This window comes from Siniperca chuatsi, linkage group LG15, assembly GCF_020085105.1.
Source record: "Siniperca chuatsi isolate FFG_IHB_CAS linkage group LG15, ASM2008510v1, whole genome shotgun sequence".
In the NCBI taxonomy this organism is placed as follows: Eukaryota; Metazoa; Chordata; class Actinopteri; order Centrarchiformes; family Sinipercidae; genus Siniperca; species Siniperca chuatsi.
The window spans coordinates 16,408,989-16,529,637 of record NC_058056.1 but is presented as its reverse complement, the minus strand read 5'-3'; the positions used below and the strand labels follow the sequence as shown (position 1 = coordinate 16,529,637).

The 120,649-nt window shown below is 38.9% G+C and overlaps 8 protein-coding genes and 4 non-coding genes across 17 annotated transcripts; 3 read left to right on the top strand and 9 right to left on the bottom strand.

Moving 5' to 3' along the window:
* Positions 1–44,733: 44,733 nt before the first annotated feature.
* rpl13a (ribosomal protein L13a) lies at positions 44,734–47,787 on the bottom strand. 2 transcript variants are annotated; one of them, XM_044166826.1, is made up of 7 exons: positions 47,683–47,787; positions 46,873–46,945; positions 46,499–46,564; positions 46,167–46,268; positions 45,694–45,779; positions 45,455–45,514; positions 44,734–44,990 (listed from the first exon to the last, which is right to left on the bottom strand). In XM_044166826.1, exons 1-7 carry the CDS (start codon positions 47,770–47,772, stop codon positions 44,781–44,783), a joined length of 687 nt encoding a protein of 228 aa, XP_044022761.1. In that variant the 5' UTR covers positions 47,773–47,787; the 3' UTR covers positions 44,734–44,780. The 2 variants fall into 2 exon arrangements, with proteins under 2 accessions (XP_044022761.1, XP_044022762.1); XM_044166827.1 differs by lacking the exon at positions 46,499–46,564 and having other exon boundaries at positions 47,683–47,718.
* On the bottom strand, positions 45,228–45,303 carry LOC122862529. Its single transcript, XR_006374762.1, has one exon. It is a non-coding gene; the product is annotated as a small nucleolar RNA SNORD50 (small nucleolar RNA).
* On the bottom strand, positions 45,885–45,960 carry LOC122862530. Its single transcript, XR_006374763.1, has one exon. It is a non-coding gene; the product is annotated as a small nucleolar RNA SNORD50 (small nucleolar RNA).
* LOC122862527 lies at positions 46,361–46,441 on the bottom strand. Its single transcript, XR_006374760.1, has one exon. It is a non-coding gene; the product is annotated as a small nucleolar RNA Z195/SNORD33/SNORD32 family (small nucleolar RNA).
* LOC122862526 lies at positions 46,643–46,724 on the bottom strand. The gene has a single exon (XR_006374759.1). It is a non-coding gene; the product is annotated as a small nucleolar RNA Z195/SNORD33/SNORD32 family (small nucleolar RNA).
* A 2,615-nt stretch (positions 47,788–50,402) lies between the features above and the next one.
* atp5if1b (ATP synthase inhibitory factor subunit 1b) lies at positions 50,403–51,841 on the bottom strand. Its single transcript, XM_044166828.1, has 3 exons — positions 51,684–51,841; positions 50,949–51,061; positions 50,403–50,711 (listed from the first exon to the last, which is right to left on the bottom strand). The coding sequence occupies exons 1-3, from the start codon at positions 51,750–51,752 to the stop codon at positions 50,570–50,572; spliced, it is 324 nt and encodes a 107-aa protein (XP_044022763.1). The 5' UTR covers positions 51,753–51,841; the 3' UTR covers positions 50,403–50,569.
* Positions 51,842–52,803: 962 nt separating this feature from the next.
* On the bottom strand, positions 52,804–58,784 carry zmpste24 (zinc metallopeptidase, STE24 homolog). The gene is made up of 9 exons (XM_044166821.1): positions 58,334–58,784; positions 57,319–57,465; positions 56,829–57,032; positions 56,193–56,345; positions 55,871–56,012; positions 55,493–55,668; positions 54,739–54,843; positions 54,432–54,575; positions 52,804–54,303 (listed from the first exon to the last, which is right to left on the bottom strand). The coding sequence occupies exons 1-9, from the start codon at positions 58,439–58,441 to the stop codon at positions 54,079–54,081; spliced, it is 1,404 nt and encodes a 467-aa protein (XP_044022756.1). The 5' UTR covers positions 58,442–58,784; the 3' UTR covers positions 52,804–54,078.
* Positions 58,785–60,063: 1,279 nt separating this feature from the next.
* Positions 60,064–77,252, bottom strand: rlf (RLF zinc finger). 2 transcript variants are annotated; one of them, XM_044166814.1, is made up of 9 exons: positions 77,220–77,252; positions 75,223–75,456; positions 72,784–72,938; positions 71,178–71,259; positions 69,839–69,974; positions 69,492–69,694; positions 66,653–66,789; positions 66,375–66,516; positions 60,064–65,211 (listed from the first exon to the last, which is right to left on the bottom strand). In XM_044166814.1, exons 1-9 carry the CDS (start codon positions 77,235–77,237, stop codon positions 60,565–60,567), a joined length of 5,754 nt encoding a protein of 1,917 aa, XP_044022749.1. In that variant the 5' UTR covers positions 77,238–77,252; the 3' UTR covers positions 60,064–60,564. The 2 variants fall into 2 exon arrangements, with proteins under 2 accessions (XP_044022749.1, XP_044022751.1); XM_044166816.1 differs by lacking the exon at positions 77,220–77,252 and adding an exon at positions 76,484–76,593.
* On the top strand, positions 75,607–77,631 carry znf593 (zinc finger protein 593). Its single transcript, XM_044166825.1, has 4 exons — positions 75,607–76,153; positions 76,515–76,730; positions 77,022–77,084; positions 77,242–77,631. The coding sequence occupies exons 1-4, from the start codon at positions 76,065–76,067 to the stop codon at positions 77,366–77,368; spliced, it is 495 nt and encodes a 164-aa protein (XP_044022760.1). The 5' UTR covers positions 75,607–76,064; the 3' UTR covers positions 77,369–77,631.
* Positions 77,632–78,964: 1,333 nt separating this feature from the next.
* selenon (selenoprotein N) lies at positions 78,965–86,348 on the top strand. Its single transcript, XM_044166820.1, has 12 exons — positions 78,965–79,523; positions 80,310–80,427; positions 80,560–80,690; positions 81,049–81,261; positions 81,356–81,480; positions 82,282–82,419; positions 82,535–82,616; positions 83,260–83,448; positions 83,532–83,637; positions 84,176–84,288; positions 84,361–84,462; positions 84,779–86,348. Exons 1-12 carry the CDS (start codon positions 79,335–79,337, stop codon positions 84,944–84,946), a joined length of 1,674 nt encoding a protein of 557 aa, XP_044022755.1. The 5' UTR covers positions 78,965–79,334; the 3' UTR covers positions 84,947–86,348.
* Positions 86,349–86,424: 76 nt separating this feature from the next.
* Positions 86,425–100,040, bottom strand: si:ch211-15d5.11 (oxidation resistance protein 1). 3 transcript variants are annotated; one of them, XM_044166818.1, is made up of 16 exons: positions 99,909–100,040; positions 98,967–99,190; positions 96,984–97,174; positions 96,586–96,665; positions 95,264–95,410; positions 94,630–94,800; positions 92,367–92,498; positions 92,089–92,273; positions 91,642–92,003; positions 91,389–91,548; positions 89,764–89,971; positions 89,499–89,615; positions 88,137–88,289; positions 87,938–88,033; positions 87,611–87,684; positions 86,425–87,466 (listed from the first exon to the last, which is right to left on the bottom strand). In XM_044166818.1, the coding sequence occupies exons 2-16, from the start codon at positions 99,065–99,067 to the stop codon at positions 87,331–87,333; spliced, it is 2,313 nt and encodes a 770-aa protein (XP_044022753.1). In that variant the 5' UTR covers positions 99,068–99,190; positions 99,909–100,040; the 3' UTR covers positions 86,425–87,330. The 3 variants fall into 3 exon arrangements, with proteins under 3 accessions (XP_044022753.1, XP_044022752.1, XP_044022754.1); XM_044166817.1 differs by having other exon boundaries at positions 94,630–94,803; positions 99,909–100,039; XM_044166819.1 differs by lacking the exons at positions 96,586–96,665; positions 96,984–97,174; positions 98,967–99,190; positions 99,909–100,040 and adding an exon at positions 96,241–96,362 and having other exon boundaries at positions 94,630–94,803.
* A 1,030-nt stretch (positions 100,041–101,070) lies between these two features.
* Positions 101,071–107,401, top strand: mtfr1l (mitochondrial fission regulator 1-like). Of its 2 annotated transcripts, none has more exons than XM_044166823.1 (8): positions 101,071–101,218; positions 101,900–102,066; positions 102,233–102,340; positions 102,459–102,568; positions 102,961–103,172; positions 104,036–104,420; positions 105,095–105,256; positions 105,429–107,401. In XM_044166823.1, the coding sequence occupies exons 2-7, from the start codon at positions 102,052–102,054 to the stop codon at positions 105,210–105,212; spliced, it is 948 nt and encodes a 315-aa protein (XP_044022758.1). In that variant the 5' UTR covers positions 101,071–101,218; positions 101,900–102,051; the 3' UTR covers positions 105,213–105,256; positions 105,429–107,401. The 2 variants fall into 2 exon arrangements, with proteins under 2 accessions (XP_044022758.1, XP_044022757.1); XM_044166822.1 differs by having other exon boundaries at positions 101,113–101,310.
* Positions 107,402–120,649: the final 13,248 nt, after the last annotated feature.

Here is a 120,649-nt window from a genome sequence, read left to right as displayed (position 1 = left end):
GATGAATGTCTGAAGCTAATTTCACAGCAATCCATCCAATAGTTGTCAAGACATTTCACTCAAAACCACAAATGTCAGCCTGCTGGTGGTGCTAGATGAAACGTCAAGAGATCACCAAAGTCATTAGGACTCATTCTCTGGGGATCACGAATGTCTGTACAAAATGTCCTTGCAATCGATCTGATATTTATTGAGATATTTCAGGTTGAACCAAAGTGGTGGATCACGGTGACATTGCCATCACCATGAGCCACACCCCTAGTGTAGTTAAGAAATGGTAACTGATCTTTCAGTGTATTCATACCATGACTCAGCTGTAATAAACTGTCCAGCATAACATTAACATTGTGTCTGTAAAAGATCAACATTAGCAGCCAGAAACAAGATCAAAGAGTTTTAGGATGTTGTCTGATGGAGGTTCAAGATTTTGAATCAGTTTTTATCCAAACATAATAATGATAGCAGAGAGTTATCAGCAAGGAGCTCATGGACACCTTTCCACAGTCGAGACTCCACAGAAGTAAAACTGATTCACATTTTAATGCAGTGGGAAATTGAGGTTGTACAAATTGGTCACCTACTCGCCATGTCTTTGCTCTCAAGTCGATCTGACAAATGAACAAATTAGGTGGCGAGAAGGAAAATGTACATTTTACTAATTCCCCATTTTTAATTGCTCTATCTGATTGCTTTCACAAAGCGGAACAGATGCTGACCTGTAGTAACGCGCACAATCATCTCATAATACATCCAGAGCCCTATACTGCTTTTCTATTAATTTACATGGATTACACGTCTACGTGTTGTCATTAAGCTTGCCTCAATAGGAGTCCGGATTCTGCTGTTCTGAGATGGTTGGACATAAAGTTCACTTGCTTCTGATAGTTTTACAGCTAAAAAGTGTCTATGTACAACACAAAGCTAATAACTCTGAACTCTGCCTCATGCATCCATGTAGGTGGAGGCAGATACAGTGAAGTGGGCTCATGAGATAAACATAACCCCTCTGTCAGATAAAGCACTGTTCAGATTAGTAAATACAGGGAGGTTTAGGACAAAAAAAACACTTTTTCATACTATTTTAATGTCAGCAGCAGGGAGGAATCAGAGGTCTTATAGACGTTGTGTTCTGGTAGTTTTCTAGAGTTCAGATAACAAATTGGTGAAGTAATTAAAGACCAGAACAGGCCAAAGGGGGGCTGGCAATCTACAGCCATCAGCAGGATGGCGAGAGGTAAAATATGGAGTGCTGCTCAGGAGAAGAATCTCCTCTGGGAAGCCTCACTCAACTCTTTGGCAACCAAGGATGTCCTAATATTCAGAAATATGGAGGGTTGTAAATCTCCGCAGGAGAGTCGAAGGGGAGGAAAACATACTGCGCGAGGTGAATTTGAGTCAAAAACCATAGCTCTTCTCAGAGTCATAACTCAGTCAAAATCTTAACACAGAGACATTATTCAATGTGACTTGTGCTTCTCGAGGATATCATTATCTCTGATGTCCATCGCAAATTAACATCTTCTTAGAAATCAAAGAAAAAAGATGCTTCAGAACTTGCCTGAAAATTTTTAAGTTTTCTTTAGTATCAAAGTAATCCAGTGATAGTTGTCTGTACATCCATTGCAAACGGGAACTGATAATAGCTTATTCGGCATACTTTTAATGGTGTCAATTTGCCAAAATGTAAACAAATATAGGCTAAAAAATTGGGGCTCAAAAAAGAATACCAGTACCTACCTGTAGCTGGCATTACAGCAGCCCATTCGGTGATCTTTTTATGGGGTAGGCCTATATGTTGGTGTTAGTTCTCCAGCTTGACCTCCTCCATATGATTTCACCATAGTATAAGTACATTATACTTCCTGTATTGAACAATTTGACCAAAACAACATTTTAACTTGGCTTGACTTCATAACTTTTCCCATTTTTTTCACCCACATCTTGAAGTCTTCTTCAGCAGATAGAGTTTGCTTAGTTGTCATTGGGATACTTCAGTTCAGTTCAGTCAATTTACCAGTAAATGTAATCCAGGCAGCAATTGCATTCTCTACAAAACAAATTTGGTAAAATTAGTATTATATGAATATATTTTGTAGGAGACAAGGTTGCCCCCTCTAGTATAAGAGTGTTTGTATTTGTGAATGCAGAGGCTGTGGACATGTCAGCATCATTGTTTCATTGATCGAGAGGAGATTAGTGAGTTAGTGACTCCTGAAGATCATATTACCACAAGCCATTGATGCTGTGGCTCGAATAATCACCATGTCAACATCATAACGCTGGATAAATGGCACAGTAATGGCAGTGAAGGAACTGGGTGCTTTCTCTGCAGCCGGGGACACGCTACGTCAAGGGCAACATTATGTCAACGTTGTCCTTTACAGTCACTACAATGAGAAAAGTCAGTCTAACCTTCTTCTCCTGCTGTCTTGAATGAGAGAATGTTCCATAGATTTCCCTGAAAGGTGATTTCTAAAACAACTGATTTGATGATTAATGACACAGTGATTAATGATATATTATTTAAAAGTTGGTAGATTATTCCTTTACAGCAGAACGGCAGCGGTGGTCAGCTTAACGTCAGACGCAGTGTGCTCCAGAATGAAGTTCTCACTGTGGAAAGAGTTTAAAAATATCTATAGAAGCTTAAATCACTTATGCAACATAAGTTCTTCACTGTCCATACAAATGCTCCCATCCTGTACAAGTACTCTGTAATTTATTTACTTTGATATAAATTTATTTAACAATGCATTTTTTACTGTGACTAATGTCCCGCATATAATGGAATATTTTTACATTAATATATATGCTTATTCGCTTTCCTGGAGTCTCTCTGCCTGGCAACTGATCAGAGGTAAGACACAGTCAGGCACATAACTCAACGTAAGACAGAAAATTGTCATTTTTATACAGTGATTTTTGTACTGATGAAACAAACAGATGGGTATCAATCTTCTCTCCTAACTCTCCCCCAGAAAGCGAAAAAGAGTATTTCCCAAAATGGTGAACTATTCCTTCAAAGGGACACAATGAGTACAGGTACATGCATCCTAGCATCCTAATTAGGATCAGACTTTTAGGGTGTCCTGTTCATGTTTTGTACATGTAAACATCATATCTTGGTTATAAAAATCAAGATAGAAAACCATGAGATTGTGGCTTGTAAACATCTAATCCAAGTTTCTGATTACTGCCTATCTGCAAAGGCATTTAACAATTTGATGATAAACAATCTACAATAAACAATCATCTACATTTTGATGTGAGATGAAAATCTGGCACTGATGAGAGAGACGATAAACTCATTATTGCTTGTCGCTCTCGTTTTCGATTACTGGTGATAAGGTGAAGAAGTCAAATCCAGCAGAGTGAGTTAAGATGTAGCAGCGTCTAGGCAGCCAAGTTTCATCCTCAAACGTAGTACAGAAATGACAGAGATTGGCAGGGATATAGGGGAAGTTGCATGTGCATACACAGTTTTTTCTGTACATTTTTGAACACTTAATGTTATTTTACTTTGAATGAAAGTGAGTGAGTGTAAACAACTGGTCAAAAACAAAATCATGCGTGTGTAAGTGCACTGATTGGCCTGATAGGGTGTTATGTGTAATAACTGTATCAAAATTGTTACATCCCCTCAAAAAATGGAAAGCAGTAAAGGGGGAGCCCCAAAGCCCCAAAGATAATATGAAGTGTTGTTACTAAGCTGACCCTTCGCCCGTGTTAGGCTGAATATAATGACACACAATTGCTTGGTATTTTTACGACAAGAAATGAAAAATGTAGACGTCCACTGTATAGAGCAGAAACACATGGATGGATTACTTAGCGGTCCTACCAGGCACAGGCCCAGAGCCCAAGGTTCCAAAACCTCTGTTTGAAGTGACTTTTAATATTTCTTGTTAGAAAATCAATGAACGACTACAAAGAGACGCAAAACAACCACCAGGAGACGCAAAAAGGACTACAAAGAGAAACTAAACGACCACAAGGAGACGCAGAACAACCACATGAAGACACAAATCAACCATAAAGAGACGTAAAACAACCCCCTGAAGACGCAAAATGACCACAAAGAGACACTAAACAGCCACAAAGAGACATAAAACAACCATATGAAGACGCAAACCAACCACCAACAGACCCTAAACGATCACAAACAGATGCAAAACCACTACAGAACGACGCAAAACAACCACAAAGAGACGCAAACAACCACAGAGATGCAAAACGACGTGTCGTTTGTTGTCATTTTGTGTCTCTTTCAATCTGTGGCTCATGCTCATATGTAAGAGGGGTGGTGGGCCTTTTACTTGTCTGTGCCCAGGGGCCCATTGTCTCATAATTTGTCTGTGCAGAAACAGAACCCCAAAGAACCGACTGTAGGGAACATTTAAACTGCCTGAAAAACTTGTTTGTAGACTTTTTAAACTCTTGCTCAACCTTTTTGTCCTAACGTTGTTCTGTGTCGAGACTTCAAATGGCAACTTTGGGTTTGACAGGTGGAGCTGGAGGGAGTTTCCAATTGACTTCTTTGATTTCCATATTCCTTGGCAAGTTTCAGTGTTCTCACTTTTGCACAGAATCAGAATTTGAATGTCTCTGCAGAACTGACCCCCTTTTGTTTGGCAGGCTTGTGCCACTAATAGAGTGCTACTTCTGGGCCAGCCCTGGGACCCTGCTTTTGTTCTGAATCAAGATCCTTCCTGTCACTCCCCCCAAAACTCCTCCACATCACACAGAGCAGAGAGAGAAGGAGATGGTGGTGGGTTTGTGTTCTTGAATGACTTGTTGATAAAACAGAAAAGACTTCATGTGGCAGGTGCATTGGGTAAAAAACAGTGTGTCAGGGAGCCTTCAATTCAAGGAGAGGAGCCGAGAAGAGAAAAAATCACTGTCAGGAACAAAGCAGCATCCCCAAAATAATGAAAAGGAATTGATGCAGAGGCAGATCCACTCAGGATGATGAATGCACTAAAAAGTGGCTGCTCAATCTGTCTCTCCAGTCTTTCTCACACACACAAACACACACACATCCTCCTTAACTTTTGGTTTTTCTACTACAGTCAGACTAAGTATATGACAAGTACAGTAAACATATGGTTTAGTGTATTCCTCTGACAGCAGCGGGTCATATTGGATGTGAATTTTCTTCTTGTAGCAATATGTTTTCTTCTCCATAAACAGACACGATAATTTGCTTTCAATTTAGACAGTTTACCTATGCAGCATGTCTGTCTGTCCATCTGTCTATGTGTCAGCCTCCTTGCCTGCTTTTCTGTCTGTCTGTCTCTCTATGCCCATGTGCTTGTGGGCCCATGCATGTGTAGCATCTTATTCCAGCTAAATAGTAACAGGCACTTGGAGATTAAGAAAATTGTATTGGAACAATACTCCATAATAGACTTTAGCTGTATACTGCCGGTTGGGTGACACCCCTATTATACAGACAAGTGGAGCAAGTCGCAGGGCTGTGTCAGCACGATAAAACCGCTTCGAGGTATAGCTCCACCACCAAAAACAGAAATAGAGGTGCCATGTGGAGAGATATGCCATGCAAATGTGTTTTCTCAGGTGCAGGTGCAGTGGGAGTCCATAAGACATATAAGAGGAAGAATTTCTTTCAGAGGAAAGGGAAACTTTATATTTTTTATTTATATGGAAATGCCTTTTATCCTTTTTTTGTTGGTCCAATGTCATCCATAAATCTTTTAAATTTAGTATTTTAATGTAATTAGAAACCATCATTGCACTAAATGCAAATACTCACTTAAAGTGATGAGTGTTACCTGAGGGGTTGGAACATTTATCTTGTTATTTCAGGTATTTTAACTTAGTTACAGCTTTAAATCCTTTGATGCTGATATAATTGTATCTATTTCATCCCTGTCTTGATGGGAGAAACTCCAGTACTCCGTGACCTTGAACAATATTAACGCTTCAGAAAATTGATGAGTGCGTGGATATCCTCATCTTGTGTTTTCTTGCTAAACACCTACCTCCATACACACCATATTACATTCACCACATTCACCCAGATCCATATTTCTTATTCAACTTTGGATCTACTTTCATGGACAGAGAAAAATTCAATAGAATTGGATGTAAACATTTGTGAAAACAATCTCCAGCTCTGTAGTTGCTCTGGAGCTTTCAGTCATATCACATGATCTAAATTCCAAAACATTCCAAGACAAAATGGCATCATGCGGATGAAAGATCATGTGATATGACTGAAAGCTCCAGAACAGCTACTAAATGGATGTCATGGTGAGATCGTTTTTTCAACTGCTGTTTCCAAGGTCAAGAATGTACGTTGAATCTCAGCTGAAATAAATGTGATTAAAATCATGTAACAGTACTTTTTAGGAATCTGCTGACATCATAGGCTACTGATACAAATAATAATAATGATGATAACAGAAGGGCAGCCTGTCATAAAATGAATCCTGCTCATGGGGCCAAATATCATGGAAAGGCATAAAGCACAGAAGTGCATTGTTTTGTCCATGATAACATTGCACCTTAATCTTATTTTAACTCAGAGAATCACTTTTTCATGAGTAATCAATGGCTAATGAGTAGTGGTTGAGGACTGAAGTATCACTGTAATATCAACCCAAACTTTAAGGCAAGCATTAGCCTAGTTTTAACTTAAGAGACCTGAACAGGGCCAATATTCCACCCACAGGTGTGATCAGTTTGGTATAATGCATCTAACTTGAGGATGATAGTTAAAATGGTTACAGATTCACTGAAATGAAATAAAATATCATCCCTCTCATGCTATGCCTTATTGACAGTTGTGCACAGAAGAGCTCTCTGTTCTCCTATGGGTCTGTCACTGAACACATTGTAGAAGTTGTCAAACAAGGCAAGAGAAGGCAAGGAAATTCTGACATGCTAGTGTTTTTGTCGTAAGACATCCCAGGTGCTGTGTCGGTTGTCTTCCACTATAACACACTACATGTGTTAAAACAAGCAAATATATCTTGCTTGTTCACAATGCAACGTTGTAAAGCCAGATACTATTTTATCTGGACACTGTTAAGAGTCTGGCTGTGATGGGTGGACAAAAAGCAAGGTATTTGTTTTATTTTGTATGAGGTGTGGCACCAGAGCCGAATTCCTCAAATTTGCATTTCATGTAACACTGACTGAAACTTTTAAGGAGGAGATTTAAGCCGATCCCTATGAGAAAAGCTTTTACATCCCTCTGTTTCAGTAGGAATGCGTGAAACATTTTCCAAGCACAGTGGCTTCCCAATCAATCTGTAGGAGGAAAATATTTGCATCAACAACAGGCCTAATGCTTTAGATGTATCACATACCAAAACCATGTTAATCTACATGTGTTGTGAGTGCCTGTGCATGCATGTAAGCATGTATTTGTGAATGTGTTTAGGCGTTTGTTTTTCACTGGCTATCCAACACATTTATGCAGTCCCTCACAGGCTTCTTGGCACCACTTCACCTCAAATGCTATTAACTCCCTCTGAGCACAGCGATTCATCATTTGTAAGATTTCCACAGGGTGTTTTCTTTTTACTTTTTAATCAAGGGTTGGATCCCATGCTGAGAGGCTTATTCAGCTGTGAAACAAGGCCCTGTCGTCCCTGGCTAACGATATGCATCCTTAACAGAGTGAGCTGCTCGCTGACAAATGAGCTCTGCTTGCACACCAACAGGACAGGCTACAGCAAAATGAACACAGGGACAGAAATGAGAAGGAGCAACAACAATGCTTGAAAGACAAACACCACGATCCAAACAGACTAGCTTTATCATTTACCATACAGCAGTCTTTTTATACACCGCTGTTTCTTTATTCTTGTGTTGCATCAAAGTAGTAGGGTTTGTACATTACTCTCTCTCTCTCTGCTCTGATGGAGTATTGTAATTAGGGCTGCAACTAATTATTTTCATTAGTGATTAAGCTGTCCATTATTTTTCAATTAATTGTTCCATCTATGAAAAGTCAGGGGAAAATGCTGATCACCATTACCCATAGGCCAGGGTAACATCTTAAAAATGACTTTTCATCGCCGTCCATCAGTTGACATTTATTGGACGAATTGCCACGAAATTTATCACAGATATTCATGGTTCACTCACAATGTATACTAATGACTCTGGAGATCCCCCGACCTTTGCTCTAGCGCCACCACCAGATCAAAATTTCAATTTGTCCAATATTCTGACCAAATACTTTCAAAATAAGTTTCCATCAACTACTACTATACTTGGTGTTTAGTACTACTTTGCATTTAAAGCAATGTTATTATGCTAACATGCTCACGACTCAGGAAAAGCAGGATTGGACTCGAGTGCAGGCAGAGGTAACAGGTAGACAGGGACCAGGCAGATAGGTTCAAAAGCAAAAACACAAGGCAAGACAGGAACATAGCAACTAGGACGAAATGACAAAGGGACTGATGAGGGAAGTGAGAACAGGTGAGCAAGTGAATGAGGAAGTCTGGTGAAAAAGTCTGAGGGCACCTGGTGGACAGGTAGGGAATAGCAATAAAGAGTTTTGAGGAAGTGGGAACAGGGGCACGTTCAATTTGAAAACGTTTTGCATCGTTTTTGCTACGCTTTCCGGGTTGAACGACATGTTTCCGCGAAATGGTGTGCAACGGGCTTTGAGGCATGTTTTCTCTTGTTGGGTGTCAGAGGTGCTACCCAATTACAGCGATGTGTATATAAACCCCGCCATATTAAAAAGGCAGTGCACTTACATACACAACAGGTTGTTTAATAAATGTTTTGCTGCGTTTTGCCGGGGGTGAACGCAGCCCATGTGTGTAGATGGGTGGGGCAGTCAGGTGATGGGGAAAGGAGGGAAAGTAGCAGGGCATCTGGTGGATGGATGGAAAATAAGGTGCCAAGGGAAAGTGGCTGGAGACAAGGGACAGCATTTTGGTACATGGTATTCTGACACCACACTGGCCAGTTATTACATTTATTTCACAAAAGCAGAGCAGCTAGCTTGACTGTAGACTATTACTCTTGTTTCTTGATAAATTACTTAAACAATTGATCAATTTAATTTGTTGTCACTTATTTGATATCAATCAATAATTGACAAATTGTTTCTACACTAATTTAAACAAACCATAAATTGCTGTAGTACCTTAATTCAGTGTTAGCGTCAAACTGAAAAATAAATGTACGTTATGTGTGTGTTGCATGTGCATGCATATATAGGCAAAAGTGTATTTGACATTCTCAATTCTGCAACAATTACAGTATATGATGTAAATAGTAGAATGGAAATCAATAAGCAAATGGAGTCAACCAATACAGAACAAAACAGTGTAAGTAATAAAAAAATAGTTTCCTACTTTTGAAAAAGTTCATCTTTAGCTCATCATCAGCTTGTAGTTATATATTTAGTTATGTAGTTATTTAAAATTGTAGGGTCTAGAGATATTTAGCACATGATAAGCTTTTTATAACATCTTTTATATCCATGACTTTTCATAAAATGTTAGCAGGATCTTGTATAACCAATAACTGGAAAGTCACTGGTTTAATCCTCCCATTGTCCAGTTCAATCCCTTTTAAAAATGTATCCATCTTTATTGAAGTGTCAATAGGCATAAGATTGTAATGGTGCCACTTAATCCTGCATTTCCCGGGTGACATTTGTATGTATAACATTCAATTTTTCAAAAAATATTACACCAGCTTCAAGTAATCATGAGAAAATCAAAGATGGTTAGAGGAATGAAGAAGGAGTCCAGGCCTCCAGTGAGCAGTGGGCATAAGTTATTTTCTGTGGCAGGTTTGTCATGCAAGACAGAAGTTTTGTGGCCCGCGAGCAGAGCAATCAGCAGTGGCTTGAAATTTATGACACAAGAATAAGAAACGAAGGTCTCCACAATTCCTCACTGACTAACTGACAGCACAAACATAAATTATCCCACATTTTTCATGTTGTTCAGTGACTCAAATCATGACAGAAACAAGATAATAAACTATAATTGAACTAAAAATAACACCTAGCCTTCCATTATTTTGTATCTGTCCCACTATGAAGAATGGTTAGTGATGTGCTGACCATGCAGTGGTGGAGAGTAAATAAGTACATTTAGTAGTTTTTATTATTTTATATATATATATATATATATATATATATATATATATATATATATATATATATATATATATATATATATATATATAATTATTATTATTATTATATTTAAGTAGTATCTTTACTTAAGTATTTCACTTTTGTGCTGCTTTATACGTCTATTCCACTACATTTCAATAGGAAATATTGAACTTTTTACTCCACATTTATTTAGCTGTATTTGCAGATAAGGATTTAACATGGCACATTAATACAGCACCAAGAATAATCAATTTATTAATATAATGAAAAAACTAATAATTCTGCATAATACATACTTTTACTTAATAAAACTTAAGAATTAATAAAATATTTGATACTTTAAGTACTTTAGATTTTGCTGATAATACATGCAGGACTTTTATTTAATGTATGACTTTTACATAATGGAGCTGTTTCCTGGAGAACTGTAGAGTTGGTGACTTGAATACTTCACCACTGGCTGGCTAAAAGCTGATGAAGCATCAGTACAGTGATATGGGACTCCAAGCTTGTGGATATTCAGATTCTCCTCTGTAGACTGGAATAGTAAAACAAAAGGTGGTGTAATGGATAGGTTGCAGCTGCAGTAGAAGCTGTGCTCCAAAGGTATTCTTTGTCTATTTCATATTTTCTGCATCTCATGCTTTTTTTCCACTTCATGAAATATTTATTAACTTTGAAACAACAAGCTTACTGGATATAAGCACATTCCAAATGGCAAAGTTAAGGAATGCGAATGAGTGCTGTGTTGTTTATACTATACTGGATGTCTGTATGCAACATTTAGCATTGTTTAAAAAGCCTTGAAGTCATTGAAAAGTTATTAAAGTATCTGAAGTTACACACTACACCATATCATGTACCAAAGGCCACAAGTTCCACTGTATGACCAAAATACATGACAGCTGTCTTAATGTAAAAACTCATATCTATAGACACATAGGATACAGTCAATAACAACATCTTTATTACTTTAAGCCAAGAATAAAACCTCACTGGTCCATTTCCTGTCTGAGCTATATTTTATTTAACAGCCAAAAGCATAAAGTAAAGCCCCTACTGTGTGGAGGAAAACACATGTGCCCTCAGGCAACCGAAAACTACCAAGCGAAAGCAATATTTTGTTTTTTTTTAAATCATTTTGCTGAGGCATTCCTGCAGTATGTATGCATTTCTATCCATGTGGACAAAGTTATCATATTACATACTGTATTATATGTTAGTGGTCCCCAACCTTTTCTATCTGAGGTACCCCCACAGTCCTATGAGAGGAGCACAAGAACCCCTTCTTTGACACCTTCATGTTCCAAATGTGTTAATTTGAACTGATGTTAAAGCAGATATTATTCAACATCGTTAATTATATAAACCTGGTCATGTTACAATTTACCTACCTAATTTAACATACCTATTTATGCTTGCTCTCTTATTTCAGTAGGTTTTGTCAAGATTGCATTTGTACTACTACTACTTGCAGTGGCAGAAGCTTTATTTACCGTATACTTTAAGTTTTTATTTCGACTTCTCTGTTCGCTTGATAACTAGTTTTCACACACTCTCGGCTGCAGCATGTGGTGTCAGGGTGTTACAACTGACTCAGGTTGGTGGGAGTATTTTGACAATATTGCATACTAAAGATCAGCCTTGTACCAGTTTGTAATCCTATTTGTGGGTTTATATTCCTCTTAAACACAAATACGTGGATATACTGTATATTTTCTAACCAAATCAAAATTTCTATTTCTTTTAATTAGCCACAATCTTTCCATGTACCCCCCAGGCAACTGCTGTAGTATCCTCTGGGCAACCCTGTCTTCTAGAAATTATGTTCATATGCTACTAATTTGTTCTGCCAAATATGTTTTGAAGGAAACATAATTGCTGCCTGCATTTTGTTCACTGGCGACATTTTTCCAAGTGTAGGAAGTGTCTGGAGAGTTCTGTGTGCGGTTAGTTTTGGACAACAAAAGCACTTTGGTTATAGTTAGGGAAAGATTGTGGTTCGTAACCACAGCTATAATCTTTCCTTAACCTTATTTATAAGGATATTATACTGAAGACACATTACATAATCAGTGAACGTTTAGCACTTAGATCATTAAAAATGTTTCCTTTTATGTTGATAAAAAGCGTAATTTTTTAGTAGTAAATAAACATAATTTCTAGGAGACAGGGTTACTCTGGGATACAACTGCTACTGATTGGGAATCACTTGTATATAATATATATACCAATTTTATAGCTGAAATATGTAAATTACAGTGTAAGAACTACATTCCCCAGCTTCTTGTAAAGAACTTGATCACTACAACAGTGCTTGATAGATAATGGTATACTTCCTAATTGCAGTTCTTTTCACCACATCCAGCTTGCTAAAACAGCCTAATCAGGTATTTCTGAGCTGAGGGAGTCTCACCAACAGCCATGTGTCCTGAACACTGCAGCCCTGAGTCCACTCACTCGGTTCCTCCAAGTCAGTCTACCGCTGAGTAACATGAGAGGGACTAAGCAATAGCTAACACTGACTGAATATGTTTACATTTGTGTATGTACTCTGTCTGTGTTTTTTTTATGTAATTGTCTTAATATTTTCATGTTATGTTCTCTATATGTATTTGTGTTATTTAAATTTGATTTGCATGTGCTGATATTGTTTACCTGAATGTTTTTCTTTTGGCCTTTTGTTGTTTGGCCAACTTGCTAAGTTGCATTAAAAATTCTACTGAACTGTAACTCTGGCATCTGTGTCTCTGAGTTTGGGCTGATTTGGGTCAATAAAAATGCAGTGTGGTCTGTTTACAGGTGATTCTAACCTTGTCACACTTCTGCGACAGCTTTAAAGTACAGTAAGGTGAAAGGATTTGCTTGATTGAACTGAAGGGACCCTGTGCTGAAGTGCATTTCTGGAGCTGTAAGTGAAGTCATCTGTGTAAACCTACAGGCAGAATGTGAGCTGGAAATGGAAAGATGCAGTGAAGCATGCATAAATTTAGCAGGCGTCTTCAGCAGTCCTTCAACCTAAAAGATAAATACACTCCATGGTGTTTTGCCTTTACTCAACAGTCTTTATGTATTTTAGTATGCAACAGAATTCATGACATGACTTCAGACTGCTTTTTGAGGGTTAAGACTTGGTTTTAGGGTACAGGTTACAATTGAGTTAAGGTTAGGGTTAGAGTCAGGGTTAAGGTTAGGTATTTAGTTGTGATGGTTAAGGTTAGGGTAAGGGGCTAGGGAAAGCATTATGTCAATGACTGTCCCCCACGAGGGGGGGCAAACATCTGTGTGTGTGTGTGTGTGTGTGTGTGTGTGTGTGTGTACATTAATGTGTGTGCATTAGTGTGTGCTCTGAATATCCCACGCCCAACAGGAAATTAACTGACTGCTGATCAGTGGACATCCAGGAAAGGAAGAGATGTCTTATTAAAAATAGACATCTGCAGGTGATGGACTCAGAAACTTGTCCGACCAACACGGTTTATGTCTTTGCTATCATCACTTTTTGGTATCACATTTTTCCTTTTTTATATGTGTACGTGTTTGTGTTTCAAACTGATGTGATCTCCTGAAATCTAATTACCTACCAGAGCAGGAGTGATGTCAGCTATCCAGGAAGAAATGAGCTCTGCAGCGTCACTTTACTGCTCTTCTCTGTCAAATAGGACTTTTAATCAGCAGCTCCTGAATTTCTTTATACTTATGTTTGTATTTTTTCTTGCCCACAGGAGCATTGAGCAAAACCCTCTGGAAACTATACAGCAGAAGTTAATGCAACCTTTATTACTTTTTATGGTCAATGAAAGCAGCTTTGCAGCACCTACAGCTCAACCAAATATAAAATAACTATGTTACTTGACTTCTCCTACAATTCTTTTTTATCTAACTCTATTACAGAGAGTTGATTCCTTGTTCAGTACATGTTGTAAATTAGCCCCTAGAGAAACAGTCAAGGAAGGTTCCCACAGAAAAGCTCAGAGAAGCAGCTGTGCACTGCTCTTTAACGGAGGTGGGGAAGTTAACCAAATGTACATTTGCAAAATCAACCAGTTAGCCTCCATCCTTTAAGTATTTGTTTTTGTAACATGCTGTTTGAAAACACATAAATCTCTACTTCAAATGCAGCATCTTCTTCGCCTCATTATGGTGCACCAACCTGTGATGGGCTCACTACTGCTCCTGGAGGCCGGAACCGAAAACACCCACTGGTACTTGACGGCTGGTGAGCCTTGGCTCACCCTCAGGAATGAAGAATGAGGATGAGGTCAGATATCTGAGAGAACTCTCACCACTACTACTTCATGTTAAAAGAAGCCAGTTGAGGTGGTTTGGGCACCTGATGCCTCCCTGTTGAGGTATTCCAGACATGCCCAACTGGGCGAAGACCCAAGGGCAGACCCAGCACACGCTGGAGGGATTACACATCCCGTCTGGCCTGGGAACGGCTCAGGACCCCCCAGGAGGAGCTGTGACTAGAGTGAAGGACATTAGGTCTACCTTGCTGAGCATGCAGCCACTGTAACCTGGATAAGAAAATGGATAGATGTACTATAGTGACAGAAAAAAAGTTTATAAGCATGGTACGTTGATTACCATGTCTTACCATACAAAGACATAGAAATGTGTAAAATAAAATAAAAACATGTACATTTTGCAGGAAATATGAGCGGTAAAACCCAAATCACAGTGACTACTTTACAGACTTTTAGTTTATTCGTGTTTATCATACCACATACATAGATAAGGAAGTAGCTAAATCTTATCATAACAGAGAAAAAAAGTAATGTTTTTTCATTTTTGCCTATAAATATTATGCCATAGAAATGTGTAATAAAAAAACACCATGTAAATTTTGCTGGAACTATGAAACAGAGGTAAAAAAAAAAAAAACACAGTGACACAGCTAGCCTTAGCTAGAGTTAATTTAAATTTACAGACCTGCCCCAACCTGTTTCCTCTTATTGAAAAATCTACATCTTAGCAATTGAGTTTGTTATACCACATAAATAGATAAGGAAGTAGCAACATTTAATCATTACAGAGGAAAAAATCAGTAATACTAGATAAACTAGTCCTGCTAAAGGCTAGTTAGCCTAGCTTAGAATTTGAATTTTCCAAACACAGAGTACAGTCTGATTTTTTTTTCTCCTTTTCATTTTCTTAGAAACTTTGGCTAAATAGCCTTAAAACTTCAAACCCTTTTTCTCAACTGCTTTCCTTCTTCTTCAGCTGTATTCTGTTGTTTCTGCTATCTACCTTTGTAAGACAGAGGAGCTAAGTTTGTGTACATAAAGGCATGTTTTTTTATTATCCAGCTGCAGAGAAAGACATGGTGAATACCTCCAAAAGACCAATAAAAGCACAGCGATTATAGCAATAGAATATTTATGTTGTAGTACTGCACTTTTCCTCTTTACCTTTCCCAAACCTCAAAGCTGCCCCTGGCCTGAACCTTTGATCATGTGCTTTGATAGTTGGATAATACTCAGTGTATTTAACCTTGTGCACTATAGAAGGAGAGCATGCAGAGGAGACAGAAATGTTGGAGAATTTCAATGTTCTACCCTTTAACTGGTATAGAAAAGTAACTCTCATTGCCTGAAATGTTATCCCTGAAAAAAAATGGAGTTAAAATGTTAGTTTTAACAGTAAGTAAATGTGTGAAGAATGACTCTGCACAATGTTGCACTGAGTGCTTCTCTTTTATCACTTTCCTTTGGCCTTTCACAGCAGACGATTTTCAACGGCACATTATTTATTTTGTTGTTTGAGGATGTGATTCCTCAAACAGAAAAAAAACAATGATAACATCAGTCACCAGTTTCTGCAGAGCTCTAATTAATTACTTAATGAACAAGCCAAAAGGAAGAGTAGATTCTGAATAAATAAATGCCCAGAGGTGTTTTGGTGCAATGACTCAAACTGTGAGTCGACTATAAATTATATTTCTACAAAACACAACGTGCATTTCCTACATGATTATTTTAATTCAAACATAAACAAGCTGTTAGATTTAATGGAAAACTGCCCACTTTATCCACCTGGATACCGGTAACCTTAAAGTCTTGCCAATCAGTTCCTACTCTGGAAACCGCAAGACGTTTCAGTGGGTGAAGAAGACAGTTATGTAAGAGCTGGTTATGGTCACCGCAAAGGTGAATGTAGGCTGCTTCTGCTTCCCACACCTCTCATCCACCTGATTATTCGGCCATCACGATGACTCAAAGCTTGTTGTATGGTGACTTGGCATGCTGTCACACCCACACTGCTGTCAGATGAAAGCTTTGTCCTTTATTATCAAACTGTAAACTTCTGATGGAATTTAGAACTAAAAATCAACCTTATTTCAGTCAGATCGCCTACAACAGTGATTAGCATTTTGAAGCCAGACCTCGGCGCTTTGAAGGCCAACGTGAGACTGATGCAATCTGTGAAACACAAGTGTTCGCTACTCTGCTCCCCTCACGTTCAATCAAGATGCCTTATTACATTCACCTTAATAAAATGTTTGAAAAAGCAGGGTCCACAATGAATGGCTGGTTTGTTTGTTTAAATATCATGATGGCAGACTTATCCCTTAAGGCTCAGGGAGTTAGAAAAAGAAATGGCACCTTAAACCTTTTTCACATTGATCAGTCAGATTAATCAGGCAAAGGATCACCAGGAGATCAAACCTAGAAATGGCACCTTCTTGTCTTTGTCCCTGCAGATCTGGAGGCATTGTTTTTCATGACCTTTTGAGGTAAGAAGGAGAATAGAAAGACAGAAGAATCTAGATGTACGTTCTCTTTCTTCTTTCTTCTAGGTTTACGTAAACCTGTGTGTTTCAATATTTGTCTGTATTTGGTGCACTAAGAGTGAAAAATACACCTGCTCCATTTACTTATTTTTTTGGTTTGGATCAAGATCAGAGTAGACGGGTACTTGGTTGAAATTACTGGCACTAGCAGAGTTGCAGGTGCCAATTTTGCTGTGTTTTGACACAACCCGCAGATGCAGCTGTTGTGTGAAACACTTTGAAACTGCAGAGCCTGTAATAAAGATTGTTTACATTAATTATATTTTGATAAACATGAGATGATGCAATACGTGATCCCCTGGCATCTAGGCCTGCAACTTATATAGTTTTGAAAGTTTTTGTGTTTATGGATGAGCATTTTTGTTCAATGTGTGATAACTCTGTTGGCATGGTTTGCTTAAATGCAAAACAAAATCAAACTAAATCTAACCTGAAGAGGTGGGTCTCAGCTCACTCCGAAGCAAGTTTTGGTGGTGTTTGTTGAACTTGTTTGTTGATTCATCTTGTGATCATGAAAGCAAATTAAAGCTTTTAGTGCCGATTAAAGCAGTGTTTTGTTTGCAGGTTTTCTTGTCAACCAATGCACGGCTGTAGCCAGGATTTTAGAAAAATTATAAGTCACACTAATTGTAAAGTTCTTGCACTGCAGACGGTCTTAAAGACAAATTTGTCATAAACTATGCATTGTTCCTGATGGGGTTTTGGGGACCGGGGTGTCATGGATAAAGTGAGTGCATGTTATCAACGGTATGCAGGACTTTTTGGTTCCTCCACAGAAATACTGAGGTCCAAATTTTCTGCACCCTACCTAACAAATGTTTGACTACATACCAAAAAAAACTAAGAAACAAAGAATTCTCCACACTAGCAGGAACATAATGCTGGTGGAGAAGTACTATATTTCTGGGAGTGATTTCCCTCTCATTTTATTGTAATAAAAAATCTTGACTTGAAAAAATATCAGCTTTTAAAAATCCAGTAGATGTAATTTGTCTGTAATTGTAGAATTTAAACTTTTCCTCAGGTTGTTAAAATCCCCAAATTCCTGGAAACAATACTGAGGACATGACCTCAGTGTCCTCACTGTTTTACCTGCGTCTCTCTCTGCTTTTGTTGCTCATCCCCTGTGGGTTTGTGAATGACAGGTCACCAAATGAATGACTTATCTCTGTGTCCATGTGACTTCATATTTACAGCTCTTGTAACTATAAACAGACCGAAACTAAAGGATACAATAAATGCTTTCTGCTTTGGTCTTAACTACAGACAACCGAAGGTGTATGAATGCATGCATCTGTATGTGTATGTTTGTGTGTGTTTACAGTTTCTTAAGGAAAATCATTATTTACAATGACAACAGCCATTCAGCATCATTCTAAGGGCTGACAAACCTTGAGGATTGCTACAAGAAACAAAAAAAAAAAACAAAAGATGAAAGCAAGGGACAGTGAAAACAACCATATACATCTGGTGATCATCTGGTAATGTGTATCAAAACATAAAAATAGCAATACAGATATAGATACCTGTGGTTCATGGAAGCCACTGACAATTTATTTTACACCCAAATAAAGACATAGTTTGTGTTTCAAAGCGCTGGCAACAGCATTGTCTATAAAAGGTTGTGTATGCTGACATGAAAAGAAACAAAATCACAGATTGATTTGTCTCGCAAAGACAAAAATGGGAATTACAAACAAAGAAAATACACCATGAAAAATCGATTAATCTGCTGTCATAATTACCTCAGGGATCAAACAAATAACGGTTCCAAAAATGGTTGAAAATGGGTTTAAACAAACATAGTAAGAACACTGCTGGATAGACTGCCTGAGCTTCCATGTGCTGGAATTTGCTTTCTTATTGCTCGGAAAATGTCCTCAGGGTGTTGGAAAGCTCAGTTAAACATTCTCTAGTGTATCAGGAATTTTGCCTGTTGAACCAGGAGTTTTTTCCCCAGTTGCATTGGCACACCAAATATTGATGAAAATTAGGATGTACCGATAATAAGGAGCTGCGGATGCAATGCACACTGATACCCCAACCCCGCCAATTCACCCTACATTCAACCCAGAATCGCTGAGATCTAATAGGCTGAATGCATCAGAGAGACCACACCAATTTTCACTGGGATTGACTAATTTTTGCCATCGTAACTATTTGAATTATGCTATAAAAACATACAATTCTCCAAAATATATTTTCTCATGAGGAAAAACAAACTGTAGCTGTACTGGCCTCTACGGGTTAAAAGGTGGTACTATAATACTATACTGTAGGTAATGTGCCCCACTACGTCACGACTGCACAGGTGGTGGAAAATGCATGTTGTCACCAACAGCTGGCAGTGCAAGAGCAATTATTAGACTGGTTGCAATTACTCTTTGATATTAATGAACTGTTTCAAGGACCAGATTTTCTAAATGTTCAAATCCAAGTAAGAGCATTGAAAAGTCATTAAATGATCTGCTCCAAGGAAGAGAGAACATTTTATATATTTAATTAAAATTTAATTTATTTCTCTTTCTCTTCTTCCTTTTCCTTTTTTCCTCAAAAGTAAAATTACGAAATGGCAATATGCTGAGTGTGCTCATTAAAAACCATTCATTTTTTATTCTTTTGATTCGTCCTAAAAACGAACAATAAAATATTCAAGGCAATACACAGTAATATTTAAATGTCAACTACAGCTCAGTTCTCTTCTATGGACAGATATTTTTTCGGTCCCATTACAGTTCAGTGACTTTAACTGATTCAGAACCATTAACAGTACTGGAATATAGAATGACTTTTTTTTATGTAAGTGTATAAAAAAGTCATGTCTATGCAAAGTCAATCATCAGCTATAGAGTGACACCAAAATAAGAGCTCCATACTTTAATTTGGAATTCAACACAAATGGGTAAGCTAAAAATAAGGTTGTTTTCTTAGTTCCAGCCTAGTTGACATTTTAGAGATACAAGGATTTCATCCAACAGCAACAGTATTTATGTTACAGTCATAAACTTTATGTCAACAAGTCTGAACCAATCTGTGAATGATCCCCTTCTGATGCTTTGTGCTGATTATGTTAATGCTGTGTTTTCTTCGCTTCCTGTGTTCATTATATGAGGTTCGGGTATAAAACCTACTCAGCCAGTGTCACACTGCAGGTCAGATTGGCATCCTCGCATTTAATTGCTCTCACAATTACACAGCTCCAGCGAGTCTTGCACTGCTGGTGTGAAACTACCTGAAGGCTCAGACAAGCTGGAAGACTGATATCCTGTTCATTGAGCCTATCACATGACAAACATGTAACCAAGTGCCATTAAGGCCTCCATTCATTCATTCTCCATATGCACTAATTATAAAATTCTGACAATGGAAAGCTGAGAAAAGATTTGTGGTCACGGACGAATGTAAAAACACATCTTCAACCTCAACCTCCCAGCTACATTCCAATGTCAGTCTGCCGCCTGTTTCCAGTTGTGTCTCCTCTTTCATGGTGCGGAAACACATTTCTCTTCCTTTCATATGCGGAGAACATGATTTGCATTTTAAGACATGCTCATTTCATGATATTTCATGAGCCTGCAGGCTGTCAGGAGCTTAGCAAAGAGGAAGACTCTCAGCAATGCAAGCTAATTAGGTGGAGAGGCAGTCATTTTTGAAAAATTCCCATCAAGCTCATACATTTTCTCTCTTTTTCTCCCATAAAGTTCAATAAAGTTGCATCTGGTTGCCATGCTAACGAATGTACCGGGTAGATAGCGAGTCAGCTTTTCTTTCTTTTCTTTTCTTTTCTTTTTTTTTTTTGCTTTTTGTGTGCATTTCAGTTACAGAAGCATGGATAGTGTGACCTTTACTTATTCAGTAACTCGGCAGACATGTCACTATAACAAAAAAAAATCACCTTTTAGGTAATATAGCTTTGTAACTGACTTGTTGTTACATATTTATCTTTTTACTTTATATTATTAGATTTCTGATTTCTGACTTGGGGGTATGTATAGGGATGGGATGTATAGATGTGGGTAAAATTCAACCTACTGGAAACTTTTTCCTTAGGCAGTGGTGTATAAAAAGCTGAATTACTTTTTTTCTATTCTTTTCAGTCCTCCCTCTGTTGTTGCTTCTATTATTGGAATTGTCGGATAGGCTATGAGAACACATTTCCTGGATATGTGTTCCTTGTAAGACAAGCTGCTGCACAGGAGGGTTAATGTAAAAGTAAAGTGATTCACAGTGGGTGTCCATGTATCTTAGGCATGCTCTAATATACAGTACAAGCCGACCTACATATCATTTGTCAAACCTGGGTGTAAAGTAATCCGTGAAAAAAAAATATGGTACTGTCACAGTTCGTGCATCTTTAGGTTTCTCTGTGACAGGCACATTTAAGTTTTGCAATTCTTAACTTTTTGCTTATCTGCTTTAGTAGTGACTCCAAACACATTTCCTGTAGATAATCGAAATAATATTTTCTGTCATCTCGATGTGATTGCTACAGGGAGTTATCAGTCTTGCTGCTTACACATAAGTGCACAGACTATTTTTTCCACAATATTTACAGCAGTGGCATTATTGTACACTTGTAAACATAGCCAGATATGATTAATTGAATACCAACTTTTTTTAATTTCCCAATAAAATTATAAGTGGCCTACAGTAATTGCACAGATATCATTACATTGTTGAGGTGAGGACCCACTGAACACGGTGCAACACACAGTTTGGTGACGTAATGAAAACATTTAACTTTATGCAAATAAGAGCGAAATTCACCCTGAAACTGATGCAAGAAAAATGTATGCATTGGTCAGGAAGTCAGTCTTTACCATGTGAGGATAAAAGTCTGTGGAGGAGGAGATCATTGTTGTTGTTTTCAGGATCCTCTTTTTTTAGGACTTTTCAGATTTCAGATACAATCAAAAACTAAACCTGCAATCAGGTATGGCAGGGTCCAAGCTCCAGACACAACTCAGAACCAAAGGCGCACTGACTCTGGGTGACCAGGAGGCCGAGGCATCACTTAATGAGGCTGAAAGTGCTGCTTGGTACAAAATCACGTAGATTGTCGGAGAAAGTTGCAGTGCTGATTTACACAGAGCTGGCAGCGTTGACGCCCACAGCAACAAGCAAGAAGTGGCACAGGCAGTGTCGCATGATTTGTCTGCTCCTCTAGTTGTCTCCTCAATTTTCAACATCCAAGCTGCAATTTTCTCTCTGAAGTTTTAATAATCAAAATAAACACCATACTTGCAGCTCATTCGTGAGCATGCAAGAGCCCTGTAGGAGTCTTAAATTCATCTGCAACTTGTGTGGGACTATCATGTCTGCATGTTGCTGCCACCATTTGCGATCTATATGTAAGCAGTGCTCGTAAGCTTCTGTGAAACGGGTCCTTAGAGCTCATTAAACTGTCTGAGGCTTGTGATGAGAGGAGCTAATGTGATTTGTCATTATTCAAGGTCATCCACGTGTTGATACTCAATTTACCCGTCTTCAGCCTCTTTTCCATTTTGCGCTGTGATGCGTCCAGACTGTACTTGCCCAGCCTTGTCTTGCTTCGGGGTATGCTGTGTGTGGTTCAAAACTATCAAAGCTTTTTCTCATTAACGGCAGCTGTAGTTTCAATACTCCAGTCTCATCGTCGATGTAGATGGCATCCAAAGTCCTGCCAAGCGAGTGCAATTACTTTTTAACTACTGCATTATTGACAGTAATTTATTGTATTTTGGGACAAGTGGTTTTTCTCCTGGAAGAAACAGATAATCTAGCTTGCTGTCACTGCTGCTTTCCAAATCAAGTCACATAAAGAAGCAAGAGGGAAAGAGGAAGACGGTGAGAGACAGAGAGAGAAAGACAGACAAGTGAGCGATGCTAATGAGAATGTCAGAGACAGGAAAGCAATTTGAGATGTTCGCATTGCAGACCACAATCAGCTGTCATGAGTAATGGTCTGAATTAGTTTTTCTCTCACCTCATCGAGCCCCTCTCTTAACTCTTCTAGCGTCTTGTCTACAGCTCAAATAAATAAGTTTCACAAGAGCACTACAACATATTAGCTTGTCAACGCAACCAATAGGCCTACACCCATTGCAGCAGCAAACAGGAAAAAGTCAACAATACAGAGAGACTGTAACTTAGATGCACATTCTCTATATAATATTGGATATTTTGGTTTTATTTGCTCAGGTTTGGAGATATCCGCCTCTGAGATTTCTGCCACCACCCAAATACAGTCACAACATATTTCAAAGGAACAATTTCTTTGTTAAAAAGTAGTTCCAGTAAAAACTGTTCACAGTGTAGTTTCCAAGTGTCTCCATCCACTACTGTCATATCAGAAGTTGGTTCATCGCTTCTCCAGCCGGGTGTCATTAAATCATTACAGAAGGAAAGCGAGCAATGAGAAGAGCGTCAGTCAAACTTCAAACAAACTATGTAAAAAATGTAATGGAAATATGACATTTATGTTTGAATCATGTATTGGTTTGAGGAACATTACAGTCTCCGCATCGCTCCACACAGATCCGATGTTTTCGTCTGACTCCATTTTTCATCTCTTCAGTGGAGCGGAGGCTTTGTTGGATGTTTAACTCTGTTTCAATTGCACTTTGTCGCATTTTGCTTTTATTGACCTACACCAACTTTTCCACCTCAGCCAAGCGTAAAAAACGTTTTTTCAAATTTCTACTCACTGCACTTTTTTATGCGAATGAAAATGTGCATAAAACAGGTGGATGGAAACGCACTTCTGTGTATTGCTCAAAGCAACAAAGTTCTAGAAAGAAACATTGCTGTTGCATTTTCTAAATGTAATTTTCTAATGCTTTGAGCACTACAAACTAATTTTTGTTCACCTCCATTATATTTAAGTGGAGGCAGAATCTCAGAAACTCATAACATGACCAAATAAAACCAAAACCATCAGCATGGCTACAAAAAATAAGGGAAAATTGGCAAAATAGGGTTTTTTGTCATTTGGGTGAATCAACCCTTTAAAGTAGTTATAAACTGTTCTGAAATATTGTAAAGATATTTATATTCTGTATTCTTAAATATGGGTGAAATAGTGCCTTTTTATGCAGGCTCCTGAAGAAACAAACAAATTTCCCCTGGCATAAACAAACTCAGAATTAATCTATGCACTTTACTAAAACTCTTTGAAACAACCATGAATGTATCATCTTCGGCAGCAGCCTAAAAACAATGTGATGAAACTGTCTGAACCAACCAAAGCCAAACTTGGTAACGCTTTTCTCCTTCTCTTCTCTCACTACAGTTTCTCAGTCTCTTTGTCAGTCAGAAGAAAAGACCATTGTTACTTTTCTCACCATGAGGGATTATTCCTCTTTTAAATTGATAATGGATTACAGTTTTAAATTGAGCTCGTCTCGTCCAACTACTGTCAAGTAACAGAGCCAAGGGAGGGGAACTACACTCAAGTGCCAAACAGGATGTATATTATATTTTAGGATTTATTCAAAAGCAAATGATAAAGCCGTCAGGGGGAATTTGCTTTAATAAATCATTGGAAGATTGGTTGAGCTTTTTATTTGTTATTTTTTTGCAACAGTGGTTCACTTAGCAAGCAATGTGTCAGGTTTGAAGCCATCAGTCATCAGTGCTCCTGAGCATGTACAGTGAGTGATTTTCAGAGGGCAGATAGAGGGAAAGAGATAGAGACAGAGTGAAAGAAAACCATGAAAGACAGCGTGATTGCCTGCACCTGTCATCATCTTCTTGTTTGTTTATGCCCAGACCCACCAGTAACGAACAATAGATCAATTCAACGCCCTCCCTGCATTCCTCACCTCGCAGTTGATGATTACAGTCTCCTCTGATGCCCAGAGCACCCTGCTTTCTCCCTTTACCTCTTCCTCCTTTACATACACACACACATACAGAATATCACCTGAGATTTATCTCCCACTTCTTTTTTTTTCACCTGAGCATTTGATGTTTTCAGGGGCCTTTGACACAGAACTGAAGAAGAAGGAAAGATAAACATCAATAGTTTCTGTGAATGAAGCGAGAAAGGGAACGAGCTGAAGTTCAGTTTGAAGTTACAGTTACAGGAAAGGAGGTGATTCGAAGTTGTGCTTTCAAAATTCACCCTGACTTGCAGAGAGACTTTCAGGATGAGATTCATTCATGCCAAGGCTGCTGCTGCTGATGATGGTTATTTTTGGCAAGTTTTTTCAAGTTGAGTTGTTGACTTGCAAGCAGCTCATATCACAGAACTCCTTAAGGGTTGTGTCTTGTTCTCAGTGTGTATGTAGCTGGTGTCAGCATTTTCTGCCTTGCAGAGCAATAAATGCTTAAGAAGTGACTGTAAATAGAAAAAATAAAATATATAGTATCCATACAGCCTAAACAGGTGACTTCTCAGCCATACAGCAATGAGGTTTCCATTTACATTCCCTCCCTGGCCTCTCGTCCCTGAGGAAAACTTTAGTTATTAGTGCTACCAGTCAAGTTTTCCATTTTCGTACAGCACATATGGAGTTTACAATGACAACAGTGGCAGATTTAACAGTAGAAATGCTTATTAACTTTTGAAACAATGGGTCCTTGTTATCAGACAGAGGTAGACAACAGCAGGCCTCACATTTCAAGCTTGTGACCGTTGATTTTGCCGACTGAATAGACTTCTGTAACTAGCAGATAAACTATAGCTAGCTAGCTAATCAACGCTAACTCTGTGAGTTAGTTGAAAACACAGCCTCCTGCTGACTTATTTTAAAACTAGAAACATGTAAAAGTGTCTTAAATATGCAGTTGATGGCTACATACATGATAAAAGACTGAAGCTAAAAGTCAGCATCCTCTCCAGTTGATGATCCAAGAAGAAAACATGCAGCATTGTTGTTTTATTATATATATTATATAATGTATAAATATATTATATTTTACATATTATAAATGTTACTGGACTGTTGTTTTGTTCTAACCTGGTTCCCAGTTTGGTTGCTTAGCTTACTATAAAAAACATTCTTGGACAAGCAACAGAGATTAATTTTGGATTAGTGTTTGGCAAACAAAACGCTATTTTGGGTAACGAGAGCCGTTAAAGTTAGCCTAAACTCTGACATAGTAGCCTCAACTACTGGCTTCCACATAGTGGCTGTTCCAGTCTTGAATGGGGCTTTTTCTAACGTAACCTGTAACCCCACAAAATAATGTAACTTAATGATGTGCTCTAAGTTAGCATTACTTCTAGTAACTAGTTAGCTGGACATGCTAACGTTTGTAGCTTACATTAGAGCAGAAAAACAAATTGTTTTATCCATTCCTTACGTTTTTGTTGTTGCTTTAGTTTTTGAAAGGCAATAAAAAAGACTCACCCTCCAAACTCTTTGTATAAAGTTATCTCTCTTACTACAGCACCATGTAGCCTACATGTAGCGTCAGCCTGCTGTGCGTAGTTATGGTCGCTAATCTATGATTGGACAATTGCTGTTCAGGGGAAGGCTTTAGTCAACAGCACCTTACTTACGTGTTGGAAATAAATCTGACAAGTGTGTTAAAATTGTTTGCCTGCATGAGCATCCCATCTCAGATATATTATTCGATGACTCAGTCGGCTGACATGCTTGTTTTGTGCTCCTTCTCGTCTTTTTCAAGGCTGCACAAACTGTGATGTTTTCTTTGTTTCTGACCTCGGGCGCCATTGGCCTACAGCTGGGAGCTTCAGGCTGGCATACTGTCCCTGCCTTTGTGCTTGTTAAAGTTGAGTATCGGAATCTCAGAGGAAATCCAAAAAGACTGGCAGCACAGAAGGAGAAACCCGCTGATATGATAACATAATGCATGAGAAAAGAGGGATGGACAAAGGATGTAAATCTGAAAAATATACTAATTAATTGTGCTTTTCCGTGCATAAACAGCCTGCTGTGTGTGTCTGCGGGCGTGGGGAAGACATCAAAGGAGTTTGTGAGCATACAAATACAAATGTAATAAATATTCATTCTTGTCGACTCACCGATGCGAGCACATCCTCTGCCTGCATCTCTCATTCTCACCTGGGCTTTCACTTTCCCATGGGTGTTCCCAGATTTTAAAGATCTACGTTTCATGTCATTAGGGCTCTCACAGATTCTACTCAGATTCTACTAACACAGTGACTGACATTTAAAAGGAACTCGATACAGAGAAGAGAGTGGATTTGAGACATGGAAATGAAAAAGACACTAGGAATTTAAAGTATCAGACAAGTAACAAGTCACACATTGACACACATCTGATTATCTGCTGCTACCACTACCTTGAAAACCTACACTGTCTCTGCATTTCTGTCTGCCTGTCACCTGCAATCTGTGTTCAAATACCCGCCAAACTCCCCGTGCCCTTGTGGTAATTGGATCCAATGCGGGCCAGGACAGATGAGGTGGTCACATAGGTGGCTTCTCTGATTCCCTATAATTGGCATTATATACAGTAGGACACCAAGCCCGAGTCAACCAGACACCCTCTGAACCCTGATTCTCCCCAGATAGAGTCACTAAAAGGTTTTTAGCTTTAAAAGGTTCCCTTTGGCATTACATAACCAAATGAGAAAGATTTAACAGAAGTGGGACACACTGATCAGGAATTAGTGGCGGTATGTAACGAGATAAATTTACTCAGATACAAATTTGAGGTACTTGTACTTTACTTTAATGGAGCATTCCCATTTTACGCCGCTACAATTCAGAGGGAAATGTTGTACTTTTTACTCCACTACATTTATTTATCAGCTATAGTTACTAGTTTACAAGTTAATATTTTTCATATTTTACACAAAGCCTGGCTCTTAATTTGCACATAATACAAAGTGTAAAAACTACAATCCCCATTTTATGCAGATATGTGCTGGACTTCTTGACCTGGACCCAGGCAACCAGCAGTGACTCCAAGAAATAGAATTCTTGTTTTTACACCTCGGTTTTTGTCCAGATTAAACAAACTAAAATATACTGTGTTAATTAGTGAGATTTAAATGTTGTGGTACTTGGATTTTGTTACCTTTGAACACAGCTGTTTCTAGTCTTTGTGCTAAGCTAAGCTAACCATAGACATGAGAGTGTTATCAATCTTCTCATCTAACTCTTGGCAAGACAGCAAATAAGCGTATTTCCCAAAATGTTGAACTGTTCGTTTAAGTAATAATTTCAATGCAGGACTTTTACTTGTAATAGGCTATTTTTACAGTGTGGCATTACTTAGCTATAGATCTGAATATTTTCTGCACCTCTGCCAGAAATGACCCCATGTCCCTTTTCATGTGATGTGTGTCAAAATAAAACAGCCTCCGTGTCTCTTATCCCAAGCTACCATTGTTCTTTTTCTCTTACTAGAATGCTCTACATCTAAGTTAATTTATGCCCATAACTCAAAGAGAAATTACCCAACATCTACTTACTAATGCACCACTGAGCAAACGTACTGTACTTCTGAGTTTGATAACTAATTCCACCTCTGAGGGTGATGAGTTATCTTGTTTTCACTTTCCTGTCCTTTTTCTCTCTCTCTTTCTCTGTGAGCTCCTCCTGCTATGAGGGAAAACTCCAGAGAAATGAAGGGGGGTAGGGGCCAGAGGAGAAAGGTTTCTGGGAAAGAAGTGATTTATTCCCAGGCATTTCCAGAAGAACATCATGAATAAATTCAGACTTAGATAAGCATCCATACATGGCTCTCTGATTGTTTCATCTTGTCCCCATGGAGAAAATAGAGGGGTGTTACACAGTGTGTGCATGTTTTATTCCTGTAGCTTCTGAGGGAGATAATTCAGCTTGTATTTTACAGTATATCTGCCATAAAATGGATATTGTATACTGATCATTACTGTTTTATTTTTGATAATTTTAATGAGGTTGATGTAGGGGAGTTTGCAGCATTGTTGCACCATTGTTCCAAATCTGTCTTACATTTATGTATGAAAGGGGTTGGATTTAATTTACCAAAGAGGTTAAAGGATCAAGGGACCACTATGGGAAGATACTTGAAGTGAGAACTCACTCTCCTGCAAGGACAATCTGAAGATTAAAGATTAAAGATACAAGAACAAGAGAAAGTTGTCTGCATACAGCACTACCTTGTACAATGAATTCCCTCGAGTTATGGCTTCAAATCCTCAGCTCTGTCGCAATGAAATAACAAGTGGCTCAATTACCAGATGGAAGGGTAATGGGGAAGGAGGGCAGCCCTGTCTTGGCCCCCTCTGAGGGGGGAAATACCTGAATTGTGCAGTATACTGTTTGTGCGAATACATGCCAAAGGAGCTGTGTTCAACAGTTTCATCCAACTAATTAAATTTGGGCAAAAGCTATTAAACTTACAAATTGTCCTGTTTCTTGAATTGCTGTTCAAAATGTGTTGCATTATCACACCTTTAAAAAACAATTCAGGAAATGTGGAAATGACGACGCATTTCAGGTGTGAAAACCAACAGCATACATTTGCTCACTAAAAGGTTCAGCTCATAAAAAGACAAATGGTCAAGCATTTAGCATTGTGTTAATGGAACAGGAGAGTTTTAATTTAAGTAAACACTCACTTCACAAGATCCAGAGAGGACGAACCACGCAGAAAAATAACTGGATGTCCGCTGTAATTGTGTTTCATGGTCCATCGATGCCAGCAGTAGGTGGACTGGATAGAGAATACATTCACACTTTGTTTTGTCAGATTGAAGTGAACTTCACTAACCCCAACTCAAATTAAATTGAAATCTTTTTTCTTCCATTGGGCAAACTATTTTTGCCAAACAAGAACATGGAAATAACAATGTGTTCTCACCATTCACAGTAAAAGGGGTTACATGAGGTCAAGGCAATAATGGAAACAGTTTTCTTTTCAACTTTTGATTTTAACATAATTTTTTTAAAGCCTCTCAAGCTTTCAACAGAACACAAGCTTGAATATTGTGGTCGAGTCAAAAGAGGAGATTCTTGTAGACATCAAAAGCTCTGACTTTCCTGAGGAAGAATCTTTTTGTTTTATTTGTATTTGTGAAGTTCAATGATGGTAAATTGAATCTGGTAACTCTTGCTATACCTGTCAATATGGGCTAAATATTAATATGTGATCTCTACTTCTTTTCTGTGAAGGTGATGTGGCTGTATTTCAGCTTTGAGCTTCACAGTTGCCCTTCTTTTGACCCTTCTGAGGTTCATGGTACGGTGGCCCTGAGAGTTCAAAACACAGACAACACTCAAATTCAGAACCATGCTGTAAAAACACAAGTTACAGAAGTTGGCTATCCACCAGTGTTGTTGTAAAATAAACTTAAATTATTTAAAATGTAGATATTATTGCAGATATTTGCCATACACCAGCATTTGCCTAATTAGCTGTCCATTTGCAGCGCATGTCATTATGCTACAAGTATGTTTTGTCAAATTATTATCGTTTTTGACTAGGTTTTGTCTATTTGCATTTGTTTTCTTTATTTGCAGTGCGTGGGGCTCTCAGGGCGTATTATTATCATTACACCATACTGAAAATGAAAATATACAATGTACAGTTTGCCACAGGACTACTAGAAAAAACATTTTTAAAGTTATGTTTTGCACTGTATTGTCTGGAAAACCTGGATCAGCACAAAGGGACAAGACATAATCACACTCTCACAAAATCCACTGAACATTTTCTCTTGATGGTAAAAGTGAAAATCTGTATTTCCAGGCAAATACTGGTAAACGGTTTTATGTGGGGAGGTAATTGGCTTCCTCAATAATTCACTCACTTTTTCTCACTCAAGTAGTCCCAATTACTTTAGGATGAACACTTCAAATATCTCTTTGTCTTTGCCTTTTGCTCACACTGTATGTCTCTCCTCATGACAAGAAAAAGGACAAAGCTAGAGGAATGTGGCTGTTCTGTAAATATACATAATACTGGGTTTTTAATGAGGTTTGAAGCAACCAGTAGAACATCTAGACATCCTCATCAACGAATAGAGGAGTAAGGAAAATAAGGAAAAAAGAATAAAAGAAACCATGTTAGGTTGCTTGTTTGTTTTGTTTAAAACAATATCTCATTTTGAATCAACTTCACTTTTCCATACCCTGTCAGAGACCATGAGTGGTCAAAGCAACATCTGCTGCACCACTAAAATTTACCATGGCAGAATATGAAAGCTGGCAGAAAGTTTCAAAATAACCTTATAAAGTTTAAGTTTTAAAATAAATGAATTGTTTTCCAAATATCCCAAGTTGCACACACTGCCCTCCACACATAAAGTACACATTGGTTTAGAGAGCTCTGGATGGCCTGCAGTGCAGTATCCCCTAGGCTGTTTAGGGTGCAGTGTCTTGCTTCAGAGCATTTTAGCTGTGATGGTGATCACTACAGATGTGATACCACCCACAGAGTAGACCTTACTGTCAGCAACAGAATTCGGCAGTTTTTAGTACTTTTGCAAAATGATGTCAAATAAAAACAACAAAATGATCCTAAAAAAACCCAGAAGTTTTGATAAAGAAAAGCCAATGCATAACAGGAACTACGTTATTTAGTATTGCTACTGTATAGCAGATCGCAAAAGCCCATCACAAGTTGTTTTAACAACAGAGTAAGAGTCTACAGCCAAGCGGCTTTGTGAGGCTGCAAATTTTATAGCAATTGTCGAGACATTTCACTCAAAAGCACAAACGTCAACCTCATGGTGGCACTAGAGAAAAAAATCAGAGGATCACCAAAGTCATAAGGGTTCATCCTCTGGGAAACAGGAATATCTGTATCAAATTTCATGGCAATACATCCAATATCTGTTGAGATATTTTAGTCCGGACCAAAGTGGTGGAATGACCAACTGACCAACTGCATTGTCATTCCTAGAACCACACTGCTAGCATGGCTAAAACTTAATAAATAAACACTGTACCTAATGTGCCTCAAAAGGCATTTCTGGCTATTGAATTTATGGTAGCCTACCACTTTCTAATAAGGAACTCTTTGTAAAGGGTTTGTAAGTTGTAACAAATGGCTATATTTATAGTTAATAAAGCATTTACTAATTCTTTATAGGTCATTAATAAGAACAACTTTTGGGTTGCCATGTGTACAAAATCCTAGACACTTGCCTTGTCTTTTTAACACCTTAACTCATCAGAAAAACCCCTCCAATGGACCATTTCGCCACTCACCAGCTGTAAAAAAGCTGCAGAAATTCAATAACTTAATTTGTTCACAATTCATTAACATTTACTGCAGACTTAATTCCTTATTAGAAAATGAAAAACTTGAGTATTTATTAGTAGATTACAAACAATTATAACTACATCATTACCAAATAGAGAGATGAAAAAAAGGATTTTTTACAATCTGGCAACCCAAATGTTCTTATTACCAGCTTACAACTGAGCTATAAAACATCAGAAAATGATTTATTAACAATTAATAAAGCCATTTGTTATAATCTTTTATGAATGGTGCCTTATTTGAAAATGCTGCCAAATTTACTTTCTTCTTATTTTAAATAATCTAATTCAACTTATATTTTCAGAAAGCAGGCACTTAGTTGGACAGTAGCAGTATGATGTGTATTCATGCACTCTAGGAATGAGCCAGAGAATCATTCATTAAAGGACAGCCTGCGGTGCTCTTTGTGTTAACCCACCAGTACTACTAACACAAGGACAACATTTCAGTCCATAGTGGATCCTCCTCAGGTCAGTGTAAATGCCCACACTGTCCTTGCTTTAACTCTAATTGATCAAAAGAGCAGTTACACTATGTGGATTGTACAGTGAACACAGAAATTACACCCCAGTGTCAAATAGCTATACAACTTTTTTTCTCAAAGTTTAATCATTAAAAAGTAAAAGTGAAGAAAAGAAAATAATAAAAGAAAAAGAAAGCCACTGAAAAAGAGGATAAAAGGTACGAGGAGAACTGAACTAAGGGGAAAAGTAGTCTGTCTTGAAGGCTGTTGCAAGACAAGCCCTGTGCTTATTGGAGAACTGATTAATGGAGCTTTTGCCAAGATGGAAAAAGCAGAGGGTCCCCTGTGACTGCAGTGCAGTACACACTTGCAAAAGAGACACTTCTTATTCGCTCATACAACCATCAATGATTGTGAAGGAGAAGCTTAAATATGACTGGAGACGACGCCGTACACCGTGTTACAGGAGATAAAATCAATACTGAATGTTCAACTCAGTGAGTTTCATTACTGCTTATCATGATCAATTTACAATTCTGGGAGCGCTCCTTCGTTCTGCCTTATCTGTTTTTATGGATGTCATGTTCCTACTTGTTGTAAATAAGGAAAACTGGAAAAGGTACTTTCAAACAATTTTTTCCAGCTTGGGTATTGGTGGGTATGTGGGAGTACAGTCTTGGTCGGAGTACAAGGATACACCGCTGCTCACGAACACACCAGCTTGAAAGCCTCATTAGAGATGTTTATCACTGTGTGGGTTTCTGTATTCAAACATCTCTCTGCCTCTGTATGTGTCATCTAAGATTCCCTGACCAGCTTTATCCAGGGAACAGAAATAAAACCCGGTTTTTCTGCAGCTTGAAGTCGGTTTAAACTCTTCTCATTAAACCGCAAAAGCCCTGCAAATGCTCTTGCTGCTTTATTTGGTTTGTTAATGAAATGTGTCTCTTCTCCTCTGGTGCCTCAACATCTAATCTAATTAAAACCCCATTACAGGTTTTGAATACAGATATATTTCAACTGTCTGGTGGGATTTATTTTAATACCTTAAAGTCACAGTGAAACAGCAGTTAAAGCATCTTTAGCTTCAGTAATGTGACGAATTTCTGAGTGAAATGGAATAGAGTCACATCCACTAGCTTCTGTAACTGAATGCAACCTCTCATTTAGCATTTCTTTCATCTGCCTTTCTGAAAAAATGAAGCGTGTTCCTGGAGTTTACTTTCCATATTCGAAGACAAATCGGCATCCACTACAGCAGTTGCTATAACAAATTGAAACCACTGTGATTTTACGCAAAGTTAAACAACGATTACTTTGTGAGCATATAAAAAACTACAGTTCCCATGAAAAAACTACAAGCACAGGTACTTACGTCATCATAACTTGGTTTTGTCCACATCAATAAAAAGCTCTTCTACTGTAATTTTCCCTTCTTTTTTTTGTTTTAATATCGGCTTCTACAGTGTTCGGCCCTCTCTGTCCTGCTGTTACTACAAACATGTCTGAGTTAACTTCAACCCCTCGACTTGTCTCTTTTATCAAGCCGTGATGTTTAGCCCACAAAGGTCGAGGGCTTATGGGAAATGTGGTTCATTAAAGGCCACTAAGAAACAGAAATATTGAATAAAGAATGATATTAGATAAAAAAATTTAAAAACTACCAGATATGAGGCAATCCACACGACATACTGTTGAGAGAGACTCTATTCTAAGGCTGAAGTTTTAGTTATTAGTGTAGTTACAAATGTCAGTGGGATTTTGAAGGAGGTTTTCTTACTTCTGGTACAGAACCCGGAAGTTCCGGTTTCACTTCAGCTCTCTATAGTGTGATACAGACAATGTTAGATAAGGAAGAGCAGGATATGGGTTAAATGAATAAATTAAACCTCAACCACATTCAGTGGAAATGTAAACAAAGTTTTTTGCCAGCTGAAAGCTAAACACACACGTCTATGATATTGTTCTACTAGCTACCCACACTAGCTAACAGTCAAGTGCGGTTTTATATAATGAGTGGGGTTAGCTTTCATAAAACACATTTAATTGGATATATTTGTCACCGACCCCATGTTCAAAATGAGTTTTTTTACATTTGACAGAAAGAGAAAAGAACAGGATTTAAATGTAAAAATACTCAAAAAAAGACACATATTTAGCATGTAACAAGAGATAAACAATTAACACAGGGACACAGGATTAACTTGGAAAATATATTCTTCATTTTACTGTGTCTTTAAATAGTTCGAGGAATCATTTTAGCAATCAGTCTTCCTGTTATATTTTTGTCTGTAACTCTGGGCCTCAATGTATGCTTTTCAAAATGTCAAATCTATACGCCACATACAGTATATACAACATCAACACCTGCGCACAGTGTTGCAAATAATTTAGAAACACTCTGCTGCCAGAATGCATCACACACTTGGCATGTTATGCAAATGAGAAGTGAAAAGTCTCACTCTTAATGCTCAGCATACGGATGGTATAGATTGATGTCAAAATCAAAATCATTATATTTTCTGTGGCTTATCATGGACCTTGGTGAACAGGGAGCATATAAAAAGAGCTGGCACAGGGATTGTCAGCACTCCAGCGTGTTCTCTCGCAGCGTTGAATAACCAGCACACTCAGGGGGATTCTTGCATTGGCAGATGTCTTTGTCGATTCCTTATCTTGTTCATAGCATTTTATTCCCAAGTGTGTGCATGTATGTTGAGTAGTTGGGGAGTAGGAGAAGATAAATGCATATTTGTGCCTGGTGTTTATCCCACAAATTTCTCAAGACTATTAATACATGGCCCACATACATTACGTATCACCTGGAAATACTGTATGTGCAGGGGTTTTATTTGTGTTTCTGACTTTCCTCAACTTTTCTGCACAAAAGTTAATCTGAACAGTGGTGGTTTTTCTGTGAGTGACGACATATCAGTTTGAAATTTGTCCCTGATTTCAACAGCCTCACTCAATATCTGTCTCATCACAGGTAATTTCACACAAGCAAAGCAGCCTCCTCAAAAGCTGCAACAACAGAAAAATGATTTATAAATTTACAGTTCACATTGCAAGGTTCAGATTGATTCATTAGAGATGGAATTCGTTCTGGATGAGCTCCATCAGTCGGGGTGGTTTGCATGTGTGTGTGTGTGTGTGTGTGTGTGTGTGTGTGTGTGTGTGTGCTCGGAGTTGGATGGCTGCATTTGAAGCCTTAATGGCGTACATGCTGTGCTGCTGAGAGGTCTGCTGTGCAGTAGGACAGACACATACCTAAGTACTTGTTCAAATGCCACTTTTAAAGCCCCGTTCATGCTGATCGAGACAGAAAAAGGCAGCAGGAAAACCTTCCAGATGTATCTGCCAAAAGCATTAACTCCATGTGAAATCAATTTGTTTCACATAGCTCCAGGGTCAACCATTTAAGGCGCTGTTTTAAAGTGTATACCAGGATGCTTATTTGAGGAAACCCATTGAATGTGTCAATTCTTTTAGATGTAATATCATATATATTGCCTCTGTGTTTGCAGTTATATACAATACCCTGTAAAGGCCCAACCGAGAATCAATGTGCAGCAATTGTTTATTGTTCCACAGCGAGTGATATTGAAAATAGCTTCTGTCCGTCAACTTTGATAATCCTGCACAGTTACTGCCGTTTACCCTCCTGTGCAAAGTCTAAGCTGCATAATCAATGGAGCTGCAAACAACTCATAAGCACAAAAAAAATCAATAATGCCAAATGATGAGGGAAGAATATAGAAACTATTTTGGCCTGTTTCTCCTTTTTTGCTTGTAATGATATTGCTGAACTCACAAAGGTATTGCTTGTACCTATTGTATTCTCATTTTTTCTCTTCTCATTAATGATCTTGTCTTGTCTCTCCTCTCTTTTCCTGTCCTCTCCACACTTTCACAATCCAAAAATTGAGCTGTATTGCTGAGAGTTTTGTCTTTATTCTTGCCTTTGTGTGTGACTTGATATGATCCTATGTTGGCTGAAACTTTGGGTCACTAGGAGAAAGTGTCCTTCAGCAGACATTTTTGTGTTTTTCCCTCTAAAGCAGATTTATTCCCAGTTCAGTTTCTTTACCACATATATTCATGTCATATTGCTTTGCATTTATTTCTGTTGCAGATCTTTCATTTGCAGATAGAGAAGGTTAAAGCTACCCTTGCGACTTGTGATCTATATCCTTTCCTGGGGTTTAACCCCCATTGAATATGAATATAAGGTTGAGCGATCTATTCAAGAAGATAATGTGTGCATTATTAATAATGTTCTTCAAAGGTCAAAAAGAGACCTCTTTGTCATGTAATGACTTCATAGCTCCAATTCTAATAAATTTCATTTTAACTTTAATTCAATCAATAAATGTTCATCTATTGTTTTATAAGACCTATTAAGATGTTTACTGAAAATGCAAGGTAGCTGAAAATAAAATCTTCATTCCTAAAAAGCTGACATTTAGAAAATACTGCCATTTAACAAAAAACTGAAGTGAAGTTGTGAGTACAAAAGCAACAACCAACAAGGCAGTTACACAATTTCAGTATCAGATAGCAACATGTCTCAGTAGCAAAATAGATATTTATTGTAAAGCATTTTTACAATATGAGGCACCCAGAGGCAGTATAATCAATGCCCAAGTTAGAGTCGCAACATTCACACATAAAAACTAAAGAAAAATTAAAAACTATAATAACCTTGCACCAAACACAGCTGAAGAGTTGTTTCATGCCCACCAGGATGATGTGAAGAGCCAATAACCACATTTAAAAATCATTGAACTTTTAAAAGAAGTTCTCCATCAAACAGTGCAAGGTATTTTCCTTCATCAAAGAATTGGAGACTATTCCACTTTACACAGTCCAAGATTTGTATGTAGGCTCTGATGCTCCTTCATGCTTAAAGGAGCAGTGTGTAGGATTTAGTGGCATGTAGTAGTGAAATTGCAGTTTGCAACCATTTGAATATCACTCGCCTCACCTTCCCCTTCCAAGCGTGTAGGAGAAACTGAGGTGGCTGCGAAACTCGCAAATAATGAAAACATACTTATAAGTATTATATTCCATTTCTGCCAATAGCGCCTTCTAAATGTAACACATTGGACCTTTAATATTCAAGTTATGTTCATATTAAAAGCAGTTTACAGTATTTTGTCAGCATATTGCTTCTATTTTTACTGTTTAAAATGTCCCACTACTTATATTCACCCATTATACTGTTGTTTAAAGAACATTAATGACCTTTGAGGCAAATATAAAGATTAAAATATGATTATTCGATAAACTCATGTAGTGTGATTGTCCTTTTTCAACAATAAAACTTCCTTTCAAATAAAATAAATGTTGAATATTTTTAGAGTACCAAAATATTTATGTGAGATTCTTTGTTAAACCTTCCCAAGAGAACATTTCTAATCAAATGAGATCAAAGTTTCTTCTTGACCAAAACAATCTCACCTCTGCTGAGGAAGACTGTGTGATGCGATTGAAAGCTCCAGAACAGCTACTAAATTGACTTTTTGATTGTTTTGTCTGTTGTTTACAAAGTCAAAAATGGACTTTCAATCTCTTAGACCTTTAGGCCGACATGGACGAGACGTTTTTAAAACCCCATACCAACTTTTCCTCTTTTACTTCCCCTCAAGTACTTTTACAGATGTTAACATCAGCTCATTCCACTCTGTATGACAGTATTTCATATATATTGTGTATCATCTTGTTGCAGCTCTTCACTGAAGCTATGTGATGTTTACACTGTGTGAAATATTCAAACCCAAGAATTCATGCAACAGTGCCAGGCTGTTGACACTGGCACATCTAATCATCACTGTAAAGACTCACTGCTTCACTGTCAACACAGCAAAGTTCACATGCAGCAGGTCAGATATTCACTTCAGCCTGTATAGTTGATCAGTTGTTACAAATGCGTACAGTTGGATGATGGGACACTAGGCCATCTTTTCTTTTTTTGCCCCAAGCTCAAGAGTTTCTGGGATTACGTTTTTCATTTGTACAGCGACATATACAGCAGACAGCTAATCCCTGACAGTCTCTCTGTGATATGGGGTTGCCCCAACTACTATTCCCCCAGCATTACAACAAACCCTTGTGTTTGGTATGGTCGTAGCAAAAAGGGTTATCTTGAGAGAGTGGACTGTATTTCAGATCCATTTCAGTCATCGTACAGCTTAACATGCATATGTGCACTTTTTCTGTGAGCTGGCAGTGTGCTTGTTTTATTTTGGTCTATTCTGTCATCTCTATTTGTTTGTTTTTGTTTTTTGTGTTGTAAAAAAAAAAGAAATATTTTATAAATGAAATGCATACAACTGGTACAACACCACCACAAGTGAAATTGGTATGTATACAGAAAATTAGGGATTTGTTTTCTTCATGCTTTCCCATGAGATACTTGTGCATGTCTGGGTCGACCATCTGCAGCAACTGAAGGGTTTCATTTTGTGTGTAGGACACTTTGGCGTGCACGCACATTGGCTGTCACAGATAATAGGAATGCAACCTTTCACAAAGTCTCTATTGACTTTGTGTTATGAGCTTATGTGAATGTGTGTCTTGTGTGTGCCTGTGTCAGAGGTGTTTCATTACAGTGAAATTGATAAAGCTTTCTGTGATTGGTCATTCTCTCTTCCCGGATCTCAATTTCTGAATCCAATTTGTGACTGTCCGAGCCCAATAGCAATCTCTCACCGCCGCTGTCTCTATTGTCTGAATTTTACAGATGCTCTTCACTATAAATGGGCATAATGACTTCAGCATGACTATATAAATCGAGTTGCACTACTGTCATTCTAAATCATTTCAATTGCACTCAGAGGTCAGTGAATATAAATAAGGCACGGACATGCCCTACTCCATCGCATGTTTATAAAAATGCATCACAGTGCCACACACCTAGTGCACACATCATGTAAAAAGGTTTTATGAAAGGTACTTATGACCTGCCATCGACAGCTTTGTGTGGGTTTGAGCATATTCCAGTGATAAGCCAGCTCCGTCTTCTTGATTTGATTACAAAATATATATCCACATATTGAGTCAGCTATTGTTCAACAGCTGAACATTATGACTTACTTAAAATTCTTGTGGCAGTAAACCTACTGATTTATGGATGCCTGCACTTTGCTTCTCAGTCAGGTCCACGTTTTTCTGATTTTTCTCTTAGGTAGCCTATTATACGTTTGACAAAACTCCAACTCTTTCTATCTTTTTCTCTCACTCTTTATCTTTTTCTTATACTTTGAGACTTATAAATGTGTTCCCATTCAAGGGTGACACTGGCAGAGATTCCAAAAACTTTACTCTAACTGTTCAAAGAGGGAGTCAGCTCTTCTGTGATGCCTCTACCACATACCAAAATTTTGCATGTTTTCATCAGGAATAAATTAGATATGTTATTCAAACTGTGCACCCCGATGTGCTCATCTTTGCTAATCTGATTTTAAAGCTGTCTTTGGTTCAATAATGACTCAACAGCATAAGCTTGAGACAGTGTCAGTAGAAATGAGACATTACTGAAACATCAAATAAAAGCTTAAAAAACTAATCAGCTCATGCTGGCATGTAGGAAAACCTTTTTATCGTTCCCATTACTCACACGCTGAGTGTTTTGAATGTGCACTGTGGTAAAACATCCGCTGCATCAGATGACTGTGTTTCAGGTGTGTCACTCCAACAAGACCAGCCAAATAAAGGTTAGTGTGGTCACATTTAAAAAGATGAGACTTTAAAGTCAAACTGAAGTTTAAATCAGTCTAGGAAATCTAGGAAATCAGTTTATATATATTTGGTATTTGTTTTGTGTACTTACTTGGTCAACCTTGTGATTACCAAAAAGAACTAATTAAAATTGTATTTATTTTTCTGCCATGATGGCGCCCACCCCAGTTCTTCACTGGGGGTGAATTTTTGGTTCCAACTGACACTGAGCTACAGTATGACGTGCTCCAGACAGTCAGAGGCGCCCCACAGAAGTTGTCTCCTAACAATCTCATGGGAAAATGGGAAAGGCCCATCCAGAGGTCTGACGCATAGATGCTGTTTCTTCTAATATGTCATATTATTATAGTACACAAAAAGTGAAGAGAATTCAAATTTCAGTTTGACTTTAAATCTCATCCATTTACACGACACCATGTTATGGCTCTCGCTGCTCACACAGATGAGCGCTCCCATTCTAAAACTGAACACCAAACACCAGCCAGTCGAAGAAGGAGGAAGAGGAGGTGGAGGAAGTCTATAATTGTTGGAACCCATAATAGGCTGGGGCTGCAGGAGCAGTTTCAGACAATTATGGTCTTTTCAATCTGTCTCAGATGGTGTGATTAGAGAGCGATCTACTGCAGGCAGCATCATCCAAAAATCTCATTTTTAGAGCTGTCACAGTGATTTTTCCATCTGTTTGTTGGAGACACAATGTCCCTCCTTAATGCAGGTAGACAGGCATCAGATTGGCCTCCCGCCTGATCCATGGTGCCATCCTGCTTTTAGGGAGGACATGTGTGTTTATAGTATATGTATATCTATGAGACAGAGAGAGAAGAGACAAACATAGAAAGTATGGGATGTCTTGCCAGCTATTGGTAATTCAAGAAATCCTCCATACACCATATGCTTTAATCAGGAAGATTACCAACGTTTCACCTCTGTTGGAGTCACTCAAAATGAGAAATGTCATATGACACATAAACAATGCCCATACACGCGCAACTAATCACTTTAAAATATCGCAAGATGCTTGGAGGAAGTGCCAAAGCAGATGCGTGGAGAGGTTTTTGTTGAAGGATATCCTTCAGCATTTGTCTCAGTATCAGAATCCAACTCCAGCAAATAGACAGGAGCTACATGATTGGTCTGAAGCTGTCATGTTCTGGTATATAAAGAAAAAAGAATTTCACCACACATGTTCTTTTATGCTAAAATGAGATTAAGAGGAAAGAGCAAAAAGGGGAAGAGAGGAGGCGACCTCAGAATACAGATTAACTCAAAAAGAAGTCGGAGCTAATTGGGACAACAAACTGTGGAAAGGATTTATAAAACTCAGCAGATATGCAGATTAACAGTTAATAGTCAAATGATTTCAATAACACCAAAAAAGCAACAGATTAAGTTCTCTGAATTATATTTTGTTCAATAATTTAGCAGCACAAAAAGACAATAAAGCTGTTGTAAGAGGTCAGTGTTATTAGATCCACTAGTTTACATGCTTATTAGTCCAGGACAGTGGTTACCAACCTTTTACAACCAACAGGTTGCGCGTCTACCAAAAAGTGATTTTCCTCTCTTAACTTCTCAGATTGTTTTGTTTGAAACCTTTTTTAGAGGCCTGTAGAGATAAAACTATAAATATTTCACAAGAAACAAGACTAAGAGTCTACAGCCATCCTAGGGGCTCTTTGAGGCTGTCCTTGAGCTAAATGCTAACATCAGCATGCTAACATGCTCACAGTGACAATGCTAACATGCTGATGCAGGTATAATGTTTACCCATGTGTTTACCATGTTCACCATCTTAGTTTAGCATGATAGCATGCTAACATTTGCTAATTACAAGTAAAACAAAGTACAGCTGAGGCTTATGGGAATGTCCTTGGTTTTGCAAATAACAATGTTGACCTAATGATGGCGCTGTAAAGCAAATGAAGGGCTCATCGAAGCTGCTAGGAGTGCAAGAAAGTCCATCCAGTAGTTGTTGAGACATTTCAGTCTGGACCAATGTGGTGGACCGACCTACTGTCCCGTTAAGCATCTTGCAACCCCTCAGATTTATCTTTTGACCCCCTGGAGAGGCCTTGACTTCTAGGTTGAGAACCACCGGTCTGGGACACTCAGACTGCATCAGAGAAACAGATATCATAAATTAAACACCAACACCAGGCAACACTCCTGTTGAACCTTTCAAGGCTTCCCAAGATCAATCACAAGATGATTACAATGATCAAAATTTTTGTCCAACTTTGACTTTTCACCAATGTTCTTATTTCTTGTTAAATTACCTCTAAAAATCCTTCAAATGAAACAATGTGAGAAAGATAAATCACTGGGATTGAATGCTGTCATGTAAAAGAACATGGGCAAATGCAGATGTCCATATAACTCAGTAGCGTTCCTCAGAGGCCTTGACAGAGCAATTTACATCAATCATCAATGTCAGTCATCTCTCACCAGCTCCATTTGACCCACCAAATGGCAAAAGTGATACTCTTTTTCTAGGCTGGGTTTAAACAATTTAATAATAGCACCAGTAAAAAGAGGGAATGACTTGGTTTGGCATAACCTCAGAGTTTGTCCTATTTTAAGAAGAGGAGGTACAGAAAATTCGACAAAAGGGCACTGAAGGCCGTCCATTCCTTCCCAGGAGACTCAGCTGTTTCACTACCATAGTGCAGCTAAATTGCTGTGATAAGTTTGAGCTGCCGAGGATAAATTGCTCTTCCATATAACCTACACAGTGTGATTACCTCCTAAACAGAATTAGCTGCAATCACCTGCATTTTCTGTAGGGTAGTCCTTAACAACTATACTGAAGAGCTTATTAAGTCCACTTCAGCAGGATAGTGTTTTGTACTATTTTAGTCAAATTCTTTTAACTTCGGTCTGAATCTTTGAAGACACATTAACATTAATCCTGTTGGACTGTCCAGACCAATTCTCAGGATGCTTTTTTTAAAGGAGATTCTTGAAGGAGTATTTAAAAAGTACACACTTTTTTGACACGGATAATCAGTAGAGAGGAAGGAAGATATATTCTCTCCTTAACTCCTCAGTCCAGGAGAACAGCGGTAATACCTGTATTCTTTTATTTCACTATCTGATAATCAAACTCAAACACTTGATTCACTTGAAAGTTAATTTATAATGTTTTTGACTATACTGAATTAGTATAACACTGCTCTCTGCTGGTAGAAAGGTTCAACTGCAGTAGGAACAATGACTTCAGGTCAACACTGTACCTGATTTTGCTAAAACTACAGTTCCCCCCTGCAAATAATTACATTGTGACAAAAGGAACTGAGTGAATCATTGTAATATTGTCAACTGTCTTGTATGTATGTGCCTTTACATGTCTTGTCATCTGTGATCTGTAAAATAAGTAATGTAATAAAATACTGCAGCAACCTTATAACTACACAAAACTACTACATTAGAGGCGGCGCAAAATTACATTGAACTCTCATAATAATCCTTTTCTTGTGTTTCACTACAGCAGATGGTGAAACACGTGGAAAACTGAACGGCCCAGATGGCAAATAAAGAGAAAAAAAGGATGAAAAGGGAAAAACAGGTGTATAAAACAGACTCAAAGCTCCAGATAAAAGTATTTTAGGTAATGATGTCCTCTAACCTATTTGTTTTATCAATATGCCATTTTGGGAAATAGTTACCCCCGTATTTAGTGTTATCAGACTATTACATCCTATTTTCTTAGAGATTTTTCACTCATGACATTTAAATTATTTGAATTGTCCAATTTCTTAAGTGGGGGCTCTTGCAGTTTGGAATAACTCTTATTTCCATATCATATAGTCTGTTGCTTTCCGAACTCACCATACTGTGGATAGTAATTTAATTTCTGAAGAACATGCATTAAACTTTCTCATGCCTGAAACATTTATGTTCTTCATGCTCATTTTCTCCTTCCACACTTCTCACGATGTGATGTCATGTTTCAGTCAGATTTCTGAGGGAGAAAGGCCTCTGGCTTACTCAACAGAAACTAACTTTAGTTTGCCAGGAGAGCAGAAATAAGATTATGTTCAGCATATTTTTGCAAATTCACATTTGTCCTTCTATAATTGGAAGTAGCATGCAGTGTTTATCCAATTACATGCAAGTTATAGAGGCAGAAGCAGTTAAAGTGCTGCAGGGTCTCAAAAGAAAGTGTACATTGCTTCTCATTCAAAAACCCATGTCTGTATGTGGTGATGGTCAAATGTACATATTAACTGCACAAAACCAATTCTTACTATAACTCGACTGTCGGAAACCACATTTTGAAAACTAGGCTCAGGTCGCATGTTAGTTGCGGCTGCTTATGCTGTAGCTTCCCTTCTCTGTACTGCAAGATCTCATTGACAGAATATTCATATATTCAATGTAAATGCCATCATGCTACTAAGTGTAATTTTCAGTCATGAGGAATGAAAGTCAATACACTTTCTATAAACATTTATTTATCTTTATTAGCCAGAGGTATTAGCTCAGACAAGGACTCCATATTGTTTCAGAACATCTGTGTACTTTGCAATCTTGGCTTCAACGTTTTTTTCTGCCAGCTTGGTCAGCTTGTTCACTGTCTTTTTCTTGGAGTAGCGGAGCTTAGCCTTCTCCTTTCTCTTCTCCTCCAGGGTGGCTGTGATAGCCTGGTACTTCCAGCCGACCTCATGTGCCAGACGCCCAAGGAGAGCGAACTGAAGGGGAAAGAAAATTAAAGTCAGGATGTTTTACTGGCAAACTGAACCATGTGTTTAAGATGTTTGTGCCACCACCAGCTAAAAATAAAGTCTCAATTTACTACAGCAGATATTTCTCTTAAAAATTTTGAGTAGTGATTTCACACAAAACAAAAACCTCGTTTAGGATTGGATGTGTTATTTGATATTGCATTTAGCAAGTTTATGTTTAAAGCTTCAACTTGTCCTTGACTCAACTCAGCAATCAGATCCGAAAAGTTTGTCTCATCAATAGATGATCAGCTTCGGGATAAAGAGCTCATCACTGTCAAGTTAAGAACTGTTGTGGCAGGTAAATTGAAGCATTTTGATTTGAGTTTATCCAAGTTAAAATTTTACTTGGAACTAAGCTCTACAATTAAAGTCAAGTGTGCTCCTCAAATCTCATTTAGTCAGCTCATATTCAAATATTCAAGGATCACCTTGCGAGTGGGCTTCAGTCGCACAATCTTAAGAGCAGCTGGAACAACCATGCGCTTCCTCTGTGAAACAAAAGCCAAAATCAGATTAAGAAGAAAACAGCACATCTAAACATTGATGGGACAGCATGTCTCAGACATTTTTTCTTTTCAAAGTCAATACTCAAACAAGGTAAGTAAGGGAATATAAATGACATCACAGACAGAAGAGTTACAACCCTTGGTTAACTGAGATTCATCACCTTGTCATAGGGTGGGGGGATACCGTCGAACACCTTCAGCCTCTCCAGAGCAGCCTGGCCTCTCTTGGTTTTGTGGGGCAGCATGCCTGGTTAGAGAAAATACTTTTAGGTTCTCTATACCTTTTCAAATAGCAACTACTACAGATTTATCAAATGATTATTTGTCCAAGAACAAATCTTCGGCCCTATTCAACTCAGCAATCAGATCCAAAAAGTTTGTCTCATCAATAGATGATCAGCTTCGGGATAAAGAGCTCATCATTGTCAAGCAAGGAACAACTTGTACTTGGTCAAATGAATGCAAACACCACACTTTACAAGATGTCAATTCTTAAATAAAAAATGCACGTGGCTCAGTACTCAAAATATGATTTCTCAACTGCATTATCCACTTGCATTGTTCTCTTAAGAATGTATCAGTACTGAAATCATTTCATGAAGTTTCCATATCCGTAGTAGTGCCACATTCTCACCTCTGACGGTCCTCCAGAAGATCCTGCTGGGAGCTCTGAAGTGGTACGGTCCACGAGAGGGGTTGGTGTTCATCCTCTTGCGCAGGAAAGCCAGGTACTTCACTGTAGAGAGGAACATGACAGACATTTTGAACTGAGTTACAAATACTTCAAGACACTAAGTAGTGGCAACCATTACATCAGTATGTAATGCTGATGTCTCAGATGGTAGTGCATGTAAGGTAGTCTCATGGTCATTGAAACTCGAATTACAGTGGTAAAACATCACTGACAACAAGCATATCAAAAGGCACAATAAAAATCTTAATTGAACAGATATATACCCTACTTACGCTTGTTGCGATAGAAGTTGCCGGAGATGTTAATGCCTTCACATCTCACCACCACTACTTTGTGTCCTAAAAGAAAAAAAAAAAATTCAGTAGTTTAGCGTTTGAACATCAAATAAATCTGGTGATATTAATGATCATCTACATCCTGTCTCAGATGGTAGTGCATGTGAGTTTTCTCATGGTCGTTAAACTCAAGCAAGGTAGATAATTGATCATCATTGACAGGCTGAGGGAATACAGCAGCTTCTCTCTTAATGTGCTGTTCAATATTTGAATAGTGTTTATGGCCCCTTATGTTTTTAGCAAAAACAGTCCGCCAACATTCACAGATTAACTTTACATCTCAATTTTTTTTATTTTATTTAAAAACATACCCAGCAGAACCTGTTTAGCCACAAGGGCAGCAAGCCGGCCGAGTAGATGGCCCCTGCCATCAAGCAGCAGAACCTGCAGGTTTGAAAGAGGGATACTGTTATATCTTTGACCAAAAGTTTACACAAACGTTAGCTTTTGTATAAAACTTGCATGATAGTGTTACCCAAGTCGCATGGGTGACTCACATTTCAGTCAATACCTGACTGTTGCTGGTCACATTTCAAAAAGACTAAGAAAAAACTACAAAGCAGAAATAACAAAAACTGCATTTTAAAACAGTTACTATTAATGAGAAATGTTTGAGAACTTAGAGAGGGATTGTTGCCTCCACGAGCCTTGTAATAACTGGCACATGGACACTAATAACTTGCTGTTTAAGACGTAATGTTAACTTAGCATCAACTCAAAGCATGCCGACACGTTAACTGTAATTTAGACTTAAACGACGTCGATGCACACGAAACATGTAAATAAAAATATATATATATATTTTACAGCTATCCATTAAATTCTAATACCATTGCGCATCAGTTACCCTCACTTGCACATGAGCATGATGAAAGTTAGAGTTAACAGGCTAACAGCATTGGCTAGTAAGGGAAGCTGCCATGTTGAAGGCAAGTCCACTCAGCTATGGCTAGCTGTCTCAAACATGATTAAAAATAAACACTCAAGACAAACACCGAACAAAACAGCGATAACACCACGTAGTCCCATAATTATTGCCCACAGTTTAACTGTAAGAAACAAGATTTATCTTCCACTAAAATTCTTAAAAATGACATTATGATTCCGCAGCAGTTGCCCACCTTATTGAACCGGTCCGCCATGATGTGCGAAAAGAAAGACGCACGGGGTTGCTCATGGTAAAAGGCACGGGCAGGCGGAAGTGACGACATTTGTGGGAAGTGTGTACTTGATTCCATCGCCGCCGTTGTATGGAGGGAGAAGTTAGTTCATTGTCGATTAACGTTATGCCAGATTTTAATTTTTTTAATAAATTGACACTTTCTTGATTCCCAATTGAGAATTTATATTTTCGAATTTATTCCTCCTCAATTTCTATTGTCAGATTTTAAACCTGGACCTTTAGTGAAATCATAGTCTCCTGCTTGTCAATATTGAGCTAATATCAATACTCATAGTTGCATATGTCAAACTTAATGCACATGCACCATCCTGCTGTATGCTGCTTTTAATCACTTGTCATTTTTAAGTGATTTCAACTTAGAATGGGCTTGTGGTGAATTAGAGAAAAGCTACTGTGTACTATCCTTAAATGTAATTCCATGCTTATGGCCCATATATGTACAGATAATGCACATTGGAATTATAATTTTGTCTGATTTATTTAGCTTGGAAATCCAATGCATGGGTCTTTGTGCATCAAGGCTGGTTTACCAACTGGAGAAAGTGAGCAACTACACCAGGGCCCCAGACCCACACTGCCCTGAGGGCCCCTTATTCACTGTATGTCAGTTGGTTTGTGGACATTTGATTAACTGGACATTTGTTGGGGGACATGCACCACAAAAGCAGAATGTCAACTGAAATTATGAGGGCTTTAAAGAGCAACTTGATGCACAATCACATATTCACAAAATGTATTTATACCAAGAGTTGTGAGTCAAAATGTACATGGTACTGCGCATTCGGAAAGTATTCATAGCGCTTCACTTTCGCCACATTTTGTTATTTTTAGCCTTATTCCAAAATGGATTAAATTCATTATTTTCCTCAAAATTCTACAAAAAATACCCCACAATGACAACGTGAATGAAGTTTGTTTGAAATCTTTGCAAATTTATTAAATAAAAAGAAAAATCACAAATACATAAGTATTCACAGCCTTTGCTCAGTACTTTGTTGAAGCACCTTTGGCACCAATTACAGCCTCAAGTCTTTTTGAGTATGATGTTACAAAAGCTTGGCACAACTATTTTTAGGCAGTTTCTCCCATTCTTCTTTGCAGGACCTCTCAAGCGCCATCAGGTTGGATGGGGAGCGTCAGTGCACAGCCAATTTCTTTCTCAATTTCTCTCCAGAGATGTTCAATCGGGTTCAAGTCTGGGCCACTCGAGGACATTCACAGAATTGTACCGTAGCCACTCCTTTGTTATCTTGGCTGTGTGCTTAGGGTTGTTGTCCTGTTGGAAGATGAACCTTTGCCTCAGTCTGAGGTCCAGAGCAGGTTTTCATCAAGGATGTCTCTGTACATTGCTGCATTCATCTTTCCCTCGATCCTGACTAGTCTCCCAGTTCCTGCCGCTGAAAAACATCCCCACAGCATGATGCTGCCACCACCATGCGTCACTGTAGGGATAGTATTGGCCAGGTGATGAGTGGTGCCTGGTTTCCTCCAGACATAACGCTTGCCATTCAGGCCAAAGAGTTCAATCTTTGTTTCATCAGACCAGAGAATTTAGTTTCTCATGGTCTGAGAGTCCTTCAGGTGCTTTTTGGCAAACTCCACGCGGGCTGTCGTGTACCTTTTACTGAGGATTGGCCTCCGTCTGGCCCCTCTACTATACAGGCCTGATTGGTGGAGTGCTGCAGACATGGTTGTTCTTCTGGAAGGTTCTCCTCTCTCCACAGAGAAATGCTGGAGCTCTGTCAGAGTGACCATCAGGTTCTTGGTCACCTCCCTGACTAAGGCCCTTCTCCCCCGATCGCTCAGTTTGGCCGGGCGGCCAGCTCTAGGAAGAGTCCTGGTGGTTCCAAACTTCTTCCATTTACAGATGATGGAGACATTTTTCTGTACCCTTCCCCAGATCTGTGCCTCAATACAATGCATACAAAAATGTAATATTACAGAATGTGGAAACAGTGAAGCGCTGTGAATACTTTCCAGATGCACTGTACATATTCCTAAGTATTCCCAATGTCAGTGATTATATTTTTTTGGAATAATTCATGTCACTTTAATTATCAATACCTTCTCAGGTAATATTTTTTACCTTTTCATATTAAAAGATATAAGTGCTGCAACTAATGATTACTCACAAGTTAATGTGCCAGTTATTCTTACGATTAAGTGATTGTTTATAAAATGTCATAAAACTGTGAAAAATGTTAATCACATGTTCCCAGAGCTCAAGGTGATGTCTTCAGATGGTTTTTGACTGACCAACCATCCAAAACCTAAAGATATTAAATGTGTATTGACATAAAACAGTAAAAAGCAGCAAATCCTCACATTTGAGAAGTTGAAATTAGAGAATGTTGTAATTGTGGTCATTTTCCTTAATAAATTACTTAGACAATTAATTGATAATCAAAATTACTGAATTTTCTGTTGATCAACTAATCGTTACAGCACTAAAGGATGGAGCTAACAATGCCATTTACATTCCAAATTTATTTATACATCACATAAGAAGATAAGTTGATGTTGCCATATGAAGCATTAAAGATATTTAAGTTTTTCCACTTTGGCCATTTGCCTGCAACATACAGCCCAATGACCTACTACAAAACAGGGTTGAAAAAGTTGTACAACTTGTGTAACAGCATGTCATGGAAACAATAATCATTTTATGAACTGGTTTAATAACTTTCAAGCATTTACAGAACAATCACCCACTCATTCATGGCTGGCCCGGTGACACAGTGCATGCAGCAATCTGAGTAATTAGTATATTAGGTGTCTGGCTGGGTCGGTGAGAAAACTGGAACTTTTTTTTAGGAAGGTTTCACTCAGTCATCATGCTTCAGCTTCCTGATCTTTCCCTTGTGGCGGTCAATCTCGCGCTGAAGACGTTCAATCTCCTTTTTGTGGTGGTCAATTTCCTCCTGGTGGTGCTGCTTCAATGCAGCCAGCTGCTCCTGCTCCTTACGCCTAATGTGCAGATAGGGTGGTGGGTGACAACAGAGGAGCGAAATGATCAACAGTGGGAAAAGAGAGGGAGGGAACACAGAATGGACAAAGAGACACAGAGAAATAAGTAAAGTAAGAAAAGATCATAATAAAAAGAAAATATGGTGACTTAGAGTTTTGGGCTCCATGATTAATAGAGATAGTAGAGCTAACACTCTCAGTCCACATTTGGCTGCTGTTAAAGAAAGACATGCATACTTGAAGTACATCTCCTCCTCAGCAGCCTGCTTCTTCCCCAGGGCTCCACCTGCCTCTCTGATGGACCCTCCACCGCCACCACCTTTCCCTGCACCTTTACCCAGCTCACCCAGCTGAAACGGGGCAGGGGAGCAGTCAAAAGGGAGATGTTTAGTACATACATTCAGAGAGAAAAAAGAGCCTTGTTAAGGGCTTTGCTCTGTAGACATTTCTTTCAGAGACAGGGGCTTCACATTGCTATCAAGACTTGTCTGTGATGTTAAGGTAGAGTCAGTTGGACCCAATGAAAATAACCCTATTCTGAAGGTCAATTTTCAGTTTATTTCACAAAGAAGGGAAAAGAGCTTCTTTGTTCGTAAGGTGATAGAGGTATTTGGAACAGACCAGAAACTGTTTGTGTGACAACAATGCAACCACAACCTCAGAGGACAAAGCAATTCATAGAGCTGAATTATTTTCTGAATAAAAGTGGTTTGACAGAACTTGAATCCCTGCTAATTTATCCTCGACATTGTTGTAAATCTGTCCCACTGATCAATGCCCTAAAATTGCATTTCTACAAAATTCCTCTTAAGTATAAACATGTAACCAACAGTTGTTTACCTACTTGTCATAAAGGATTTCAGTTAGGCAAAATTATTAAGCTAATTAATTTAAAATGATTCACATACAACAGTATAATGGTTACCAAAAGCCGTGTTTTAATCAAGTAATGTGTTTTCAGGAAGTATTTACCTGGTCGGATGACATTCTCAGCTGTGAGGTGACAAAACTCCTAATGTTAGGCCTCAAAAATCTCGCCATGTTTGATTCTCACATGTGAAAACAACACTAACAGGGAGAACTTGCCCTTGTCCTGAAAACTACGCCACAGGACGGCGCCATTAGCCGGACAGGGGTGACGACACGAGCATCATGTTGGTCCAATGAGAAACCGAGGTAAATAACAATTCATATATCGATATATTATTACATTACATTACATTGCATTACAATGTAGTTTTTATATACGTAACAAATAATTAAATATATTGTAAGAAAATCACCATATCCATTTTTCATAATGGTATGGTCTCAACAACGGCCAGCGTGACACCGCACGTTTTTTTACGTAGCTGACACGTTGGTATCGGACGTTAACTTTTTGATTTACTAATACCAAGGAGATTTTACCATGTAATACCATATACATACATGCACATTTTCTGTATCCTTAGAGGGATTCGATCTATATATTCAAACTATTGAATCCTCCGTTAACAAAAAACATTATTTTTGTAACACTTATAATTTGTTCCTTTAATTGATCTGTCAACAATACCCCTGGCTGCTTCTTCTTTGTGTCTACATTACTGTTTAAATAACTGTCACAGACTATTTACTTTTATTTTTTACTATTTGTTTCTACTACCCCCCCATTCATTGAATTATTGAATTTAAGTTTTGGCAAATAAAAAAAATAATCCTAAAACAAGAAATACCTTGTAGATTTGTTTATATTTTACACACGTTGCAATAAGTTATATATTAAAAAGCTACAATGGATTCATGACAGATAATTTCAGTCCATAGTTGTAAATGAGTCCAAAGGAAACCCTTACATATATATACATACATACATATATATTCATGCACAAGTGTTATCCATCAATAAAAAGTAACATTATGAATAAATAAGCCATATTGCAGAATTATTGCTGACATTAAACTAAACCTCATCATGGTGTATTACTTAAAGTTGTCCCAGTCAGACCTAAATAAAGGACATTGCCATGCTCTGTCATACTTAGAAACACAAATTTACTTTTAATTTTGATGACTATGTTAAAATAAAACAACCATCAACCATAAGGAATGCTTTGAAGGATTTTATTCAATGCTGCAAAGAAATTATACAGTCCCCTTGTTGAACAAACCAAGCACTGGCTTATGTGGTGAAAGGAACCACGCAGACCCCCTTCCCCAAGTCCCCTGTAAATATTTTGCTTGCTAGGCAAGGGCTCACTCCGGCCCAAAACCAAGAGAAGAAACTAAGAAACACAGTATCAACTTAAAATTTCAAACCACATTCAACATTTTTCACAAATTACATCATACACCATTACTCTACTCATCAAAGTTACATATGTACAGGTAAGGTTGGAACCTTGTCGACAAGCAAGTGGTTTAGAAAAAGTAAAACAAGATCCCCCCAATGCATGTTAAAAAATGAAAATCACAAGTCTAACCTAAATTCAAATTAAATTTTCTGCACTGCTCTGTTCATGATGCGTCCATTATCTGAACAAAAACAAGAGATAATTAGAGGCACTCACATTTTTTAACTGTGACAAAGTGTCTACATAGTTCGTCTTGCAAAACTGAGACTTTGAGTTGATGACTGGATTAACGTTTTTACTCTTGAGCTTGCCTGGAGATATTTATATAACTGTTGCGCTTGAGGGACAAATCAAATTCTGGCCTGTGGATCTGCAAAAAGCATTGTCATGAGTACATATAAAGTTGTCTGTCTGCCCACCTATTGTGTCTTTTTTGTTTGTTTTTTAAATCCACAAGACATGAAACTCAGTAGGACTTTACTGTAGGATTAACCACTTTATATGTTTACAAAAATACTCTCGTGCCTTTAACGGCTGGATGTCATGTACACATCACAACAGAAACGCATAGTTCTGCAAGTAAAATTTCAGGTATTGAAATGACACATTGTCTTTGTTACTTTTCCTTTTTAGAACAAAGTTATAATCAAATTGTACAGAAATTAAATAATTTCAGTGACAATGAGCTTTTGCTAAACACACATTGCCCAGAAGTATTGCTCTCAGCGAGTGCATATTAGGTGTCTCTAGAGAAAGAGCGGAGACTTCAATTCAGGCTTCAGATTTTTGGAGGCTGGCTTGTGCTGATATGTTTTGGTTTTGTTTAAAACAAAGTTTCAAAGGAAACAAAATAGAAAGTATGGCAAGTAGAGTAGAGAAATTACTAAAACAAGATAAAACGAGATGGTGGTGGTGGGGGGTGGTCGGGTGGTAGATAGGTAGAAAAAGACCAGGGTGCATCACAGGGCCAGGAGCGGTCTGCGGAGGCCTTTTGGAGGAGGCAGCGGTCGCCACTCCTCTTTCCATCCCCGTCAGTCCTGCTTGACGTTGCCCAGCGCTCTGAGGCGCTCCAGGAGGGGAGGGTGGGAATAATGCCACATGGAGAACAACCAGTCAGCCACGGGGAAGCCCAGGTTATCCTTGTTGAGCTTGATGAGGGCAGAGTAGAGCTCGGAAGCTTTGCCCATGCTGCGTGCAAAGGCATCCGCCTGGAACTCAAACCTGCGACTCAGGACTGTCAGACAGAAGGACAGGAGCTGCAAAGGCAAAATATAAAAATCTGAATTTGTGAGGACGTCTGCAAATAATGATACTGTGAAATAACGTACATTAACTCAACAGTTCAAAAACTGACTGAAACAATATTTATTGATCCCACACTCACCTCATTGTATGGGGAGAAGATGAACTGGAAGATAATCATCAAGCCTATTAATGTGGGTTGGCTGTCATCGAAGCCAAAAGCTACAAAGAGCTCCTTACGTCCAATCAGAACAGCAAACAGGGAGAAGCACAAGAAGGAATTCATCTGCAGAAAGAACAGAGTTAGCAGATGTTTTGTGCATATCAACTTACATCTGAATGTCTGCATTTGAGCGTCTGTAATAGGCCAACTTGTTAATTTGTTTTGGTGCAGATGCTGAAAGAAAAATCAGCCAGGAAAACAAATCTTAATGGTGACAATTCATCACCTGACTGATGATGATATTCTTGACAGTGTGGCCAAGCTTCCAGTGACCCAGCTCATGACCCAGGACTGCAAGGATCTCGGGGTTGTTGCATCCTTGTTTCTTGTTCTGTGAACATATTTGTAAGAGAGCAACGCTGTCAGATTACACAGGAAGACAAAACAATCATATAACAGCCAGGTCACAGGGATCCCTACAACAGCCAGTTTGAACATTAACAGTTATGTGCGCTGTAGAGGAAAGACACTTAAGCCTTCTCTGCTTACTCACTACAAGTTGCTTATGATGGCAACATAGCTTGTTGAGAAAAAATTTCCTCCAACGAGGTGAACAGATTATGTGTGTCATTTCTAATTATCCATTTGATTTAATATTATTGCATTTCCAGGTTCTGACACTTTAAATTCAAGGATTTTCAACACCTATCAATTACTTTCAAGGCATTGTTTGGTCAAATTCAAGAAGTAAAAATGTGTTAAATTTGGGGGAAAATATGGCCAACAAAATTAGAGGTTACCGGGGGCACTTTTACTTAAAATGTTGTCAAGTCAAGACATTATATGATGATTTTTGGATGGTGAAGTCCAAAGAGATGTTGCATGATGATGAATTTAGGTGCTGTTTTACAAAATTATCAAGTAGTGTCAAGGAAAACTTAGAATTCCTAAAAGTGTTTATTTCTTAAAACCACAAACTTTGAAAACTTTTAAAGGCCTGTAAGGAACCTTGGTTTGTATAAAGTTTATGGCTATGTGACCTTGGGCTTGGCTTTTGAGTCACTGGATGTATTATCGCTCTCTGGCTGCTCTGGCTGCGGCTCTCCAGACTTGTTGAGAGGCGAGTAGTCTTCCAGCAGTGTGTCAAACAGCACAATGCGTTTGTTCTTGAAGAACCCATAGAAGTACGCGTTGCTGTGTGACGAGCGCTTGGAACCTGGAAATATGGAAAACGTTCAAGACAATTACAGAGCGGCGTATTTACAACCAACCTGAAGAAATGCTCAACATATCTTAAAAACGTATAATATTCATACTGTAATAGTGACAAGATGTCACACAAGACCTTGAAACTTTGATGACTTAACAGGCATGTGGCTCCATATGTGAGCACCCTGGATTTAGCAGTATTACTGTACCTTCAACTACATAAACCTTAGTGAGGGGGAAGCTTATACTCTTGGCCATGGCCTCAATATCTGTCTTCAGCTCTCCTTCTGGCAAAGGAGTGAACTTGTCAAACAGGGGAGCAATGTAGTCAGCATAGATTGTTACAAGTACCTGAGAACACAGGAGAAGAGGAGATACATTATAATGAATTGTTAGTACCAAACCACCAGCCGAAGTGTAATTACAGAGTGACCTATGTATTACTTTTGAGTTACACCCTAATTACTGTAATTGCCTTTTCTACAAGTTCACTCACTGTTTAACAGCTGGCAAGGTGAATGCAGCACTAACCAGAGAAACAGCCAGGGTGAAGAGCCAGGCATAGATGAAAAAGTAGTCTCCACCAATCTTGATGATGTACAGCAGCAGTGAGGTGACAGGCAGCAGGATACACTGGGTCACAACAAACTTCTTTACTGCATCCTTAAGGAAGAACCCCATCGTCTGAGAGGAAGAGACATTAATTTAAAAATTAAAAAAGACAATGGTGAATAAGATAAAGAGAGAGGAATCTGTCAGGACGTGTGTGAGACTTCTGATGTGGCTGTAAAAAGTTTGTAGTTTACTTCTTCACAGAGAAAGCTGCAGTGGTCAGTTACAAAAGCTTTCACAGTGAAGAATATTAAATTGTTCATATAAATTTCTGCAATAAGTCCTGTAGAATTATTTAATTTTCTGCATGCTTAGACTGTTTTAAACAGTCATTGTTTTGCAAAATACAGCTAAACACACTTCCACTGCAGCTTTGGAGCCCATAAGAGGGTGATTGTGTGACACATCGCTTAATTCATGTTGGATGCAATTCTTTGTAACAGTCATGAAATCAAGCTGATAACAGCTGCTGTTCTTCCTGAGCAAGGGAACTACAAACATTTAACAGCCACATTTCAAGCTTCAGGAGGGTGAAGTACTATTCAGTCAGTGTACCTGCTGATTAAAGCCGTGCTTCTCCTCAATGACAAATGTGTTGTACAAACTCCAGGGAAGTCCAGTTAAGGCACTGAACAGCGTGGCGAGCGTCAGAAACACGAGTGACTGGGTGATCTCGTACTCTGAACCAAATCCAAAGCGAGTTGTCACAGAACCGGCGACGCCCCACAAAAGTGGGATTCCACCCAGGAGCAGGATCAACTAAAACGTTTTGAGCATAACATAAGTTCTTTACATTTTACATATCAAATTAAACATGTAGCATAAACATAACAATGACTATGTTAAACTGAATATTCATGGTAACATAAACAATCTTAGATACTTAATACTCTGACACCGGTCTGTCCCATTCTGTCCATTTGAAGTGACATAAGTTAAGCACTGACTTTTTGACATTCACAGCCCACTTATATCAATACATCCTCAGTTACTTGACTGACTGCGAAAGTTTTTTGTCAAGCAATCAGTTTACTGGTTGTCTTACCGTCCCTTCAGTCTCAGAATAGAGTCCAGACCAAAAGCTGAAGTTGCTTTTATCCAGCTGATAAAGACGTGACTTCTCAAATGTTTCAGAATCCATGATCTTCCCTAGTTCCTGTGGCACATGTGTTGTTGATCTGTATATCCTCCTCTGTGGAGGGAAGAGAGATCAGCACCAATGTTATATCTCAGTTCATCTATACTGTTAGCACTTGCTACAAATTTCAGACATATTAGTTTGTTGAATTCAAACATTCTCAAATATAGGACAACATGAGAAAAAGATTGTAAAATTACCTTACAAAACATATACATCAGAATTTATTCATCATATTCATTTAATTTTATCTTGGTGTGTTTTGTCCAGATTTATGCTGCAAAAAGCACATATCTAAGCTATTTATCTAACTTTTTCCAAGATCTACCTCTTAATTCTAACTTAATTCTAAACATGCCCATCACATAGTTTTTTCCCTCTACCCAACTTAGCAAACCGCTTCAAAGAAGAAAAAACGACAATTACACAATTCAGAAAGTACAGGGATATATATATTTGCTTCAACATTTATTGTCCTAGCAACAGACGTTTGCCAACATCTGTCCACAGCATCTTAAAACGTATTTAATATAAACTGAGGGGGGAAATGACTTAACATATTGCTCAACAACTTTGTAAAGAGGAAATGTTATTCAGTTGTCATAGTCTCACCAAGTGAAAAGGCCTTGCAATACACTACTGACCATTTCTAACATGAAAATGACTAAATTTAACTGGTATAGCTACAGTATATACATTTGTGCAAGTTCATCATGGGTAAAAATAACAACTGCTAGCTATATAAATGCTGTCATACCACAAATGTAAAGTCTGTTGCGCACTGTTATATTAACTTCATTATGTTTCAGTGCTCAGGAAATGTGCAACGTTATCTTCTTTAATGAATTAATTTTCCCTCGAAAAAACACATTTAGCGACAAACCGAAACTTTGAGTCTGATACTGACAAATGATTAACTTACCTGTCTGTAAGACAGGTATGCCTCCCAAAGATACACTGTCCACGAAAATCCCAAAACAGCATAAAATATCTGCTTTTCCACCGGGAGGTCAAATATAGATTCAAGCATGTTTGCGCTATTTTTTGGTCTATGTTGTTGGACCAGGGATGACTAGCTCGCAGGCTAACGGTAATGTTAACGTTACCTAGCCTGACTGGTTGTTTTAGGCTAGCAGCTAAATTAGCTTCAGCTCTACACACAAACAGACAACACTTTAAAGTTGAATTAAGGGAAACCTGTTCCCGCGACCTGTTAAATCGACAGACACCGACTTAAAATGTTAACTCGGAAATCTTTGCATCCAGTTTCCATTCCTAAGTCAAGGCTTTTACAGCTAATATCGTTCCATTCATGCGAGATGCGAGCCTGACGGTGAGGTGTGGCAACAAATTCTATCCCTATGGAAACGACTACTATAACTTTGGTTCCGCAGCTGATATATTTTATTTGTGAGGAACTCATTGAAATCAAACAGCAAATTTGTTAACCACACATCTTAATAGGAACTCCCATGAGCAGATACCCCACACTAATGCTTTGTTTGACACATGGCTGACTTTTACTTCTGTTTGTCTTAACCCACACGTTTGAAAATGTATCGATTGCTAAATGGTGACAAATTAAGTGGAGTCTGGTCAAATAAATTCAACAATGCAGTGTTAACGATCATGTCTGTCGTGGCAGTCGCTAAAATCACATTCAGTTTTGAGAGGCATTGACTGCTATTAACACTCGTAGAAAACAAGCATTGCAAAATAAATAATTTAAGCCTGTAAGTGGCGCTCACACATCTGGAGAAACTGCGCCACACCCAATTTATGCAGAACACAAGCATGTACATAGTGACATTATGTGCAAAACGTTATCCAGTCTATGGTCTTTAATGGAAAGCCAATCTAATATATATGTAATAGACCTCATTGTTTATCTATTGCCATTTAATCACAGCAGATGATTAAATCAATAATATAATAACTACAGTTATGGCCAGATTAAGTTGTTTGGTGGCCCCCTGGGCTAAATTAGCTGATGGGCCCTTAACCCCGTTCTTCCCACTCCGTGCAGTGTGTACAGTACTCCTATGCTGCAATACTGCAAGGATCCAGGTTTTATGTGTGGTACTTTAATTCAGCACATTTGTTAAATAATGTGCACTACATAGTCATAATATCAGATTAAATAATGAAGATATTAAAACCTAAATTTTCAAATAGCGATTTATTGAAGGCTGTTATGTCAGTTTATATTGTCCTTGTAGTTCTGCATATTCTCAAACAAAATTACAATTTATCAAATTTTCACAAACTAAGTGCAACACAGTTTACAGGATCTAAGCCTCCAGGTAGTTGTCAGCTTTGCCCGGTAGGTACTCTAACCTTGTCTACCAAATTAACAAACCCCTAGAGTGAAAAGCCTACTTCATGGATATATAACTGCAATCTGAGACAATAAAATATAATTTTATAAGTAATCTGTATCTGACACATTGCCAATTCCAATTTTTGACAATGGTACCTCATTGTGCTCCATTAAGCTTAAATACCACATTCCAGGCAGTGGAATTACATAGACACAACACAGATGGTTTTAAGATAATGGGTTAGGTGTATTTTCAATTTAGCAAACAGCTCCTTAGATGCCACTTCACTGTGAAGTTACCAAACTCAGTATAAAAAAACTCACTTACACAATTTGGAAAGTAAAGGGCTTTATATTCGTTTCCACATTTATTTTTATTAGAAAGTGTTACATGTCTGCCAACATCTGTCCACTGCATCTCAACACTTATTTAATATAAACTGAGGTGAAAAATAACCAAACATATTCCCCAAGAACTTCGTAGTAAGGAAATGTTTTTCAGTCACATTTTCACACAACTGAAAAGGCCTTGCAATACGCTACTGACCATTTCTAACAATCTGAAAATCTGTACAGTTATCTTAGAGAACTACAGTATATACACTTGTGATCATGAGTTAACATAACATGTCTAAAAAACAATCCACTTGGATCTCATGTGCACTGCCTAAGCTTGTCTTAACGCTAATTTCTTTAACTCTTTAGTTTGGCGACTTAAAAAACAAACAACAAAAAACATACTATAATTTTGGGAGAAATAAAAATACTGGTACACAGCTTGTGAAAATACAAAGTAATTTGCCATTGCTATGCTAAAAAGGTGCTCAGTTAAACTAACTTCCAAGAAGCAGTTTGCTGTTGTTGGTGTCTGAAGGGAAGAGGTCAGGCAGGGTGGTGGTGCACACAGGTCTCCCCAGGACCACCACAGGTCTGAGGTACTGAAGCTGCTTAATAGCCAGGTCCCCACACCCTGCCAGGGCTTTGTCCAAGATGGACTTCAAGTTTTGGACTGATGTGAAGTCTCCAGTCATAGCATGGGGCTTCAGCAGTGGGGAATGAGTGCGTCTGCTGCGGGTGTGAGAGATTCCCAGCTGGTTGTTCTCCTTAACGGAACAACTGCGTCTGAAAGAGTCTCGCCGTTTTGCCGGCACCGTGTTTTTGTCTTTTGGGGTTGTCTCTTGTATGAACCTCAGGAATGAGGACTCAAAGCCAATAGGTTTATAGGCGGCGATGTCAAAAGGGCGCGGAGAAGGGCTACGAGGCTGACTATCTTTCAAGTTTGAAGGCTGTTCAGACAGTTCGTTTTTTCGTTTTAGTGGCTGGCGAACAGGGGTGGGCAACAGAGCTGACCCATTCAACATTTTACCACCATCCTTGGTGCTTGACATGTCTTGGAAGCCCTCCTCAGTAGTAAAGCGCAGTGAGCATGGTGGCGACAGGTCAACAGTGACAGGACGAAGAAGAGGTTTAATTTTATCCAAACTTAACCTCTCCTCCTGTTTCTGACTGTTCTGTGTTGCTGCAGCAGAGTCTTCAGCATGCCCACCAGTGCTCGGTTCACCGTAAAGCACCTCATCTGCACCAACAAGGACGCCATTTCTCTCAACAGGTGGTGGCTCCTCCTCTTGCTCCTCTGGGAATCCCAGTGGATCATGATTATCCTTGTCCTGTGTGTCTGCCTTGACTGAGTGTAAGCTCATGGGTGCAGGCTGCTCCCCTGTGTTTTCTGGCTCTGCCTGATACTCCATTTTGCGAACCCCATTAGGAGAGCATGCTCCTGTAACTGTTGGCCTGGCCGACTTCCTCTGAATCAGTTCCTCAAGCTGCTCAGCATTAAAAACAAGCTTATCGTCATTCTTAACAAGATCTTCTCGACGCATGCGGTGAACCTTCAGGTAGTGACGGTGCAAGCTTCCCATGTACGTGACGACAGAATCACAGTCCTGAACCATGCATGGGTAGGCCACACGCAAACAGCGGTCTTGGCACATCTGTAGTGCTTCTTCATGAGATCTGAAGACAAAACGATCATAAGAATTTCTTTTCCTTTTTTTTTCTCCTGAAACTTTCTTCTCCACAACAGCCTCCTCACCCATTTCCTCTGACTGGGCAGTCACTTCAGGCCCGGGACTCGATCTCTCAGCCTGTGTGGTGGTTGAACCAGGTTCTTCTTTCTGAGGACTCTGTGGTGTGACAATAAGCTTCTTCTGGCATCCAGTAACTGACTTTTTGTGAGTGCTCTGCAGACGTACCACCAGTGAATCATAGTACTCATAGTGACTATAAAGCGTATGTTTTTTAAGTGCATCATCATGGCTGAACACTCTTGTACAGCCTTCATACTTGCACCTTATTAGCTCTGGTGGTTGTGAGTGGTAATCACGAGTGTGACGCACTAGGCTGCTTTTAAGGTGGTAGGAAGCACTACAGTTGGCAAAATGACATTTGTATTGGGGCTGAGGTTCATCTGAGTTTGGAAGAGGCCTTTTCTTGGCAGGCTCTTTTCTGACGTCTGGACTGTGATGTGCATCAAAATCTTTCTCCAACAAGAGCTGAGAGCGATTGTAATGATGGACCAACTGTAGGTGGCGCACAAGGCCTCCCTGGGTGGAAAAAGCTGCATCACAGTTTTTTGCTACACAATGAAAGGGTTTACTGAATTTATCCAGTATATAGCAGAGATTACTTTTGGCTACCAAACGTCTTGTAGTTCTGACCTGTTGCGTGGTCCTATCCTCACTTTCTCCCTTCTGCTCACTGTCTTCCTCTCTACTCTCTGCTTCATCTTCTCCTTCCTCTTCAGATGGATCAGAATGATTGGCTAAGTTTTGTCCATTTTCGCTTATTGTGGTGGAGGGTTTTTTCTCGTGTTGGCGTTGCAACTTGGGGATCTCTTTCTTCTTTGCTTTTAGACCATGGTTTGTCAAGTGCTGAGATGTATGCTTTGAAGGGTCTTTGTTGCCCTCATACCGTATAGATGCACAGTTTATTTTGTCCACCAAAGTCTCACTCAGGTTATGTATCTGAATATAGTGGGCCCTCAACACATGTTTTTCTCTATGACTCTTGGAACAAAGATGGCACACGTAAGGCTTAAAAGATGTTGTTTTCAAAGAAGTCAACCTTTTGGCCTGTTCAACAGTACGGCCATGTTTGGTGTTATAGTGTCGCATTAAGCTGTAACTCTGGGCAGTCCTAAAGCCACAACCTTTCATTTCACAGGTATATGGCTTAGCGGCGGCTAAAGATTCAACACTGCCTTCTTCATCAGCTGCTGATACTTGTTCGGTTTTGACTTTTACCTTTTCCTCAGGCAGATGTGGAGTTCTCTTCTGAAGCAATACAACAGGAGGCTTTGCCATGATTGCCTGATGAAGAGATATTTGTGATGCATTAGACTCTGGGTTGGACTGAGGGGGCTCACTTGGCACACTTTGAGGCGATGAAGAATTCAGGTCCAGTTTACTGAGCCCAATAAGAATTTCTTTCAGGGCATCATTTTTTCTTTGAAGGCTTGAAGAGTTGGTTTCATTGTTTTTGGGATGAGTGGATGGTTTTCTTTCTTTGCCAGCATCCATGGGTTCAAGTGAAGTTGAGAGCTCATTTTTTCCCTTTTCCTCACTGTTTGTCTCAGCTTCAGTCTTTATCCCTTTGGACTTTGAGCCCCGCTCTTTGTCATGTTTGTGTTCTTTGTTCTCCAGTTTAAGGTGTTCTGGGTGGGCACATTTCAGATGTCTCTGGACATCTCTGGCTCTGGAGAAAGTCATGCCACACTTCTCAAAACCACAGGTGAACTTACTTCCATCAAAGCACACAGCCACCAAGGTCATTGTTGCTTTGGGCTCCTTACTGTCAGATGCTTGCAAAGTGGAGGCACAACTTACTGAGGAAGATGTTAGGACATCTCCATTTACAATCTTTTCTGCATCAACTGACTTATTAAGGTGGGGTGTCGCTTCACTAACCATCTTAAGAAGTTTCCGCTTTGCCTTCCTCTGAGCCTCAAAGTCGTCTTCAGAGAAGGTGATGTTGTGTGTGGATAAATGCTTTATGAATTCCTTTTTGGATAAATAGTATTTTCTACATTCAGCATTAGAGCAGGTAAATGCTGCATCTCTGAAATGCTGTGCTTCATGGTGATAGATTTGTCCCAAGTCGGAGTAAGTGACATAACAGCCTTTGAGCTCACACTGGTAGTTGAGCTGATAGCCATGGGTCTGTTTGTGCGTGACAAGTTCATTAGAAGTACTAAACTGAGCACCACAACCTATAACCACACATGTGTAAGGCTGATCACCATAGTGAATTCTTCGATGTTTGCGGTGATGATAAGCGGAGACAAAATGGCGTCTACAAAAAACACACTTCTCCCGCTTGTCTCTCATCTGATGAAAATATTTCACATTCTCATCACCTTTGTGCTCTGACTTTAAATGGACATATAAGTACTTGGAATGTTTAAAAGTCCGAGTACACCCGGTTCCTGGACACTGATACTCATCCCGGTTCTGCAGACTGAAGTGTTGGTCAATGTAATCGAATGTTACATGCTCGTCATCATCCACATACTTGTCTTTAACAGTTTTGGCTTGTTGCACAATGTGGTGCAGCACGTCTGGATCATGTGTGGATTTGTAATACAGCATTAAGGAAGGGTCAATGGTGATCTCACCTGGTTCAATATCATCCTCCTCATCCATTCGTTTCTGCACGTCCTCTTTCTTTACATTGTTTTTGTCAAGATGCGTTTCACTCTGAATGTGTTGTTTCACGTGAGGAACAAGTTCCTTTCTGCTCTTAAACTTTTCCAAGCACACAGGGCAGGGGTGGCACTTGTCCTCTGCATGTCTTTTGGAGTGGTGAACAATTTGGGTGTCAGTGACCAACCTCTTACAAATCTGACAGCAGAACTTGTGTTTCTTTGTCTCTGATTCTCCTTGGATTTCGGGTAAATTAGAAGACTGCTTTTTTTCCTGCTGCTCACCATCAAGACTTCCATTTATCGCCATTTGCTGCTCAGATTCTACTTTTACTGTGATTCCCAGCGGCTCATGTTGTTTACCCTTGTCTTGTTTGTCTACCGCCTCCTCTTCTTCCCCTTCTGACTCCGGCACCAACCCTAGAAGGGAGATGCAGTGATACTTGAGAGTTTTCCAGTCCCAGAATTCGGGGTCAAAAGGCCAGTATGCTTTCAGTGCTAGTAGCAATTCGCAGCGTAGCGAGTTGGGAATGACCTCATTTTCCTGGTCATGCTTTTGATCTGGGCGTAAGTAAAGCTCCTCAAGGCACCCAAAGACCTCCTGGCTGGGGCCAAGCAGGAACTCTGTAAGTAGGCAGGCACGCAACACTTCAAGGTCGTCTGGAAGAAGGCAGGACACCGTCTTACAGACAGAGATCCTCGTTTCTGAGTCATCCTGCTTTGGAAGTTGAAGGGCTTTGACACAAAGTTCTACTGAGGCAGGTACCCCCACTTCCTCCGCCTGAAAAGAGAGTGATATATTATTAGCATTAAACAATGACACAAAAACCACATTTCCTTCAAATAATCATAGGGTAATTTTTTAAATCGCACACTGTTTTACATTCATCACATTCTCAAACTATAGGTAAAATGTCACTGCAATTCAAAATGCTAAATTAATTAATATATGAAAACGGGGATGATTTTACTTTCTCAGCTTGGGATCCAGAGTAGCACATTTGCCCCATTAAACTTGATTTTGGAAGGAGAAAAAGTAGCTGTACTGTAGCACTATATGGGTTTAAAAGGTATAGTGCAAGTCTCTTGTGACCATACCCAGGTGTGATGCAGCGTGGTATTAAAGATCCACGCTACATCACAGCTGCACGGGTTGTGGAAAAAGCATGTTGTCACCACTAGATAGCATGGCAAGGCTGATTATTAGACCGGGTGCAGTTACTATTTAAAACCCACGCATTAAATTAAAAAAAAAAAAAAAAAAACATAAAATAACAACAACCACCAAGAAATCACTTCTGACATAATTTTGTATTTGGGCAGAAAATGGCCTGTAACAAGGCAGGGTTCCCACTTGCAATCGTACTTCACTTGAGTCAATGACCTTTCAATGACATTCAAGAACTCTTAACATTTGGGCAATGAGATTTTGAAAAATGGTGTGTTTGTGAGTCAGACATGACATTGGTCAAAAGTAAACATTAACCAAGCAGGCAAGATCAGCTTGCCCGCAAAACAACTTGCAACTCCAATACTGGATTACTTTGAAGAGGTGCACTGTTTTTGACACTTGTATGTTTAAAGCTGAAATTTCTTGCAATTTCTGCCAGATCGGTTGTCATTTGACGTGCAGATTGAGGGGAGTCACACGGAGATGCCTGATTAATTGCTAGAAAGAAGAAAAAGCTCTTGGACGATCGGTTGGATATCTGGCATCTGTATTTCACTTGGTAGAGCGTGTACCATGTATCAAGGCTGAATCCTTACTGCAGCCCTTTGGTGCATGTCATCCCCTCTCTCCCTGCTTTTCCTGTCTCTCTCAAGCTATTACTATCACAGGCAAAAATGCCAGAAAAAATAATCTTAAAAGAAAAGGAGCCTTATGTAACCAATGCACCAACTCGAATCAAGTATAAAAATGGACAGTATGGCTGTTGGGCTCACCTCTGTCTGAATGACACGGACCAGGTAAAGCAAATGGTAGACTGTTTTGGCAATGGCACCTAGCTGAAGGCATCGTTCCAGAAGAGACATCAACGAGGGGTCGATCCTCCTCTGAAGCTTACTCCACAACAGAGTCAACTCCCTTTGGATAAAAAAAGACAAGGTTTTTGATCAGAGATCTTTAGACATCCAGACTGATATTCAATTTACATTTGACTGTAGTCATAAATACATAATGTACAATACATGCAGTCCACCAAACCCCTTGGACTACTCACCAGGAGCAGTAAAGGCTCTGCTGCTGGAGCTGCTGTGTCAGGAAAGTTGTGCACAAGATGAAGGCTGTGTTCTCCTCCCCCTCTGTCTCTAAATTACATGTGATCTCAAGTACATCCTTACAGTCAAGTCTGGATATCTGTTCAGGGAGTAAATACAGAGTTGACTGCTTAGAAAAGAAGATGACAGACAACACATCTCCGGGCATTATTTAATTCTAAATTTGGAAATCAAATGTATAATACCAGTTTCACTCCTCTAGCCTCTCTCACCCAATGAGCAATTATGCTTAAGTTAACATGTCAATGAGGGATGGACCAATATGATATGACAGATCGGAATGGGTGCCAATACTGACCTTATTATTTGGACTGAGTATAGATCATAATGTGACCGATCCTAATTAAATGCCGTTTCTTTGTTAATTTCATTACAAAATTCAGTATTTTCACCATCTGTTACATTAATTCAGACCAATTGAGCCGCCGACTTAGTTTTTAGTGCCACAACAATCCCATGGCTCATCAAACTTTACATTAACATGATTCCAATTAGTTCCACACAGTGAGGTATGCAGATTTTAAAATTTGGTGAAAAAGAGCGCATTGGTATTGGATCGGTACTGGGAGACAGAAAGTTTGATCAGTGTGTCCCTACAGTCAATCCACCCCATTTTAAGTTGCTCCAAAAGAAAATTAGGGATAAAAAGAAAAACTCTACGGTCAAGTCTCTTGAAGGCAAAATTGACAGAAAAAGATCCTTAAAAAACAATGACCCAAGGATCTCAGATATAATTTGTGTGAATACATAAAACGTAAATAAAAAAAATAAAAAAAAAAGGTTCCTTTTGCATATCTAGAATTTGTGATTAGTCATACACCACTGCAATAATGTGGTAAAATACAGATGACAATAGCCCAATTATTTTCCAACATCATTCAGGACTCTCATAATGTTAAGAAGAAAGGACAATATTCAAACAAGAACCAAGGTCTTATATTTTGTACATGCTAATGATTCAACCCAAAAAAAACAAAACAAAAAAAACCCAACAACAATGTAGTGAAGTATTAAAATCAAACACAATGACATAATACATGCATAAAATAGTCCATTATATGCAACACTTTAAGTATCTATTTAACTACTTGCATACAAAAGGCAAAAGGCTTTAAATGTTCAATTTGAACCTGCAGCATGCATTTTTCTACGTTTATCACTTTGACCGCCTGAACTTCTCTATCTAACTATCTCTTCTTCCCCCTCAGGCCTGAACAAAAAACAAACAGGATGTGTGAGTGAGGCAGAGGAGAGCGAGCACGGTTATGAAACTGACAGATCCAAGGGGGTTCCTTCATGGGAGGGGTGGGCTGTACAACCAGCACACACAAGCTGTGAGCAATGATATGGATTTGGCTATACATTTGTACTGGTATAGAATAGAAGCCCATCACAAACATCAGTACAATAACTGCATGTAAACTAATGTGAGTTTGCTTCCCTTTTATTCGAATCAAATACACATTTTGCCTGTTAAGAAAACAGCCTAATTTTAGCGGAATAATAATATTTATTACTACTATTACTATTGTGTTTGTTCTGTCTTAATATTAGGGTTCAAACCGCAAAGCGGTAGAACCCTACTGAGTTTGTGTCGGCTTATTATTATTTTTATTATTGTCTTGTCATTGTCAATTTTAAACAGGCCACGCCCCTCACACCGTAAGTCCGAATGACTTGAAATTTCTCTCACAAGTCCAGCTCAATGTGCTCTACAAAAAAGCCTCTTGGACCACTAAAGTCTGCCTAACTACATTGTTCACCATTTAGAATTTCTCCTCCTAAACCGTAGATCCAATTGCTACCAAAATGAGGAAGCGTGTCACTGAGTATACAGAGTACTTGTATCTGCGGTGTAATAAAAAAAAAAAACCCAACAAAAAACAAAACAAACAAACAGAAAAGCCAGTGAATTCACATTATTTTATACTGAATCCCTGAAGGTCTTCAAACCGAATGCCGGAAAGCTCAATTTGCATGTGAATTTGGGGCTCTATTTTTGGAGACGGTGCAGATAAACTTTATAAATAGACACCTTTTTTAATATTTATTATAAAAAGGTTTGACTTGCAAATATGTCCATATTTTTATTCATGACTAATAATATCAATTTTATATTAGCAGGAAGGAGAGAATTGCTGTTCCTGTGTGTGTGTTTGCATTTGAGTCAGTCTGCGTGACTGAATAGTGACAACCAAGGCTGTTTCATCTGTAGACCACAGCCTGCTGTGATCCAACAACACATCCTGCCACAACCTTATGTCTCTTAATATAGCAACAGCATGTTGAGCAGAAGCTTCAGCCATTATTTTATCTATTTGAACCATTTAGCCATTATTTTTAGCTGATTATTTCAACTGTTTATCCAACTAGCTTTCATGCAAACTTGATCGTAACGCATTTTAGGTTCTACAGCTACCTCAATATGTGGAGTTTTTTTTAAACCAAATCGGTTGAGCTACTCTACAATCTTTCCCTACCTGGCAACTGCGGAAGTGGCCCCCACTGTTTTAAAGTCTATATATACTTTTAGAATATCCTGCAGTTTGGCAACTTGTCATTTATATTCTTTGTCACACTCTTGTTGATGCCAACAGAACAGTGCCAACATACTAAGTACCTGTGAGAACCATTGCTGTTATGTAACATTTCATCACAGTTGTTAAAATTGACAAAAGGAGGCACAAACGTATGACTGTACTAAAAGAGCATCATGCCAACAACTGAAAGTCTAGTGCAAGTATTCCTATCCCTATTCACAAAAACAACGTGTTGTAATACCTCCATGATGGCTTCTTCATTGGGCAGCAGGTGACAAAGGAGGGAGACATAAGTTTGACGAAAGGTAGCTTGGTTGGAGATGAAGCTGCATTCAGTGCAAGCTTTGGCCAGCACCACTGCCTTGGCCACTTCGCCCATCTTCTCCAGGTGCTTCACCCGCATCTCCATGAAGCCCTCGCCCTCCAAGTTGATGTAGGCATCAACTAGCGACAGAATTCAAAGAAAATCTGATTAGCAAACTATTACGACAAGGCCAATGTGACAATAAGCACTAAAAAGGTGATGCTTGTGCTGTCATGTTCAAATGAAATAACCTAGATAAGTGAACAAGTTAACTAGATTCCGACCTTCTTCTGGGTTGGTGGGCTGGCCGGTGAGGAGAGAAGTAAGGACAGGGTTGCTCCACGCTCCTCCCTCTCCTGTGATCTGGAGTAAAGCTTGGAGGTCTGTGCTGCCATATTGTAACAAGGTATCATGGGCAATCTGCAATAAACACACAAAACATTTTACATCTAAATACAATTTAAAAATTTGTTCGGTATTTTTCCTACACAGAGGCAGCAGTGGTACTCTTCCACTACTGTCATGTGATAATGTCATGAGATAAAGAGTTTTACAAATGAAGTACTTAAAAGGCCATTAGTTCACATTACTACATAACTGACTTTAACCTGTTGGCCCAGTTTAACAATTTATCTACTCTACACAAAGGAACACCACATGTCTGGAAATGAAACTATCTATCTATCTATCTATCTATCTATCTATCTATCTATCTATCTATCACAGTTAATCTCAAGTTGCCCAGTTTTTAATTACTTTTCCTTTGATGTCAACTCCTGCTGACAGAAATTTTACATTTACCTATCTACTTTATCACATCAAACAATATAATTCTTGTGAAGAATCCAGGCAAATATAGGACACTGAAATGCTCATTACCAGGAAATAGGGGTGTCGCGATATACTGGTATTGAAGATAATTGTGATATTTAAAAAATTAAATAGTGATATCATGTTAATAATACACATATTATAATATTGTGTACATAATCCAGCGCCTCTAATTTCCATTTCTTTTAGTTCTCGTTTTGTCGTAGTAGGTGGCGATAATGCACCTTAATGCTGGTTTCTACTTGCAATAAAAAGTGAAAAAGACGACGCAGTAACTAGCTAGCTTTTAGCTAGCTAACAATTTTCTATAGATATTGCGATAATATCGTTATCGTGAATTATTTTGGCCATGATAATCATGTAGTAAAATTCTGATCATGACAGCCATACCTGGAAACAAAAAAAAAAGTGTACAAATAATTTTTTTTAAATTCTACTTTGCTAATCTTAGATTCATAAATGCTTCAAGACAAAGACTATATATACAGTTGAGGTACACAACTGACAACAAATGATGAGTCTGAGGCTATAAACAGTGGTGATTTAGACTCAACAAGGGGCAAACAGAAACAAAACACTGCTAGCTTCACTAGCCTTCTATCAGAAGGCTTTTGATAACACCTGCTGATGCACAAATAATCCAGTTCCTAAATTCTTTCTCACACACACACACACACACAACAGAAGAGCATTTTTTGTTGAAGTGATTGTTGACTTAAGTCATCAACACTTTTTCTCTATGATTTAAATCTGCAAGCCATCAGCAAACAATGTTTTGAAACAGTCCTCTACCTGAACAGTGTGGTGGAACTGAACCCAGGCTTCATATGGGATTTCATTCTCAGGCACTGACAGCAACAGCTCAAAACAGCTCCTGCAACAAAGACAAACACAACTACAATGATTTCTCTAAGTTATGATAATTCTGGACAGTTCTATTCTTGACCAAAAAAAAAAAAGAAAAACTAGACAACAGAGGCTCTGCAAGTATGAAGTCTGGACATATTAATCTCTACTACACACCATTTATTTTAATTTATTTTTTTTACAATCTATGATACTACCTAAATTTGATGGTACAACAAAGTATTCTAATGTTTTAGAAGAGTCAGCTTTACATCTTCATACATTAACATATCAACACATGTCAAAAAGGCTTGTTTGAAAATAGACTGAACAGCGGTGACATGTTTTTGAGGCCATACCACATATAATTTTCACATCCGCCAGTAGTTAAATGTAACTATTAAAAGTACTTTTTATTTATCTGAAAACACTGAAACAAGCCCCATTCCTCACATAACATTTGCAGATGGAAGGAGTGCGATTGGAGCCGTAGTGTGTGAGCTTGGCAATTAACTGAAAGACATTTTGAACCTCTAACCGACCAAATTTAAGTCATAAGTAAATGTTCATTAAATTCCTTCAGACAGGAACCCTTTAATGTATTGTAGTACAACAAGAATAACGTATAATCCAAAGTAACAACCAATCACTGTCAGTCAGTCTGTGCTTGGAGCTAAATGTGACAACTGAACATGATAGTGATTTCAGGTGATGTCACCCAGCCCTAGTGGGTCAGACCAAGAAAAAAAACCCAAAAAACCAAACAAACTTCAAATCAAAAATACGTAACAATTATACAGTATCTTTTAATGCAAAATGCAATATAACACCTTTATTCCCATAAAAAGGTATATCCTCACAAAGCCAGACTACATTTTGCAAGTTGAGTTTTTAATAAGATTCAAGCCTGGAAAACATCCACAGAGAAGCAATTGGGCATGACCTGATACTTGTCGAACCAAGTACCAGCAAACTACAGGTAGGGGTTTAGAGGACAATGCCGCTCGCTGTCTGTTGAACCTCTCAAACCTTGTAAACAACCATTTCAACCAAATGTTATAGATTTAAAAAAAATGAGGCATGATTTTGCAAGTGCATGGCATATTTTAGCATCAAATGTATTCAGAAATAAAATTTTGTGGATAGTTTGGGAGACACCTGACATTTCCAGAACAACCGCCATGTTTTGGAACGTTGAAAATCGGCCAAAAAGACAAATGACAACCCAGCTAGCTGTGCATTCATCCAGTCAGGTATATAAAGGGCGCATACTGATGTCTGAGTGAAGAACAAAACTGTCAATCGTCTACTGTGCAGCCTACATGAAATGAGGCAAATGCCTGAATTAACAAAATTAGGCAAACTAGAAATTATAGGCTTGTACTGCCAGGCTATTAAGGACTTGAATAACTAAAGAAGCTGACCTTTTCACCTTAAATCCATATAGAGACCAATAAAAGTGCACCACAACGCAAACTGCTACGTGTGTACAAATTGTATATGCGTTTGATTCCAAGCGTATATTTTCATTGGATTTTTTTCCAGTACTCACAAAGCTAGTCTCTTCAAAACAAGAGCCACTCTGTCGGACTCTGCAGTGAGATGGGATCGAGCTGCAGCAAAACAGTTTATGGACAGACAGTAGACCTCCAGAAGAGGCAGACCATGCTCCATTGAGTTCCTGCTCCCAGCATAGTGCATCAGTGCCTATAAACACACACAGACATTGCAAAATGTAAACAATGACGAAAAACATTTAAAAACAGTGATTATAAGAGGAGATCAGATGAGAGACATTTGTCTGGATGAACTGGGGTTTTCCACCTGAAGGAGACATCAGTCTATACCTGATTGATCCCAGCTGACACTCTGTCTGGTGTGAGATGCTCCTGATTGGGTCTGAGGGGATTTGACTGTACAACATATGACAATCCTGAACCTTAAATAGTGAGCATTAAACTTGCACTAAAAAAAAACTGACTCAAAGAGGGACACGTGTACTGGGACGTCTTTTCACTTTTTCCACTTTTAATATTTTAAGGCTAAGAGGATGCTTTCACCAAAATATGTTTTTGTAATGAATGCAAGCTTAATGCCTTCCGTTCATTCAACAAAAATCAAACATTAAAATATATTTTATATTAATACTAACATGATATATTTTTTTTTACTGAAAAGAAAAAAATACAGTTCTGTCTCATATTCATTATTTATCTTTAACAGAGAGCACAATGTTGTTTGCAGTAAATATTGTCTTACCTGCCAACTGTCCCCAGGCACAGAGGAGTCAACATCATTGTGTCTAAACCAGTATGACACCTGTATGTAGCTACACACATTAAATCATCATCACTATCAACATCCCAGGAGTCCCATTTGCCAGACAGCAGGAACAGTGCTTGTGTGTACAGAGGCACTAAATTAATCCCCCTCAGTCTAAATATACGGTATCCTCTCAAAGGAAGCCAAGAATAAGGTCTCAACCCCGGGAGACCTGAATCAGTGTACCAATTACATTCAGACTACTTCCGACTTGAACAGAAAATAAATACAACACAACTGTTTTGTTTAATATGAACTCATAAAATCATTTAAGTTAGTAAGTTGCAAAACAGAAAGTTACAAGCCCATATGTACATTCAAAGATTTACTGCTGTAATAATTCCTCCTCTCCATACTGGCTGTAAAGAGATCCCTTTCTATCATGTCTCCGGGGACAAAATCCAGCTGTCGTTCTGTGCAAAAACGCTTTAGCAGTCCGAGTTAGTCAAATGAAATGGGTATATTTCAATATTACAGACTTTCTAATACAAAATTCCCTCGTTGTGTTACTATCCCTCCGCTGCAGTTCAGCAAGAAAACACTGTCCCGGAAAACAGAAATCTGGAATTGTGCGCTAAAAAGACTAACTTTGGATTAATTAGTGTGGAAAGGAGGAATGCTTACAGAGATCAATAACTCTTTCAATGTACATATGGGCATGTGAGTATTGCCTTAAGACAAACTTTTAAAAAACGTATCCTTGAGCAGCTGCCACTATTCAAACAAAGAACTGGCTAATAAATTACTCTTCTCTACAAATCAACTCTGGCTGGTAACCAACTTTCACTGGAAGCTCCTCTCTGATTGAAAAACATGTACTTTGGTTTAAGCAGTGAAAACGAAAGTGACAGTTGTGACAGGAGTATTTAAATCGGTTACTTAAGAAAGTGGAAAACAAGGTAGTTCCCATTTGTTTCCCCAATACAAATACTAAAATTTGTTTTTAAAAAATTGTACTCACAAATCTATAATATTTGGAATGAGGGTAATGCAAATAAGAGTGCATTTCCATTGTTGATTGAGAAAAATTAAACATCCACAACATTGCCCGTCTATTTGAACATACAAACAACACAAGTACTTGGCTGCACAGGTTTTGACACTACAACAAAAGCTAAAGAATACACAATTTGATTGGTGCAACTTCTGAAAAGTACCATGTCATTTCGCAGTCGCTATAGCTACGCCCCAAATAGCTAGAAAATTTGGATAAACATACAGCGATGCCGCCCCGCCCCACACACATGCAATTATGCATGATGTGCAAACCATATCAATGTCATGTGCATGCAAACATCCTGTTTTGACAATGTTTTAAAATAATATGCAGCTAAACGAGTTAAATGAAAGTAAGACGAGCTGACTGTATCAACTTGAACCAGCAAACAGGCAACATATCACTCATCTGCCAATGTACATTATCACTGGGCCAATTGTAGTACGTTAAATTGTTTTAGCGTGAAATTATAGGCATACGTGAATATGTACAAAAATACACACTGAGCAATTGCTCTCCGGTTATACACCAACCCGAAAACTTGGCTAGGTTAGCTAGCGGGCCAGCAGCCGTCGCAGATTAGCTAAATTAGCTTGCGGGCTGCGAGAAAAACAATCCTGGGTGAGCTAACGTTAAGCTAATGGTAGCTTCGATGTTGCATGTATACATTACCTGACAGAAGTTGTCGCAGTACTCCGTGGAGGATGCTATGGATATTTCTTGTTGCCTGAGTACGTCTTCAAAGGCTCTCAATGTGGCCAGCAGGGTTTCCATTGCAACCAGAGTGTCCTCGGCCGTGTCCAGGGCCCGGTCGCTCCATTCGTGCTCTGGTTCGACATTATTCTCCGCCATCTTCGCTCTCCGCCACGGCGCGTATGCAGTGCAGTCTGACGCCGCCTTCAAGTGCTGTCGGAATATTTAAGATGTCAGTGGACCTTCACCTTAACCCGAGAACAGAATCGGAAAGGGGGCGAGTTGTAAAAAAAAAAAAGTTAAGTTTGTTGGTATTATTATTTGTAGGTTGTTGTTGTTGCTTGTTACTATTTTAGTACACCTTTTTTAATGCAACCGTCGGTACATGCTTTTTTCCTATTTTCCTCCCTTCTTCCTGTGCTGCTGTTTCATCATTGAGTGTATACTGCATATGCAGCTTATAAAACGACAACCATAAATACACTTCTGTTACAGGTTTCGTTTTGTTATTTCCATACAGTCTATTAGTATTTCTGATCAAAACACCTCCATCGAGGTGACATTGGAAAGTTACGAAGAGCAAGGAATGTAGCATGGCACGTAGGTTGACCATACAGTCTATTAGCTTGACAATAACTTACCTGGTGGCTCCACTTAGCCAGGGATCATACAAATAATATTGCACTGAGCAAACGTGTGCAATTTAAACACGATTCAACTGTGGAATCGTGTTGAGTATTTAATGCCATCATATTATCACGATTATAGCATGACATTATTTTATTTCTTTTTTCTTATCTTTTTTGTTGCTAAACAGTGGTATGTGGCGCCCTCTACAGGTGAACAGGTATAACTTAACTTTTCTTGACCCGGAAGTAAAAATCCTCCCTCTCCGCCACACGTGTGAAAGGTAAGCAAAGCTAAAATTGATATACAAAGATTATTTTAGAAGCAAATCTGCTATATCACTGATTGTCTTGAGCTGGGAACTTAGATCGGGCGCACATTTTACTCCACAAGACCTGGTTTGGTGGCATAAAATAGCAAGTTCGGTTTTAAAACTTCTACGTTGGCTGACATCTGGAGTTTCTGTTTTCTACTTACTCGACAGTAAAGTAAGTATTCAGCAGATTTTATCGGTACATATCGCCAAATTGTGATGTAATGATTAACCCGGCATATAGGGTATAGGGTCATATACTTGGGTTTTCTCCTGATATTCATCTACAAACGACTTTACCAAGTATCTATGTTGGTCTTATTTCATCCAGTCCTGTAGGATCCACCATGGGGAAGTCCAAACAAACAGGAAACCACAAGAGTGACAAGAAAAAGAACATTGCAAAGACATGGAAGACAAAGCGCAGGACCAAAGACCTGGACCAGATCCACTCAGACATGAAGCCTGAGACTGCATCCAAGCTGCTACATCAGGAGGTGGACTACGATGTGACAGGATGTGCTCAACACTACTGCTTACACTGCGCGTAAGGTTACCCCTGTTTGTCTTAATGGACCAGATAAACAAATAGGGCTGCTTCCTAACTTTACATTGGTTATTTGCAAATCCAACAATTGCAGTAATTAATAACAATAATTGTATGTAACTGGCTGTGTTTTGCTGTGTGTCTTATTTCTGTTCTTATGTCTTCTGCTGTGCTCAAGTCTCTCCTGCAAAACAGATCTTGATCTCACTGACCTCACCTGATCAAATAATAATAAAAACCTTAGCCTGTGTTGTTGTATGCTTTAACACTGTGGCACGTCATGTCTTGCAGGAGATATTTTGTGGATATGAGATCCTTGAAAGAGCACTTCAAAACTAAAGTGCACAAAAGACGGTAAGCCACCATATCCCACACATGTATTCTGTGTTATACACTCACATCTTCTGACTGAAAATTAAAACTCAAATGACCCATCTGTCCCCTATAACTGCACCGTGGTCCAGTATCCCTGCTAGTTTCAGAGCTTACCTCGTCTTCTTTCTCCATCCAGGTTGAAACAGCTCAGAGAGGAGCCCTACACCCAGGCAGAGGCAGAAAGAGCAGCAGGTATGGGCTCTTACATCCCTCCAAAAACAGTTGAAGTGAAGACACAGTCTGTGGAGGAGGACATGGACTGAGAGCTGCCCTCTTCAACCCATGGACTGATAAACTCAGTAACAGAAGCATTAACAAAACAGTTATTGCTTCTATTATTCCTTGCTGTCACAAATGTTGAGTGCATTGTTAAATGCTTTTTTTGTGACACACTTCAAGCCTGGCTGTTAGACTTCTGGCTATCACCAGAAAACCTTACCTTATACTGGGTAATGTAATGCAACATATGTAAATATTGAGTATGTGAAGAACTGTGTGGAATGCTAATAAACTATAATACAAAGTGGATTTAGTCAGACTGCATTTATATGGGACACATGATTTTTTTTCCCTGACTCTTCCTCAGTTTTTTTGTGAATTACTGGGTACTTTTACCTAGCTGCTGATTTGCCTGAACTGTCATTTCCTTTATACTTCATTATGTATTTGAATTTGATGTTGACAGTGATTGAGAGGTTTGTAACCAGGCTAATGTTTTACCTTTTCAGGCCTCTAAAAATATTTTAAATGAAACAAACTAAGAAGGAAGAAACACTGTTTGGAACTGCACACCACTCCTGTCCACACTATGGTCACAACCTGAAATGGGGGGGTCACACAAAGACTACGCTTAATTTTAAGGGGTCACAAGCCAAAAAGGTTGGGAACGACAAGGTTAGAGAGACTGTGCTTTAGTTGGAGGCCTTGGGTCCATGTTTTGGTGTAGGCAACATCAAATTTATGGAGATACTGATTCAGTGATTTATCTGGCATTGTAATGGTCTAACACTTACCAGAAAATGATAACCCCTCCAGTATGAATCCAGCAGGGGATCTTTATTGCATATCAGCCCCCCTTTGTTTCTGCCTATATTCCTCTATATTTCCAAAAAAAAGTATATATGAAATTAAGTTATTGTGAATATTAGATTATAACCCAGCCCCATTGTTGACATGTTACATTTCTAAAGGGTAGTCCAGCACAAACAAAGCCTTCCCTTCCACTGGCAGACATGAAGTTCCAAAATATTTAATGACAAGTCTTTCTTGGCAGAGAAACATATAATTGAAGCTTGTTAGAAGACATTCCTGGGATGAACAAGGCAAGTCTGCCACTTTAAATGTGACTGCAGCACGTAACTTCTACTAAGTTAGAAAGAATGTAAACACATTTCCGGTCACCACTTTCAAAATAAAGCTCATCGGTGAAATGGCTAGCAGGATGTTACTCCATGATTCGGTCATAACCATAGACTGTGTAAAACATAACGGTTTCCTGAGGAATATTTTTTCCTGTTATACGGAAGCGGTTTGTATCTTCAAAAGGTATTTACGTGACCCTACAGATGTTTACTGTCTGTCCGGGAAATTAAAAGCGTATGCCGGGGGCGAAGACAACGTTAAAATCCAATATTTCCACTTCATGTACGTCCCAGTGAAGAAGAAGAGCCGAGCGGAGCGACACAGTGTGTGGGAAAGTTTGAATTTAAGCGTTGGTTTCGACCCGGACCTTTTTTTTCTTCCCACAAAGACAGTATTCATATATGAGACCACAAAAATACATTTGAAGACACAACCAGATGTTGAATAACAGATATGTTTTGATTTTTCCCTTAAGATTTGTGCAAGGAACGCCGAGTTCACAAATGTGGCTAGTTAGATTTAGACATAACCTACGAGTGCTTTTATTTTGAGCCCACACATGTCAAATATCCGGTTTTATCCTGGCTATTACTTGCTCACTTGACGCCTCTGAACCTCATCCATATGGTTCTAGATTAGATGTGGGAAATAAGAAATCTGTGCTGCTAGCTAACGTTTCACAGCTGTTGCCAGCGAGTGTAACGGCCGAAAAAGACGCGCGGTCCTCGGCTAAAGGATAACAGAACTGTCGGTAGATTCTAAACACTTTAAGGAGAAAGTTTACACTGAACGATTACTGCTGGTAGCCTTTTCGGACGTTTTCCGAAAACAATGCTCTCGTCTAAATAGCTGTCGTGGAGGTCGAGGATGGGCGCAGACGTGGATAAAACAGTCCCCAATGATGAGAGCAAAATTTCGCCGCAGAATGGGCACCAGAGTCCGGGCTCTGGATCCTGGATCTCCAAGGGGCTCTGGACTCTGCTCATAGTCGTTGCTGTCCCTCTTCTCGCTTTTGGGATCAAGTATTACCAAGATGCCCAGCTCATTAAACGTCATGTGAGATCCACACACACGTCTCATAATTTAGCAGTGATCTTAATTTAGTGTTGCTTTTATCTTGAACACAACTTAAGGAAATAAACGTGCATTAGGTGATATCATGCTGAGTAAATGCCAGTTTACTGTAAGATGCATGTCTGCATTAATAGAAAGTTTGCATTGACATTTTATGACCCTTTTTTATATTTCAATACTATTCTTCGAAAAATGTGTGTTCAGACAGAGTGAATATTTGTCAGACATCAGTCGCCACTAAATACCACATTTGCAGTTTTCCCACCCCATGGTGTTTTATTAGAGGGGGGTGGGTCTGTGCCACAACTTCTAAAATTCAACCTCTTGTTTTAATCCACACTTGTTTGGCTACAGAGAGTCTCCAGGTTTTTCTTGTACCTCCCAACCCCCCTTCCCTCCATTGTACAGGCGCTAGTAGGCACGCATCTGTCTGAGAAAGGGTGGTCTGACTGAAACACATGCTAGGAATCTGTGGCCTCTGGGCTGATCTTTATCCACACAGCACTTGATTTAGGTTGAATGTATTCTCTGACACCAGGGACAAAACACTATAGTAACGTGAACATATTTTATAAGATTATTATTCCTTAATGTAAGATCATGCATCTACAACAGTGTTTTTATCATTCCAGTTAATCATTTTCCTCAGTATATGTGTTTTATGCGATGAGATGGCTCACTGTCCTAGCTTTGATGCTGCATTGAAAATCCCTGAAGCATGTTAAAATGACAATAAGGATTAGTCTAACGCACGCTCCCCTCCGATAGGAAGAGAGTGTTCAAACCCTGGGTATCGAGGGGCTTTTTCTCTTCTCCTCCTTAGACACCGACCATGACCTTTATCTCAGTCCGGAGGAGTTTAAACCTATTGCTGAGAAACTCACAGGTACATCACGTTATCTTTCTCGCTGAATGTCCCATTTATTCGATACCTTCTCCTCTCTCACTGACAAAACTGTCAGTCTCGCCAGTCTCATTTAGCCCTACACTGACTCTGATCCCCGTGGCTTCCTCGCAGGAATTACACCCCCAGTGGATTTTGAGGAGGAAGTGAGCCATGACCCCAATGGAGAGACTTTGACCTTGGAGGCCAAAATGCAGCCTCTGCTGCTCGAGTCCATGACAAAAAGCAAGGATGGTTTCCTTGGGGTAAGACAAGACCAAACTATAGTAGTTAGATTGTCCTCTTTCCCTGGACTACTGTAAAGCCACAAAGCAATCACAGACAAGCCTGCACCAAGGCTTTTAAATAGTCACTGTGATTTCTGAAAGGTTGAACAAACATTTTTAAATAATCATCGCAGCAAAAATATTGGCATTAATACATTTTCTCTGTCTGAGTCTGAATGGTTACACAACCAAGAATTGAATCAACAATGATGTAGCAGAGAATTAACTTGTAATCATCTTAGACTGATTAAATTGTACCATTCATTTTCAGAAGAAGCACATCTTCTAGTTTTGACGAATTTTCTTATTTTAAGTTGATTTCATCCTGCTCTTGCAGGTGTCGCATAGCTCTCTGAGTGGGCTGCGCTCCTGGAAGAGTCCAGCAGTGCCATCTTCCTCCTTCTCTGCCAGCCAGTTCAGGGTCTTCTTGCCCCCAAAGAACAAGGTCGAAGTGGGAGACACGTGGTGGGTGATTCCTAGCGAGCTCAACATCTTCACCGGGTACCTGCCCAACAATCGTTACCACCCTCCCTCACCGAAGGGCAAAGAGGTATCCTAAAGACTCATTCCTCATCAACGTCAGACCGGGCTGAGACTTGGGATAATCATACTGTATATTGATAGCTGTTCTTCTCCCGCTGCAGGTTCTCATCCACTCCTTGCTGAGTATGTTCCACCCTCGGCCCTTCATCAAATCACGTTTTGCTCCTCAGGGCGCAGTCGCCTGCATTCGAGCCAGCAACGACTTTTATTATGACATCGTCTTCAGGTGAGGAGCAATTCAGGAAGAGACACAGAAGACCATAGTGGTGCTTTTTCTTTTTTTAGCCCATTAACTACATAATTATGTATACTTTACATTATTGCTGACTAATATCCAGAACATACTATGAATATTAATGGTAATGTCCTCCCTGGCAGGCAGCCATTGGTTTCAGTTTAATATCAGCATGCAGAGACTGATCCACCCCAGTGAGTCCACTTGACTTTTTTGTCAAAGTTACATTATCATTGCGTGCTAATGCAGTTGCAAGTACTGTAGTACCTCATACAAGGGTGAGATTTCAGAGTCAGCTGCAGAAGAGCTTTTTAATGCAAGAAACTGCCAAATCCATTCTATGCATTTCATGTTTGTTTATTTTTTGCCTACAGGTTTGACTTTCAGGCACCTTGTTCTGACATCATGCAGTAATTTTTAGCAGCAGCCTCAAATATCAGATTAACAAGATTATCAGATTTTTCACAACAGTCCTCACTCACAACTGTATTTCCATGTGACAGTAATGTAGCAAATATAAAGCTGTCTCATTTATAAACTATCTCAAAGTTTCAAGTCAGCTGTAGTGAAATAAAGCCTATGACTGCCTGGAAGGTTTGGAATCGATCTACAACTGATGGTTTGCTTTGGAAAATGGTCAGCTGTAATGTTAAATATACACAATGTGTGATAAAGAGGCTAGAAATGTACTTTTAAAAGGCTACACCAAGGCTTTCCTGTTACTTACTGACAGTAGAATACATTTTGAGCACATCTTGCGGTACAAACTACTCGTTCTGTTCACCTCTGCAGGATTCATGCAGAATTCCAGCTCAACGACGTTCCAGACTTTCCCTTCTGGTTCACGCCGGGGCAGTTCACCGGCAACATCCTTCTGTCTAAAGACGCATCTCATGTCCGCCACTTTCACCTCTACGTCCCCAGTGACCGGTAAATGCTTTAAACGCCACCTTTTATTTAACGCCAAACGTCACCTTTGTCACCCACTCAGCGTGTTGTTGTCAGCTACTGTAGCTCTAGTTTGACGTGTCCTGTTGTGTCCCAGGTCTCTGAATGTGGACATGGAGTGGCTATATGGGGCCAGTGAGAGCAGCAACATGGAGGTGGACATCGGATACCTGCCACAGGTACAGCTGCAGTGATTCACTGAAAGGACTACTGTCTCTATTACTTCATTTATGTGATATTCCAGCACTTCCTGTTCTTATCTTAGTGCAACCACATGATGGAGTGCCCCAGGTGTTCATTTTTCATTTCATGCTGATTTTAGTTCGAGGTCATTAAGGCAGTTTAAGCCAAAATAAGCTCATTCAGTACAATTACTCTTTCTTGGTGTCTTGTTTAAGGATTTTTGTGTTTTTAAATGTTTCCTGTCACTGTTTTGACTTACTGTTCTCATCACAGTGTGTCCTAATTTTGCAGTGTGACTAGTATTAATTTAAGTAACATTAAGCTTTGGTCCCATTCCCTTTTTACCTGGTTTTTGTTTGCTTCAATTAGTCCTGTACACATTGAAAATATACCTGTTTTCAGGCATTAAGTATTTTTGTGCCTCATTGAGCCATTTTCACTTTAAGCCTTTTTTAGTGTACAAGTGCCTAAAACAGATCAAATTTCACCGACTAATTTCCCAGAAATATTTTAAAGATTACAAAATCATTTAATTAAGATTTGTTTCCTCACAAATAAAAATGTCACAGCTTAAAGTATGTATTTTTTTTATGACAAATTGCACTGTATATGTATAAAAAGTTATTAATGTGTTTACAGTTAGAGCTGCAGTCCACAGGCCCGTCCACTCCCTCCATCATCGTGGACGAGGAGGGCAACATCATTGACAGTCGAGATGGCAGCACTGAGCCGATCCAGTTCGTCTTTGAGGACATCCACTGGACCTCAGAGATCAGCTGGCAAGATGCCGCTCGCCGCCTGGATGTCACCCTCTACCCCTTCAAGAAGGTAAGCATCCACGAAGTGTTTATTCAACACACTGTTGGCTGAAACACATCTGTTTCATTGTTCTTGTTGTGCTCTATTCCCAGGTGTCCTACCTGCCTTTTTCAGAAGCCTTTGAGCGAGCTGAAGCAGAGAATAAGCTGGTGCATTCCATTCTGCTTTGGGGAGCATTAGACGACCAGTCCTGCTGAGGTGGGATCATTAACATGTAGCTGATTTCACAGCATTGCACACTGTTTTTGTGCAAGACTGCACTTTCACTTTCCTTCAACAGTCAGTAAACTCAGGTTTCAGGCCACTGGCTTTGTATTGGAGCTTAGATACTTTAAAGTAAGGCATTCTTCCTTTTACAAATGAAAAGTTGAATTCATACGCAATAAAACGCTCATTTAGTTCAATTCCCTCAGCGGTTTTGCAGCTGCAGCCTTCTTTGGACTGGTATGACCAGTGGCCTGTTTTGACCAATGTTAGCTAATGTTAGCTGTGTTGCGCACATTACTGACTCACTTTGCTGACTTTATGACTCTTCTCCACTTGTGCTACTGCTACATTAGTTTAGCATTTTAGCTAAACTACTGTTTAGCATTTGGCATAATTCTGTTACGGTCCCTTGTTGCCACGGTGACCGCTGTTCAGCAAAAGTTCCATGTCTCACTTTAAAAGCAAAACCTTGTAGTCCTTGAAATAAAGCGTTTTGAATCTCTGTCTCCCCTCTGTCACACCTCTGCAGGTTCGGGGCGAACTCTCCGGGAGACCGTCCTGGAAAGTTCGCCCGTCCTGGCCCTGCTCAACCAGAGCTTCATAAGCAGCTGGTCTCTGGTCAGAGAGCTGGAGAACATGCAGGTGAGCTGCCAGGACAGAGCAACATTTTCAAATCTTAAGTATGCTGTACTTAATGTTTCTTCTCTTAAACAGGCTGATGAGCAGAACCCTGCGTTGAGTGAAAAGGCTCGATTACACCTGGAGAAGTACAACTTCCCTGTGGAGATGATGGTGGCACTGCCCAATGGAACTATTGTAAATATTTTACTCTTTTATCAGCGTACAAATTATGAAACATCCAGGAAATCATGTGTAGAAGCACACCCGTTGACATCAGTATTAAGGCAGTACATTTAAGCAAGTACAAGTCTAACAGTGGAACGTTTTAGGTTAAAATCACCTTTTGCTTGAGCAAAGTCAGGGGAAAAAATGTTTCATCCCAGTGGTACTTGCAGTATTTTATGTCCACTGTCATGACGCGATATTTATTGATGTTCATAATCTTCCATTTTTTTATGGGGGAAAAAAGTCAGACTAAAGGCTTTCATCTACCTCCCGTGTATGGCTTTAGGTCCATCACATCAATGCCAACTTCTTCCTGGACCAGACGGCCATGAAACCAGAGGAGGAAGGAGCAACTTTCAGCTTCTCTGGCGGGTTTGAGGACCCCTCCACATCCACTTATATCAGCTTCCTCAAGGAGGGGTTGGAGAAAGCCAAGGAGTATCTTGCAGAGTAATTTGTGTGTGTGAAGGAAATGATTCATTCCTCTGGGTAATGATCCAAGATAAGGAAAACCCTCCAACAATTATGTAGAGAAGCTTTCTCATCAGTGTTGGCAGCTGAAAAACGTTTTTTGCCTTCTGTCCTCTGTTACTATTTATTTGGGCGTCTCTCTTGGTCAGAAAGTTTTCTATACAGTATTTGTATTGTGACAAACAGTCCATATAAATGACCTACAGAGAAATATTGCTTCTCAAACCTAATGCTACTGTCTAGTAGGCCTATAGTATATTTTAATGAGATACAAAGGCCTTGCACACTGAGCAGGAATAAATATGTAAACACATTTCGATCTGCTCTCTCTGCTCATAGCTGCTGATTAATGTTGATATAAAATTTAGACAGAGGCCATTCCTAAGACAAATCACAAGTGCATCATAATGCACCAAAACATCCTGTATTTCTTCTTTTTATATCCTGGTGTTGCATGTGCAATATTTAATGAGTTTTCTGTGCTGCTGAGCGTACCCAGAGACGGGGCTGGTGCAGTTGTTGCCTTTTAGTTGTGCTTCAGCAGTTTGTGAAGACTTTGCCTGAAAGCTCTCTCTGGGCTGGGCGACGCCTGATGTTATTGCTGAGGCTGCTGGAGGGGAATACCCTTCTCTGACTCAGGGGACAAAAAGCAGCAGGAAAAACAGAACTGGACAGTGGCACATTAACGGATTAATTAACAGTTGTTTTCTTGTATTTTGAGTTTGAAACCAAATGTTGAATATCAATGCAGATTTTTCTGTTTCGAGGACGACGTGACCACACCAAAGAACTGTTTTTAATATGTACAGCGTGCAGCTAGAACAGCTGTTGAACAAAAAAAACATCCAGTAGGTTGCTTCCCACATCATATTTATGTTAACTCAATGGAACCAAATGGGTATGTGTTTGCAAAATTCGATTGCTGAACTGAGAGATGGGTACTGTTGTTATCCTCTTTTAGGCTCCAGTCAAAGTAATGTATTTGCTTGAGTCTTTAGCTAGACAAGAGGAAATCTTTGATGTTTGAAGAAAAAAAGATGACAATCTGGACCTACCATTAACTATTTTGTTTCACAATATGAAATAATTTTCACCTTTTCCAGTCGTCCAAAAAGAAATGTTTCCTCTTCAGGTCCTAGATTCTGTTTTTACTGTGAAACAGAGGAACACAGGGATCAGGAAAACTAGTTTGAAATAGTAACAGTGAAATCTGATAAATGAGAAGAACATTAAGTTGGAATGTGACGTGTCGCAAGATCATACACAGTCCACTCTGAGTGAAACATCTGACTGTTCGAAGCCTTTAGGGGGAAAACACTGTTATTCTGTAACCTACCAGTGCCATGTTTTTTCACAAAGGTAAAATAAAAACGTTTTTTTACTAATTGAATTGTGTTCTTTTTGGAAATATTTAGCACACACTGTACAGTTTAACAATCAATCATACAAACATATTTAGAGTTTACATTTTCACTTTGTGCTGATTTTTATTAACTAATCTACAAAGTAGAAGCAAAGTAGATCAAGCTTTCGGAGTGAGAGCATGTTACGGATACAGTTGAATGATTCAAAGTAATTCTCAAGCTTTTCTTTCAAGATCAAAAACCATAGTGGTCAATGAGTCAGCACTTGAAATGAAAAGAGTTCAGTAATAGTCATGAATGAGACTAAGATCCATTAGAAGTACAGATGAACTTCAATTGAGAAGCTTTTCTCAAAGTAGAGCTCCAAGTGTTCTTACATGATTACTTTCATTATTTCTGCTGTCTATGACACTAATTGATGAAAACCCCTAAAAATGATTGATATTTGTGGGCTATGCACATGCAGTTTTGGTTCAATAGAGAATCTATTCATAAGAACACCAATGTGTGTTTCAGACGTCCAGCATTAACTGAACACAGTTATATAAAAGTGGGGGCATGCATTACCTATGAAGACAGGTCTACCGTCATGTTCACATGATAAATGATGAGATATCATGAAGTTACTGATTCACATTAAGAGCAAAGTGCAGTCTCTGAGACTTGTAACCAACTCCATTCAAAAATGAGGATTTAAAAATCCAGTTTCATAACAATTCATGTCTGCTCAGGTCAGTTGAACTCGAAAGTCAAGCACAAAACAGTCCACCATTAATCCCCACTCTGGGACATTGAGCTGCTCAAGATCGGTTCACTAAAATCCACAGCAGTTAATCACATGGATAAATCCAGGAGTTTGTGGTTGATATTTTTTACATGGCTGTTACCACGAAATGAATGAGTGGCTGTATTTGTTTTTGCTCAGTGATAAATGCTGTCTTGATAAAGCTGATCAGCAGGGACGAAGTGAGTCAAAGAGAAACTCAGCGGTCGCTCGGCCTCTTCAGCTGAACGTCCACACCTCCAGCTCCATGACTCGGAAGTCGTCAGTTTCTGAGAGGCAGCAGTTATTGAAGGTGTAGCAGGGGCTGCTGCGACCCAGGTACAAATTCTCATCCACCCACAGACCAAAGTGACCACTGCAGAAAAAAAGAGAAAAGAAATGTCTATTTTTTATTTCTAATTTTTTTTTTTTACTTGTTTTGACGGAATTGTCTGTTTTTTCCCCACATATGCTGAATAGATTCCAGACAGAATAGAGGACATAAAACTGAATGCATTACCTGCCTCCACCAATTGCAAAGGAGTCCATGTCTCCTTTAATAAAAAAGGAGTTCTCTCCAGTCCATCTGAAGCACTGCAGGGAAAAGGCAGATTCAACTTACTCCCTTTTTAGTACCATTAATTCAGAAAGTGGATTGTGAAAAATTAAAAAAAAAAAAAATAATAATAATTCCATTTAATTAGAGCAATTTAAGGAAATTTATTAATGACTTTCTGACATTTTGACCTTACACAAAATGCAGAATCTGTGATGTTTAGAACATATTTTACAAATTGGCTGAACTAACAGAACTACAGTATCACTCTGGGGTTGTTAGGTGGCTTACCTTGAAGCGAGGATGCAACATGAAGAGGAATGTTTCTCCTGTGCCGTAGAACGTCTCACTGGGCCTCAGAGGGTGAGAGAGGAAGGCCCCGAATATCTGATGAAGGAAAGCCCCAAGAGACAGCAACAATAACAAAACAATTATTTAAACATTACAACATCTATAACTGATATTAGAGATAACATATGGTTTGTTTTACATCATCAAGCGCATCCTTGATGACAATAAGCACGGGGGAGTCTGTGGCACTGAGTTTTCTGTAGAGGGACTTGAGGCTGGAGCCGTGACGGGACGTACTGTAAGCCAGCTGCCAGGTGTGGCCCACTGTCCTGGGGGGAAGCTCCTTACATAGCTGAGAAAAGAGTAAAGGATGGGAGAAAAATGTAACAAAGCCGAGGAAGGAAGGAGCATAAATACGAACAGAGCCAGATCCTGACATCTAAATGTTAGGTACATAGCACTGTGTGTACACTACGAAGGGTATTTTAATGCTCCAAGGCCCAATGCCCCACTCTTCTACTCTTCTGCTCTGGACCCAGTTGCACCAGCTCTTCTGAATTTATCTTAGTGTAGTTGTAGCACAAGTGTTGTAAATTAAAACAGGCTGCACCACACAAACTGGTTCTTACATAGAGTTTAGCTGATAAATATTTAACCTCCTACCTCCCCGGTGTAGCTAACTGTTGAATAGCTGACTGAACCACCTGAAAAAACTAGCTTGCTAATATATAAGCTGTATAGAGTGAAGGGTATAACAGGTAATATAGATTATATTCAAGTAAAGTCAATTTTATTTATATAGCCCAAAATCACATCACAAATTTCCCTTAAAGGGCTTTACAATCTGTCCAGCAGACAACACTCTCTACCCTTAATTGGGGAAAAGGAGGAAACCTTACATATGGACACTTGATTGAAATGCTGTTTAATAATGATGCAAACAGCTGCAGGCTTCACTCTCAATCTGTGACAAAATAGTGTTTAAAATAACCTTAATTAACTAACATCATCACAGATTTGATGTAACTCAGGTATGCCTAGAATGTTAAAGAAACAGGGAAGAGCAATAACGTTACACTTAAATTGCATGACTACAGCTATTTCTGAGACACACATATTTCCCCATGTATGCATATATAAATAAGTCATACCTACATTCACAAACAACTGGCAGTTAAGTTTAATATATCACTTGGCTCCCTAAACCTGTGATCATTATATTTCTGGTGATATTAGTGTGGTTTGTTTACATAGTTGACTTTTGATTGGACAGCACTACAGATGTCTCCTAGTAACCAATTTATATATTACTAAAGTCTCAAAGTCCAATTGAAATCACAATTAGTCGTCCCTTTTGCAGTCCAAAATTCTGTCAATGTGACTTAACTCAAGTTTTTAGTAATAGTTTTTTTTTATTGTTAAAAGTAAGAAAAGGGTCTTTGGAGAAATATGAGAAAAGTTTTAATGGTGCAACATGATTTAGAAAATCACTATTTTGAAAGTAGCTAGTAGTTACTAAGAGCCCCGGAGACGTGTGTGATACTGTCTGTGGGTCACTCACCTCTCTGACATGTGAAGCTTCTAAAATGTGGCTCCTCTCTACGATATTATCGAGTCCTTCAGGGTTCCTGTCAATGACCAGGGTCGGCTTGTCCTCACTATCTTCCATCAACACCATCTGCAAAGAAACAGTTAATACATTCAAAACAAAACACAGCAGCCAGTTTGTTCTAGAACATCAGGAGGCATGATAACACATAATTTTTGTCTTTATTAAGAATCAAACGTTTCTTGTTGTCTTCTCTCCCGTGAGACTAAACACTCACCTCCCAGTCGTCCCCTGAGCTGCGGTGCCTCTGGAACACCTCTTCATCCTCCACCTCCTCCTCCTCCTCCTCCTCCTCCTCTTCCTCTTTGTCCTCAATAAGCACAAACTCCTCTTCGTCACGATCCGCCTCCCCCTCCTCCTCTCCCCCCTCAAGTATACACAAGTCTGGTCGACAGTGCGTAAGGTAGGCATACAGCTCGTCAGAGCTGCAGGGGGAAAAGAAGCAGTCGCTTGGACATGTTGAAATGACAAACAACCCCAACAGCTGTGTCAACACAGCAAGAAGAAACAAAACCAGGAGGAGACTGAGAAGCTTTTGAATGTAACTCATGCTTTTAATGTACTTTTATGAATATATTCTCAAATCAGTAATTCTCCTGTGACTGAGGTAGTGTTGTACTCAGCAGCTTTTGAAAAGGAAAATTACAAAAGCCTCATAAGGATTTTAAATAAAGTTTTCTAAAAAAAAAAGAGGTCACTTTAGAGAGGATCATTCAGTTAGAGAAGAACTGGTTGGTAGGGTGTAATATTTATATAACAGCAGTGGAAGAAGATGTAGGTAATTTAAGTAAACATAACAATACTACACTATAAAAATACTCCATTACAAGTAGAGGTCCTGCATTCAAAATGTAACTTTCAAAAGTATTGGCAACTAAAGTGTACTTAAAGTATCAAAAGTAAATGTACTACTCATTAAGCAGAATGGACCTTGTCAGTGTTATATTATTATATAATTGGATCACTATTATTATTGATGCATCAACATGTGAACAGTGATTTAGTGTTTTAGTGGGCTGAGGTGGATTTAATAGATTGTTGGGTGGTTTGATCCACTAAAGTGAATCATTTTTGTAAACCGATCATGTTTTGTAGATAAAATCTTAAATCTAAAAAGTAACAAGTACCTAGTAGTTGTGAATTATATGTAGTGGAGTTAAAAGTACAATATTTGCCTCTGAAATGTAGTGGAATACAAGTATAAAGTCACATAAAATATAAATACTCAAGTATTGAGTATTTATATTTAAATAATACTCAAGTATAAAGTAACAACACTGTTAAATAGTTACTGCTATTTTGGATGCCTTACTTGCCCTTTCACAGAGATCATATGTAACTAACTGTTGACAGATTTATTTTCAAAAGAGCTACCTTTGTACTTTCACTGTAGTCAAGGTAATGTTTATGTTTTATAATGTTTACTGAGTGACAAAATATAAGTTGACAGAGAAAGTAAATATACAACTGAAGAGACCAGTTTGAGGATGAAAACAGTTGTATAATGTCTTCTTTGGCGCTGGAGGAGCTTTCCAAAGTTTGAAGAAAATAACCCTGATGATGTCACATTGATGTCATCAGGGATATTTTGGCTTGGGCTTGAGACGTAAAGCTTTTAACAGCAAACCTGAATTACAAACTGCATGTGTGGGGTTTGAATGAAGATTATTTGAATGAAGTATTTAGGGGGTGGAGAGTCTAATGAAAGATGTTACTGAGTTGCATTATGGGAAATGCAGGATCCAGTGTTTTTGGAGCTTTACCCATACTAGGGACTAAAAACCAACTGCACCCCTTTAAATCTCAGGTTCATGTACATTTATCTGCCATTAGTTACTGTACCTGTCTTGTGAGAGGGCAAGCCAGGAATCCCTTTGGGGTAAAGTTTTGGCCGACCCCAGCTGAAGGCCTCCTACACCCTTTTTCTTTCCTGCAGATGGCTGAGCCCGCAGCCGCACAAACATCAGCCTGCCAGGACTACCTGCTGATGACTTCAGAGGCACTGAAAGTAAACAGAGAACAAGAGTTGAGCTGTGGTGAAGAAAATGAAAACAAGAAAGTAAACCATCTCTCAGACAGATCGTGTCGTTTGTACCTGCAGCCTGACTCTTCACAGAGGTGTGCAGTGGCTCCGTCTTCACTTTACTCGCCGCCTCTTGACCTCCACAGCAGAAGGTAGCAGCACTGCTCAGGACAGCTACTCCCAGGACGCCTACAGACGCCTCTGACAGTACCTCCAGCGGGCTGCTATCAAGCGTCCCCTCGGCCTCTGCCATGTCTCTGCTCTCTGCCTCCTCCTCCCCAGAAACCTCTTTGGTCAGGCTCAGAGCCAGACTGGACAAGTCGAACGGAGCCGCAGACACCAGAGCTGGGATTGACTCCCCCTTTTGGTTTGGAAAGCCACCTGCTCGCCTTTTGGCTGTTTTCAACTTCTGGAAAATTTTCTTTCCTTTTCTCCTAATAAGAAATGAATCAAAAAACTCTTGTAATCTGAGTCTGTGTGTGTGTTTGTGTTGTTTAGTAACAGTGAATCATTGCTGACCTCTGCTGGGACGTGTTGAAGTGAACATGTGAGATGTCAGAGAAGAAGGAGACAGATGCCAGACTGTCAACAGAGCACGACAGGAGGTATTCCTCACAACCATGTTCCTTCACCAGAGGCTGTGTCTTACACGGGTCAAAGAAGATCTTATTAGAAGTCACCAACAGGATGCCTGAAACCACACCCTAACAGAGAGAGATAGGATATGTTGAGGTTAGCCTACAAATGTCTGCAGGTGTAGAAAATGGAGATCTGACGCAAGTGCTGTTCACACCCACCTTACGGTCTGTGATGTAGCGACAAAACAGTTTGAGGTACTGCATGGCCTCTGGTCCCTCTCCCTGGCAGCATTCTGGTGGCAGAGCCAATAAGCAGAGCTGTCCATCAGGCATCGGCACCGCCTCCACATCCTGTCAGCATCACATATTGTATCAGTGTTAACAACAAAATATGCCTTATTATAAAATAACAGCTGAAATTATTAGTCTGGAACAATTTTAAAAAATTATTAACCATTTAAATTTTACTAGTTCTAGCTTCACAAATGTAAATATTTGCTGATTTTATTTTTTTTATCATAATAAACTGAATATATTTGGGTTTTGGATTGTTAGTTGGACTAAACAAGCATTTCACATAAATGAAATTGGGCTTGGACATTTTGTTTTTAGTATTTTCTGTTGTTTTATACACCAAATGATTAATCAAAAAAATTATCGGCAGATTAATCAATAATGAAAATAATTGTTAGTTGCAGCCCTATATAAAATTGCAATATACAAATCAAGCTAGCAATGCAACTGTAGCCCAAACGATGAAAACACGTCTTATCTCCATTCATAAAAAGCTCCATAATTTCATGCGTATGTGCAGAAAAGATGTGAAACTAAAGCTAAAGTCAACTTTATTATATTTCTGTAAATGTAGTCCCTAACATACAATTTTCAACTGTCAGAGTTTGATGCTTACTTGTTTGCAGTCTGCACTCAGTGCCGTCATGTTTTGAATTAAATGAATGACTGATACCTTTATTGCCCCTAGGGGAATTTGCTTTGCACAGAGCATAAAAGAACATCAACAACGATACATGGCAGCACATAATATAACATAAAACATAAGCATATCAGTGTATATATGTATATAAGCAGTATCATTTTGGGAAAGTTCAAGAAAGTGCCAAATTCAGATCATGTGATCAGAGCTTGTTAAGTAGCTGGGTGCTGCGTGGGACAAAGGATGTGATGCCTCTTTTAGTCCGCATCCTGGGCATGCTATACCTTCGCCCTGAAGATAAAAGTGCATATTCAGACCATAGAGAGTGCAGTGGATCTGCTATGATCTTGTGAGCTAAATTTATGGTATACTGGTCTGTCGTGTAAGTAATACTGCACACTGGTTCCTCAGTTATCTTGCCACCCAGTTTGACAACCCTGTCCAGTTTGTTCTTGTTTTGTACAGACAGTGCCCCCCACAAACACTGAATGCAAAAGGTCAATAAGGTCTTGTAAAACAGTGTCACTATGTCTTGTTTTGTTCTGTTCATTTGATCCATTATAAAACCTCCTCGGCTCATTTTTCTTCACCACAGCTAATAACTGTCTAATAACTGGAAAAAAGGAAGGTGATCCCATTAAGATGAGCAGACACTAATGTCATACAATCTGTTTAGCAACAAAGATATCTCTGTTCTGTTTTTTTTTGCAATTGATTCCTTTCTTTTTATATAATAGATTATTTTTTCATTACAAGTAAAAGTCCTGCATTCAAAATCCTACTTAAGTAAAAGTGCAGAAGTATTTTCAGAACAATGTTCCTAAAGTATTAAAGTTCATTATGCAGTAAAATGTCACCTGTGACTCATATACTATTATATATTACATTATTAGATTGTTAATACTGATGCATCAATGTGTAAGCAGCATTTTACTGTTGGAGCTGGCTGAGATGGAGCTAGTTTATTTACTTTATATGCAGTTAGGTAGTTTACTCTACTGTTTCCCAACCTAGGGGTCAGGTCCCTCCAAGAGTCATAATAATAATAAGGGGTTGTCAGATAATGAATGGGGTAGAAAAGAAGAAATAAGTTCTGCTACACAAATTTGTGAAATAATGGATTCATTTGACCTCTAGTTATTCAAATGAAACCATTTGAGAAGTTTAAAAGGGAAAATGGTTAAAATGGTTGGAAACCACTGATTTAATGTTTATCACTGTAATGTATTTTAGCAGCATATCGTGTTTTTTTTTTTTAATTTAAAATCTTACAAAGCCCTATTCCTAAAATCTTAATATGAAAAATAACTAGTAACTACAGCTGTCAAACAAATGTAGTGGAGTAAAAAGTACAATATTTCCCTCTGAAATGTATTAGAGTTGAAGTATAAAGTAGCATAAAATGTACAGTATTTGAGTAAATCTACTTAGTTACTTTTCAACACTGCTCTTCACTTCAATTACACATATATGTTATAAAACAACGCAAAAGGAGTGCTTTCTAAATTGCGTAATGTGCAGTAAAGGAAGTTATGTTTTTCCACTCACCAGTAGTTTGTCATATTCTGCCTCTGGTGAGGGGGAATGAGGTTGAGCAGCGAGTGTATCCAAAGACTCTGGATCCGCCTCCACTTCTCGCTTCGGGTTAGGGTAAGAGTTCAGTTCTGGCTGAGATGATCTTTGACTGGTGGAAGTGTTTTTTTCCTTCGGTACGACCACCTGCTTCAGAATGGAAGCCATGATAAGAATAGCTCTGACGCTGAAATAGACACTGTATAACCCATGGACAAGAGTGACAACTTCCTCTTTCTGCAGGCCTGTTTTCCCCACTTCTCTTTATAATCACAGTGAGGGTTGTAGATGAAAAGCTGATTTTTACAGCTACAACATATTAAAATTACATTAAAATGACAGTGAGTAAAGAGTACACGTTGCATATTATCAGTCTAGGTTTCAGGGTGCGGTATTGACTGCCTGAATGGGTTTACAATGGAGCAACACACTTCCTGCCTAAAGCTAAATCTTTGCAGCTGAAGTTGTAGGCAGAGAGGGGAAATATCTTGTCTTGCAATGCAAATCCAGTCAACAACAGCAGGCAAAAAAACAGTGTCATCATTTTACACACGTAATACACACACTTTAGTGCATCAGGCCCCATCATGTGCTTACAGCTGACTCCTACCTCTCTAGAGATGAGGGTAGCAGATGAGAAGGGTAAATTTGAAGAGGAATGGGAGGGACAGTGGCCAGTTTTTCCCTCTTCTGCTGAGGATGTACCGTTACTGTTGAACTGAGATGAGACGCTGAACACTGTGTCCCCAGAGAGACCCTAAAACACAAAAAAATCTGATCACACACCAGATCTCAAGGAGTAATTCTTTATTCATGCGTAAGATAATTCAGTTTGTTTTGGAGTGAACAACGTATTTTGTATCCATCTTCAGAACTGCACTCTACGAGCACACTGTGGAAGAAATGCAGGAGTGATTAAACTCTACTGTTCGTTTTTAATGCAGGACAGGACAATATCGAAGTGCTCTGCTAACCGCTAGTTTACTATAATTACGGACTCAAATACCCACTGCAATTTGTTGTGCAGGTCTCACTGCGTGCTTCCACTCTAAATCAGCTCAAACATTTGCGAATCAGATCAGATTGGACGTGAACTTGTGAATAAAATATATTACTGTTTGCGAGTAAGTTCAAGAGCTGAAACAGTGGGAGTGAAGCATCACTTCCACAACTGTCATGCACTGACTGATGAATCCATTGACCTAAATTAGATTACTGCAGCCTGACAGATGATGTGACCACAGGAAAAACGGTGGGCTTTTGTGTGGGTGTGAGTGTGTGGATGTGTCTGTGCATGTGCTGCTTTGTGTAGGCATAAACTATGTGTGTTTGTGTGTATGAAAATGGATGAAAAAAAAGAAGCTGCAAATGGTTAATGACTTGAAGGAGGAGAAGAAGGAGAAAAAAGAAGAAGAAGGGATACATTTCCAAGCAAAGGTGAAACAAATCAGACTAGAGCACTTAGTAATATGTACTAACGTCCTTTCCAGATTCATGATAACACAGACGATCACAGACAGACAGAAAGATCAACACTATTCATACTTAACAGCTCAGCAGCAAAATCAGAAACCAGCTGACAAATACCTTAGAATAAACGACTGAATATACATTCCTCTGGCTGTATTTGTTGTAGAGACTCTGAAACAGACTCTGTTTTCCCATGGCGTTTGAGAACGGCTCTGACATCTCTGAACCTTGGACGCTCTTTATCAAACTCTTTCAAGACCATAAATTGTGAAACCAATTACCAGCTGCAACATGCTTGCTCCAACACACTTAACCAGATGACTTATAGATGCAGAGATAAATCCATTATCGGTCTGTCCAATTTCCCAATTCTTATCTTACCTGTTCCACAGCTGAGTTCCTTAATGCATGCAAGAAGTACAATAAAGTCTGAAAAGTCAAAAACAAAAACATGCGACTCACCCTGCTGCTTGTGCTGTCATCTGGCGGTCCATCCACATGCTCTTGCTTCATTGCAGCATTGTTTAGATCCCATGAAGTCCCTGTGAGCCAAACAAAATCAACTTCTGTCATGCCTTGTGACAAAAGATCCTGAGCACAGCACAAGTATGAGGAAGCAGAGCCTCATCACCACTTCCTAACTGGATTAATAAACTACAGGGTATATGCCTGCCATTCCTCTCTGTATGAAAATTACTTTATGCAAAGTTATGTTGTGTGCCATGTTGGCACACATCGCTCAGTGTGAGGATTATAAAATGTAAATTCAAGCTGGTGGTCATCTCAGAGACACTTCTTTGCCTCTGCTTGATGCAAACAGCCCGCTCCCTGCCCGGGGATATCAAACACTGCAGGAGCACCTTGCAGGTAGTACTGCCGCAGTTTGGGGTTTCTGATGTGGGGAATGTGGTTCAGAGGCCGGCCCACAATGGGTTGGTGCTGACGCTGGCTGCTGGCTGCAGGTTCCAGCATCACTCGGGGTTGAGTCTCCCAGGGCCGCTTAGCGAACTGTGGAGGCTGAGAGACGCCAGGAGGGAGCTTGGAACCCAGTCTGAGAGAGAGAGCAGAAAAAACAGAAAAATTGCCAATTACCATTACACTTTATTTAAGTAGGTTACACATCTGCACACACATATAGTCTGAGTTTACTCTAAAAAACACTGAAAGTATGTCATAACTAACTCAGTGCATGCTCCTAACAGTGTTTAAAAGGTAAAAAGTCACCCTCTAACAGAATTTACATTTGGGTTGCAACTAACTATTATTTTTGTTATCGATTAGTCTGTCGATTACAGTCAATTAATCGTTAGTTGCACACACATTTTCTGTCGATCGACTTATTGTTAAAGCGCTAATTTAGATTGTGTTATTATAGTGATTTGGGGCACAAACACAAACAAATGCCTCCTCAAGACCCACTGCTCTGCTATACACAGGTATATCTTATCACTGTTATGCAGATGATATATTATACATCTCTTTTAAACCGCAAAACATTTTCTTCAGCTTAATGCTGATAAAACAGAGGTCCTTATCTGTGTTGGTGCCGGAACGCCACGGTTCTTTCTCCTCATCTGTTAAATCCATACTTTTTTTTTTATTTGACCAGGCACTATCTCTTGAAAAGCATTCAAAGTGTTTGATGTGTTCCTGTTTTTTTCCAGAAGAGGAATTTTGCTAAACTTAACCTACTGTGTCTCAAGCTGAGATGGAGATGATTATTCATGCTTTTATTTCATCCCGTCTAGTCTATTCAGATCTTCAAAAAGGTCTCATGTGACTCCAATCTGGATTTCTTTACACAGGTGCTAAATAAATAAACTTTACATACTTATTTACTGTAAGTTAATGATGTCATCAGGTGACATTTTGTAGTTATAGCTCACTGACAATGAATTAGTGACCAAATCAAAGAATTTTAGTTTGAGATATTCAATCCAAATAGGTTTTATTTTAATGTCCTCCTATTCCATTAAAATCACTATATGATTTCACTGGAATCATTTGGAGATTGTATCATAGGATTTATATTCACTGTTTATGAAGAAGCTACTAGATTTCTTTATTGATGACATGATCTCTACAGTCTCTGCTACAGGTTTAAACTCATGAATGGCTACTGTGGGTGTATAATACTACAGAAACAACATCTAAATTATGTTTGTGATTATTTTAATTAGTCAGAAATAGTCAAAAATTGCCATCACAATATCATGGAAACTGAAGGTGGCATCTTCAAATTGCTTGGTTTGTGTAACAAACAGTCAAAACCCCAAAGATATTCAATTTAGTGTCACATAAGACAGAGAAAAGCAGCAGATGCACACATTTCAAAAGCTGGAACCAGGGAAATCTTCAATCTCAGTTATGAAAACTGCAAATTAATTTTCTGCCAGTCGTGGTGGTGGATTTTCCCTTTAATTGCAGGGATTCAAAGGTTTGTTGTTTAGAGCATTTGAAGTGTGAATGGCTGTATAGAGCAGCGCTCACAGTCTGATCAGAGTTATTTATAGGGGAGTGGGAGTCGTCTGCGTGATGGCCAGGGAAGTGAGTTCTTGGCAACATGCTGCAGCTCTCACCCACATGATGGAGTCCTTCAGTGACAGTGGATGAAAATGTGCATTCTGTGCTAAAAAATCCTTTATGTATTGTAGTCTGGCATGACACCTGCTTAGTGGTAATCTGGACATGTTACCCTTCTTATGAAATTAATAAAATAATGAAAGAGTGAATTGTAGCATGCTTAAATCTGAGTAGGAAATGCCAGCCAAACTTGTCACATGTCCACTTGGAGCTTTCCCCTTTGTTTTCTTTCCAGTAATCCATGTATTTAGAGGCCTGACCTGGTCTTGACGTTGCCAAAGTAGCTGGTCCTGGTCTTGTCCCTCTGGGGCTCGTGGTCCATGGCTCCTAGAGTCTCGGGCCTCCTCACAGACTGAGCCATTTTCTGTGGGGGGGTTTGTCTGATGTTGGCAGCGGTGGCAGTTGCAGAGGGATGAGGGGCTCAGCTGGCATCCTTCCTCCTCCTTTTATTCCCCATACCTACTTTTTAACCCAGTTACAGCACCTACACAAGACAGTAAGTCATAAAATGTGGGCTGATTTTACAGATGTCTAGGCAGAGGGAGGGAAAAGGGATAGTAAAGGTTCTACCTGCAGCCACCCCCCATAAGGCCCCCATAAGGAAGTGAGCTAGACATTTAACAGTGTAATGGAGCCAGCACTCATTTTAAATTGTCAATCAGTCCATATATTGTGGATGATGAGTGTGACTAGCTTAATATTTCATATTTCTATAATAATGTGAAGTAAAATATTATTATATATCAATATGATGCTTCTTAAATGGATCACTGTATTTCCTGGCTCTTAGCAGTGTACAGCTGTATTTAGACATTACCTAACACTATGTTCATATCATGACATAGGAATGCATCTGGCTACATCCTGCAAAAGCCTAATTTCGGCAACTCATGACACATCCCTTTGGGTGGTGATGTGTCAGTCATCTCTGAATTAACAGCAACAACAGGATTAGCCTTACTTGATCCTGCATCCTTCAAGAGCTCCTGACATATGTCAGTCATATGGTTTTTAAAAATGATCACAATTTGCTTCCTGTAAAGGCTGGCAATGATCACCCATGGAGGAAGTAAGCATTTTAGACGACATTACAGAATGATCGAGACTGCTGCTATAGCAGAAAGAAATATTACATCAGCAGGTCTTATAGAGATGAAGAACTCAAAAGAGCATCAGGTAAACTTAGCGGTATCTTTACTGACCTGTGTCTTGTTCAGGGATGGAGACGGGTGGCGGTCATGTGAACGCGTCTTCATATTGCAGTGTGATGATATCACTGCAGACAGCAGTAACAAGTTCAATATTCAAGCTCCGCCCAGTGCTTAAAGGGCCGTCGCGCCGATTGTCAAGATAGTTCTGCCCCCCCGGCCGGCAGGCAACAGCGAAAGCGGAAGTGGATAGGGGTGATACATCTTGTGTTGTCAGACATCTTATCTCAAAATTCCCCTCAGAGCTCGTGAAGAACTGAAAATATTTGCTGACCCCGAGGACCCCTTTCTTTTTTATTTATTTAATCATGAGTTATTTATTAATTTTTATATTATTTTGTATATTGTAGTGTTATTTATTATCATTAGTTTTATCCCATATTATTTCTGTCTTATGTAATGTGCCTTGTTCGCTAACATAGTTGTATCTTTTTTCTGCGTCTTGATGTTTATAAATTTATATTTTTTTTGCAATTAAAAAGAAAAACATAATATAGAGAGATATTTTCAGAAGCATCTTATAGTTGTTGCTAAGGGGTCAAATTAATATTTATTTTGTTTTACTTAAAAGTAACTGGAAAACAAGTAGCAGCAAAAAAATAAATAAATAAATCCTTCCCTGCACACTTATTCCGAAGCTTAAATGCTTTAAAATAATATCATGATATCACTGTGATATTTTAACACATAAGGAAGTGGTAGTAAATTATCGCTACCACTGTATTTCTAAAACAGCTGTAATATTTTTTCTTTCATTTTTCAAAAATCATGTCTTTATTTTTTAAAAATCTTTTTTCTAATATGCATCATTGAACAGATATAACAAGTATACAGCAAGTAACCAACAATATCACTGCAAATAAACATGCCAAGGTTTTCTTCAGTAAAAGAAAGATTACAGGTGTTATATGTTTTATCAGCTTTGTAGTTGGTACATTCATGTAATGTATTGTTTTGCATAGTGAATAGACTCAGAAAAGTTAATTAGCTAATTAGTTAAACTGAGAGCAAGAATTCCTGTCATATTCAGTGGGTCCAAATAATACATTTTTCCAAAGCAGGGTTACAGTTTCCTCCCCTGTTGTTTTGTATTCATGTCTTTGCTTAGCACTGTTCACCTCCACCTCTGGGGGGCGCTCTTGGACCATTCTGATAGAGGACACTCGTGGCGCTCCAACCAATCAAATCACAGGAAAGGGAGGAACAGGTTTCCGGCCTAAAGAACGACAACATAAGTAAAGGCTGAAAGACGAAGAGGAGAAGCTGCTAAACAATTTAACGGATTAGCTTTCCAAGATACAGCCGTAAGCTACCGTAAATTGGGATCTTGCACTGTTAATTCCATTTTATGGAGATAAGCGAAACACACTGAAAAATTGGTGGTGTTGGTGTACAGGTGAGGGTCAACCAGGGGGTCGTTGTTGGTGCAGCTAAAGCTAACTGACGGTCCCTGTGTGTGTTTTTGATACCCGTAGCTACCGGCTAATGATGAACTGAGCAAATGTATTCATAAATCACTGCACTAAAGCGATCTTTCTGGCGTTCATCATGTTGTTGTCAACGGCTACGTTAGTCAAAGCAGCCTGTAGCGGCACCGTTAACACAATTAGCTGTGTTAAATTTAAGACATAGGTTAATTCGCTAGATATGTTAGCACTGCTCCTTCATTTGTTGATCTAATCGCGGTGAGGTGATAAAGTTGTACCAACGTTAGCTAGCGTAAGTAGCTAAGTAACATCATGTATTTTAGAATGATACAAAAAAGCGAAAACGAAGCTAATTTTACAAATTCAGAAGATGTATCCACCACATGCATTTTACTTGAGCTCTTAATATAAAAGGTTACTTGCCTAGTTAATCAGTCATCAAAATTATGATTAGTTTGTCTTGTGCCACTTGGGTAATAATTTCTAAACTATTTGTTTTAAGTTTCTGGTAAAGTAATGTGGTGTTTAACTTCCGCTCTTGTATGTTTCTCTCAACAGATGCTCCAGTAACTAATCACTCATTTATATCCCAAGAGTTGGCAGTCGTACTGACATGGCATCTGTTTACTGAACTGCTCCGTCTTCAGCCACTGCTAGCACCAAGCATTGGTGTGCAGCTTCCCAGCGAATGAGACTGACCCTCTATCACCATGGAAACAGAAACTGTATGTTTGCTTCCTAGCTATTAATGATGTCTTTACTTGACACTGTTTAACTTAATACTGCCTTTCTCCCGCATGATTGTGCTGGAATGCAAAATATAGACTAAGCACTGCTATTACACTATTATGCTTTGTGTAGAGACTGTGTTTTTTAATATATACTTTGCAGGAAGTTATTCCTATCTGGCAGAATAAGCCTCATGGATCCACCCGTAGTGTTGTGAGAAGAATAGGTTCCACTCTTCCACTCAAACCTCCACAAAGGGCATGTTTCCAGGTAAATATCAGATCCCATAAGTCCTGCACATTGCTTTTTTATCTATAAATTACATCCCCATATTATTACTCTAGAAATGCTTGTGTGTACAACGTTAACTTGTGTCCTTGTGCATTAGGAACTACCGGGTCTGCCCGCTCTTCGGCCTATGGACGGCCCTATGGTTCCTACCTTGGCAGACATAGCCTGGATTGTTGCAGATGAAGAAGAGACATATGCCAGAGTGCGGTAAGTATCCAATCAAGCCCTAAGAGACAACCACTAAGGTTATGGATTAGTGCCAAGTCACTACTCCACATGCAGTACAAGGTTATAATGTCCTGTTTTTGCTAATACTGTGTCAGAAAGGCTTTGATTCAGCTCTATTCTGATTTTTGCAGCCATAGGTAGTGGTGAAAACTGAACATTATAAACTTAACAAAGATAGGATGTATTGCAGTGCTATTGGATTGGGCTGTACCTATAATTAATTGATGGCAACGTATTGATTAGTAGTATGACATTTACTGAGGAGAAGAGAGAGGCATCAGATGACATGCAGCATACTTCAAAAGCTGGACTCAATTCTATAATAAAGGTGACTGTTCAGTAACACTGGTCACCCGCTCTTTTGTTTTCAGGAGTGACACTCGTCCTCTGAAACACGAATGGCGGCCCACGCCTCTCCTGGTGCTCCACAGGAACTCATCTGTGCCCAACTTCCGCCGTGAAGGCAAAAGGATGGAGGGGCTTAGGAAGCCTGGGGTCACGGCGCTGAACCGCACTACTGCCCTGCAGGACGAGCTCAGCAGACTCCGTGCACAGATCGCTAAGATTGTGGCAAGTGATTCTGGTAGGTAACCAAAGCAAGAATTGCAGTGTACAAACTTGTCCACTGTAGATTTGAATTGTGATAAACACACAGGAACATGAAAACTGGAACACTTCTTGACAATCTCCTTTATTGATACTTCAGACTATGATTCATAAAGCTGTTCAGAGCAGCGCAGTTTTCAAATTGCTTTATTGAGCCTATTTTTCACCACTGAGTTACTGTCTTCATGTGACTGTGATCCTTTTGTTGTCAAGTCAGCTGCCCTGATTCTCCTAAAGCTCTTTGCTATTAAAATGTCTTGGCATCAGTTTGTAGGTCAGCGACAAAAGACAATCTCTGTGGTTCAGTGGTGAGGCACACAAGAAACTATCAGATTTAAACTCTATTGTCCTCTAAATTCTGTAAATTTTGTGCCATTAGATGGTCTGTGAACAGGGGAAGGCCCTCATGTAGACCAGGCCTTCATGCTAATATATCATAGTGTCATGTGTATTCAAAACAATGATGCAGTTAAGCTATGAGGTAGGTTATGTGATCCTAGATGCATTTGGGCTTTCAGGGGAGGTATATAATAATAAATGCTTGTCTCATGAAGAAATCACATACTGCTTAGAGAATTTTTTTAAAATTGTGATTGGAGTGTATTCTCTCCCATAGCACTCCACTTAAGGTGTAATAGTGCCTGGGAGGAGAGCTACTGAAAACAACAATAGCATACCTATACGCAAGCTTCAAATTCACATTGGAAATGAAATAGAAAGGGCATTTGGACTATTGGATATTTTCAGTCTGTTTTTCTCAACACTGTCCGATTCAAACTTCACTAAACAACAACTACAGACCCACTCATTTCTCTACCCTGCTTTTCTTCTTTCTTTCAGGCTCCAACCCCCTGACCCCTGACCTGCTCTCCCCTGATGACACAAGTATGAGCTTCTCCATGGCGCCTTTCGAGACAGTGCCGTACCAGCCGGCTGCCACAGCTGCTGCTTCCTTTGTCATCAGCGATGTCACTGAGGAGGAGGAGGAGGAAGAAGAAGAGGAGGAGGAAGATGAGAAAGATGTGGTCTCTGTGGTGTCAGAGCTTGTCCCTGACCCTCTGCCACCTGTTTCCATGACGGCATCGGCGACCTTTGACCTGGACAGACCCAGCATGGAATTTCGGGAGGCAGAGGAGGATACAGTGTCACTATCAAAGTCCACCAGCTTTGCTGATGTTATGGACATCCTGAAAGACATGAACCGCATGAAGATGAGCAAAGACAGGTAAGAGTCGTCAGTCTCCTATCACTGAGTCTTGTTGTCATTGTGAGCAGAGACTCCAGGAAGTCTCTGTGCGTAGTCAAGATACAGTCCAGCACATAACTCCCTGTGAAACTGCAAATTGTTGCTTTTTCACTTTCTTTTTTTCCTACGGATTAAATAACTGAGATATAACATGTTAATTAGCTAGTTTTACAGGTGCTAATAGATGAATTTTTTTAACCTTTGGACAGAGCCATGCTAGCGGTTTCCCTCTGTTTCCAGTCTTTATGCTAAGCTAAGCAAACCAGCTACTGACTATAGTGTCATATTTACCGTACAGACATGAGAGTGGTATCAATCTTCTCATTGCTCTGTATTTTTTGTGGCTATGACTTTACACAACATAAATTAAAAAAAAAAAAAATACATGTTTGTGCGTAGTGAAATATTTGTGGGTAATGGTACACATCTGTGGATTGTCTTATGTGGGTTACAAATAAATAAAGTCCAATAAAAACTTCCATACTCATCTAACTGTCAGCGAGAAAGTAAATAAGCATATTTCCCAAAATGCTGAAATACTCCTTTTAAAGAAATATACTATCATCTCCCTCTCATACATAATTTGATCATTATAGTATTTCGATGACCCTGAACGTTATTTGGTTTGTATTTTTTGGCGGTTGTCCTTGCAGGTACAACAGAGGCTGTACGTCCCTCAGAGAGGAGGACTCAGCCACTCTGATTTCAGAAGCTCTGAGGAAAAAGTTTGTCCTGAAGGAAGAAGACACTGCCGCTATGAAACGAAAGTAGCCTGATCACGTGTTTATCATCAATATCCGATCCTGCTGCTCCATGTAAGTCAGGATAGTAGATTGTAGTTTTTTTTTTTTAAATATATATTTTGTATAATTAACCCTTGAAGGCATGTGGTAGGTTGTCATTGGTAATGTAGTCAGTGCAGAATGTTTTAGTTCACTTGTGGGTTCTTAGTTGTTGTTGTTTTTTTCTCTCCCTCATTAATTTTAGGCCTTTGCCTGTGGAATATGTACCCACGGATCCACAACCTTGCTCCTCAGACCCAAGGCAATAGCTGTCTGCCAGAGTTAGAACAAAAAAACACTTTGTCCCAGACATTCAAAACCAAATGTGAACTTCACAGCGCTGGTGCAGTGTGAGGGGGGAACAGCCAACTCTCCATAACAATAATCAGTTTCAGCGCTGCATCGCATATTGCATCCAGTCTATTTCTCTCTGCAAAAGGCTTTTATGTTTAAATTTATTTTGAATAAGGACTCAGCAGACTGGTTCCACTGCTGTCCAGAAACTTGTGTCTGGGCTGTTTTGATCTTAGATGTGTTTTTTTTTAAATTTATTTAATTTTTTTTAGGATTGTGTTATAGCACGTTGTGGAGCGGCTGGCATCTAAACAATTCTAACAAGGTTTGGACTTAAATTGAGGAATGTCCCTTTAAAAAGCCTTTTATCCATCCTGCTATGAAAATAGTTTGTTTTTTCAGTTGTGCAAAGAAGTCTTCTAACATACTTGAAAATATTTTATGTACAAATGAAACTAGTGAAACTGATCTAGTGTACATGCAGAGATGTACTGTAGCTTATTACAGTGTGTATGGGAATAATAACTTCAGATCTTTGCAGTTTAATATTTGCATCACAGTACTGAGTTTGGAAGTGAGCACACAGCATCATATACTGTATGTTGCCTGCTCCACTGCGTCTATTATGCCTGTCCTCTTGTTTGCGATTAACATATAGATTGATAGTCACTGAACCACAGGACACTGATGTTGAAACCCAAACTGAAAGGAGTGAGAATATGCTGATGATATAGTTTGAAGTTTGAGGTGTATAAATCCAAGAAATACTTAATGAAAGTGTGTGAGTGAAATGTGCACCCATCATTGTTTGCAGCTGTTTGTATTTCCAGTAAAAGCAACAGATACAAGCTTGTACAAGTCTTTTAGATACAAATTTCCCAGTGTAGAATGTGCTAATTGGTAGATGAAACCACCTTTATGATGTTTCTTAATGACGCAACACTAAAGGGGTGGTTTGGGCCGAGACAACTGGGCTACGTGTAAGAGTGCTTTTACATCATTATGTATGCAGAGTTTTGACAAAACCATGTGTAAAATTCTTGTGAGAATCATGATGATAACGATGAATATTCTTGTTGACGCCTTACCACAGATCTATTGCCTGTTCCAATGCCGGATTTCCATATTAGTTCAAGTGCCATGGGTTTGTTTTAATAGGCACACCCCTCATTGCCTGCCATTTCCTGAGTGTGCCCTCCATTGTCATCTTTACTAAGATTCCCATTTTTTCATCTCAAAAACATAAAGTGAACAACAATGATAAGGTGTCTGTGTGTGTATGGGTGTGGGGTATTGCTGAATGTTGCTGACTGTTATGTCACTTTTACCTCCACACGCGTCACTCCTACTCTGTTTTTCATCTGTCATGTTTATGCCTACATGGCTGTGAATCCTTTAGTGTAGTTTTGCAATATATGCAGTAAGTTACTGCTAAGTTATCTGTTTGGATTGAACAAGACTGTGCCCATCTGTGTGCTGCTGAATGCAGTAGAGTTAAAGTAGGTTTTGTCTTGCTAGAATTGGCCCTCAACTTGTCTTTGGTGATCTTCTCAGGTCCCTTCATTGGTCAAAGTGATGAAGTACAAGGACTAGCTGAGAAAACTACTGTATACAAGTTTAAATATATTAATTGTATGTCTGTTCTTAAGGTGTTGAACCTTACACAGCATACTCTGCCAAGTGCATCACTAGTCCTGATAATAAATTGAGAGGATAATTTTTCCACAGACTTTGTTTTGAAATCCTATTGTTTCTCTTGTCTAGTTAATGGGTTTCTCACAAGTGTACCTCCGTGTAAGGTTAAGCCCACCACCACCATCTGTATGTTTGTTTTTTGTCATGTCAGGACTTTTAAATAAAGATTGGCTGATGTTTTGAAACTGACTGTTTTGTCTGTGGGAACGGTTCATTTGTTTTTGGCATCACCACATGGGGGCAGTGCAGGTGAACAAAATGACTGATTTCTTTAATTTATATTTGCCATATAGAGTACTGAGCACCTTCATTTCCATGCTAAAACTCTGAAATGTAACCTACAAGTTACACACATTACTATATAGATATGTCTGATTTCACCAATTAAACTCAAGAGGTGTATACTGTCAGTGGCTGGGATTATTAGGAGTTACAGAGAAAGTGGCATGGGGATATAGGCTTACTTTTACATTCAGTTTAATATCAAACATTGGTGGAAGAAGTATTGAGATACTTTACTTCAGTAAAAGTAGCAATACCACAGTATAAAAGTACTCCAGTACTTTACAAGTAAAAGGCTTGCATTCAACTTGTTATTCAAGTAAAAGTATTTAAGTATTATCAGCAAAATGTACTTAAAGTATAAATAGTAAAAGTACTCATTATGCAGAATGGCACCATTCAGACTTATATGTATTATATATATTATTATGGGTATATTATTATTGATGCATTAATGTGTAAGCTTAATTTTAATGATGTCAAGATGGGGCTAATTTTACTTATTTTATATACTGGTGGATCGTTTAATCTGTAACAATGTGTATTACTTTATAAAATGAGCGTGTTTTTTTATATGTAAAATCTATACCTACAAATGAACTAGTATCAGTAAAAGAGTAAAAAGATACAATATTATACTAATATGAAATATAGTCAGAAAGAGGAAGTAGCATAAAATGAAAATACTCAGAGTACAAGTATCAAAAAGTTTTACTTAGTACAATGTGTACATTACTTAAATGTACTTATATATAGATATAGAGATATCATAGATGTTGCTAGATAAAGTTTATGTGCCTGGAATATGAAATCACATCACCACTTTTTCAGCTGAATGAAGCCTGACAGACCACGTTATCCTTCTTCACTTCATTACACCACGGGGGGCCCTGTACTTGTATGCCTGTAATTTCGAAAATTATTGTTAACCCACATTCTTTCCCATTTCCTGTTCTTTCCCAAGATGATACGGCCCCTCAGTGAGTCATAGTCTATTTTCTGTGAGAGTCCTTGGCCTACTTTGTCCCTCTTCACCTCCACGATGGACTTCCTACCAATTTTAGATACAGGGAGTCTGTGGAGAGCTCAATTAATAGGGCTCAGTGTCAAAAGGCTCTGTTAAACCTATAAATACGGGCCTTTAGTTCAAAGTGACATTGACACAATTTTATCACTATGAGACTTGTGAAAAGAATTTCAAAGCGGGTTAATACACATTTGAATGGACAGTTGGCCTCTCACAACAATAACAAAAAGACTTGCACCTCGACTTTGACTTTAATACCAGTGACTTCACTTGTCACTTCACTTAGACTTTAGCCTTTGAACTTGGAATGACTAAGACCACGCCTATAGATTAAAAATCATCTTGTTAAAAAAGTGTGCAGCGAATAAACTCCTTATTTTTCTGACATCAAATATACTTCATCAATCAATCTAGCAGCCAATCAAACAGACAACAGATGATAGTTTTGATTATCACCTTTGTAAGTAAAAACGTTTTACTTACGATGGCAACTACAAATAAATCACAGGAATAACAGACCAAGGAACATCTAACATTTTGCTAACTGTTATAAAGCTTTTTTGAAATGTATGAAATGTTTTGAAAGCAAACATAAATTTAAAAATATTTACTCTATCTGTTGCTATGTTTGACAGTCTACAGCCATGCTACTGTTAGCATGCTAATATGCTCACAATGACAATGCTAAAATGCTGATGTTAGCTGATACTGTTTACCTTGTTTACCATCTTAGTTTGTTAGCATGCTAACATGCTCACAATTACAATGCTAAAATGCTGATTTTAGCTGGTAGCCTATACTGTTTACTGTGTTTATCATGTTAGTTTCACATGTTAGCATGCTAACATTTGCATACATATGTACAGCTGAGGCTAATGGGAATATCATTAATTTTTCAGGTATTTGGTCATAAACCAAAGTAGGCCTATCAGTAATAAGTAAGTATAAGATAAAATTTAAACATTGGTCTGATGATCTGGTGCTAGATGAAGTTAATCACCAACGTTATTACATTGCATCCTGAGGGAGACATAAATGTACCAAATTTCACGGCAGTCCATCCAATAGTTGTTGAGACATTTCACTCAAAGCCAGAAATGTGATCCTCATGATGACGCTAGAGGAAAGGCCAGGGGATCACTTAATTCATCAATGATTCATCGTCTGGGGAAAAATTTCATGGATATCCATCCAATAGTTGTTGAGATATTTCAGTCTGGACCAAAGTGGTGGACTGACGTTGCCATCCATAGAGCTACACCGCTAGCATGGCTACAAAACAGTTTATTCATTATTTCTGTAAATTTACTGTAACTCTTACTGTGTTTGAAATTGGCATTAAATTTGATGAAGGGTGCATAGTGACTTGTTTAGGACTTGAAGCACAAACTTTAAGACTTGGACTATGTTGGTCTTGACTTGAGATTTGACCCACCAGCAGTCTCTTCAGCAGTGCCTCTGTTGTTTGGCCAACTCCAATCCCACCACATGGGGCAGTAGCTCCAGCCAAGTTGCCGCTCAGTGATATGTGGCAGTGAAGCAGCAAACATGCCAACAGGTAGAGTATCTGTCATACTGACTGGTCAGCATAGCTCCTCCATTTCCCTGAGCCCCAGAGCTTTTTATCAATGTCTCCTTATATGTTGCTGGAAGCTCTTCATAAGGAGATCTGTCATTGGAAACAGAAATTTCCCTCCAATGTTCTACATGTTTTCTAAGCTGCCCAGAGGCTGTCAGGTTTCAAGCCCATTTGTTACTTTCATGAGCAATATGATCAAAGGAATTGCTTTTTGGTTTCTCTTCATGGAGGGAGAATTGTCTTGTGCTGTCTAAATAGATGAAGTTTTACTTTGGATAGAAACATTGTTAAGGTTTTTGGTTTTGATTAATCTGTCTGACAAGTGTGTCAGTCAGATTAATGTGTGAGGGTAATTCTGAGCTACCAGCTGATCACTCCAGCAGCTATCACTCTCATTGAGCGGGTCTTACAGAAAACATGTCACAGTAGGTATTATTTATTGGCATATTTGCACCCTTCATGGAGCGACAGGAAATGCCTTCATTCATGGTTCACATCTTAAAAGGCTGTATTAGCATTCCCAATTCAAAATAAAAGTTGGTCCTGAAAGTGTAGGGAAATCGTTTTGTCATCAAAGAGAAGCAACTGTACAAAGTGTTATATTGGAAGTACAAATGTGTTTTTCCAAGATACCACTTGTAGCTACCCAGATAGCAAAATACAAGTGAATCAACAGTGAAATATAATTAAATATTATATTATATAGACAGAGGCTTTGAATCTACACTGACGCCTCACATTGAATACAAATTGAAAGCGCTTGTTGTCTTTAATGTTGAATAAACATCAGATTTCTAATCATAATTGACAATGAATAAAAACTGATTTACCCACTGGATGCCTGAGATAAAATTTTTGTTGATGTGGATGTATTGAATCAATGTTACACTAATTAACTACAGGAGACCAGATATTTTCATGACATTTTATGATATTTACCATTTCCCTCCAAAAATGTTTTCCTCATTACATATTAATTATATATATATAAACAAGTTGCATCCATCACATCCATCACAGTTAAGGAGTGTTTTATTTAAAATAAATATGTCCACACACCCCTAAAATTGTTTTTTTTGGCGGGAAAGTTGCAGTATTGAGACAATATTGATTAAATGTTAATATTTCAATGTTGAAAACATGTTTGCTTACAATAGATTTTTATTTCAACATTTAAACTGTGACTTCTGTTGATTGTCTACTGTTGATTCAAAGTAGACCACATAGCAATTTGTGTGACTATAACTCAACATTGAATTAACAAAATTTGCTATCTGGGTACAAGTACACAAGTGAGTTTAGAAAATACTTGGAAAATACTTTTCTCAATGTGGTTATGAAGTTGTACCCTTTTTTGCATAGTTTTCTAGACTGAATGGCCCTGAACTTTGGAAATACCAGAGGAAATACCAGAGGCAGAGTGCACTAAGCTTCATGATGATCAAAACAGCTCCCAAACTCTGTCCTCTTCATTATCCACACGAGAGGATGTAAACCTGAGAGCCGAGAGCTCCCCATATCATCCAAATACTGTTAAAGTCTCATCATCCTCTTCATTTGACAGAAAAAAAACGCTGTAATAAACATTTCAAACTTAGTTAATATGTGATTTATGTTAACTACTGCAACAATATGTTAAATGTTCACAGCTAAATGATTTTGGTTTGACTCCACACCAACTTGATGTGGACAAGACATTTAAATTGTTTCAGAAATAGAAAAAACTTCCCAGAATGTGTAAGAATATAACAGCTTTTGTGTGTTTGTCAGTTCAGTTCGAGTGTCATCTCCCATGTTGTATCGTAGCAACAGCCAGCTGAATGAAGCCGAGACTGAGTGGATGACAAGGGTCTGGGGGAACACAAGTGATGCATCTGCTGCTCCCAACCACCCACCCACCCTCCCCCAATGTCACCCACACTTCCGCCCGCGTCATCAAGGCACTTAACACTTATGACTCACAACAGGGACGGCTCCACCACAGTGGCTGCAGCTCCATTGAATTCACTCTGTTGTTTCTATTTTTGGGCCTTTATAGTGTTTCTGTCTTATTAGTGGGTTTGCCCTCGAAACATGATTGCTTTGTGATGCAAAGTAAATTGCGTCCATAAGTGGAACTGTTGATAGTACTTAAGTGTGGTGCTGCGCTGCCTCTCACTGTAAAACACTGTGGTGAACCTGTTGCTGCAGTGGCAGTGTTTAGTTCAACATGTTTCCTGTTACGCAGATTAAAATATCATCAATCGTCATTTTATCAAACATCAGATGTGAAATTAACCATGTTCCGAAGATTGATACCACTCTCATATTTCTCACGTATGGAAAATAGGAAGCTACAGGCAGCAGCTGGTTAGCTTAGCCTAGCATAAAGACTGGACACAGAAACAGCTAGCTTGATTCTGTCAAAAGCATATAAAGATGAATCTTTATATACAATGGTCAAAAGTAACAAAATCCGCCTACCAGCTCTGAAGCGTGTAAAAATTACAAATTGTGGTTTTACGAGGGGTTATATTTCTTGGGAGCAATGACATCCTAGATGTTTGTCCCTGTTTCCAGTCTTTATGTTAATCTAAGATAATAGGCTGCTGTCTGTAGCCTTATATTTTATTCATCAATATTCTCATCTAACTCTCAGCAAGAAAGCAAGTAAGCATATTTCCCAAAATGTCAAACTATTCCTCTAACTGTGGCCTCCAAAATGTGCAAGTAGGATAGAGGAAGTGATAAATGGAAAAAAAGAGCTGAAGGAAAAGCGAACATAATGAAGAAGGATTACAGATGAGGCTAAGGGGATCTGTATTAGGACAGCGCAGCACCCAGATATCTGTGGTGTGTTTGTATCCATCATTTTACACGGTTAATTGGAGCAAGTCATCATCATGGCCTTGTTTTAGCCTGCCAGCTCCACATGGGTGACAACTGGCATTCATCAGCTACCTTAGTAGGAAAATATCTCAAAAGCCTCATCAGGAAACTGTCAGCTTTTTTCTTTTTTTACTGGTCAGCTCAAAATAAGGTCCTGAATAGCCTCCTTAAAAGAAAATTAGCTAAATCAAGTAAAGAAATATGATCCCAGGTTTATGACTGTTTAAAGGAGAGGAAGACACAGACAAGATGGCCATTTTTCTTTCCTCCTCACTCTCTTTTCCCGCAGCTCAGAGTCACGCTTTGATAAGAAATTGATAAGAGCTGGTTTGTGGGTCCCAGATGGTACCCCAGTATCATGGCCTATGTAACAGTCATTCATAAATGATGCAGTTTCTGTAGAAATTACAGGAGCCAATATGCTCTCCAAGTACTGTTGTGATACACTATGTATGCATTTATAGTATAGAATTACATACAGGATTTCAATATATAAATGTCTATCTTTCACTGCCACAGAGATTAGGATGTCTACTTAAAATCTTGGTCAAAACAATACATATATCTGATAAATATGAGCTAGACATATTCTAAGAAAAGATTTAAAGTAAACAAGAGTTTTATTGAAATGGGCTGTTATTGGGAAATTAACTAGATTGAATAAACAATTACAGGACCTGTGTTACTAAATGATGTTCATTTTGGTCAAATATGACCAACAAATTATGAAGCCATGAGAAATCATTAATGTCTCCAGGGCCAGATTAACCTCCTTCACACACATTCATCATTTCAGTTTTTATTGTGCTGTAGTCGTGAATATTACCAAACAAAACTGTGACAACCTTTAGCGGCCTTCAGGGCAGATGCCCGCTTTGTCTGATTGACAATCCAGCCTTGAATGTCGTAACTCAAATAAGCCATTTTAAAATTTGAGGTAATTCATATTTGTGATTTACCACCAGCTACATCAAACCTCAGCATGTCACATTCTATAGGTAAATCTAGTACGTGGTGCTTGAATGACTACAACCAGAGATTAAATAACTTGTGCCAAATATATGATTAAAACAGATATATGATTAAAGCCAAGACAATAATATGGAAGCAGCACAGAGTATGTCATCATCATTTGCACATTTCACTTTAAAGACTGTACTTATGGGTATTGCATTGCTATTGCATCCGACTGGCAGCACTGAAGTGCTCATAAATACAGTGAGGAGTGTCCAGTGTATAATAAGTATCTTCAGAATAGTGTAAATACATCTGAATCAAAGACAGAAGAGAAACGGAGAGACCGCTAACTAGCTCCCTTGTTACCACGGGAACTGGCATAGCAACCAATAAAGCCTAGCTAGCCATGTTTTATGGGGATTAACAGCACGGTTGGAAGTACCCATCTTTAATAAATCAGATTGCTTGGCTGAACTGACCCATGGTATAAATAAAACATCTCACTTCAGGCCAACTGTGAATAAAAGACTGGTGATTCTACATTTACTGCATGTTTGATGAAGCCAGTGATGAAATTCTAGATAAAATACAACAGTCAGATGATGGCTTAGTATTCTTTATTTACCACGGAAATCACGTAGTAAATAAATTATCTTTTACATCTTCAGTAAGATTCAATGGGCTTATGGCTGAGTGCCACAAAAGGGAACTAAAGTCAGAGAGTATTGAGAGATGGATTAAAAGAAACAAGAAGAAAAGTGTAGAATCGCATCAGCCTTATCCTTTAAACTTGTGGGGATGTATTTTGATGTTATTTGAACTTACAGCAGAAGGACTGGCATAAACTGTTAAAAAACATATATATTCTAATTTTTGCTTTTGTGGTCATGCTTCTCTGGCATGAATTATTTGACTGATGGACTGATTGATTAATGGAATGTTGCTTTTTAAAAATAAGGGTGTATTTTGCAGTATGACTAAGGCTATAAAGCAAATTCTAGGTTGAACTCAGCAAAGTTACCCAGATAACTCAGTAAACTTGATTGCTGGAACAGGCACCTAAGATATTTAAGGAATTTTACCAATTACAATTACCAATCATACATTTATTCTGAAAAAAACACTCAACCCCAATTTAAAATATGCATTCATGTCATTTAAAATATGCATTCATGTTCAAGGCTGATAAAAGCAAAACCTCTGTAACTGACAGTGGTAGTCAATCTGCCTTGCTCTTCTCAGAAGATGTGATGCTCTCAGCAAGGCAGAGGATCAGCTGCTGTTCTGTGCTGTTTTTAGACTTTACTGTCTCATCAGCTCTGACTGGCACACACCAAGACTTAGAAATAACCAGCTGGAGACCAGTTACATGGTCATAGGGGGTCATCAGTGCGTCACTGGATCAAATACAGTGATGAAAGAATGATGCTCCAATCTAAACGGCAGCACTCTGTTCTTCAGTATACTTCAATCAGTGTTCGGTGAGGAAAATGGACAGAATTTTCAACATCTCTCACATCAACATCTCACCTTCAAAGTGTGATATCCTGTGAGGTGCTGAACATTCATGAATCAGTAGAGACATACTGAGACAAAGTTAGCATTTTGAAACCTTTAGAGTGTTAATATCAACCTGCTATATCACAAAAAAACATATACGTGTGGTTGCAAGCACATGCACACACACACACACACACACACACACACTACCGACACACACACATTTCAATGATGGTGATTAAAGGGAAATACACTCAGCCGCATTCCGTCTGAGAGTTTGATGAGAAGATTGAGTGTTGCTGTCACCATGGGGTTGCTAGGCCTCCTAAGAGTCACCAGGAAGTTTTTTTAAGCTCGGCTAACATGTTACTGTAATTACTGAGCTTTAGAGGTGATCATTGGTGTATTTTTTTTACTTTGGACAGAACCAGGCTAGCTGTTTCCCTCTGTTTCTAGTCTTTATGCTAAGCTAAGCTAATCAACTGCTGCAGGTACAGACATGAGAGTGGTATCGATGAAACAGCTAGCCTGGCTGTGTCTAAAGATTACAAAATCCAACTACCAGCACCTCTAAAGCTCTCTAATTAACACATTATATCTGGTTTGTTTAATATGTTTAAAATCTGAAATGTAAAAACTACAAGTTGTGGTTTTATGAGGGTTTATGCGCTGGATTATTTCTTGGCTGACGCAGTGACTCCTTAGCCATCTTTCCCCTGTATGCAGTCTTTATGCTAGGCTAAGCTAACTGGCTGCTTATATTTAACAGAAAGACATGAGTGCAGTATTGTTCTTTAAAATGTAAGTCTGGCTAAGAAAGGAAATAAGTGAATTTTCCAAAATGTCAAACTGTTCCCTTAAAAATATAAAACCAAAGTGAAAACAATTTACAATTTGTTGAAGCTGAGGTTACTGAACTAATGAAACAACAGTTTAAATGGTTTAATTAAAGGATGTACTGTCATTTTGAAATAAAAAGTCTGAGTCATGAGTAATTTAATTTAATTTGATAATTAAATTATTTCTTGGCTGTTTTGCATTTATTGGACAGCTGACAGTGTAGATGAGGACACGAAACATGGGGAGAAAGAGGGGTATATCATGCAACAAAGGTCCCTGGCTGGAATCAAAATGGGTTTGCGTCTTAACCACTGGGCCACTGGATTCCCAATAATTTGACTGTTTAACCATAAAAAAAGATGAAAAAACCATAACCATAATAAAACCTAACACGGCAGCTGCGGATGGCCGCCCACCATTGAGTCTGATTCTGTCCAAGGTTTCTGCTGTTAAAAGGAAGTTTTTTCACTGTCACCAAGTGCTTGCTCTTGGTGGGATTTGTTGGGTCTCTGTAATTCGTCCGTAAAGAGTACGGTCTAGACCTGCTCTATAGGAAAAGCGCAATCAGATAACTTCTGTTATGAATTGGCGCTATATAAATAAAACTGAATTGAATTGAATTGAATAATTTGAATAGTTAATTCTTTAAAGTTACATTTCTCTAAAGTGAAGTCTTTATCTCTCTTTCACACACACACACACACACACAAACACACGTATACTACTACCTCTCATTACCATGTCGTGTCCCCTGCAGAGACTATTCCTAGGATGGCTCATAATAAGATGGGCTAATTAGTCTTGGTTCTAAGGGAATCCATTTGCCCATTACTGTAACACATGCTGGGACATATGTGAATGTGTGTGTGTGTGTCTGTGGGTGTATGTGTGTAATGTCAGGCTGGGTCATTGGTAATTGCTAACATTTTCAGTTTTGCTTTGAGGTGAGGACACAGAGAATAAAGTGACGGTGTGCTCTTTTAGATGACAGGCGTTAAATGGCCATTTCAACCATTTAATACAATTTGATTCACTATATGTCGTCATTAATTTGCAGTGAATCATTCAAATTAAAATTTGTATTATTATGCGTCACATTTTTGATGTTTGCTCTGAATTATTACATTTACAGACCACTACAGAAATGCAATGCCTTTTGATCCATATAAATTATAGAACTGTTAAATTAGAAAGCATTCATGGCACAGAAGCTCCACTGATACAATGATAATAATAATAATAATCCTCCCAAACTAGAAAGTCACCTTTCCATTAATTTTCCACAGTGTTGTTATACAGTCACTGTTGTAATAAATCTAGAGAAGAGCAATAATGATAAAAATGGATGGATCATTATTTATGATAACTACAACCATATGTTATCTCTATTGGCACTTTACTTCTGCCCTGAATGTGAAAACGCTGATGACAGGATTCAACTCTGATCGTGTCTTTTTGGCACCAGAAACTGATGCAAACACCATGTGCGTGAGCAGGAAACTACACTCCAAGAATAGCTGGCTGACATGTTGAATCTCCCAGAGTGGCTGAGAACTCACCAGAAAGAGGCAAAATGTGGAGTTTGGCACATGCAAAAAAGTGTGACAAAGCTTGAGAGGGGATTTCATAACTTCATGGTACTCGAGACACAATGAGCGGAAATGGCATCGATGGATCAGGCTATGTAGTGCTTTGAGCACCACAAGCCGAGTGCCATATAGTCCCATTATATTCCAAAAATGCAGACATCTCTATGGCCGATATCTCCAAAACTCAGCAACTCACACCAAAACAATCTAGATGGATAAATAGCACTACAGCTAAGAGGAAAAATATGTATTTTTGATTTTGGGGTGAACTGTCTCTTTAAGGGCAAAACCGCCACCGACACAGGACTTTCATCCAGGAGACCTCTATTCGTGTTCTGTGTGAAACCAAAAGTGAACAATGACTTATTATTTTAACCCAAACCATGATCTTTTCCTAAACCTAACCAAGTAGTTTTGATGCCTAAACCGAACCAAACTGTGACCGTTTCACAACGTTAACCACTGGCAGAAAGGCCTGAGGGCAAACTTCTCCCATGTGCGTATATTTGGTGCAATGGGCCTTCGGAGCAAAGGGCATTTGTTTTCGGGATAACGGACAAATGGGCTTTCGGTCCAATGTGACATTTTCGGGCTATTGGGGTTTTGGAATGATGGGCTGTCAGAACAATGGACTGTCCCCGTTATATGGAATATGCTGAATCCAGTTCAACCAGCAACAGTTCAGACAGTTGGAGATCTGGAGAAATTTTCCAAATGCAGAAATTACCTGCAGTGAGTTTTTTTAACCAATAGCTACAACACATTAACATGTGAAATCATTACATATGCCGTGAGGTACTCAAACAGAATAACAACCATTTACAACTCTGTGGTAGCAACCTGTAAATAGCTAGTGAAGTACAATTACTCCAGAACATTATACACACAACGTAACACACATTTCAGCACATCCTAAAACACACACCCTCATCAATGAGTCTGCCACACATGTGTAAATCACACGTGTCATCCTGACAAAATAATGGTTTACTGCATGAAATAGACATTGTGGTTTAATTTTGCATTTGGAAGGTGTGACATTTCTACATTACTGCATTATTATTATCGATCATCAACTTCAGCTTCTGCATAAATATGAAAACAAAAACAAGTTTCAGATGAATAAATCTGTAGATACAGTAAGCTGCTTCTCCGCAATCTGCACTCAGTTCCAGTGATGAAGAAATCCAGTCATATTAAAGTCTGTTTGGTGTGACATTTCTATGGCAGACCACATATTTGGAGTATCATGTGTGACTTTAAAACAGATCTGCAGGTATTTACATGTCAAATCATCATATTCCCTGAGGAAGTGAATAGATTTCTAAGAAATGTATGAAAATGGCCAGAGCAGGTTATGAAAACAAAACTTTAAATTGTTTCTGGAAAGTTTGACCACAAGCCTCCAAACGGAAATGTCTGCCTGGATGGAATGTACTTTCTGATATAATCTGCTAAACAATTCAAATATTTTTTTACAGGCTGTCTCATCTGGTGGCAGGTAAACAAGAGCAAATTACTCAAGGTTAGAACAAATGGAGAAGGTCACATTGGTGTCTTTAATAGTCATATAACAGATTTTATTAAAGACGACAGCTCTTACATTGCTTATAAACAGGGATAATAATTGTAAGAAAGAAAGAACCAGTGACTCTTGGCTCCTCACATTGCCTCAACGAAACCTTTCATTTGTAATAATTAACCCCTATCGCTCCGATCCTCTGTCCTATCCTCCTCCATTGCGCCGTCTTACTCTCTCATCTTTTCACGCCCTCCTTCCACTGCGATAGTCCAGCAGCTAAGAGAGGAAAGTATAATGTTCTCTCTCTGTCTCTCATTCCCTCTTTCACACTTAGCTCTCTCTTATGGCTTCCTGGCAGAACTGGTCATGCATTTGGCTTTTTCTGCTGACATGATTCACAGTAACCACTCACACATACCACATGGACGAACATGCACAAATGCAACATTGAGTCATGCTCTGGTTTTCTGGCTCTCTGACTCGGGGGATTGTCTTGTGCACTCTCCAGGTGGTGGGCTATTGTGTGAAAGCATACAACCTCTTTCATCTTAACAACGTCCTTACTACACAGAGAAAACTCAAAAAGTATGCTGTGACAAGTCCATGGCAGACCCTAGATACTGGTAATAATAATTCAGACCAAAATTTCAACAGTTAGGCATGTTAATCAGTGAGATTTAGAGGTGCTGGTAGGTGGATTTTGTTATCTTTGGACACAGTAAGGCTAGCTGTTTCCCCTGGTTCCAGTCTTTGTGCTAAGATAAGATAACCAGCTGCTGGCTCCAGTTACATATTTACTGTACAGACGCAAGAGTGGTATTGATCTTCTCATCTAACTCACGCAAAGAACGCAAATAAGCGTATTTTCCCAAAATGTTGAACTATTCCTTATACTTTTTTGAAAGTCAACTTGTCACCCAACTCAAAACAGCTACTGAGCTTGTATATCAACAGATGCATCTAAACTCCATTTGCTCATGAAGACCATGTGATATTCAAATTGCAACATAGGTTTTGTTTTTGTGAATTCAAGATCTACTTGTCGATAGATATCACTTGCATATTTATTTCTTATATAAGTCAGAGATTCACCACCCCAGTCTTTGAGGTCACCCTCATGTACATTTATTTGTTGTTTTTATAGCCCAAAATTCTTTCAATTTAGCTAATCCAGAGCCTGTTGACTAGGTTAGTTCAGAAGTCAAATGTGTACAAGGACAGAAGGTATAGGAACAACTGTCCTGAGTGGTTGATCTCTCTCAAAATACATTTA

Bases quoted from the DNA above. Each gene is read 5' to 3' on its own strand.
- rpl13a (XM_044166826.1), bottom strand. From the start codon at position 47,772: ATGTCGTCACTTCCGCCTGCCCGTGCCTTTTACCATGAGCAACCCCGT. The intron at 46,946-47,682 runs GTGGGCAACTGC...TCAAACCTGCAG, and splicing joins TGGCGGACCGGTTCAATAAG to GTTCTGCTGCTTGATGGCAG. The intron at 45,515-45,693 runs GTGATGAATCTC...TTTGTTTCACAG, and splicing joins TCCCCCCACCCTATGACAAG to AGGAAGCGCATGGTTGTTCC.
- atp5if1b (XM_044166828.1), bottom strand. From the start codon at position 51,752: ATGGCGAGATTTTTGAGGCCTAACATTAGGAGTTTTGTCACCTCACAG. The intron at 51,062-51,683 runs GTAAATACTTCC...GCCCCGTTTCAG, and splicing joins TGAGAATGTCATCCGACCAG to CTGGGTGAGCTGGGTAAAGG. The intron at 50,712-50,948 runs GTATGCATGTCT...TCTGCACATTAG, and splicing joins GAGGAGGAGATGTACTTCAA to GCGTAAGGAGCAGGAGCAGC.
- zmpste24 (XM_044166821.1), bottom strand. From the start codon at position 58,441: ATGCTTGAATCTATATTTGACCTCCCGGTGGAAAAGCAGATATTTTAT. The intron at 57,466-58,333 runs GTAAGTTAATCA...TTCCCTCCACAG, and splicing joins CATACCTGTCTTACAGACAG to AGGAGGATATACAGATCAAC. The intron at 55,669-55,870 runs GTACAGTAATAC...CCATATTTCCAG, and splicing joins TAAGGTTTATGTAGTTGAAG to GTTCCAAGCGCTCGTCACAC.
- znf593 (XM_044166825.1), top strand. From the start codon at position 76,065: ATGTGGCGCCCTCTACAGGTGAACAGGTATAACTTAACTTTTCTTGAC. The intron at 76,154-76,514 runs GTAAGCAAAGCT...TATTTCATCCAG, and splicing joins CTCCGCCACACGTGTGAAAG to TCCTGTAGGATCCACCATGG. The intron at 76,731-77,021 runs GTAAGGTTACCC...CATGTCTTGCAG, and splicing joins CACTACTGCTTACACTGCGC to GAGATATTTTGTGGATATGA.
- rlf (XM_044166814.1), bottom strand. The intron at 72,939-75,222 runs GTAATGTATACA...GTGTGTTTATAG, and splicing joins ACTGCGACAACTTCTGTCAG to GCACTGATGCACTATGCTGG. The intron at 69,695-69,838 runs GTCGGAATCTAG...TTCTGTCGCTAG, and splicing joins GCCCACCAACCCAGAAGAAG to TTGATGCCTACATCAACTTG.
- si:ch211-15d5.11 (XM_044166817.1), bottom strand. From the start codon at position 99,067: ATGGCTCAGTCTGTGAGGAGGCCCGAGACTCTAGGAGCCATGGACCAC. The intron at 92,004-92,088 runs GTCAGCAATGAT...ATTTCTTATTAG, and splicing joins TTCAACACGTCCCAGCAGAG to GAGAAAAGGAAAGAAAATTT. The intron at 89,972-91,388 runs GTACAGTAACTA...TTCCCCCTGCAG, and splicing joins CTTGCCCTCTCACAAGACAG to CTCTGACGAGCTGTATGCCT.
- mtfr1l (XM_044166823.1), top strand. The intron at 102,569-102,960 runs GTAAGTATCCAA...TTTTGTTTTCAG, and splicing joins GAGACATATGCCAGAGTGCG to GAGTGACACTCGTCCTCTGA. The intron at 104,421-105,094 runs GTAAGAGTCGTC...TTGTCCTTGCAG, and splicing joins ATGAAGATGAGCAAAGACAG to GTACAACAGAGGCTGTACGT.